This window comes from Panthera leo, chromosome C2 (assembly GCF_018350215.1).
Source record: "Panthera leo isolate Ple1 chromosome C2, P.leo_Ple1_pat1.1, whole genome shotgun sequence".
NCBI classification, from domain to species: Eukaryota; Metazoa; Chordata; class Mammalia; order Carnivora; family Felidae; genus Panthera; species Panthera leo.
In genome coordinates this window covers 71811881-71956059 of record NC_056687.1, presented here as the reverse complement: position 1 = coordinate 71956059, position 144179 = coordinate 71811881, and the positions used below count along the sequence as shown (strand labels likewise).

The 144179-nt window shown below is 41.3% G+C and overlaps 3 protein-coding genes and 1 pseudogene across 5 annotated transcripts; 1 reads left to right on the top strand and 3 right to left on the bottom strand.

Moving 5' to 3' along the window:
- Positions 1-29550: 29550 nt before the first annotated feature.
- On the bottom strand, positions 29551-57248 carry NRROS (negative regulator of reactive oxygen species). 2 transcript variants are annotated; one of them, XM_042955063.1, is made up of 3 exons: positions 56934-57248; positions 36004-36124; positions 29551-32395 (listed from the first exon to the last, which is right to left on the bottom strand). In XM_042955063.1, exons 2-3 carry the CDS (start codon positions 36109-36111, stop codon positions 30425-30427), a joined length of 2079 nt encoding a protein of 692 aa, XP_042810997.1. In that variant the 5' UTR covers positions 36112-36124; positions 56934-57248; the 3' UTR covers positions 29551-30424. The 2 variants fall into 2 exon arrangements, with proteins under 2 accessions (XP_042810997.1, XP_042810998.1); XM_042955064.1 differs by lacking the exon at positions 56934-57248 and having other exon boundaries at positions 36004-39608.
- A 3573-nt stretch (positions 57249-60821) lies between these two features.
- Positions 60822-71013, bottom strand: LOC122229289 (annotated as a pseudogene).
- A 26282-nt stretch (positions 71014-97295) lies between these two features.
- Positions 97296-114396, bottom strand: FBXO45 (F-box protein 45). The gene is made up of 3 exons (XM_042955877.1): positions 113766-114396; positions 105665-106021; positions 97296-101415 (listed from the first exon to the last, which is right to left on the bottom strand). The coding sequence occupies exons 1-3, from the start codon at positions 114078-114080 to the stop codon at positions 101230-101232; spliced, it is 858 nt and encodes a 285-aa protein (XP_042811811.1). The 5' UTR covers positions 114081-114396; the 3' UTR covers positions 97296-101229.
- A 64-nt stretch (positions 114397-114460) lies between these two features.
- WDR53 (WD repeat domain 53) lies at positions 114461-127074 on the top strand. Of its 2 annotated transcripts, none has more exons than XM_042955875.1 (3): positions 114461-114545; positions 120344-120839; positions 126451-127074. In XM_042955875.1, exons 2-3 carry the CDS (start codon positions 120360-120362, stop codon positions 127045-127047), a joined length of 1077 nt encoding a protein of 358 aa, XP_042811809.1. In that variant the 5' UTR covers positions 114461-114545; positions 120344-120359; the 3' UTR covers positions 127048-127074. The 2 variants fall into 2 exon arrangements, with proteins under 2 accessions (XP_042811809.1, XP_042811810.1); XM_042955876.1 differs by lacking the exon at positions 114461-114545 and adding an exon at positions 114979-115428.
- The last annotated feature ends 17105 nt before the right edge of the window (positions 127075-144179 follow it).

Below are 144179 nucleotides of genomic sequence, written 5' to 3'. Positions count from 1 at the left end.
GAAGAGGGCATCTTTTGGGATGAGCACTGCGTGTTGTATGGAAACCAATTTGACAATAAATTTCATATATTTAAAAAAAAAAAATGAACCTGGCAGAGCCATCCGATTATAGTGAGGAGGAGCTAGAGGAGAGATTGAGGAGATGGGGTGAAAATGAGCAGAAGAACTTTTGTTCATATGGAAGGGTAATGTTGGTTGTGTTAAACATAGAGAAAGTAGAATGTGGAGGTTGAACAAAAATCTGCGATCTAGGAGTTACAAAATGATGTTCCCCATCCTCACTTCCTCTCTTCTAAGAACAAACAAAATTACTTCTGGTGGTCAAATTTACAAAAGTGTTTTTATTTTTATTTATTTTTTTAAGTAGGCTTCATGCCCAGTGCACAGCCCAATGCGGGGCTTGAACTCAGAATGCTGAGGTTATGACCTGAGCTGAGATCAAGAGTCGGATGCTTAACCGACTGAGCTACCCACGTGCACCATGAGTGTGTTGATGGCTAAATTGACAATCAATCTTCAAGCTCAAAAACTTTAGCTTTTATGGCCATAAAGTCCTTCTGTCAGTGGTTCACCATTTTGCACTATAGCAGATATTGTGGATTACCTACCCATTATCCTTTTCCCCTTCTTCATTGCCTGTGGAGGCCCAATATTATTTGTTCAGGTATAATTCCTCCCACATAAGTCACAGATCCAGAAGCAAATTTTGATTGGTCTCAATAAATCCCAGTGGTCCCATTTCTTTGTCTGTGATTGGTTTAGAGATGGGCATGTTACTCAGTAATAGCAATAACATGTGTAGAGGATCCAGAGGACTTGGAAAAAGGTGTTCTCTGTTGGAGAAAAGAAAAGTCCTCTCTGTTTCCCTGGACATGATTATATCTGGATGTGACAGCTGGAAATACTGCAGTCCTTTTGTGGCCAGCCTGAGGATAACACTAGCCATTTAATGAGAGCAAAACAAAGGGAATCACAGAAAGATGGGGGTCAGAGCCCTGGCATACTACACCTGGAGCCTGCCCTGCCTTTGGACATTTTATTATATGAAATGATAATTTTTTTAAGTCAATTTAAATTGGGGCACCTGGGTGACTCAGTCGATTAAGCGTCCAACTCTTGATTTCAGCTCAGGTCATGATCTCATGGTTTGTGAGTTTGAGCCCCGCATCAGGCTCTGTGCTGAGAGTGCAGAGCTTGCTTGGGATTTTCTCTCCCCCTCCCCCTCTGCCCCTCCTCTGCTCACGTTCTCTCTCTCTCTCTCTCTCTCTCTCTCTCTCTCTCTCAATCTAAGTAAATAAATAAACTTAAAAAAAAGAGTCAATTTAAATTGATTTTTTCTGGTTTTGCAGTAAGAAAAAACTCCCATTAACAAGGAACAAGACTTTTTCATTTCTGGACCCAATATGGACCACCTGTGCTTCAAGGATAGGCCCAGAGATCTCTGGGAAGAGATTGCTACAACAGACAGCAAAGCATAAAGGATTGACTATGGCCAGGAACCTGGCAAAGGGAACACAAAGCATGGACCTTGGAATCTAAGGCTGGATGAAATCCTGTGGAGGCAGAAGGAAACTGAGTCAAATGGAAAGGAGCTGAGGAATGAAAAGTACTACAATGGGTGGCATCAGAGGGCAGGTTTGGCAAGTAGTGACAGGTGAGCTTGGGAGAAAACAGAGCAATGGGGTCAGAGAAGTGAAGTACTGAGTTAAGAGATCTCAGAAGTTTAGCAAGTGCTGGCAGTGATGAGATCCAGCGTTTGAACTTTCCAGACCAAAACAGGTAGAGAAGGAAGTCCATAAAATCAAAAGAGTTATGGACTTTTGTGAAATTACAGAGTTGGAGGGGCCATAGCTCACATGTTGAAAGGTCCTGGGAAGACTGATGAGGGGCAGAGGGCAGAAGAAAATTAGGCAGATCCTAAAATCATTGGTTAGGTATAAAATGCTTACTATGGTTCAGGGCAACAACATCAATAATTTAAAGAAGAAAATGTAAAAGGACAGAGTGAATAGTAGATGTATAGAAAGAGGGAGAGAAAAAGTACAGAGGAAAAAGGTGATAAAAGATTAGGTGTTGTTGTTGTTGTTGTTGTTGTTGTTGTTGTTTTAAGCCAGAAAGTTCTTATGCTTGTTCCACTGGAAGCAAACAAACAAAAAATTGACAGTGCATGTTCAACACAGGCAGGATATTCTTTGAATGAATGCTCCTTGTTCCTAACCTAAATATGGACACCCTAATGTATGATTATGGGTGCAGGAGCCTTTGAGTTTCTGGTAAGAACTCTTAGGTTAGCAAGTTCCATTAGGGCTGCCTTCTTGACCTTAACCACATGCTTTGATACTTAAAAGGAAATTTTAACCAGAGTCAAGCATCTGTCATCACACTGTTGAATATTTGTTAATCCCATTGTCCTTCTTCCCTGTTATTAAATACTGAATACTACATAATTTTCACATTTTTGATTTAATGCATTCTCCACTGACAAGAAGCTCGAAGGTATTCATTATTTCTGATCATGAACTACAAAATAGAATGGATACATTAAAATCTATTGTAATCCTCAAAGTTCATTTTACCCAAAACTTTTCATCTCTTCCCTCACTTGATCTCTGCCACTCAACAACAAACACTCTCTCCCTAAAATGAGTTATCAACTTACAGCAAGAGAAGTTTGGAGAGATTTATGTTTTCTCCTTCTCATATCCACTATTTACTATATGAGAAGTCCTAGCACACTCCAAAACAGGGAAAAGACAAGCAGGAGAAATATATAAGAACTTTATATAAAAAATGTAAAATTTATATTAAAAATACACACATATGTATATGAAAAATATAAAAACTTGCATTAAAAATTATCTAAAACTTACAATAAGGGAAAGGACAGGGCCACTCATCTTTTTCGATATTATACTGCCAGCCTTGTTTAAAAGCTTTCCCAAAGATTCTTAATTTTCTAAGATAATGTATTTGTGTTTGACTTGGCTGTTTACTGTTTGATTAAAGCCCAGATATGGTACACTTACATGTTAATTAAAAATTTCTGGGGTGCCTGGGTGGCTCAGTCAGTTGAACATCTGACTCTTGATTTCAGCTCAGGTCATGATCCCAGGGTCTTGTCCTTGAATCTAGCATCCGGCTCTGAGTTGATCATGGAGCCTGCTTGGGTTTCTCCCTCTCTCTCTCTCTCTCTCTCTCTCTCTCTCTCCATCTGCCCCTCTCTCCTGCTTGTGCTCTCTCTCTAAAATTAAATTAAAAAATAAAAATGAAAAATGAAAAAATTCCATCCAGTAGAGAAGGTAATCAATAGGTTTATTTGCCTATAGGATGTTAACCTAGCAATCTTATTCTAACATTAATTTGTAGAAGCCTATAAATTCTTAGTTCTTCAAAATACTTTTTGAATTAATTTACCATCTTATTGGTCCCCTTCATCAATAAGTTAATAAATCTTAGACATGTGTTTATTTCATTTTATTTTATTTAACAAATTTTTAAAAATGTTTATTTATTTTTGAGAAAGAGAGAGACCGAGCCAAGCAGGGGAGGGGCAGAGAGAGAGGGAGACACAGAATCCCAAGCAGGCTCCAGGCTCTGAGCTGTTAGCACAGAGCCTGACACGGGGCTCAAACTCACATGCTGTGAGATCATGACCTGAGCTGAAGTCGGACACTTAACTGACTGAGCCACCCAGGCACCCCAACATGTGTTCATTTTATATTGCTATGAGGATTATGTTTTTAATTTTTTTAATATTTATTTATGTATTTATTTATTTATAATTTTTTTTAATTTTTAGGTAATATCTACACCCAATGTGGGGCTCAAACTCACAACCCCAAGACTGAGATGTGCATGCTCCGCTGACAGCCAGCCATGCACCTCCATTAAAAAAATTTTTTTTAATGTTTTTTAACATTTATTCATTTTTTGAGAGACAGAGAGTGAGCGGGGAGGGGCAGAGAGTGAGGGAGACGCAGAACCTGAAGCAGGCTCTAGGCTCTGAGCTGTCAGCACAGAGCCTGACGTGGGTCTTGAGCTCACGAACTGCAAGATCATGACCTGAGCTGAAGTCGGCCACTTAACCAACTGCACCCCCTTTTTAAAAATTTGTTTAATCATACTTTGACACCTGGTACCCCATGTGATAAGAAGATTAACATCTTTGTATTCTTTGGGGGACAAACTTTTGGTATCATGGGCTGACATATTTTAAACTTTCAACTTTTGACATTTCCACCTATGAGAGGAGCTGGGAATAGGAAACAGGCAAAAGATGAAGAGGCCAAACTGAGAAGTCAAACAAATAAAGGACAACTGCCATATGAAGTGTCACCCCACTTTGTGTCCCAGCTGGCCCTAGCAAGCAAGCTGTGTCACTGTCTTCCTGACTCGACCTCTGGGTAGGCCTACCCGAGCACTGCCAAGTTAACCTGTCGGACTCCAGAATAAGACTGCTGGGGGAAGCAATCTGGTTGGAAAGGTTGGGAAAAGGGTAGTAGACAGGAGAATTGTCTTGAACATATATAGCAAGTGCATTGTGCATCTTAAAGTCCCTCCCAGGCCACTCTTTGGCTCTGCCATTACCCACAGCCATACTTCCATCTTAAGGGAACTAGAATATTCAACTATTGCTGCTAAAATTAAAAACAAAAAAACCCACCACCATTAGAGGGCAGTATGTGTGTGTGTGTGTGTGTGTGTGTGTGTGTGTGTGTGTGTGTGTGTGTGTTACCTATCAAAAGGCAGCTTGGCTTAGCGCTGGAAGGATGTCAGTAATGTTTTCTTAAAATTTAAGCACTTTGCCTACACCCACATGTAGAGTGAATGCTGGGGTGAAACTTGCTCAGCCTTTACATTGTTTTTAAATAATCTTTTTTATTTTTTTTTTTAGTTTATTAATTTATTTTGAGAAAAAGAGAAAGAGAGAGACAGAGAGAGAGAGAATCCCAGGCAGGCTCTGCATTGTCAGTGCCTAGCCCGATGCGGGGCTCGAACTCACAAACCATGAGATCATGACCTGAGCCAAAATCAAGAGTAGACACTTAACCAACTGAGACACCCAGGTGCCCCAAATAATCTTTTTTTAAGTGGTAGGATTTCTATGTCATACTTAGATTCTAGGTAATAGTGATACAGAGGAGAACAAGGCAGATAGAACCCTGCATTCATTGAGCTCACATTTCAGTGGGGAGAGATAATAAGAAACATATCTTAAGACCAAAATGCTGTAAAAAAAAAAAAATTTAAAAAGACCATAAATGCTGTGCAAGTAAATTAAAGTAGGGCTGTATGGGGTTGATCCTTCCCTTAACCATCATTCACTGTTACAGAGTGTAGAAAGGAAAACAAGGGGGAAAAAATTCTGTCAGCCTGATGAAGCCATGAATACAATTTCCAAGATCACGTCACATTTTATAGCATTATATGCCCAATAGACTTTGTTTTTAAAATCCAACTTTGGGAGCACCTGGGTGGCTCAGTCGGTTGAGTGTGTGACTTCGGCTCAGGTCATGGTCTCACGGTCTGTGGGTTCGAGCCCCGTGTCTGGCTCTGTGCTGACTGCTCAGAGCCTGGAGCCTGCTTCAGATTGTGTCTCCTTCTCTCTCTGCCCCTCCCCCCCTCATGCTTTGTCTCTCTCCCCCTGTCAAAAATAAATAAACATTAAAAAAATTTTTTTTTAAAATCCAATTTTGTCTTTTCCTAGTTGTTTCTAATTTTTGTCCATTCCTATGTGCAACTTCATCTTCTTCAAAAAGCTATTGAGATATCACCCTAAGGAAAAGGAGCCAGGAGTTCGTTTTTCTGCCCTCCCTCTCTGTGGCCAAAACTTTTCAACCACGGCTGAACCCAAGCCTCCTTTTGTAGGGAGGCTGACGTGGTGTGTGGGCAAGTTGGAGCACCTGTGTGCCTAGTTGTCTCTCAGACTGATGACGGGTGAGAAAGACCCGTCAGAGAATAGAATACTTTCATCTTTGTCCCTTCCCCTCCATTTCCTCATTTGTAAAATGAGATGTTAATTCCTGTTTTCACTGGACGAGTGTGAGGATTAAATAAGATAGTGTGTGCATAGTACAGAATATAGCAAGGAGTAAGAATTCAATAAATGGAAGTTTAAAAAAATGTCTCTTGCCCTCATGCACTGCTCGTGGGAATGTAAACTGGTGCAGCCACTATGGAAAACGGTGTGGAGTTTCCTCAAAAAATTAAAAATAGGAATACCGTATGGTCCAGTAATTCCACTACCAGGTATTTACCCAAAGAAAACAAAAACATTAATTTGAAAAGATACATGCACCCCTCTGTTAATTGCAGCATTGTTTACAATAGCCAAGATATGGAAGCAACCCAAGTGTCCACCAATAGATGAATGGACAAAGAAGATGTGGAATATTAGCCATGATATACAATGGAGTATTAGCTACAAAAAAGAATGATCTTGCCATTTGCGACAGCATGGATAGACCTAGAGGGTATTATGCTAAGTGAAATAAGTAAGGCAGACAAAAACAAATATCATATGATTTCACTTATATGTGGAATCTAAGAAACAAAAGGAACAAACAAAAAATAAACTAAAAGCGGAAACAGACGCATAAATACAGAAGACAAACTGACGGTTGCCAGAGCTGAGGGGTGTGGAGAGTTGGGCAAAATGACTGAAGGGGAGTGAGAGACGCAGGCTTCCAGTTAATGGAATGAATAAGTCACAGGAAGAAAAGGTACAGCCTAGGGAATAGAGTCAACGCTATTGTAATAGCGGATGTGGTGACAGATGACAGCCACACTTGTGGTGAGCACAGCATAACATACGAACGTGTCATATCTATGTTGTACACCTGAAACTAATGTAACTTTGTGTGTCAACTATACCTCAATTAAAAAAAATTTTTTTAACTGAAAAAAAAAAAGGCTCTTGCTTCTACCGCTGCTCTCCTAAGCTGTGGATACATGTGGGTGGTCTTCCAGATGTACAGAAGTGACACTAAAATTCAAGGCAACTGAGGCTGGGCAGTAATAACTCACTGAGCAACAGAATCATGATTTTATAATATTTTGAGTGACTGGACTAATACCAGTAGGATGAAATATTATGGAGATCAAAGTAGAGCCCAGAGCTTACATTAAGAAAAATAAACTGCAGGAGCACAGGCTGGGATGGAATTCACTTAACAGCAATTAACATGAAACAGAGGGGGGTTAATTGACAGTGGATTCAGTCTGAACAGACTGCAGCGGGCGCCAAGGCAGCTAATGTAATCCCATGCGGCACTAATTGAGGTTCAATGTCCAGATCAAGGAAAGGAATGGACTGTTGTATGCCGTCTGGCCAAATCCTGTCTGGAGCCACGTTCTCTTTCAGGAGCCTCATTTTATTTTATTTTTACTTTTTTAATGTTTATTAATTTTTGAGAGAGAGACAGAGAGACAGAGTGTGAGGGGGGAAGGGGCAGAGAGAGAGAGACACACAGAATCTGAAGCAGGCTCTCCAGGGTCTGAGCACAGAAGCCGATCTCACCAACTGTGAGATCATGACTTGAACCAAAGTACAGACTGAGCCACCCAGGTGCCCCCAGGAGCCTCATTTTATTTTTTTTTTAATTTTTTTAACGTTTTATTTATTTTTGAGACAGGGAGAGACAGAGCATAAACAGGGGAGGGTAAGAGAGAGGGAGACACAGAATCTGAAACAGGCTCCAGGCTCTGAGCTGTCAGCACAGAGCCCGACGCGGGGCTCGAACTCACGGACCGCGAAATCATGACCTGAGCCCAAGTCGGACGCTTAACCAACTGAGCCACCCAGGCGCCCCCAGGAGCCTCATTTTAAAAGGGACATTGACAAACTGGACCATGTCACATGAGAATCTATGGGGAGATGTGATGGGGTTTTTGCCTACAAAAGAGAAGATTGTTTTTAATGTAGTTTATTTATTTATTTATTTATTTATTTTAATGTTTATTTTTGAGAGAGAGAGAGAATGAGCAGGGGAGGGGTAGAGAGAAAAGGAGGGAGACACAGAACTGGAAGCAAGGCTGCAGGCTTTGAGCTGTTAGCATTGAGCCTGATGCGGGGCTCAAACTCAAGAGCCATGAGATCATGACCTGAGCCCAAGTCGGAGGCTTAACCTACTGAGCCACCCAGGCACCCCTTAATGCATATTATTTGAAGAATTTTTGTACAGAAAAATGTAGCAGTGTTTCCAGAGGGAAAATCTAGGCACTGTGGTGCAAGTTTAAGAAGCAAGTCTCACCTTAATGAAAGGAAGAATTTTCTGAGGATCAAAACTTCCAGCAATAGGAAGGATGACTTTGTTAAGTAACGATCTAGCTGTCCCTAAAAGTAGTCTAAGGACACTGGTTGGGAGGTTAACTGGATAAGTTGTTTTCATGTTGCTTTTTTTAAGTTTATTTATTTATTTTGAGAGAGAGTGAGAGAGAGTGTACACGTGCAGAAGCATGAGTGGAGGAGGGGCAGAGAGAAAGAGAGAGGATCTCAAGCAGGCTCCTCACTGCCAGCTCAGAGCCCAATGTGGGGCTCCACCTCATGAATTATGACCGAAAATCAAGAGTCAGAGGACGCTCAACCAACTGAGGTATGCAGGTGCCCAAGAAGGTCTTCCTGCTGAAGAAATTCAGAGAAGGGAAGGATTAGTGTAGTCTGCAGAAACTGGGAAATGTTCAAAAAAGGGGTCCGATTTCAGTTCATCCTCAGAGGGAGATTTGTCTGTTTAGAATGGAAAGGAAGGAGCCTTTCTGACAAGAAACCAATAGCCAATGACCCCTGAAAACAGGAACATGTGTTGGGATGACACTAAGGAAACAGGCTCACCCTGGCACACACATCTCTTCTACAAAGAGGTGCAGCATTGTTATGGGAAGGCATCCTGTCTATGGCCAGGACTGTTATCACTTACTAAGTGCAGCCAACTGCACTGGAGGTGAAGTGACGTTGACTTTGTTATCAGGCCGCTAAGCTGTTCAGCAGCCCCCACCCCGGGGCAGGGCTGCTGTGTGGCCCAGGCATCACCACTAAGGGAATGAGGGTGTTTACTCCTAAAGCCCGGGATAGATGATTCCACTTCTCCTTTCGGTGGAAAAGCCCCCACCCCTGCAGGGTGTGGCAAGAGCTGACCTGAGGAAGAAGTTTTGCTCAATAGGAAATGAGCTACTATGGTGAAATGAGGAAGGCCTCGTGGGCTTCGGCTGGATGTTTTTGAATTACAAAAAGTAAAGAATATATGAAAAGTGAACCTGAGAGTGGAAAAGTGGAAACACCATAAGCACCCCTCAACAAGACATTGGTTATTTAAGTCCCTGTGCAGGCACCGAAAAATCATAACATAGCATCACGTAACATAACACTAGTTAAATAAATTTAGAGTCCATGCTGTGGCATGGTGTGAAGCACATAGGAAAAAGGAGGTCGAGTTGGACATAGTTACCTGGAAAAATCTCCTGGTTATACAGTGAAATGAGAAAAACAAGTTGCCAAAGTGAGTGTATTATAATCCCATGATTTGAAAAAATGTATCAGTAAAAACTCTTGAGAGAAGATCATAAGGTAACTGTTAACAGTTTCCTGTAAAGGGGAGCGACGTTAACACCGGAGGTGGGGAGCTTGAAAGCCTAAGTGCGATTTTTAATTTTTGAAACTGAATTTCTGAATAGTTTGAATTATTTTACATGTACTTAGAATAAATACTAGCGAATGCTTATGAAGGGTCAGAAACTATTTTAGACCTATTGATTTCTGTAATCTTCCCAATAAATCTATGGAGGTAGGTATTATCAATTTCCTCCATTTTACTGATAAGTAAACTGAGACACAAATTTATGGGGGTTTTTAATGTTTATTTTATTTATTTTGACAGAGAGAGAGCAGGGCAGGGGCAGAGAGAGAGAATTCCAAACAGGCTGGGCACTGTCAGTGCAGAGCCTAACGTGGGGCTTGATCCCACAAACTGTCAGATCATGACCTGAGCCAAAATTAAGAGTCAGGTGCCCAACCAACTGAGCCACCAGGTGCCCCTGAGACACAGCATTTAAATGACCTACCCAATGTCTTAGTCAGTTAAGCGTTCGACTTCAGTTCAGGTCATGATCTCACGGTTTGTGAGTCAAGCCCTGCATCGGGCTCTCTGCCGGCTCCCTCTCTCTCTGCACCTCTACCCCCCGAAAATAAAAGTAAAACACTGACAAGTGTTAAAAAATAAAATAAAAAATAAATGGCCTACCCAAGGCCACACAGGTAATAAATGGAAGAGCTGGGATATGAACTGAGGTCACCTGGCTCCAGAATTTGTGCACTAAGCCCTCTTACCAGGACATCTCTCAGTGGACCATGTTAACTGTATGTGTAATAATATCCTAACTAAAAAACAAACTATATGCATAGAAAAAAATGGAATTTAGGTTCTCTAAAGCTGTCCTTTTAAAATACTGATCCAAAGGTTCGCTCTGAATTCCAGCTTAGATAGGATAATTCAGGCATAAAATAAGCGATTTCAGAGCACAGGAAAACCTTGTTTCTCTTCCTTACCACAAACTGTTGATTAACATTTCTTGGACAAGGGCTAAATGTTTTTACTGCTCAAATAAAGATAAGGTTTAATATCCAAATATTTCTGGACAAGATGTAACTACTTCAGATTTAATTGTATAAATCTCTGATTTAATACTATTTAGGTATGGATGGCAATTATGTACAAAGAGCAGGCTGTGTGAGGGGTAGGGGGAAGACAGGCAGGAAGGAAAATCTGAGAATATCATAAAATTGATATGGGGAGGCTGGAGGTAGCAGGTTATCACATACTAGCTATTAATGCCGCTGCTTTACAGTGATAAGAGCCTTGCCTTTTATAAGTACTTGCCCACGTATTTTACACATTTGATCTTTACAACTTCTTATGAGCTAGAGAAAAAAAGATATACCCATTTTACAGATAAGGAAATCAAGTCTTCAGGAGGTTATGGTTTGGCAAATCATCAAGTTGGAGCTGGAGGCCAAAACTCTCAATTCTCCTTCCAGGACTCTTGAATCACACCCAGATACCTCAGCCACATCACAATCTTATCCAGGGCGAGGCCTGAATCAGCACTGGTGGAAGAAAGTCTAGCCAATAAAAGCTCTAGATGTTCAGGGTAGCAATGAGGTCCTGACCAAGATGGGATATCCAGGTGAGATGACAGGAGTACTGGTCAACCAGAAGGCCAGAGTGCCAAGGTCTTTGCTCCCACCCCTTCCAGCACCCTACCCCCATTTCTGAGACCTTCCTCCTACTCCTTTCCCTTCTGTCTTTGCATCCCCTCTTACTCCAAACTCACATTCACAGTCATGTAAAGCAGGAAAATACATATTTAAAAAAGTTTTTTAACGTTTATTTATTTTTGAGACAGAGAGAGACAGAGCATGAACGGGGGAGGGGCAGAGAGAGAGGGAGACACAGAATCGGAAGCAGGCTCCAGGCTCTGAGCCATCAGCCCAGAGCCCGACGCAGGGCTCGAACTCACGGACCGTGAGATCGTGACCTGAGCTGAAGTCGGACGCTTAACCGACTGAGCCACCCAGGTGCCCCGACATATTTTTAAAAAGAAATTTGCGGGGCACCTGGGTGGCTCAGTGGTTAAGCATCCAATTCTTGATTTCAGCCCAGGTCACGATCTCGCAGTTTTTGAGTTTGAGCCCGGAGTCAGGCTCTGCACTGACAGTGTGGAACCTGCTTGGGATTCTCTCTCTTTCTCTCTCTCTCTCTCTCTGCCCTTCCCCTGCTAGTTCTCTCTCTCTCTCTCTCTCTCAAAATAAATAAATACACTTAAAAAAAAAAGAAGAAATATGTTAAAAAAAATAAATAAATAAAAAGAAATATGCTCTACCATTGGGGTCAGATTTATAATCCCATTCCCTTAAGTACAATAAAAGCCCTGATAATTCGGGGCGCTTGGGTGGCTCAGTCAGTTAAGCGTCTGACTCTTGATTTCGGCTCAGGTCATGATCTCATCGTTCTTGAGATGGAGCCCTGTGTCAAGCCCCACGTTGAGCCCTGTTTTGAGCCCTGTGTAGGGCTCCTCGCTGACAGTGCGAAGCCTGCTTGGGATTCTCTCTCTCTGCCCCTCCCCCACTCATTCTCTCATGCTCTCTCTCAAAATAAATAAACATTAAAAAAAAAAAAAAAAAAGCCTTGGTAATTTTTTGAACTTCTTTTCACTTTGTCACCAAAGTAGGATGGGTGAAGTTCCATAACTCAATTGTTTCACTTCTTAATTAAATTCAATTCATCAATTTATTGATTCATTAAATCTTGAATTTTTTTCATATTCTCTCTACCTGCTAGGGCCACAACCATTTTACATATTTAAATGATCTCCAGGTGGATTCTGTATATCTCCCATGGTTTTGTTTAATTCTGTGGTCACACCTCCTAAAAAGGCCATGCTAATGGCACAAAGACATGGCTGTGCTTCACAAATCCATGTGATCTGGAGGAGAAGCAAATATACAAATGAAAACAAATATACCACAATTCCTCTGGGCTAATTGGATGACTCCGGAAATTTCCTGCAGTGTGTGTTTGGACTACCAGTATTAGGAGGGAAACAGCACTAAGGAGCAAGAAAATTAACAATCAAAAAGCTAGTGTGCACTACAAGGAAGACATCTTATGATTTTTGTTTTTGCGTTTTATTTGTGCCCTTACCACAAGCCACATAGTTTTAAAAATCACCACCAGGGGGCAGGAGTGTGCCAATATCAGACGTTTGACTCTGCTGGGTTTGGATTTACTTTCAGAGAATTTCCTCCCGGAAGGATTTCTGTTTGGATTATCCAGATTAAGGAACTAAGGCAGAGCAAAGTAAATAGTAGGCAACCTAGCATCGTGTGAGTGGCAGAGGTAGGATTTGAACACTAGTTTCAGTAATTCATCCAGGAGGCTCTTTTAGAATTCACTTGAGTTTGTAGCTATGTTTTCTACATTTTTTCCCCAGTGTTTACAACCCCTTTTTATTAAAGGCAGTAAATTAAGAAAACTTTAAACAATGTTTCTATACCTGCTTCTTGTGTCCTGTTTTCTCTCACTTATTCCTAATTTTTGTCATTCATAATTCTTTCATCCCTGTGCCCAATGTCGGAGAGTGCCTTGTTCTCTTCCACTAAACTTGCCTTTCTGTTCTCAGTTAAGAAATCCTTTCTGTTCTGTTGTCTATGATTTACTTTAGAGACTTCAGCAGAATGGTATAAATGTGTGGATTAGAACTGAACTACATGCTAGGAATGGCTGGATGTCCTGTACAAGAACACATACCCTGGTGGGGGTGGTGAGCAAAGCCTGTCATCAAAGGCTTCCAATAGTTCTGTGTCCAGACCACACCAGAGGTTTTGTCAACTAGCATAATGGATGTTAGAAACATTTCACTGCTGGGGCACCTAGGTGGCTCAGTCGGTTATGTGTCCGACTCTTAATCTCAGCTCAGGTCTTGACCTCAGGGTCGTGGGTTCAAGCCCCACGCTGGGCTCCATGCTGGGTGTGAAGCCTACTTAAAAAAAAAAAAATAGAAAGAAATGTTTCACTGCTGAAATTAGCCGTGTCCCAAGTAGATGTGGGTTCTCTGGAAATACTGAAGAGCGTCTCTGTCATTGCAAGCTCAGGGTCACAGGCTGGTGGCCCAGACTCCATAGAATGGCACTCTGGGCTTGTCTGCTAAGTGGTCCTGTGATCCAGCTGCTGATTCAGAAGAGTTCTGGCCCTTTGAGTTTGACAAGATGGTAGCTGAATCCTCACAGGAGAATAATATTTAACATGTTTCAAGTGAAATGGGGTACTTAAAGGAACAGCTCCGCGGCTTCATCAAGTCCATGAAACAAATTTTAAGACTGCTTTTATACCTGCTTGATAATGAACATTATGTGTGTGTGGCCAATTGTGGGTTGAGACTTGTTTTCATTGTAGGAACCTCATCTCTTATCTACCAAAGCGACCCTAATAATGATAAACAGCCCAATTGCCTTAGGTTGGTTCACAATATTCTTGTTTACACCCTGCTTTGGAAAAAAAAAAAAAAATCCCCTCCACAAATATATCTGCATCTCTTTCCTTTTTGCAAGAGGGAAAAGTGCAGTCACCTACATACTTAACGCCATGCTTTCACCACTTGCCAGAGGAAACATCTTTCTCTCCTCTGTTATACAGAGGCCTGATCCCCACACCTCCTTTTTTGTTTTTGTTTTCTCACACAGGGAGTTGCATGTGTGTTAGGTAATTAACATGCCCCCTTTGGCAAGTTTTCCTAAGCTGGGTTGTAACACTTGGCAATTCATTTTTTGAAAAAAAATAAACTATTTAAAGCAATATTCTCCCTTAAAATACAAGATACGATGGAAAAGGAAATAAATATATTTGCTCATTATAAGATGGCTATTTCCACACTGTTCTTTCTTTCTAAGGAGTTGCTGCTACTGTTGATACTACTAAATCCCGAAGCGTCAACTCAGAAAGTACGACACTTGCCCCCCACCCACCTAAACATCCACCACATCTACTGCATTGGTCCTGACTTTTATTATCTCTTGTCCATATTGTTGTTATTGTCTAGATTGGTTACTATCGTTGTTCCATAGTTCTTTTTATTTTATTGAAGTTTAGCACGGTGCATCAATTTTAAATGTGCAGTTCAGTGAATATTTTCATATATACACATATGTAATACCACCAATATGGAGGTGTAGCACATCTCCAGAACCCCAGGAAACTCCCTTATGCCCCTTCCTTGTCAATACCCAATCCCCTCAAAGATTACAACTACTCTGACCACTACCACCATAGATGGTTTTCATCTTTTCTTAAATATAATTGAATTAGACAGTATGCACTCTTCAGCATCTGGTTTCTTTGTTCAAAATTGGGTGGTGAGAATAATCCACTGTGGTATGTAATTCTTCTTTTATATTGCTGTGTGGTATTCCACTGCATGCATATATCACAATTGGCTTATCGAGCCCTTTATGGATACACTTTTAGCTTGTTGCCAGTATTCAGCCCTTATAAGCAAAACTGCTAGAAATGTTCTTGCACATGTCTTTTGGTGGAGATGTTCCTTGGATGTATACTAAGAATGGAATAGCTGGGTTGTAGGATAGGCATACAATTAACATAAGTACATACTACTCTACAATTTCCTAAAGTTATCCTATATTCCCACTAGGATAGAGTTCAGTTGTTTCATATACTCATCAATAGTTGGTATTATCAATCTCTTAAAAATTTGAGCCATTGTAGTGAATGACAATTAGTAAATTATTGTGGACTTAATTGCACTTTCCTTATCTGAGCAACTTTTTTATGTGTTCATTGTTCATTTGGATATCCTCTTTTGTAAAATTTTGTGTCTTTTGCGCATTAAAAAAATTAGATTGTTGGGTTTTTTCCTTGTTGATTTGTAGAAGTTCTTTTTAGATTCTGATAAAGAGTCTTTTGTTGGCTATACATATTGTGAAAATCTCTCTAGTATAAGAGTAGATTTTCATTCAATTGCATTTCTTTGATAAACAGTCTTAATTTTAATCAATCTAAAGCATCAATTTTTTTCTTTTGTTTATTGCCTTGTGTGTTCTGCCTAAAAAAATAGTTGCCTACCCCAAGGTCATAATGATATGCTTTCATTTCTTTTAGAAATTTTATTGTTTTAGTTTTAATACTCAGGTCTATGATCTATTTCAAATGAAATGTTATAGATGATGTGAGTTAGAGGATCTTTTTTTTTTTTTTTTCCTGTGAGAATGACCAGTTGCTCTAGTCCCATTTATTGACAAGATCATCTTTCCCCCATTAAATTTTAGTGGTGCCTTTGTTATACATCAAGTGAGAGTATATGTGTTAAGTTTATTTCTGAATTCTCTATTCTCTCTTATGAATGAATTTGTTTGTCTTCACCCCCATACAATGCAGTCTTGATTAATTGTAATTTATACTAACTCTTGAAATATGGTAGTATAACTCATCCAACTTCGTTCTTTTTGAATATATATTGACCCTTCTAGGTCTTTTGCATTTCTGTATAAATTTTGGAATCTTTCCATCAATTTCTACAAAAAAATCTTGCTGGGATTTTGATTGGGATAGCACTAAATCTATAGATCAATTTGGTGAGATGCAGCATCTTCACAATATGAGTCTTCCAATCCATGAACATGGTATATTTCTCCGTTGCTATGTTGTCTTTAATTTCTCTTAACAATGTTTTGTAGGTTTTAGTATAGGGCTTTTGCACATCCTTCATTATATTTATTTCTAGGTGTTTGGTGTTTTTATGTTATTATAAGTTTCATCTTTAAGATTTTCACTTTCTAATTGATTGTAGAAGCATATAAGAATACAGCTGGGGGGTGCCTGGGTGGTTCAGTCAGTTGAGCATCCAACTTTTGGTTTCAGTTCAGATCATGATCTCACAGTTGTCTGATTGAGCCCTGCATCAGGCTCTGAGCTGAACCTGAAGCCTGCTTAAGTTTCTCTCTCTCTCTCTCTCTCTCTCTCTCTCTCTCTCCCCTCTTCAGTGCTGTCTCTAAAATAATAAGAAAAAAATAATAAGACAAAAAACTACAACTGTTTTTGCAGATTGTTTTTCTATCTAGCAATTTTACTTAATTCATTTTTGAATTCTAATAGTTTATTTGCAGATTCTTTTAGATTTTCTACGTATATTATCATGTCAACTGTGAATAATCACAGTTTTATTTCTTTATTTCTCATTTGTATGCCTTTGTTATTTTGTTTTATGGTAATTGCTAGAACCTCCAATACAATATTGAATCATTCATGTCTCTGATGTCGGGGGAAAGTGTTCAATATTTCAGCATTAAGAGTGATGATACTCATAGGCTTTGTGTAGATAGATACCATTTATTAGATTAAAAGTTTTTTTTTCCAATTAATGGCTTGCTGAGTGTTTTATCATTAACTGTCAAATACTTTTTTGCATATTGAGATGGTTACATGGTTATTCTCCTTTAATCTTTAATGTAAAATTTACATCAATTGATTGCAACTTTTATACTAATCTTGCATTACTGAAATAAACATGGCATTACTGATTAAGATGTGATATAATTTATTTGTATATTGCTGGATTTTATTTGTGAATATTTTGGTTTGCCTATTTATATCTAGGTTCATGAAATATATTTATTGTTTAAAAATTTCCTTTTATGTAATGTAATGTAATTTTCCTTTTTTGCTATCATGATTATCTTAGCATCATAAAACAGATTGGGAAGTATTCCCTTTTCTTTTACTCTTTGAAAGTATTTTTTTAAGTTTGTTTATTTATTTTGAGAGAGCACATGCACGAGAGTGTGCGTGAGGGGCAGAAAAAGAGGGGGAGAGAAGATCCCAAGCAAGTTCTGCACTGTCAGCCCAAAGCCAGATGCAGGGCTCCATCTCATGAATCATGAGATCATAGCCTGAGTCGAAATCAAGAGTCTGACTGAACTGTGGGAAATCAAATAGCTATATCCTTGTTAAGGAGATAAGGAGCCTATTACACTGCTTTCTGACCCTGCTGAAAACAGCTCACCGGTATCTAGTTAATGCATATTTAGGGACTGAGTCCTGCCTGTGCTCAAGAATTCCTTAGACCATGTTATCTATGGAATATCTTATCTTGCTCTCCACCCTGCTTTTGGTATCTGCTCTTTTGTAGTCTTGGGAACACCTTGTTCGGTTTTTGTTGTTGTTGTTGTTTTGCACACTTTCTATACATTCATACTGGCACGTAGTCACCAAAAACATTGTGCAATGTTTTCCCTATAATGTATGCCTAATAAATACGGGAGCTTGAGAGCAGCTCAGGGAGACTTCCCTTAGCCTCCTTCTCACCTCTCTTGACTTGCATGGAGTCTTGAGTAATCCCTTCTGTTGTCCTGGGCTTTGCTGGACAAAGCCGAAAGCCAAACCCACAATTGGTGACCCCAACATGATAAGCTGAACCTGCACTCAGCCACCTAGGTGCCCCTGAAAGTATTTAAACAATATTTACATTGTATCTTTCATAAACATTTTGAGTAACTCACTGGTGAAATCATCTAGACATGGAATTTTCTTTGTGGGAATATTTTAATTACAGATTTAATTGATAGGACTATTCAGATTTTTTCTTTCTTCTGTAACAATTTTATTTACTTGTATTTTTCAAGGACTGCTGATTTCACCTAAATCATTACATTTTTTGCACAAAGATCGTTTTCTCATCTTACTATCTTTTGAATGCTGTAGTATCTGTAGCAGTATTTTTTTTTACATTCCCAATATTGCTAATTTGTGCTTTTTTCCTCTTAATCAGTCTTTCTAGAAAACTCTTTGAGTAAACTTTTTGTTTTGGAATAATTTTAGATTTGCAAGAAAAGTTGTGAAGATAGCACAGAAAGTTCCCATATCCCTTCAAATTTGTTTCCCCTTGTCAAAACTAAGAAACCAACATTGCTATGTTACTCTTAGCTAAACTCCAGACTCATATTTCACCAGACTTTTTCATTAATGACCTTTGTCTGTTCCAGGATCCAACCCAGGATAATACATTGTGTTTAGTTATCAGTTTCTTAGTTTTTACTTATTTTTCGTGACCTTGACGTTTTGAAGACTACTGGTCAGATATTTGTAGAACGTTCTTCAAACTGGGTTTGTCTTCTGTTTTTCTCATGTTTAGACTGAGGTTATGGGTTTTGGAAATAATGCCACAGAGATGAAGTGCCGATTGCATCACATCATGTCAGAGGAGGCATAATATCCACACGACATGCCTGGTGATGTTAACCTTGATCCCTTCAAGTAATATCTACCACATCTCAGGTTCAAGTAATATCTACCACATCTCTCCACTGTAAAGTTGTTATTTTTCTCTATCCATCTTCTTTAGAAGCCAGTCACTAATGCTAGCCCACACTCAAAAGCAAGGGGGATGAGAGGGGGCTGAGTTTTGCCTTTTGGAGTGGTGTATATCTACATGCATTATTTAGAATTCTTCTGTGGGGAATACTTATCTCCTCTTCTTCATTCATGTATTCAATCATTTCTTTATATTAGTGCAAATAGATCCAGAGCAAAACAGGAAGGGTTAAGAATGGATATGAAACTACTATAAATAAGCAGTTGGCTGGCACCAGGGCTCAAGCCAATATTACTTGTTTCCTAGTTTCTTTGAGATTCTGAGTCTCAGAGCCTGGGCTAAAGTATCTTTTGGATGACTGGATCTGTGATGGGTTAATGTCTATGTCCCCCAGCTTTAGAATCAAGAGTAAAGAAGTGGCCACTGTGCAGATTTGTATTATGTGGCAAATAAATGGCTGGCACAGGAACAGAAACTCTTTCATCTTTCAGGAGCACATTAAATTAAGAAAACTGAAGACACAGAAAAGACTGTATACTACACTTGTGATACTCTCTTTTTGTAACTGCCCAAATATAGCAAGGAGTACCTCAGCCCTGTAGTCACCAGAATAGTTCAGGACTCAGCTCTCATGGATTCTGATGAGAGTCAAGAACAGTGGAGGGCTGAAGAGAGGGAAGTGAAGAAAAGTATTTATTTATTTTTTTCACATTTATTTTTGAGAGACAGAGAGAGACAGAGCACGAATGGGGAAGGGGAAGAGGGGGGCGGGCACAGAATCCGAAGCAGGTTCCAGGCTCTGAGTTGTCAACACAGAGCCCAACGTGGGGCTGGAACTCACGGACCGCGAGATCAGGACCTGAGCCCAATCCGGCCGCCCAACCGACTGAGCCACCCAGGCACCCAAAGAAAATTATTTATAAATGACAACCAATGAGAAGAAAAATAGCTTTGTATATATCCCAAGAAGTAAGTAATGCCTGGCACAGAGCAGAGGCTCCCTAAATATTTGCTGAATAAATGAATGCCGTGGGGATCTGTGCCCATTCTTTCACTGTAGAACACTGAGGGGCATGGAACAAGGAGTGAGGTATTTCCTCTGGGCATTTGAACTTGAAGTAAGCCCCAAGCAAATGAATGACTATTCTTAAAAGTTAGCAAAACTAAAAGGTCCATGATGTTGAAATCATAGGGAAGACACTGAGCTATAATTCCCTGATTCGGAATTATTAGGAATTAGGAATTTAAGGATGTGGTAGTGGGGTGATGAAGCTGGGGTTTTTTTGTTTTTTGTTGTTTTTTTTTTTAAACTCCAGTTGACTGATACCAAGAAACCTGTGGGCAGTTCTCTAGCAGAGCACCCCTTGTCATGCTTGGTAACTTCTAACCTTCCTCTTGCCCTGTTCTCCTCAGTTGCTGTCAGTTGGTTTGTGTGCAGAGGGGAATTCCGGCCCATTTTAGGGGCATTAAGCAGGAAGTTTCTGGTCAGTATCCCTTAGGTGGATCCTGGAACCCTGAGGAGAAAGGTAGACCTGAGACACACCAGCCTCAAAGGGTTACTGGATCAAAATTGGCCAAAAGGCTCATAGACAACAAGAAAAAAAAAATCCATGTGTTCTCAAAATTCTGGAAGCTCACAGTTACATGCCATTAGATAAAAGTGTGTAGCAGAAGCTAAGGCTGCTTCATTATCATCTTTGGGCCATTAGCAAACCAGGCACCTTTGTATCACTCCATTTCTTACCTAAGCTGACCCCCACTGTTGCTAATTTTATTGTAAAAATTAATATTTTATCTACAAATATAATAGTTGCAGGATTCATTCACGTAGTCCAACAGAAAGCTCCTTAAGAACCATGGAATGTTAGATTTGCAAGGCACTATAGAGACAATCTAGTTCAACCTCCTTATTTTGTAGGTGGTGAAGGTGAAGTCTGGGAGAGAAATATGTGATTTAAGGGGACACGTGGAGTTAGAAGCCACGCTGGGACTATAACCTCAGCTATAACTCCGAGTTTAAAACTCCTCTGTTATCCTAGTACTGCTCCTCTATCATGAATAACTTCAAAGTAGATTCAACAGCCAGACCTGAGACTGTCCTGCCTTCCTACTATCAGAGCTCAGGAACTGACAGTGGAAAAATTTATCATCAAATGATTAGTTTAAAAATCATTTATGTAGAAGAGAATAGGTTGGGATTGGGAAGAAGACCACGTCCCATAAAAGGTAGAAATTGTTAGTCATCGAGGACTCAAAGGAGCAGGATCATTCAAACAGCAACCCTCCCTCATTTGTTATAAGCCCCCAAAAGAGACTATACTCAGTCATCTCAAAGGAGGTGATGAGCAAGCACTGTCATCCGCCACCAGAAATTAAGCAGGACCTAGAATTTAATATTGAAACCCAGTAATATGAGAACTAGTAGTTTCATCTACCAACTCAAACTTCAATTGTCCTCTAAAAATGAACAAACTTTACGGACATGAAAGTTCAGGCATCAGTTAAGTCTTAACAAACGAGCCATGACAGTCACTATCTTGGTAACCATGCAACAGAAATACATTTCCCTAAATGACTCAGTGATTAAAGCTACAAACAAAATACAAAAATAAACAGTAAGCCCAACATTTTGCCAGGGTTCAGATACTTACAATTATGGGACAAAAAAATCAACACTGGTAAGTTAAGTACCCCCAAAAGAAGCAAAATTTGGTCATGAAGTCACAAAAATACACCCAAGAAGAGCACCTAACAGTGAAAGAAGGGAAGTGAGGAGGTACAAACTTGGGGGGGGCGCGGGGGGGGGGAAGATTAAATAAATCAGGAAGAGAAAAGATGATAAATTCAGTGATGACCCAACGGAATTCAGTGCCAGCGACTAGAGGCTGAGCTTCTCAAATAATTCAAGTATCAGCAATATTCTTCCTTTGAGGACTGAGAAATGAATTGTATCTATAATACAAGATCTTAAATGCTAAAAAGGGGGAGTACTCAAGTTAATAGCTATCAGAAGAAAATAAAATCCAGCTGTCAAAAGATTTCACCATTTGTCTGAATAAACTCAAGTACAAAGTTGTTCTACCTCCTACGGGAAGTGGGTAGGGCGTTGGGGCCCCTCAAACGTAGAGAAAGCTGAATAGTGGCAGGAATGCCTTTCTCCAGGATTCTATTCAGGGAGTGACTTCACAAATACCAGCTTCTTGTTTGTGAACACGGTCTTTTTTTTTTTTTTTTAAGGATTAAAAAAAAATATTTATTTATTTAAATAATCTACATCCTATGTGGGACTTGAACTCACAACCCCAAGATCAAGAGTCCCATGCTCCTTCGACTGAGCCAGTCAGGCACCCCTGTGAACACATTCTTTTTGCAAACCGTCCTTCATTTCTGAATGAAACTGTCTTTATGAAATCGAATATTTTTACTTTCTTCCCTCTTTTTCATCTTTTTTTGTTATTAATTTGTCCCATTGATAATATCTTCACTGAACTATTCATATTTTTTGTACACTTTGAATTTCTACTGTTCTGTTAAGCTTTTGTCCTTTAATATTGATAAAATGGGGATCTCGCACTTTTTCTATTTGTGGACCTTCCTATTTTTTGTTTTTTGTTTTGTTTTTGTTTTATGTTTGTTTTTTTAATTATTTTATCCTTTAACTTAAATTCTAGTTAGTTAACATACAGTATAATATTGGTTTCAGGAATAGAATTCAGTGATTCATCACTTACGTACAACACCCAGTGCTCATCACAACAAGTGCCTTCCTCAATGCCCATCTAGCCCATTTCCCACCCCTTTTATTTTGTCTTCACGTGCAATTTCTTCATCTGTCTATCCTCATACACATATCCAAATGGCATTGAAATCCACGTGAAACCGGAACTTAGGTAAAGGCCTGTGTGACTTTGCCTTATCTTGGGCAACTACTTTCTCTAGATGCATTAAATAGACTGATTTTGCTCAAAATTTGTCATGCTCATGGGTTGCACTGTGTTTTCATTACTACCCAATCCACGTAATGTGAAACTTTTTTTTTTAATGTTTATTTATATATTTTGAGAGAGAGAGAGAGCACACGTGCGAGCAGGAGAGGGGCAGAGAGAGGAAGAGAGAGAATTCCAATCAGGCTCCACACTCAGCGCAGAGCCCAAGGCGGCGTTCAGTCTCACAACCATGAGACCACAGCCTGAGCCAATATCAAGAGTTAGATGCATAACCCACTGAGCCACCCAGATGCTCCACCTTTTTTTTTTTTCTACATCATGATCATGGAAGCTTTCAATCCCTGTATCCGTACAGTCTTTCCTTTCTTAAGGAACCACTTGCATTGTATTTGTTTCAATTAATGCTTTAGCAGAATTTGTAGCCATTTTTGCAATTCGTGACAGTTTTTTGTGTCAACAGTGAAAAAGAAAGGAAAAATTAACTTAGTCTTTGTTGCAATGCTCCCCACTCCCAAGGAGAACCAGCTGAGAGAGCTGGGCACCTCCCTCTGCACTTCAGGTTGTCCCTTGACATGTATATATCAGGTCTTTTCTCTGGGATGTGATTCATATTGCAGAATATCTGATAATCTTTCAGAACTGTCAGTCCAGAAGATCATTTAAATACCGTTGGAGCTTCTAGTCAAAGAGAGTAGAGAGAAGTAGGAAAACTTTGTCTTTAGAAACAAAACTGGATGTAACAAAAAAAGAAAGTAATGTGATGTTAGCAACGCAGATGTCTGTGCCCCTTTGCCTCTGTCACCACGTGTCACCTAACTTGCCTGCTAGGAAAACTGTAGGACTTGCAGTTGGGGATGCAAAACTTATTCCTATTTCAAGGGGAAAGTATGACATTTTTGAAAAGTTAGAAAGCTGGAGGGAGTTTCCTTTTCTAATCGACTGTTCTGATCAAAGTGGAATTTTTGTTGTTTTTAATCTCTTTAAGAGGAAGGATGTTCTGTGATGTGAAACACAGGCAATAGAGGAAGATAATATTGTTAAAGAAATCTAGTTCAGGAAAGTCAGGGTTGGCTTGAAAAGTTTAAGAGAAGTTCCTCGCATCATCCCAGTCTTAGAGGAGGTGGCATTAGCCAATCGCAGTTTGAAAACAGCCTTTCCCACAGATCTCCAAAAAACATTATCCAAGAGCAGGGCTTGGGGAAGGTACATGGCTAAAGATTTTCATGGGGATAAAACTGGCAAGGGTTGACTATTTTGCTAAGTGATACGTTATTTAATGATATAAATAAGCAAATAGATGATAGATAGATGGATAGATAGATAGGTGTATGACAACCTGTTGTCCCCACCTGTTTAATCCACCCTGGAGGCCTGGGTGTTATTTCAGCTAAATCTCGCAAAGTATGTCCTAGATAGCTAAGGTTCTTGTTGCAGCAAAACAAAACGGAATCTGATATTAAAACTATTCTTTCCAACACTGTAAAACTTTGGAAGTAGAGTCTCACAAACAGAGGGATTTTAAGGGCATTAACGCAGGGGATGGCTATATTTTTCTGGCAGTATCTCCCTATACACATTTCTTTATTCTTCCCTTCAAGATCTTCAACTTTGTTGTCTATTCTGTTGTTCCTCATAAAGTTCCTTTTTATATAGAGAGATTATTTGCTGGATCCCGACTGATGTGAGAAGCAGCTGACGTCTAGGATGTGCCTTTTCCTCTACCCTTCCAGGAAAAGAGGAGCTAGGTTTCCTCCTGGAAATTCCTGACCTAGCCAGAGGAGCTTCCCATTTCTTCCTCTTTTCCCCATTTTTCTTTATTTCTACATTGCATTTTGCAGCACTGGTAAGACAACAGGAAGCTCGGGGCTTCCTCTCCAGGGCATTCAGCTGAAGGGATGTGCTTACCGCATCGATAACAGTAGCCGGAAAAGAAAGAAACACACCCACCCTCCAGAATGCATGACCCTCCTGCTCCTCTGCACCCTCCCCACGTTGGCCCCCCTTCTCCCTTGGAGGCTTAGAGGCCCCTTTGGGGTTGCACTTTTCAGGCCAGTCCAGTGTTCAAGCCAATTTTATCCCCATTTCAATTTGGTCTGGCTGTATACCTTCCCGAAACCCTCCTCTTAGGTAATGTTTTTTGGACATCTGTGGGGAAGGTTGTTTTCAAACTGTGATCTGCTAATGCCACCTCCCCTAAAATGGTGAGATTATGGAAGAAACTTCTCTCAGTTTCAGCAACATGTGAGGTACTGTTGCTTAAAGTAACTAGGGATTAATCATTGTGATACAGACCCAATTGGTATCAGTATTGCTGTGCATGTTCTTATACATAAAATGATATGTGCTGCCCTTTATAAGCTAAACATTCTTGAAATAAGCAAAGGGAGGGACTGTTTTGTCCAGGGATAAGAGTTTTAAATAGGATAGAAGTTTGGAATCTAGTCCTCCATATATGGCATATTAAGGGATCTGAAGGTGGCAGGAGTGTAGGACTGAGCACCTGAGGAATGTCCACAGGACCAAGAACAGCCCAAAAGGCTGCTGAGGACGGTCATTGCACTGACATGACGATGGGACAGTTAAAAGTGTAAAATACACAAGCAGCTCTTGGGAATAGTCACTAAATGTTTTAAGAGCCCTTGATAAGTATCATGTGAGAGAGACTCCATGTGGAATGTCGAGGCCTGAGTGTGGCAATTCTCCTCTGTTTGTCTTTTCTGGGGTTCAGGGGCCCTTGTCTACCACACATGGGAACGCTGACACCAAGAGCTGCCTGAGCACTCGGAGGTCTTCAAGCACTGTGGACTTCCTCATCTATGCCCCATATGAACCTCCCACATCCGCCATTTAATCAGCCAACCTGTGCTGGTCAGTAGCCACCAGCCACCTGTGGGGTGCTGTCCTTAGTTCGGTGAACTTGATAAAGACAAAGTTGCCGAAGCTCTTTTCTCTTCTTCAACTTAATGCTAATAATGTCTTTCCACAGTTCAGTGTGACCTTGGGAAAACTTCAACTGCTCTCAGTCTGAGGTTTTCCCAAATGAAGAGAAATTATCCTTACAAAAGCTTAGCACAAAATAAGCACTTAGTAATTGTGGGTAACGACGGAATAGAAGATGACTAGTTAGCGAGGAGTATTTTCCGTTTTCTTTTCTTTATAACACTTATTTCCTAGTCCCATTGTCTGTTTTCTTTGGCTCCATGCCATCACAATACTCATACTTTTTATTTTATTTTATCTTATTTATTAAAATTTTTTTATTTTTTATTTATTTATTTATTTATTTTTTTTTGAGAGGGAGAGAGGGAGGGAGGGAGAGAGAGCGGGCAGGGGAGGAACAGAGAGAGGGAGACACAGAATCTGAGGCAGGCTCCAGGCTCTGAGCCGTCAGCACAGAGCCCAACTCAGGGCTTGAACTCATGAACCGTGAGATCATGACCGGAGCTGAAATTGGACACAACCAACTGAGCCACCCAGGCGCCCCTATTTATTTATTTTTTTAATGTTTATTTATTTTTGAAAGAGAGAGAGAGAGTGCAAACAAGGGAGGGACAGAGAGAGAGGGAGACACAGAATCCAAAGCAGGCTCCAGGCTCCGAGCTGTCAGCACAGAGCCCAACTCAGGGCTTGAACTCATGAACCGTGAGATCATGACCTGAGCTGAAGTCGGACACTTAACCAACTGAACTACCCAGGCATTCTTACTCATACTTTTGAAAGAAGGTCTCCAAGGCTGGAAACTTCATCTCCAATCTGGGGCACATCTGAATTTATTTGTAAAATGATGAGGTATGCCATCTTCCTCATGTCCAGCTTCTTCCTCATGTCCAATCACAACAGATCACAAGGACAGCTGTCTCCAAAGGATTGGCCTCTATACCCACAGGCTGCATCCTTAGCCTTCTGTGGGTTTCTGACACAAGTACTGAGACTTCTTTACTTCAGTATTGCTAAATAAAATAACAAACTGCATTGCTCAGGGTTCCAACAGAAACCAGATGGGTAAATGTGGGAACCATATTCAAACAAGGGTAACTGAAGGAGGATTTATAAGGAGACTGCTTACAAAGGGACAGTGGATTTCCGTCAGAGGGGCTCCTGGGTGGTTCAGTTGGTTAAGTGTCTGACTTCAGCTCAGGTCATGATCTTGTGGTTCATGAGTTTGAGCCCCACATCAGGCTCAACTTGAGCCTGCTTAGCATTGTGTCTCCCTCTCTCTCTGCCCCTCCCCCACTCACATTTTGTCTCTCTCTCTCTCTCTCTCTCAAAAATAAATAAACATTTAAAAAATTAAAAAATAAGACAAAGGGACAGGGAGGGAAAGGCAAACCTGAGACATAATGCAATGACACGGGGCTGGTAATAACAAACCGGTTACCCGTCCCTGGTGGCTCCTAGAACCTCAAGGCAGAGGTTTGTGTAGAAAGGACCACCTTCAGAGGAGTATGAACTTTGGTTTTGAGTGCAGCCAGTTCGAGACAAATCCATAGGGAATGGACAAGAGAGTGAACACCCTGACCTCACTATCTTCCTTCTCTCTGATCTGCCAAGGCTCCTTCTTAGCCAAGTACAACCGGAAACCAGAGAGCAAGGAAGCCCATTAGGTTCACCTCCTGGGGCAGGACAGAGAAGGGTGGAGAGTGGATCTGGAAGGGCAAACGCAAGATAACTGGCACATTAAACAAACAAAAGTGGGCTCTGTATGGATCAACGATGACCAAAGATGACCAGTGATATGAAACAAGGTTATAGTTTACCCAATTTTTTGCAATGAGGGTCCTCAAAAAAAAAAAAAAAAAATCAGTTGACCTCTCCTAGTAACATTTTGTGCCTCTAGAAAAATCTTAAGCTTTTTTTTTTTATGACTGAGTTTTCAAAGTCCAAATTACTATCACTCATGTTAATAGTCCAATCTCTGACATTATGTATCTTTGATTCTGTCTATTCTGGCATGTAGCAGCTGGAGGTGGCCCCCCCTTCCCATCCACTGAGGAAGAACCACTTGGTGCTCAATCTGGCTGTCTGGGAGGCCTTAGGCAGACACCATTCTGGTCCCAACAGGGAACTCAGAACAGGATCTGTGGGTCCTCGTGCCTATCACCCACCCAGAGTGGACAGTAGAGTATACTCTTCTCTGCAGGTGGAGGGAGAGGTGGGCAAAGGAGGATAAAGATACAGAATCTGCTGGTGAATCATAGCTCAGGACTGGCTGCGGAAATCCACCTGCTGTTGTCATTCTTCTCACCCTACTGAAAGAAACCTAGGAAATCACCTTTGGACCCTAGCGATGGACCAATCAACTTAGAAAAGGCCACAGCCTTCTGAAGTTACTACCACAGGCAGGAGTAGAGCTCTGTCCTAATGTCCTTGCAATTTGCCATTCTCCAAGACTAGGCCCTAAGGACAGGTAAAGTGGGTAGTGAGCTACACGGTGTGACTTGAGTGGCTTCAAAGGGCCTGCCAGACCCCAGACTATCTCCCTTGCTGGCCTGAACGACTCCGTGAAGTTTCCATTACTTGAGTCATTCCTTTATGCTAAGAATTTGCTTCAAGAAGTCCTCTGCTAAAATGTACATGCTGCTTGAGGGTGTGGTGCACATTTGTCTTTTTTTTTTTTTTCCGTCTTCTCAACATTGAACTTCCCTTCCTGTTTTGAGAACTCCACCCTGTATAGTACTTATAGGAAGCAGAACCCATTTTCTACCACCAGGGCAGGGGCATGCCGGGACTGGTCAACCGACCAGATCCACTTGCTCCAGACCGTGCATCAGGAGCTAGTGATACAAGAGAGCAGAATTTGGGAGGCCACGTATTTGGGCAGTGGGTGGCAGCTGTGGCAGTGGCCCTGTCCAGAGCGGTCAGTGGTGGCAGGGCAAACTGTGGTGCCCAGCAGTAAAGGGGTGGCCGCAGTCATGTCTTCACATTTATTGTCTGTGGCATGATTTGGGCTGCAGTCAGAACGGCTGTGTAGCATCCGGGTCTCTGCCCATTTCCCAGCTCTGTCCCTCAGCCTTCCCAGAGAGTCCGGAGCTTCCCAGTATCCCTTTACTGAACCCCCATGCTGCTTAAATCAGACAGAGTCATCTTCAGTTGCAAGAAACTAAGATCATGAACTGATAGGAGGGGTGACACATTAGCTCAAGAGAAACCGTAAATGTACAAGCCGCAGATAGACTCATTTGTCTAATTAGCTAGTTGTCACCCTGGGAAACAGCAGAACCCCGGGGAAAAAGTGTTTGTGTTGATGCGGGAAGAAATTAGGGGCGGCTGGTCTTATGGACGTGGGGTGACGGGGCTCGCCCAGGACAGCGCCGGACGGAGGCTTCAAGGAGACCTGAGGGACATACGAGGCTCGAGGCTGGGACAGTGCCGGCTGGAGAGAGGCACACTGGCAGGAGAGATGGAGGGGCAGTACCGGCAACATCTAACGCAGGCTGACACAGTGCTTGGGTGCGGAGCCTGACTGGGATGGCCTTTTCTGCCCTTGTAGAGCGGCCAAGGGAAGTTTCTGGTTTGTCAAATTAAGACCACTGTTTTTATCTCTCTGATTTGCCTAAACATTTCTGCTGACATGTAGTCTTCACGGTAATAGTAATCAACTTGTGGGATTTCCATCCTCTCCCCACCTCCTCCCCCCACCCCCCCCACCCCTGCATGTAGCCCCTTTATGATTTGATAAACAGGGATAAAAAGTGCAAGGGCAGCATAAATTCTAAACTACCTAAAGGGCAAGACCTGTGTCTTCATTGTCTTTTCCCCACAGAGGAGCACAGAAATCATTCCCTGTTCACTGAGGGAAGGAGGCGAAGGAAACTAGGAATGTAGTGAGTGCACATATACTCAAAGTCGGCTGAGTGGTTGTCTGTGGTTTTTGTGAAGAGTGGGGGCTGCCTACAAGTTAGCAGAAGTCGCTCCTTTCTACATTTCTCTTCACTTTCGCTCAAACAAGAGCTGCGCCTAGTGTTCAGTTCACTACACGAATGAACTCAGGGCCCAGGTGTTCTCTTTTTTCCAAGAAAGGGTCATGCCTGCCTGCAGAGACCACAGGTGTGAACCCAGGGCACTCAGACAGGACCGCTCTGGCTGCAGCGACAATGCAAGCCAAGACAAGAGGTGAGAATTCTCACCTCAGACTCCCGGCTCTGCTCTGAAATTCTTGTTCTTGGTGAACTGGTGAACCCCCAGGGCACTGTCTCTCACCACCCACAGGACATGCTCTTGGGGTTGTTTTTGCCTGAACTGGCACCCTTTCTAGCCAGCTCCATGGATGTCACCAAGGGAAGGACAGTGCAAAGTAATCTAAGTGAAACTACCAAAAAACATTAAAGAAAGAAAAAACACAAGGCGAGTTTGATTTAAAAAATATTTATGAGACACGTGTTTTATTTTCACAGAACATCACTTAATAAATATTTTACCAGGATGATGAGGATGATTCACAACGATGGAAGAAGAACGTGGGGCAACTAAGGGCTGGAAACATTTTAAACTTTCACCTAAACCTCAATTCACTGGATTTGTTCTCTGCGTCAGATCCGGAAATCTGGCAGAGAAAGGGTTCTTCCACGCACAGACCCCATTTCTAACCATGGCACGTGGCCAGGTCAGTATATGGAAGACCAGTGGCAGCGGCTCTTGATGACCTGAAGCAGGGGCTTCTTGAAAGTGAGGAAGATGACGGTGCAGGCCACCAGCAGGGTGAGGCAGCTGGGAAGAATGAGCACGAGGTACAGCAGGCCCATGTCCACCCGCTCCCATTTGCAGTCCTGAGGCACGCCTCCGGGCAGCTCAATCAGGCGAATGACCTTGGAGGAGAGGTTGCAAGTGACCATGGCCGAATCGGCAATGGCGTGCAGGCGCTGCAGGGACCCCCAGCCCTCCACCCCACAGCAGTCATACGGATTCTGACTGAGGTAGATGGTCCGCAGACTTCTCGTGAGCTGCTCAGACACGGCCCCCTGGGGAAGGGCTGTGAGCGAGTTTCGGCGGAGATCCAGGGTCTGCAGGGCCAGGCTGCCCCTGAACCGTGGGAAACTGGTCAAAGAATTCCCTGACAGATCCAAGTCTCTCAGATTCCCAAACCCAGAGAAGTCCAACTCCCTGAAGCTAGAACTGAGGCCCACATTCCTCAGAGACAGGACCTGTAACGTGGGGGCGATACCCCGGAGAGGGGCGACGGTCCCATTCAGAACCCCCCAGTTGCCAGACAGGTCTAAGTGGGTGAGGGCAGTCCCCTGGAACGAGCAGTCTTGTAATGCCCCCAGCCCGCAGCCCTTGAGAGAGAGGCTCCTCAAAGACGCCACGTTCCTAAAATCCACACAGCTTGGGGGGGCCGGGAGGTCCAAGCCAGCCGGCTGGGGACAAAGTGAGATCTGATTGTGGCTCATGTCAATTGTAGTGAGGTTACTGGCATCAGCAAAAAGGCCAGTGGGGATACCCATGAGCTGATTGGAGCTCAAGTTGAATGACCGGAGGCTCCTCAGGCAGCCGGGGAGCCCCGGGGCCAAGTGCAGCTCTGACAGCTGGTTCTGGCTCAGGTCCAGCTCAGTGAGCGCCCCTGGGGGCTCGTGCTCTCGGATGTGGAGCGTCATCAGGCAATTCTGGTTGAGGTTCAGGTGGGAGAGGGAAGGCATTTTCTTTAGGAAGCCATCAGGCAGGTATTGGAACTGGTTCTGGCTCATATCCAGGAAGTGTAGGTCCGCAAGGTCGCTGGACGCAAACTCTTCCCAGAGGTTGACAGTGGTGATGTTGGTCACATTGCCATCCACAAGGAGGAACTGGGCCACCATCTCCCGCGGCGAAGAGGTGTTGTACAGGTCCCCATAGAAGCCCATGTTGTTGTCCCGCAGCAGGAGCGTGTGCAACTTGCTGCACTGGGGCAAGAGTGGGAAAAAGAGCAGCTGATTGTGGGAGAGGTCCAGCGTCTCCAGCTCAAAGGCAGCCTCTCCCCCTGACGCCAGGAACCATTCCAGGACGTTGTAGCTGACGTTGAGGAACCGTAGCTGTGTGAGGCTGAAGTCCACGATGCAAGGGAGGTTGTTATAGGCCAGGTTGAGGTGTCTCAGCTCAGTCAAGCCATCGAAAGCGCCACCCTCAATCTCAAAGATGTAGTTTCTCTGCAAATCCAGCTCCCTGAGGTGCCCCAGGCCCTCAAAGACAGAGTCGTCGAGCCTCATGATGGTGTTCCTTGCCAGGGACACAGCCTCCAGCGAAGAGAGGTTCTGGAGCATGAGGGCCACCATGTCTTCTGTCAGGGAGTTCCCTGACAAGTCCAGCCTCTGCAGGGCCTGCAGGTGGTGGAAGGCAGCCGCTGTCTCCTTGTAGTTCTCTGAGAGGGAGTTGTCGGGCAGCTCCAGGCTGCGCAGACGGGCCTGCCCTTGGAAGGCGCCGCGGCCGATGCACTCCAGGTGGCACCTGTGCAGACTGAGGCTCTCCAGGAGAGGGTAGTGCTGGAGGGAATGGTTCCACAGGATCTTAAGCGGGTTGGCATCCAGGATGAGCATCTGGGAGTAGGGAGGGAGATCGCTGGGCACTGATGCAAGGTTCTGCCCTCGGCAATTGGCTACTCCATCAACCTAGGATCAGACAGACACTGGTCAGCAGGGAGGAGGGCCTCCGAGGCAGACAAGTTTATGTACAGAAATGTGACTCATTCACTTGACTTTTACCGCAGCTTCTGAGAGTGACTCTAGAGATCATAATTAAAAAAAAAAAAAAGGCTAGGAAAATGTGGAACAAAAGGGAACTTTTCTTGGTTCTTTACCTTCACATTGAAATAGTCAGCTAGGAGCTGAGTTCCAGGCCTCACTTAAAACACACCTCACGTCAGAGAAAATCTGAGCACCTGTGTCGTGGGTTCTGCGTGGTGACAACTGTGCTTGCAGTTTGGTTTCAACTGTGAGAAGGACTGAGGACCAGGGCTGTCTGCCGGTTTGAATCAGGGTTTGAATCCCACCTCTGCCATTTGTTTCCTACGTGACCTTGGGCAAGTAACTTAACCTAAGTCTGTTATTGCCTCTGAAAAAACGGAGATGAAGATAGAGAGTAGCTAGCCCAGAGGATTGCAGTGAGATTAGGTGAGAGGCTGCACAGAGCCTGACACACAGCAAACACCGTTAATGTAAACGGTCGCTATTGTATTGTTATCGCTATTACCCTAACACCTGTGTGTCCAACAGGGTTAGCACAAAACAGCCAACATGCTGTGGCATCTTCATGTCACCCAAAGGAGTTTTGCCTGGGACGCTCCTCTACATTCTGGGTTGATAAATATTACAGCTTAGAAGGACTTTAGTCCTCAACATCACCCTGAATTGTACAGAGAAGTGGGGTCTGGAGAGAAGCGAAGAGCCAGTGGCATTGCAGGGACAGGAGTCCAGAACTTCTAATGCCCAAGTCAGTGCTCTTCCTGGATGTGTTCTACCACAACTGTGCAACATAAGGAGGCAGGATGGATGGGACGACCCTGTTCTCATAGCAGAGGTCACACAGGCCTTAGGATGCTTTAACGCACCGCAATGTTCTACAAGACTGGCAAAAACAATCAGTCACAGGGTGTCAGGTGTCCAGGAAAAAAGTTTTAAGTGATCAGATAGAAGAATAATGACATTCCTTTCCCAGGATTGGTCAGTAGGACAAAGTCAATGATTGTTGAAAAAAAAGTTTTTTAATGAGACCATACTCCGCAAACTGTCCAGTGATCTACTTTTACCACCTTTGATAATATGTATAGACATAGCGTCTTGGCAATAAAAATACATTTGATCACATCCTGTTATATAACTCTATATCAGTTTGTTGCATGAATAGCACGGTGGTCAAAGGCAAGAGTTCTAGGGTCAGTCCAGTTTGGTTCTGCTTTTTATCAAATGGGTGACTTTGGGCTGGTTACCTGACTAGTCAGGACCTTCATTACTCCACCTGTAACATGGAAATTATACTTGTAATTTTCTCATAAGGGTTTTTTTTTTTCCTTGTGATTGTTTACGTAAAAACACTTAATACACAACCCGGCACATAAGTGCTTAATAAATGTTAGCTATAATGATTAGCAAGATCTGATTAATTAATCTCTGTTGTTGCACGTTTGAGTTGTTTTTAATTTCTAGATGAACGTCAGAGTGAATTTGCCAACTTCCTTTCACACTTCCCCTCCCCTCAAAAATCTTTGGAATTTTGACAGGGATTACATTACAATTATGGGTTAATTGGGGGATAACTGACATCTTTACAAAATTGAATCCCTCCATGCAGAAACAAGGTGCATTTCTTTATTTGTGTAAGTGTTGGTCTGCCCCTGACAGGGACTCTCTGGAGAATGTTGTGGTGAGGGGCTTTCCTCAAGCCATGAGAGCCTGTCTCACCACAGCTGCTGTAAGCATGGGGTCAACCTCTGCAATTCCCTGTGGCCCCACCAAAGAGCTGCAAAAGGACCAGGTGGCTGTCAGAGCCCAAGAAAATCTCACCATGTCCACTTTATGATAACATGTGGCTTAGGCAAGGCGGGGCACCGGAGATACCTGGACCCTCAAACTCTCAGCCTTCCAAGAGCCATGGGTGATCCACTCTTTGAACCCCCTGGCAGCTGACCCCTGCTCTTGCCCACCAGGCTGGAGAGGGTCAGACAGGCAGTCTAGCCTGAACCCTGAAAGGCTATCAAAGAACTCATACTTTCTGATTCCCTCTTGATTTAGCTACTGTGAAGTTAACCTTTAAATGTTGTTTTTAAATATTTATTTATTTATTTTGAGAGAGAGAGAGAGCTGTCAGCACAGAGCCCGATGTGGGGCTCAATCCCATGAACCATGAGATCATGACCTGAGCCAAAAATCAAGATTTAGATGCTTCACCAGCTGAGCCACCCAGGCGGCCCTGAAGTTAATTTTTAATAGCCTCTGTAAGGAATTAATGGAAGTCTGTAGTAACAGAGACTAACAACAATAATGACAGATAAAACACATAGCTCTTAGTACAAACAAGGCCCTGTTCTGAGTGCTTTATATACACTAGCTCATTTAATCATCATAGCAATGCAGTGTTATGGTATTAGTGGTTGGTGCCACTATTCTATATTTTACAGATGAGGAAACTGAGACACAGAGTGCCCCCCCCCCACCCATGTCACCAGCTAGTAACCGGGATTTCAATTTTTTTTAATGTTTATTTACTTTTGAGAGAGACACAGAGAGACAGAGCACGAGCAGGGGAGGGGCAGAGAGAGAGGGAGACACAGAATCTGAAGCAGGCTCCAGGCTCTGAGCTGTTAGCGCAGAGCCCATCACAGGGCTCGAACCCACAAACTGTGAGATCACCACCTGAACTGAAGTCAGACGCTTAACCGACTTAGCCACCCAGGTGCCCCAAGCTGGGATTTAAACCTGGTCTGGCTCATAACCCCCACTCTGTACTAGAGTATACTACAGCATAGTGGTCAGAGGTTACTAAAGGTGGTTAAGAACCATGACCAACTGGGTTTTTAAAATTTATCAGCTTTAAGAATACAATTCTGATTGTAGGTATTAACCCCGACATCCAATTTGTCTTTCTAGTACCTAGTATATAATAGGACTCAAGGAATGTTTATGAAATATATGTTTCTCAAGCAGACTTTTGACTTATAGGCAAGGGGGAAATTTTCCAGAAATGTGCCCAGTTGTTATGAGCCAGGTCTGTTTCCAGATAGAGGCTGAAAGCCCTGGAGAGGGTAAACTGTAAAAGCTCAGATATCCACTCCCTTGATCGTCTTCAGCCTGAATGTGATCAAGAATGTTGCTCTGCAGTACAGCTGTTTGAGCATTTGCTATTGGCTCATATACAAGCTCTGAGTCAGGGCTTATCCAATTTTACTACGCCCTACTCGGGGATTCTGATACCATTAGTAGAGATCAATCATCCAGATTTTTAACAGGGTGCTCTTGTTTCAGGTGACTAACCTGTGCCTGTCTCTGGGGCCTCCTGGCTTCAGCAGGTATGAGGAAGATAGGCAGGGACTGCCTGGTCTTTCTCAGGTGTCATCTGAACCTTTGGTTAAGGAGCAGCTTGCACATGGCCTCATGCTAGGCAGCTACAGAGTGATTCAGACTCTTTCATTCCCTGCCCTCTTTGACTGACAATACATCAGTCTTCCAATAGACCAGACCTTGTCAGAACAAAACCAACAGACAGAGTTTCCTGGAAAACTCACCAACTCGCAGCCCCCTTGGGAAGCTGCTGTGGCCATTCCACTTTGATTCCTCCATTCCACTGTCAAGAAGTGAAAACCCAGGCACAGCCAGAGGGGCAGTAACTCCATCTCAAGTGCAGCACTGTGAACAGAGGGCAAGGAAGAAGTGAGTAAGAGAAGGACATCCCAGAGGGCTGCTTTGCACTCTTGGTAGAAGGAGCCAGTTCCCAGCTATGTCTGGTCTTAGAGGCCCACAGCTATCAGGAGGTGGAAACCCACAGATCATTCAAATACCTCAAGTTAGCCAACACTTTCAACCTTTCACTACAACTGTTGACAAGAACTTATTTTTGTTTTGCCTCTACCACTTGATGGACAGGTGGCTGAATACTGAAACTTCTAAGAGCCCACCAACAGAAGAGAGAGGCAAAGGACTTGAGGAACCGGATCTCAGGTCACCCAGAGTTTGCCACATTTTGTAGTTCTGTTGAAGTTTTCCTCCCAAAGCTCAAATCTGCCTGATGCATTGCCTGAACTCAGTAAATATTTGCTGCATGAATGAATGAATGAATGAACAAAAGAATGGTGAACCGGGATTGAAATACTAATTGTAGCTTCTGGTCCTGTAGAGTTACTAATTGCTGTGTTGACATGAGGCTTTTCGGAGGGTAGGTCTCATTGGTTTTGACTCATTTGAATATAACCTTTTGCAAAAAAGGACTTTGATAGTTTGCCTGAATAAGAGAAAAAAACTAAGGGGCAAATGAAAAGTAATCTTCAGGTATAATAAGGATTATTGATGAGGTGTGGTTGCCAGCCCTCTTACCTGGCCAGTGAACACAGAACAGGAACCATGAGAAGGCTTAAAATTATACATATACCAATGTAATTTTAGAACTAAGCAAAACCATAATGGAAATATATTATATTCTCTGCCATTGCATTTTTACAGGAGAACATTCAAAGGCCCAGAGACACTAAGGGCTTATTTAAGGTTCCAGATCAACTTAGTAGCAGGGCTGAGAGCAGCCCCCACCGAGGTCCCCTTCCCTGAGCTCCAGGATGAGTAACCAGCATAATTTCTCTCCCTGAGGGTGCTGTTGAACTGACTGCCCTCCTATTGGGAGGGCTTAGAGCCCAGTGACATTCCTTTCTCAGCTCTGCTTCCTCACAAACAGATGCAAGTGCCTGGCCCCAGCATTTCTTCTGCTCCATCCTCTCCTTGACATCTCCCCAGAAGGGACCACAGGGCCTGCTCCCTAGGCTTCTCCTAGGCCAGCAGCACCAGCACTGAAATGAACCTCCTCGCCCATTCCATGGGACCCACAGACCTTTCTGCCTCACACACCCAGGCCATCTTGGGCCCCTTCCTCTTCCTCTTTCTTTGAATAAGTTTACACATCTCTGAGGCTAACTTTAACTTCATGGTCAGATTTTAATACTCACCAGTGAAAACAGACTAACAGAAAAGCAAAGCGAAACCAGGTAAATTAACTTTAACCTTCACTTCAGGTCAGGTCAGCGCTCCTTACCACAAAGGGAACCTCCAATTGAGAATTCATCGGTATTTGCTGGACACTGGGAATCCCCTTCCCGGCCCTCCTTCCATTTCTGCACCTGTGCAGGAAGTACTACCTCATGGCATGTACAGGGCACAGATGGCAGAAGCAGAGCCATATGGGCTTTGTCCTTAGGATCTGCACAGGACACACACACACACACACACACACACACACACAAAACAACCTTGGGATCACTGCCCAACTGGAAATAAGGCTGCCAGACTTAGCAAATTACGAGATGCCATTTGAATGTGAGATAAACAATAAATAACTTTTTAGTGCAAATATGTCCCATGCAATATTTGGGACATAATTACACTAAAGAAATTCATTGTTTACCTGACATTCAAATTTCACTGGGTGTCCTATATTTTATTGAAAACAGACAGGAAAATGGAAACCAAGGACTTTCCCCACTGCCTTCCTCCCTCACCTCCTCTGTCAGGCTTGGGATGGTACATGCTGCTGTGACAATGACCCTTCTAGAACAGCCATTTCAATTTATACTGAAATGCCAAATCTAGATATGTATAGGGAAAGATTGTGATTTCTTCAGGGAGAATATAATTCTTTAGACTGGAATGTTAGATAGGCCCGAAGTCATGCCCTGAGCATAATTTTAATTTCTGGGTCAATGAGAAAATTTTTGCAAATTTAAAATATATTTTCTCCTTCCTCCTAAAATCAGCCAACCAGCCCAGAAAAACTACTGTTGTTCCCTCTGGGCAACTCCTTCTTTCATGAGGCAGCGTGTAAAAATTATCAGATTTAGAGCCAGACAGACCAGGGTTTGAATTCTGGCTCCAGGATTTGTTTTTCAATTCATATAAAGCCTCCAAGCAATTCATATAAAGTCTCCAAGACTCCGATATCCATAAAATGGGGATAATAACTATTCAGAGTTTTTATGAGATCAACCAGTATATGTGAAAGTGCTTCATTAACTGTGAAGGTAGTTAATGACATAATTATTATTTATGAGTTTCAAACACCATTGAGCTGGTTGAGTGGCTGTTACGTGTCATCTCCAAGGTAATTCAAGTTACACAAAGAAGGGAAAAGAATGAAAAATCTGGATGTAAGAATGAATATATCATTATACCAACTGGTGTGTGAAAGGTATGCAGGAAGATTGCATTAAAAATTCTATGTTAATAAATTCCAGAACAAGGTTAATTCCCAGTAACAGAAGACTATGCTGGTTGAGAGCTGTTTGTCCTCAGATAGATGCCTTACCCTGCTCTGTATCATAGGGAACTGACTTCTGAAGCCTATTTCCCAAGCTCTGGGTGTCAGCTGGCCTCCAGCTGGTTTGGTCAATGGGAGGAACTATGGGAAGTTAGACAGCAGAAGGAGGACTGAATCTTTCCATCTCTCCCTGCCTTGGACTGAGAAGTCCTTGAGCTTCTATTGGTGACTCCTAGACTCTAGTAACACCATCCTTTCCCTACTTTATCCTTCCCCTACTAGTGAAGATCATAGCTTCCTGAAATTGCTAACCTCTGGGTTGATTGTCTATTTGCTGGTTAGCTTCTTAGCCTCTTCATGTGTAGCCAATTTCCTGCACTAAATCTTCTCTGTAACAAATAATCTGGGTGTTTCTGTTTCTTGGTTGGACCCTGGCAGATACAATGATGTAAGTGAGAATGGCTTTGGATCAGTCCTGAACAAAAAAGGTATATAGTGACCCTGAAAAGAATAAAAGGCTTTTTATTCTCTCTTAACCAGTCAGGTTGAGAAACGCTATTCCAAGAGTATGCAGAAGGATTCCTCAGAGCCATGGAGCTGCAAAGAGTACAAGATGAGTTTGGATGGCAAATCTCACTGGAAATCGCATGAACCCTCTGCTGTGTGCACAGGACTGCTTCCCCTCCTCACAATTAACCTTAGTTGGGTGAGCTATAAGAGAGCATCTAAGCTTGTGGCAAATAAGTAACTGTCCCACTTCACTCCAATCTCTCTGGCATCTTCTAGAAAATACATCCATTTTTTAAGCCAAATCACCTCAACTACACTTTGGGTAGAGAAAGGGAAGTGAAAGGAAAATAATTATAATGGAGGACACATGAGTGTGGCATTAATACTTTAAAAAATTTTTTAATGTTTATTTTTGAGAGAGAGAGAGAGAGAGACAGAGCGCAAGTGAGGGAGGGCAGAGAGAGAGGGAGACACAGAATCCAAAGTAGGCTCCAGGCTCTGAGCTGTCAGCATAGAGGCCGAAACGGGGCTCCAACTCGCAAACTGTGAGATGATAACCTGAGCCAAAGTCAGAAGCTTAACCGACTGAGCTACCCAGGCGCCGTTTGAAATTAATAATTTAAATGAGGTAACCTGGAACCTCCCCTCACTATAATTAAAAGGTCCTGGATTCATGGTTTCCATTTCATGGACTATGACCACTGAGGAGCCACAGAGGAAATGGAGCCATAAGAAACTGCATATCATTCCCTAAGTAGGGTCTGAATAAGTATGACGTCTCCTGGTCCGGGTAACCACTGGGAAACTCCCCTATATGAAAGCTGAGATCCTGACATGAGAGGCAGATGGCATTAACAGACTCAGCTCGTATCTTCTTAAGCCAGGTAACAAAATTGAAGAGTTCCTTCTAAGTGTAGAGGCAGCAAATGGTAAGTCCGGTTCTCTTCTATATAGAATCTACAATCCTACATTCTTTTATTCAGTTAATAATTTCTATAAGGTCTCTCTATGTCTTATCCAGTCATGGTTTTCCTGATCATGGCTAATGCCAGAGATTGTCAGCTTCTAATCAGTGAAAAGCTTTCAAAGACAAGGCACTATTGACTCGGGTGCTAGCAGGACGTAAGTACTGTACTGTGTCTGTAACACATTTGAGTTGGAGATATTGAGATTATAAATCCTACCCTTCTGTTAGAGTGAAGTCCTCGTAGTATTGAATTTACATTTCTTCTTTATCTTCTAACTATTCTGTTTGTGTCCAGTCATCACAAACCTCTCTTAGAAGTCCTTGAAATATCAGGACCTCCGATGCTTAATGGCATCCCCTATGCAACCAATGGTCTTGAGACTATGCATTCTAATCGGCTATCATGGAAAACTGTGACTCAACCCACATCAATCCCATGTGCATACAGTGTTCCTTTTTTTAAAAAAAACAAGTTTATTTATTTATTTTAAGTAATCTCTGTGCCAAATGTGGGGCTCAAACTTACGACCCTGAGATCAAGAGTCTCGTGCTCTTCTGACTGAGCCAGCCAGGCTACCCTACACAGTGTTCCTTTTCAGGCAGAAATACAATATGGCTTTTTGTCTATTTTTTCTCTGTTCATACCTAGTATGAATATAAATAAGTGGTGAAAACCGATCCACTTCACAAAAACAACATGAATCGAGACTGTATTCTACAGCAAGAGAACACGAACAGTGAGGAAGAAGAATGCACATCAGCTGTAAAAGTTCCTCCTTGTTTTAGAAAGTGTGCTTGTTTGCTTTTTCTATTTCCACAAGGTAGGAGGGAAAAGGTCCTGTTTCAATGAGCCAAGTAAGGTCAAAGAAGACTGAGTAGGTGGCCCTGTGGGCTGAAAGGGGTGGGAACATTTACTCCTTTTGGACAGGGTGTCCCGATCCTGCCAGCAGCAGCTTGACTGTATGCTGGGTGAGCGCTTTCCATATCCATCCCCGTGACCACATCAGTTCTGGGCTCAGGACGGCTTTAGTGGAAGAAGGTGGCGGCATGCAGGCCAAAGAATGGCTTCAGCAAGGGGACGTGTGGGAGATTGCTTGCTTTTACGAAGGACAGAAGGAGAGGGTGAGTGAAATCTTTTGACTGGTCTCTGCTTCTGGAAGTCCTGAAATTTCCATGTCCCTGTCCTCACAAAAATCAAAATCATCCAGGGGTGCAGCAGCACACTTAGTATTATTAGACCCCCCTAACACTTAAACATATATGTACACTGCTTGTTTTCCAAATGCATGTCGATTTTCCTGTATTAATCAAAAAAAAATAAAACTTTTTTTTTTAAGTGTTATTAATTTCAAGTAGCTTTCTGTCATGATGTAACGTCTTAACCAGCTGGGAGTGAAACACAACCACAAGTAAAGGCTAATCTACAGGTATTTTTGTCCGTAAAAAGATCTCCTCGTACGAAAAGTTTGGGAATGCTAAGTAGTAACCCTGACATGAATGTGGGAGAGCTCCGCTTCATTTTCAGGCAAGGATGCTGGATTTCTAACATTCAGGGGCACCCCAAATATCACCTCACTCCCACACTCTCACCTCCCCACCTCCTGTCACCGCTGCTACTCTAGCCGCTGCCCCTAGAGCTGCCACTGCACACTGCACGCTCTTTGCTAAAGGCGCAATCAGTGTTAAGAATGTGATACATACATTAGCATGTCATTAAGAATTTCCTCCTCAAAGTAATCAAATAGCTGAAAATGCTTTAAAGAAAGAGGACTTTGGAGAAAGATAGTAACTCTCAGAGGTACCGGTCTCAGAAACAAATATTTATGGACTGGCCTGAGGGGAGGAAATCTCTAGAGGCAGAGCGTGGGTGTGAATGTGTGACGTTGAGACCCTTGAAGAAAGGTACAGTTGCTAGCTAGAGGGTTCCACAGGAAGGGAGTCTGCCTTTGTTTAAAAAGAAAAGAGCAAATCCCACCTGGGGTCCTGGGAGAGAGGGAAGGGCAGCTGGTCACACACCACAGAGAATAGATAATAAAAAACAGAAACACCAGTCTGTGAACACTTCAAATCATTCCTACTACCAAGAAGTATTTGAAAGCCCCAGGCAAACAGCTTTGGTCTCTTTGATCGTAGCAAAAAATTGAAGTGACTTGAGCCCTCACCAAATGTTCAAACTTAGCATCTCCCATAGTGAGAATACCTGAAACTCTGAGCCTCCAGATGTGGCACGCTGGGAAACACAGAGCCCCATCTTGGCAGTACGCTTGCCAAAAATGTTTGCCCTGGACCCAGTCATGAGGGGACAATCAGACAGATCCAGGCTATACATCATCCTATAAGACAACTGGCTTGGGCCCTTCAAAGAAGTCAAAGTCTTGAAACAGAAAGAAAGGCAGTGGAGGTGTGGCGCCTGGGTGGCATCCGACTTCAGCTCAGATCATGATCTCATAGTGGGTGAGTTCAAGCCCCGCACTGGGCTCTGTGCTGACAGCTCAGAGCCTGGAGCCTGCTTCAGATTCTGTGTCTCTGTCTCTCTCTACCCCTCCCCCTGCTTGTGATCTGTCTGTCTGTCTCTCTCTCTCTCTCTCTCAAAAATAAATAAACATTAAAAAAACTTTTTTAATTAAAAAAAAAAAGGCAGTGGAGGAGAAAAGGGGGAGGTTTGATTACAAGTGAGTAAGAAGCTTAATGGGCTTCTGGGTGGCTCAGTCGGTTAAGCATCCATTCGTGATTTCGGCTCAGGTCATGATCTTGCAGTTCGTGAGGCTGAGCCCCACATCGGGGTCTGCGCTGGCAGTGTGGAACCTGCTTGGGATTCTCTTTCCCTCTCTCTCTGCCTTCCCCCTCTCACGCTCTCTCAGTCTCTCAAAATAAATAAATAAACATAAAAAAAAAAAGGAGCATAATAACCAAGTGTAATGCATGTACCTTGAGTGGATTTTGGATTTTTAAAAATCTCTAAAAGAAAAATTTGAGACAACTGAGGTAATATGTGTACTGAATAATGTGCTTTCAGATGGTATTATGTACAAATGATACTATCGAATTATTGCTGATTTTCTTAGGTGCGGTGATGATTTTTTGGTCATGTAGGAAAGTGCTCTTATTCTTGGGAAATGCACGCTGAAGTATTTAGGGGTGAAGTTTCATGATGTCTACAACTTATATAACCTACTTTCAAATGGCCTGAGAGAGAAAGAGAGAGAAAGGGAGGGAGAGAGGAAGGAAGAAAATTAAAGAAAATATTACCAACTGATAAATTTAGCATGATACTTTCTTTTAACCTTCCAGTGAGTTTGAAATTTTTCAGAATAAAAATTAATAGGGAAAATGAAATAAATGTTGGGGTTTCTAAAGGGAGAGGGAGAATTATGGTAATTTTCTGTCCCAGCATTTTCTGGAACATATATTTTTCAAATATTCTTCTCAGAAAGGTGTTCAGTAAACATTTGTTAAGTTAAAAATGCACATACACATCAACCTTAAAGATATCCTAAAAACTGGAACATTTGACATTCAAACGAGAGCTTTCAGGCTGCTTCTCTCCTATCTGAAAAGAGCCCTAGAGTGGTAGATCACGTGTTCTGACCTGATGTACTAATATAACTTCCACTGTCCAGGTCGATAGCTCTGTCCACCACACCTACAGTCCCTCTGGCGAGGCAGCCCTCAAGGGAGACACATGACCTCACCTCCATCTCTACCTATCCCTCCACCTCCACCTCCAACAAGCTAATAGAATCTTGGGGAAGCACCTGACCAGACGAGGTCAATCCTTACATGCAGCCAGCACCCTATGTGTGATCCCAATGCAGAGACAAGGGAGACAATTAGGTCATTGGCAGTGGAAATTGGAACTAAAAGCCACAGAGAGAAGGTAGAATTGAATTTTTGAGGGATCTTGCTGTGAGGAAGCAGAAGCTATGAGTCAGATGACAAGGTGTGTTAACAGAAAAGAATGAAAACAGTCAACATTCATCTCAACAGAGATCAGAGAAGGGAGGATAGGAAGAATGACAGGAGGATGGGCCCTCCAGGCTGGGTGGTGAGAATGGGCTCTGAGGCTGCCTCTAGGGTTCCTGATGGTTCTCTGCAGGGTCAGATCCATTTCCAACCTCCATGTTTTCTCATGATAGTACCCCACAACACCCCTCAAAGGCTGGCCCTACTATTGCATCTTGCCAACAAAAAGGAGCCAACTAAAATAGGACTTGCTCTTTAATAAGTTTTAAACCCAAAGGATAAAACTGGACAATAGATGCATGCAAGGTTCATGATGCTACCTGAAAATTAGAGACAGTGGCTGAAATCTGAAAGCTAGCAATGTATTTTTCCAAGTGCAATCCATAGGCAAGACTTATCAAGGAAAAGGAAAACTGAAGAGCAAAAATTTGTTGGGAAACAAGACAGTAGTCTTAAACTATCTCTCTACAGATTAGTTACTAATTTTGCAAAGGTGAAAATAACAGTTTTATGGTGGAGATCCAGTTAAATGTCTGGATTTTGATTACATTTATGTAAGAGACTATCCTTATACTTAGAAAAAAACCCCACTATATTATTTAGAAGTAAAGGGGCATAATGTCTGCAACATTATTCTCAAATCATTCAGAAATATATATATATATTTAATAAATAGAGAGAGAGAGGGAAAGAAAACAAATATGACAAAATGTTTAACAATTGGTGAACAGAGGTGAAGAATTTATGGGCATTCTTTTAGTTGTGTTGCAATTTTTCTGTAAGTTAGAAACGGCTTCAAAGATAAAAGTTATGGGGGCACCTGGGTGGCTTGGTCGGTTAAGCGTCTGACTATTGAGTTCGGCTGACAGTGTGGAGCCTGCTTGGGAGTCTCTCTCTGCCCCTCCCCCACTTGCATGCTCCTGCATGCACGTGCGCTCTCTTTGTCTCTCTCAAAATAAATAAATAAACTTAAAGCTAAAAGTTATGAAAAATTAACACATAAAAACACAAATGGTTTTTAAAAGTGCACTCTAGGGGCACCTGGGTGGCTCAGTCAGTTGAGTGACCAACTCTTGATTTCTGCTCAGGTCATGATCTCACAGTTAATGGGATCCAGCCTCCAGTTGGGTTCTGCACTGACAGCATGGAGTTGACTTGGGATTCTCTCTCTTTCTCTCTGTCCCTCCCCCACTCTCTTTCAAAAGACATTTTTTAAAAAGTGCACTCCAAAACTAATTAGATTCTTGTTACAGGAAAACTGACTTATTTTGAGTACTGACAAATCATCATGTTAGATGACTGTAGACATTATTTCTGTTTTATAAGAATCTGCACATAAAACTAACTTGATTTGCAAGACTTTTGCTTGGAGAAATTGTACTGACACCAAGCAAATGGTTTAGCAAGATATATTTATTGCTTAAAATGTAGTCTGGAAAAGGAAAGAAGAAAGGGAAGGAAGGAAAAAAAAAGAAAAGCAAGAATGACATTTTGGCTCAAACTTTATGTTGGTTTTTTGTTGTTGTTGTTTTGATTTGTTTGAGATTTTATTTTCAAGTAATCTCTACATCCAATGTGGGGCTCAAACTCACAACCTCAAGATTAAGAGTCACATGCTCTAACTGACTAAGCCAGCCAGGTGCCCCATTGATTCAAACTTTAAATTCAAGATGAGAAGGCAAGGGGGGGGGGGGGAGTCCTTCTGATTGAGGCAATAAGTAAGTAAGTTAATGAATGAATGAATAAATAAATAAATAAATAAATAAGCAAACAAACACATAAATTCAAGATAAAAACTATTCAACTTTTGAACAGTGAGTTTGGATTACTTTGATAACTAGCTATCAAACTAAACATGTCTAAAAAACGTTTAAAGATACTCTGTGCTCTCTTTTCCTGCAAATAAGCCACAGATATACTTTAAAAATTGATACATAATTCACATACTATGTAATTCACCAATGGTTTTTAGTATATTCGCAGCGTTGTGCAACCATCACCATTGTTTAATTCCAGAACATTTGCAACACCCCAAAATGAGACCCTTTACTCATTAGCAGTCACTTCCTCCCTCCCTTGGCAAACACTAGTCTACTTTCCATTTCTATGCATTTGTACATTCTGGATGTTTTATGTATATTGAATCATACAATGTGTGTCTGTCTTCTCTCACTTAGAATAATGCTTTCGAAGTTCATCCATGTTGCAACACATATTAATCGGTATTTCCTTCCTTTTTATGGCTGAATAATATTCATTGTCCGGACAAACTTGCCATATTCATTTATGAATTCATTAGCTGATGAACATTTGAATTGTTACCACCGTTTGGCTATTATGAATAATGCATCTGTGAACATTCATGTACAAGTCTTTGTGTGGCCATGTTTTCAATTTTCTTGCCTATACATACTGGGAATGAAATTGCTGGGTCACTTTGTAATTCTGTTTGACGTTGAAGAACTGCCAGAATGTTTTCCAGTTTCTGCACACTTTATATTCCCACCAGCAGGGCAGGAGTGTTCCATTTCCTTCTCATGCTCATCAACACTGGTTATTTTCTGTCGTTTGTATTCCGGCCATCCTAGTAGGTGTGAGGTGGCTTCTTTGTGATTTTAACTTGCATTTCCCCAATGGCTAATAATGTTGAACAGTCACATGCCTTTATTGACTTATTTCTATATCTTTGGATAAATGTCCAAACAGTGGACTTTCAAATCCAAAAATTTTTTAAAATTTGGTTTCGGTATTATATGTGAAAGAAAATAAAGAAGAGTCATAAAAGTGAAGAACCAGCTGTAATCTTTGGTTGAATTAGTACATTCCTATATTTTGCATAGAATCAATGTTCAGATGGTGAACACATCTAAAAAAGAACTTGCATACTGAGGATTGGGGCAACATGGCATTTAGAACTGTGATGTGTGAATTCAGACCTCACAATTTGCTTCTCTGGCTTTCTCTCTTAGTAATGAACTTGTTAAAACATAGGCAACACAATAGCTTTTGAGTCCCCATCACCCCCAGCATCGTCTTAGACCCTGAAGGTGGGAGGGAAAATTGGCACACTTTTTCTGAAGGACAATTTTACAAAATTTATCAAAGACGTTGAAAATGTAGATTATTTTTGATTCAATCATTCCCCTCTTAGAGGTTTATCCTAAGGAATTATAATGTATGCAAAGATATTTTTACTGAGATATTCAGTGAGATATTAGTGATAATATTTTAAAAAGCAGAAACCATCTATAAGTCCAACAATGAAAGGATTGGCTAAATACATTATGATACAACTATATGATACAATAAAAAATGTTTCAGTGGCAATATATTTAGCGACATGGAAAGATGGTCATAATAAAATATTAAGAAAAAAAGGAAGATGCAAAACAGAATGTATGGTATAATCCCAAGTGTGCTAAAGGAATCTGCACTCATGTGCATGTGCATGGAAAATACTTGAAAGGGTACACAGCTGAATCTCAACAGTGGAGAGAACTGCACCTAATATTTACTTTTTCCACATCTGTATTTTTGTTTCTTAGTGTTTTCTAATTCTCCAACAATCAACTTCAATTACTATATCCAGACAAGTTTTTTTTAAGTTTATTTATTTATTTTGAGAGAGAGAGAGACAGCAGGGGAGGGGCAGAGAGAGAGAATCCCCAAGCAGCATGGAGCCCAATGCAGGGCTCGAACTCACAAGCCGCAAGATCATGACGTAAGCCAAAGTCGGACACTTAACCAACTGAGCCACCCAGGTGCCCCAAGACAAGTTTTAAAAGAATAGAATCGATATACTATTAATTGAAATTCAAATATATGTTATAATCAGAGCCTAACAAATATCACAAAAATAGAGAATTTCTTATAGGTGCTTAAAATTGAAATTATTGTAAGTGTGCTTAAAGGGATATTTGGAGTTAATGGAGGAAAAATATCATTGACTAATAACTAAAATAACTAAGTTGTTTTATAGAAATTCTTTTTCTTTTTGAGGGCCTCAGGGATTTAGATTTTGGGCTGCGTGTTCTTAGTCCAGCTTCTAAAAAGGTGACTGTAAGGGTGAAGAAAGAATCCAGGCTAAGGGGACAAATGGAACAGGTTCAAAGCCTGGCTCTGACCTTCAGTACATCACTCAATTTCTTGGCCTCGATTTCCTCCCCAGTAAAATGGGAATCATAATGCCTGTGTGGTAGGGTTGCTACTATATTAAGGTAAGTTTTAAAAGAAGGTTCAAAAATAGTCTTTGTCATCTTTAAAGTGTCATCCTTGGCAGGTAATCAACCTGCCTGTGGCATTAAACACACCCAAGGTGGGAGCTCACTGCTTTGTAAGCAGCTGGTTGTGCAAATTCCGCTTGCATTTGCTTCCAGAACTCGGATCCCACTTCTAGAACTCGTGATCCCCTGCACAAATAAGCGAGGAGTATCATTTGAATTTGTTAGAATGCTCCTTGGATGTGTGGCCCCAAGAATTTATGAGAAAGGACAGTTCTGTTGCACATGACTCTTCTGTCACGTGCATGTTCGTTCAAATCTAGTAACTGACTTTTTTTTTTTTTCTTCAGGAGAATTGTAGCATTTCTGAAGGAACTACCCGCCAGTATTTTAGAGATGAGAACACTCAGGCCAGAGAGATGGGATGATATGGACAAGGTGCCACAGGGAACACCGTGCAGTGGTTTCCAAGCACTGGTTTAAAATACAGATAGATCTCTTGTTTGTACCACAGCCTAGCACACGTGATCAGCCAAGCTTTACCCACTCTTGGGGGAAGGGTCTTCATCTGGGAATGGCTTAGGTTCTGTCTCTGCCTGGAGGGAGGCTGGAGGCCACAGCAGCTTTTCTTCTCTTGGGCTCTACCTATAACCAATTCCTGGCAGCCGGTGTGGAGGGAATGCTGCTTAAACACTATCCTGCCCGATTTTGTGGCCTCAGGGCTACAAATGAGTCAGCCGGCTTCCCTATGTGGTCAGGGTCAGCCCTTTAGAACCAATGGAGGTCAGTTCGCTCTGTCCTGTTCCATGACCACAGGTTTTAAAAAATGCAAATATGCTCCCACTGGGGCCATAACACCTTGCTCTTACATGGCTAGTGGTACTGGGCATGTGTTGTCACCTTCGTTTAGGAGAGACCCACGTAATCTCTGTGGACAGGAACCCTACCAACAACGCATTAGTTTCAAACTTGTCATTTCCTTTCAATATCACAGGTTTCTCTCTCACACTCCAATGTGGTCATAGGTGACAATAATACCTGCCTTGCTGACCTCACAGGGTTATTTCAGGACCGAATGAGAGAATGTGTGTGAAGAACTTTGTCAATATAAGGAAATGTTGCAGACTTCATTAGCAAGAGAAGGTCATGTCAGAATTAAACGCAGAATTCCTCTGTGCAAACAGGGAGCTCATACTGATATAAATAAAACAGAAGAGTGGCAGAACCTTCTCCCATCCGTCTGAGCTGTGGAGTGTGGATCTGGAGATGTTCGGAAGAGGAGAGACCACCCAAAGTCTGTGGGAGACTATAGGCAGGGAAGGGGTTATAGGTGAGAACCAAGGCTTATGGCCCAGAGTGGAACTATATTGCCTCCGCCCCTCCAACCTTGGTTCCCTTGAAAAAGAGCCCAACTGAGGAAAGAAATGATGTAGATTCCAGACAACGGACCAGCTCAATGGGGTGGTATTCAAGCTGTCAAATTGCTTCCCAGGCTCTCAATTGCGATAGCTAATGTTTATTGAGGGTTCACCTTGGGATAAGCGCTATGCCAGGTGCTTTACATATAATAATCCTCACAAAATCCTAGCAGATAAATGCTATCATCTTCATTTTACACATGGTAAACTGAGGCTCACAAAGGTTCAGGCCATATAGTTAGAGAATGTCAGAGCTGCGATTCAAACCTAGTCTGTGAATCCAGCAAAATTCAACCCAATGCCACAAGCCCCAGCCACCCGGGATACTTGCTATCCATGACTAAATTGTATATTTTCACACACTGTTTCCTTTGTGGGAAAGGTCCTTTTTCTGGTCTTCTCCAGCTGCCAAACTCCTATTCATCCTTCAAGGCCCATGCATATATCACCTCCTCATCTCATTCTAATAGTTCAGTTGAGCAATGATCCAATAATCCATATAACATAATAATATATCATAGAGTTACAGCTCTTAGTGAAGTTTTTTGATATTTTTGTTATTTGATTTTTATGTTTATGAAAAGCAAAATGAGCAGTTACCAGGTATTGTGAGTAATTTGACATTTCCCCAATATTTTATTGTGAAAATTTTTAACACACAGCAAAGTTGAAAGAATTTGACAGTGATTGCTGGTATACCCATCACACAGATTGTGCTATTAACATTTTACTATATTTGTTTTTATCACATAGCTATCGATCTACCTATCCTTCTATCCAGCCTTCAATCCATCTTATTTTTTTTAAGATCTTTTGTTTTTTTACTTTTGAGAGAGAGACAGAGAGAGAGAGAGAGATGGAGAGAGCACAAGCGAGACAGAGGCAAAGAGAAAGGGAGACAGAGAATCCCAAACAGGCTCCCCACTGCCAGCACAGAACCCGACATGGCCCTGGCACTCACGAGTTGTGAGATCATGACCCGAGCTGAAACCAAGAATCATATGCTTAACTGACTGAGCCACCTAGGAGCTCAAGTCGTCTCATTTTTTGATGCATTTATAAATGGACTGCAGTCAGGGCGCCTAGGTGGCTCACTGGGGTTAAGCGTCGGACTCTTGATTGCGGCTCAGGTCATGATGTCATGGTTTGTGAGTTCGAGCCCTGCATTGGGCTCTGTGCTGACAGTGCAGAGCCTGCTTGGGATCCTCTCTCTTCCTCTCTCTGTCCCTCCCCTGTGCTCTCTCAATAAGTAAATAAATAAATAAACAAACTTTTAAAAAAGATATAGATTGCAGTCATCAGTATACTTCCCCCTAAAAACTTTAGAATGCATATCAAGCGATTTAACAAAAAATGAAGCTACTACTTGTTCAACCTTCTAGATCAATCCAATTAATTTAATCGAGATTGCAAAGTCAGCTACTTGGAGAAAAGTTTGTCTTGTTAAAAAAAAAAAAAAGATTTGACAATCACTGCTTTAGAGTCCTCAAAATTAGGAGGAAAGCTGTCTACACTGCAGTGTAAGTGACTGATATCCCTTTAATACACTGCTCTTTAATGGATATCTTACACTTCACAGCTCTTTACACGGATATGCTCTTTAATACAAGGCTCTTTTATATCAGTTATGATGAAATATAATAAAGTTTTCATGGTGTAGGTTCAGGACGGTAGGGGAGATGATTTTTGTCTTTCTCAAAATCCCCCAAATTGCACTGACAAGGTGGCTGCCTGTTCTAAGGCTGATTTTTTTTTCACTACAACTTATTTGAATTCACAGAGGAATGGGAATAATGTGATTTTAAGAGAAGAAATCCCCTCCGCCAAAAATAACAATGATTTTTAAAATAATATTCTTCTCAAGTTTATCTATTTTGAGAGAGAAAGAGCGCATCCGCAAGCGGGGGAGGAGCAAAAAGAGAGGGAGAGGGAATCCCAAGCAGGCTCCATAATGTCAGCGTGGAGCCCCATGCAGGGCTCAAACTCACGGACGGTGAGATCATGACCTGAGCCGAAACCAAGACCTTCACTGAATAAACAACCCAGGTGCCCAATACCAATGATTCTTAGGGGATTCTTGGATAAAGCCAAAACAATTGGATTATAACTTAACACTATTGAATAATAATAGCAATAACAGCATGAAGTTGCAAAGTCTTCTTACCGACCTTGGATCTCGTTTAGTACTTCACAACAGTTCTATAAAATAGGCATTGCTGTCTCCATTTTCACTGTGGTAAAATACCCATAGAAGCTACCATTTTAAACCTTTTTGAGTGTACAACTCAGTAGCATTAAATACATTCACTTTGCCCTGCGATCTCACCATAATCCTTCTCCAGACCTATCCAGCATCCCAAATGGAAACTCGGTACCCACTTAACAGGAACTCTCTATTCCCCCTCCCCTCAGTTCCCAGTAACCACAGTTCTTTCTTTTTTCTTTTTCTTTTTTAAAAATTTTTTAAAGTTTATTTATTTATGAGAGACAGAGACAGCATGAGTGGAGGAGGGGCAGAGAGAGAGGGAGATACAGAACCTGAAGGAGGCTCTAGGCTCTGAGCTGTCAACACAGAACCAGACACGGGGCTTGAACTCACAAACCGTGAGATCATGACCTGAGCCGAAGTCGGATGCTTAACCAACTGAGCCACGCAGGTACTCCCACAGTCCTTTCTTTATCTATACATTTGCCTACCCTAGGTACCTTGTGTAAGTGGAATCATGTAATATCTGCCCTTTTGTGCCTGGCTTATTTCATTTAGCATCAGGTTTCTAGTCCCTCCATGTCATAGCATGTATGAGAATGTCATTCCTTTTTATAGCTGAATAATATTCCATTGTATGTATAGATCACATTTTGTTTATCCATTCACCCATCAATGGACATTTGGGTTATTTCCACCTTTTGGCCACTGTGAATAAGACTGCTATGAATACTGGAATGAAAATCTATGTTCAAGTCCCTGCTTATTATCTCCATTTTATAGATAAGAAGTCCAAGGCTCAGAAAGACCCAAATCAATTGTTCAACAAGCCAAAACCCAAGTTCTGGCCCAGGTAGGAGGTGCTGGATGTGCACCTGCCTGGGACGAATATATGTCGAGTGAATGTTCAGCTGGGTTGCACAGGTTTGTTATTTGTTGGCAAATAGGTATCCCATGAGCCTGGCCCCTCTCTTGGAACTTCCAGGCCCCACCATGATCGAGCAGCCAGGGAGGTTAACACCTGACCCAACATGGGCCCCAGGATTCTGCTTCTAATGACAATGTCCATTCCGATTGGTCAGTGCCTGTGCCATACAGTGTTTGATATTCTGAATAGTAAGTACCCCTGAGTGTTCATGGGGCCATGGTCTTCTGTGGGTAACCTGTCAATGCCATGAAGTGTAACTATGACAAAGGTGAAGGCCTTTACAGGTTTGCAAAAGGAGCTACAAAGCCTGGGAAAAACCTGGGAATTTAGAAGGAAACAAGAAGCCAGTATTACTAAATATAATGGAAGCTTCAGTTCAGGGATTGGGGAAAGTCTGGAGAACCTAGAACAAGAGAAAGGCCATCAGGAGAGTCCCACGAGGAGGTCTACAGCTGTCAGCCTAGACAGTGATAAGGAGACCATTAGCGTGTCTGAAAGCTGAAGGAGGTGACCCAGGGCCAACCCAGGAAAGACCTGAGAGAGAGAGCTCAGCCTTGGCATCTGGTAGGACCCCCCAAGGAGACATTGGAAAGGCAGGAGAGACCCAAGGGACCATAGCTGGTCTAGACGAGGAGTAACAACAGGAAGGACCAGAAGGAACCAGTGTCCAGCCTGACATCCAGAAAGGAGTGACATGAAGTTACTGGAGAACATGATGTGCACATCAAGATGAGCCCCTGCCAGCACTGTGGGTGCTGGGCTGCCTCAGACATTTAGGTCCTGCTTGAGAAGACAGAGCCCCAAGGTAAAAAGGTAAAAGGACAGAGTCAAGGGAAAAAGACAGAGCCCCGAGTGCTATCTTCTGTGGAGAAATCCCCTCCTGATTCTTTTTTTTTCTTGGAGGTGGCAGCAGAAAGTTTCTTGGGGCACACAGCTAGCACCTGACTACAGCGACCTTCTGGGTCGGGGCTGGATGTGGGGCATCCCTGTGTCCTCACAGGGCTTTGTGGCCACATTCAGCCCATCATAGGCGCTAGCTCTGCTCCTTATGCCTACCTCGCTGGTGAGAACACGACAGGGTTCTACTTCCTCCTTTATTCCCTTTGTTGGTCTGAAATCACTCATGCATTAGAGCAAGAAGATACATGTGCTTTGGTGTCAGCACCTGACTCCATTTGCTCTGGAAATCAGTTGGTTTTTCCTACCCACACTCATTTCTCCTTCTGGTAACATCTCCTCAATTCCCCTTTGAGGAAACCACCTCTTCCTTTTTCTTCCTTTTTTATTTTGTTGCTTTTTAATTGTAAAATACTCATAGCCTAAAATTTACCATCTTAACCATTTTTATTTTTATTTATTATTTTTTTTAATGTTTATTCATCGGGTGGGGAGGGACAGAGAGAGGGAGGCACAGAATCTGAAGCAGGCTCCAGGCTTTGAGCTATCAGCACAGAGCCCAATGCGGGGCTCGAACCCATGAACTGGGAGATTATGACCTGAGCTGAAGTTGGACGCTCAACTGACTGAGCCACCCAGGCGCCCCATTAACCATTTTTAAACGTAAAACTCAATAGTGTTAAGTACATTTCCATTGTCATGCAACAAACCCCCTTCCTTTCTTAAGAAGCCCACATTTGTTTGGGTTTGACCTCAATCCCTGGCTCCAAGGAGGGGCCTATGCACGAGGCCTCAGACCAGGCCCATCAGAGCCCCCTATTTCCCTAACCACAGTGATGGGTTTACATTGGGTACATCACAGATGACAAGCCCATGACAATCAAGAGAAGGACTGTTGTTAGAACTATTGGGAAAGAGGCTTTCTGTTCTTGCCTTCAGATGCCAAACTTGTGGGAACTAAGCTTGGAGCTGCAGTTCTTTGAATTCATGGAGGAATGGGATCATCTTTGCCACCAACTTCAGGACCTGCCTAATAACAGGAAAAGGCAAAGCTGGCAGTGTTTGAGCACCTGGACCCAGCCATGCCTGAAGCTATTTCACACAGGCTTTTTGTTTATTTGAAACAATATTTTTTTTTTCCCCTGAAGCCAGGCTGAGTTAGGTTTTTGTCATTTCTAACTAAAAGACCGCTGAACTCAGGTTTACAGTTGCTTGTGAAGCTTGACAAGATCCAAGTGCCAGTGTCCTTTTTCCCTCTCCTCTCCTCTCTGAGCTTTCAGAGATCATCCCCTCACCTAGCCCAGAAGCCCCTACACATTGAGCACATGACATTTTATCAGTGATGTTGCGAAGAATAGTTTGAGGGGTGGGAAATGAGTATAATAAAGAAGTTCTATCAAAGGCAAAAAAGATTCGTCACTAATATCCAGGCATGTCAGTAAGCATCACTGAGCATATAGCATGTCCTGAGCAAGATAAGGTTTTTCAGTCATGGTTGAAAGCCCACCGTCCCCTAATTTCTGTGGTTATAATGTGGGTCTGAGGATAGCGTGAGGTACATCTAGTTGTCCATCCAAGAGTCTAGTTTACACTTTGTGGTGTGGATGCACACTGCAGTCAGAATGAAAATTGTAACGGGTACTGGCATCACTCTTCTGTGAGGAAGAAACAATACAGCGACAGAGGCCAGTGCATTCCTAAAAAGGCCTCAGGCCAAAGACCCCAGGCCCTGCCTTCTGTTTGGGAAGTCCCTGCTCTTGAATGAATGGTTTAAGCACTACGTGGGATCAGGTTTATATGGGTTTTCATGAAGTTCCTATAAGGGCGCCCACTAGATGAAGCACCCTCTTTGTGAAACAGACTTTTGTTTTGTTTTCTTTTAACCTAAAGGCAATAATCAAGGTTTTGTTTTGTTCTATTTTTTTTTTCTTGGCCCATGATTTTCTAATCACCCTAGGAACTCTCAGACATACATATACAAACCTATGGGGCGTGTAAGAAAAATAAATAAGTCTCAGGGCTATAAAACCCAGCAAACCATCAGCGTCTACTGCAGCACAGCCAGTAGGTGAAGGGGGCACAACATGGGGGCTCGCAGGGCCGGCTCTGTGTACTGAATGTTTCTCCCATCAGACTCCAATAAGCTGCACCCATCAGGGAAGAAACCTCCAGTGGGGTCCCCTGGAAGTGCACCACTCAGGACTAGCCCTCTCCAGGGGCTCCATTCTTAAGATCCTGCTCAGCCTCCTATAGTTCCAGCCATAGCTGGGCACGTGGCCACCTTCTCTCTGGGGTAAAGCCTGGTCAGTGGCTCCTTACTTATGACAGCTCCTAAGTGCACAGGGATACAAACTGAACCTCTATAATCTGGCCCACATGGATAGGCCACCAGGGCTACTACAGAAGAGCACTGGACAAGAGGCCAGAAAAGCCTGGGATCTAGGTTCCCTCTGATACTTACTAGCTGTGGGTCCGAGTAACAACACCCTACAGAATTTCCCAAGGACAAAAACTCTGGGGAATGGGCTTTGCCTGTCTTATTCAAGTTCTATCCCCAATACCTTGAAGGCACCGACACATGTAAGACATCCATAAATATGTGTCGCTGTAAATGAGTCTCAGTGCCTTCATCTATGAAATGGTGATTCTCAATCCACGTCGTGGGACAGGAAAGGAGATCCGTCCAAGCACTCAGCATGTTGAGTGTTCACAGTAGAGTCTTATCACCTCCTCCAGTCACTCAGCCCAGGAAGGGAGCATTAGTGTTCCCATTTCACAGATGAAGAAACTGAGGCTCAAGTGTTCTCCCCAGAGGGCCAGGACTCAAACCCCCAAAGGAGGAATCCGAAGCCTTCATTCCTTTCACTGCACCACACCACCTTTTTCGGCTGTAAGTGCTCCCAGAGGGAGGTTTCTCCACCTACCCGGAGCTGTGGCCCCCAAACCGAGCACAAAAGCGGTGGCGTTTGGATGCAGCAAGCCACAACTTCCCGGTCAGTCCCGAGCTGCGAGCCACGGACGCTGACCTCCTACCACCCAGCCGTGCGCCAGCTCGCCCACCCCAGCAGGGCCGTCCCGCAGGAAATACTCACGGCTCCCGCAGGCCCAGGCGGCTCCGCGGGGTGCATCCTCTCCCGGGGCTTCGGACTCCTCGAGAGCAGCCGAACGCGGGGCTGGGCTGCCTCCTCTCCCTGGGGCATCAGATTATTTTAGCACTTGCGGAAGGAACGGACGGAAACTGAAGTCACATGGAGAGCAAGCTGCTCAGCGACTCAGCACTCGCAAGAGCAGGCATCTTAGAGGGAACTGCCCTGCGGTGCTGACAGGGGGATGGGAGAGGGCGGCTGCGCAGGGCCCCCCATCCCGCGCAGGCCGCCTGCACGTTAGCCACGAGTCTGGTTATTTTGGGGGGTCTCCCAGGACTGCTAACCAAGGTTACCCAGGCTTTCTTGCCTTAAAGCCTTTTTTTTTTTTTTTTTTTTTTTTTTTTTTAGTTTTATTTTAATCACCCTTGTGATCACAAGTGCACTCCTTAATCCGCATTGCCTATTTTCACCCATTCCCCCACCCACCTCCCCTCTGGTAACCATCAGTTTGTTCTCTATAGTTAGTGTTTTTCTTGGTTTGCCTCTCCCTCTTTTTTTTCCCCTTTGCTCATTTGTTTTGTTTCTTAAATTAACATATGAGCGAAGTCATATTGTATTTATCTTTCTCTGACTTATTTTGCTTAGCATTATACTTTGTAGCTTAATCCATGTGGTTGCAAATGGCAAGATTTCACTCTTTTTTATGGCTGAGTAATAGTCCATTAGGTATATATACCACATCTTTATTCATTCATCAATTGATGGACACTTGGGCTGCATCCATAGTTTGGCTATTGTAAATAATGCGTCTATAAACATTAGGAAGCATATATCCCTTTGAATTAGTATTTTTGGATTCTTTGCGTAAATACCCAGTATTTTGCTGGCTCATAGGGTAGTTCTATTTTTAACTTCTTGAGGAAACTCCGTACTATTTTCCACAGTGGCTGCACCAGTTTGCATTCCCACGAACAGTGCACAAAGGTACCTTTTTCTCCACATCCTCGCCAGCACTTGTTGTTTCGTATGTTTTTCATTTTAGCCATTCAGACAGATATGAGTGATATCTCATTGTAATTTTGATTTGCATTTCCCTGATAAGTAATGATGAACATGTCTGTTCATGTCTTCTGCCCATTTTTAATTGGATTATTTGGGTGGTTGAGGTGTGTAAGTTCTTTATATATTTTGGATATTAACCTTTTTTCAGATGTCATTTGCAAATATCTTCTCCCATTCAGTAGGCTGTCTTTTAGTTTTGTTGCTTGTTTCCTTTGCTGGGCAGAAGCTTTTTATTTTGAAATAGTCCTAATAGTTTATTTTTGCTTTTGTTTCCCTTGCGTCAAAGGACCTATCTAGAAAAACGTTGCAATGGCCAGTGTCAGAGAAACTACTGCCTGTGCTCTCTTCTATGATTTTTATGGTTTCAGGTCTCACATTTAGGTCTTTAATCCATTTTGACTCTCTTGCCTTAGAGATTTTGAGGGGTGGTGAACCAATTCCTATGAGCTCTGCTGACCCAGAAACTCTTCCCCATGGTTATAGCCCAGGGTCAAGCAGGAGCAGACTTGGGATATGGGTAGGATATGCATTTTTTTCCGATCAGGAGAGAGTCCACCTTTGGAAGAGTCATCCACTCAGATAGTTTATTAATAATCTCCTTTTATGTGTCCCACATATCAAAAAAAGAAAAAGACACAGAAATTGTTTTGTGGTGAACTTTTGAGTACCATGAACTTAAAAAAAATTTTTTTTTAATGTTTATTTACTTTGTGAGAGATAGAGACAGAATGTGAGAGGGGGAGGGGCAGAGAGAAAGAGAAGGAGACACAGACTTCTAAGCAGGCTCTCAGCACAGAGCCCAGCATGAGACTCAAACTCATGAACCACGAGATCACGACCTGAGCCAAAGACTCAAACTCATAAACTGTGAGATCATGACCTGAGCCAAAGACTGAGCCACCAGGTTCCCCATCAAGTGCCATGAACTTCTTGATCATAGGTTGCATGGATTAAGTTTTTTTTTTCCTTATATGTACAAATTTCCCTGCTAGCTCTTGCCAAGAGGTCAAAAGAATAATTGAGCTAATAATAGCCACCATCGGCTGTCAGGCACTACTACGCTGAGAGCTTTCTGTGCATTACCTCATTGCTCCTGTTCTCGAGGAACTTGAATCTAGTGGAGAAGGCAAAATATTTATAGTGTCTGCTGCATCCCAAGTGAGAAATGCAGGCAACCACAGTAGGAGTCAGGGAAGGGATCTTCAGTTCTGTTCTTTCCCATCAGAGCTAGAGGGTTAAAGTGTCCTGGAGGGTTGGCTCTCATCTCTTGTAGCCTGTTGATTTGTGATTCTGTATGGCATTATTATTCTTGGAATGTCCATCCTAAGAGAACAAGAGTAAGTCGTTCCTTCTCCAAATACCCAGAAAATTGTCTTTGCTCCGTAAAATATTCATTCATAATGGTAATAATGATGACATTAATGAAAAAACTCAATAAAAGTCAAATGGAAGAGAACGAAGTTTCTCTTCCAGGCCTTTTTCTTCTTGTGGGATGCATTTTCTACTCGTGTCTTTTGTGTCAACCTGTATGTTGATAACTCCTGAATTACAATCTCCAGCTCCAACGTTCTCTCCCAAGATCTTCCCAATAGGATCCAGACTTTTGTTTTTAACTGTCTGCTGGTCAGTCAACTCCTCCCATAGTGGCTGCAACGCAATATATCCTAAACTGAATTTTTATCCTTTGTCCCAGCCAGTTTCTCTCCCTGTTTGGCTGTCACTGTTCATGGGAAGACTTTACCCCTCACAGCCAATTGGCCACCCATTCGTACTGATTCTAACGCGGAATCCAAACTTACTCTTCATCCTTTCTGCCACTGTCCTGGGTCTAGATTCATCAATTCCTGTCTGGATCATTTCAGTAGCTTCCTGTCTCTCTGTCAGGGCTCTCTGTCTCCGATGTAGATTCCACCCAGTTGCCACAGGCGTCTTTCTAAAATGTGTATCCGATCATCTCACTTCCTGCTTAAAGCACTTTCACGGCTTGCCATTGCCTTTCTTACCTTAAAACTAGGTTCAGTGAGTTTAGGGGTTCCTCAGAGGCGCCTAAGGACTGCTTGGTGGGACTCCGGGCATTTCATTACCTCCTCATCCCAAACAATTCCACTTTTAAATGTTTTATGCTTTGAGATTCTTCACAGAATTTCTCTTAAGAAAGGCAGTGGCCACCCCCTCAAAAAACAAAAACAAAAACGGTTACAAAACCAGTGGTCTTCATGGATGTGTGGAGACAGGCCAGTCTGTTGGCAAATTGCACCAACAGCTCTAGAGCGAGCTGGAAGGACCTAAGACTTCCATTTGAAACCAATGTTGCTTTGCAGCTGAAGACAGATCACTTTTCATGCCAGCAAGGCTGTAGCCCTGGCTGCAGAGCCCAGGATTAGACCCCTTCCCAAGCAGGCTGGTCGAGGCAGAGGGGATCAGGGTACTTCCTCTGGAGTTCAACCGTGCATCCAGCCCTGCCCTAGCCAAGCACATCCCTCCTTGGGATGGTGACAGTCTGGGGGACTCTGAGCCTTTTTCTTTGAGCCTGCTCCATATGTGAGTTTGTACCCATCTCCTGCTCAACTGTAACAAAGCCAAATTTAGTGTCAAGCAGGACACCAGGGTTTCCGAGGAGATGTGAGGTGAAAGCAAGAAGCTGGACACTTGTCAACTGGGGGAGAAAGTCCAGGTGCCTCCTGTAGCCTGATCTTGCCTCCAGCCTCTCGTCATTGTTACCTCCCACACTTCAACATGTGTCTACAAGTGGGTTTCAACCAGTCTTTTTTTTTTTTTTTTGAAAGAGAACTCTTTATGACTTTGATGTACAGAACATTCAACAGCACACACTCAGCCCGGTTTGGTGGCCAGTTCTTTAGCCTTTGGTTTTTCCAATTTGGCGATGTGAGCCATCGACTTTGGACCCAGGACGTTACCTCCTCAGTGACAGTGAATGTCATCATTTCTGTCATTGTAATTGGTCCTAATGGTTTCCATCAGCTTAGCCAGAGCACCTTTGTCTTCCAAGTTATCCTGTGTGAAGGCAACATTGGTGCAGGTCTTCCTGTAGACAAGATGCCCTAGTCTGGCCTTCACCTTGATAATGCAGTGGGGGACCCTCATCTTATGACATAGGGCAGGCAGGAAGACAACCAACTCAATGGGATCCACATCATATGCAATCACTACCAGCAGAGACTTATTTTCCCTTAAGGTGGTGACAGTTTTAACCCCAGCTTGAAGGACAGGTGGCCACCGAGGGGGGGCATGCCCTTTGCTGGCAGCTTTCTTCTCATCCCAGGCCAACAATATCTGCTTCTTCTCTTGCTTTGTCTCTGGTCTGTATTTGTGGGCCAGCTTAAGCAGTTGAATAGCTGTTTGGCGGTCCAAGGCCTGGGTGACCTGGTTAATCATGAGAGGCACTTAAAAAAATTTTTTTTGTTACATTTTATTTATTTTTGATAGACAGACAGAGCACAAGTGGGGGAGGGGCAGAGAGAGAGGGAGACACAAAATCCAAAGCAGGCTCCAGGCTCCGAGCTGTCAGCACAGAGCCCAATGCGGGGCTTGAACTCACAAACCGAGACATCATGACCTGAGCCAAAGTCAGACACTCCACCTACTGAACCACCCAGGCACCCCCATGAGAGGCACTTTTAGACGTTTCTAGAGAAAAGGCCTTTGCCTCTGCAGCCAGATGTAGTGGGGCCATTTGAAGAAGCAGGTGAGGTCGCTTTTGGGCTGGATGTCCTATCTGATGCCAAAACTTGTGGGCCTTTTCTCAAACAGGAGATTGACCACCTTCTTGGCCTCCTGAGTTTTGACGACAGCAGGGGCTGGGACTACCTTCTTCCTCTTAGCCTTCTTTCCTTTCAGTGAAGAGAGTGGGTTCATCCAATCTGGTCTGCTCACAATTTCCCTAAACACAGAACAAATGTTCCTCACTCTGTATTCCCTCTGTCAGAGGCTTCCCTTATTTGCAATGGCCTCTCCTCCGCCTACCCCAACCCTCCCCATCCCCAAGGCATTGCTTGGGTTCCCCTCCTCTGCAAAGCCTCCCCACCGAGATCTCCCTGTGGTGTTTTCTAGTCCACCTTGGGTTCTCTGCCCCAACCACAGACAGGGCAGCCCTTCCATCTGGCCCTATACCTTGGTAGCTGGGCCTGGCCAAGCAATGAGCTGGTGCCTCCCCCACTTCTCCTGGCCTCGGCACATGACAGGGAGGGGATTTCCTTTGGGGCCTTAACTGGGAATTGTTCTCTTGCCCCACATCAGCCGGCTGCTGGGGGAGAGTCTTCAGTAGTTTCATTTCCCTCGTTTGGAATGTAGTTTTTAAGAACCAAAAGTCAAAAACGGAAAGAGGAGAGGCCACCGCCCACGGTGGAACCACTCAACCCCTCATGATGCCAGTCCTGGAAAAGCTTAGGGTTCAATGCAACGACTGAGGGTGAGGGAGGGTGGCTTGGCTGAAGGTCCTTCTTGGCTTGTTTACTCCTCTGCTGTAACCGTTGGGCGAGGGGGTGGGTCTCAAATCCTCAGGTCAGCTCCTCTTGCTCCTTGTTGCCCACGAGGTGGGGACTTACACAACTCACAAAGCTCTCCTAGGATAATGAGCCCATGGCCTCACTCAGCCACTAATTCCAGTAACTGACCTCCGTGTGGACCCTGCCCCTGCCTCTTCCTTTTCTAGAAATACTGACAGTATCAACATATGATCAAAGATTTCGTGTGGTGCAAAGATGACAAGATTCCTGCAGAAGTATCCTGTCAGTGCCAAGGTGCAGCTAGCACTGTGACATTGATGGGGAGGGACACACACAATAGGCATGGTTCAGTTCAGGGCAGAGTTGGGAGGGAATGAATCATGCAAAGACAGGTGCTGGGAGAGTCATGGGAGAAAGGTGCATGACTACTGGGTGACTCCAAAGGAAGCTTTGTGGAAAAGGCAGCGTCTGAACTGCATGCTTACAAGATGGGACTGGGTGTGGGGTCAAAGACCGAAGGAGAGATCAGGAAGGTGATGCATGAGATAAAGTCATGCCAAGGAGAGACTGTAGGAGAGGTGATGGCATCTCTCTGCACGTCTGCAGGAGTCTGATCAAGGTTCTTCTGTCCAGTGCTGCACACGGGCAGTTCTTGTTCCACTTCTGCCTTTCCGGGGGTAGGGGTCCTGGCAGGCAGGGACTATGGTTTGTTCACATTGGTATGCATCCCTAGCAATACCTGGTCTAGCACCTAGTGGGTGCCCAGCAAAGGTTTTTCTCTCTTTCTTTCTTTTTATTGAAGTGTTGTTGGCGAACAATACATACAATATTGTATTAGTTTCAGGGGTACGATATAGTGATTCAATATCTACATACATTAAGAAGTGATCACTGTGAGAAGACTAGCTACCACCTGTCACCATACGAAGTTGTTACAATATTGTTAGCTATATTCCCTAATGCTGTGCACTACATCTCCTTGATGTATCTTATACCTTTTAAATCCCGTCTCCTATTTTTCCCATCGCCCCACCCCTTCCCTCTCACAACCACCAGATTGTTTTCTGCATGAGTCTGTTTCCGTTTGTTTGTTTGAATGCTTATTTATTTTCAGAGGGACAGAGAGAGCAGGGGAGGGGCATAGAGAGAGGTGGGGGGAGAGAGAGAGAGAGAGAGAGAGAGAGAATTCCAAGCAGGCTCTGCGCTGCCATCATGGAGCCCAATGCAGGGCTCGATCCCATGAACTGTGAGATCATGACCCCAGCCCAATTGAGTCTGATGCCCAATGGGCTGAACCATCCAGGGAACCTTTGTTTCTTTGTTTTGTTTTTTAGCAACAGAATTTTTTTTAATGTTTATTATTATTATTTTTGGAAAGAGCACAAGTGGGGGAGGGGCAGAGAGAAGGGGACAGAGGATCCAATGTGGGCTCTGTGCTGACAGTGTGACAGCAGCAAGCCCATTATGGGGCTTGAACTCAAGAACTGTGAGATCACGAGCTGAGCCGAAGTCAGAAGCTCAACCTACTGAGCCACCCAGGTGCCTCTAGCAACAGAAAATTTCTTAAATGAATGAAGGTTGAAGTGTCATTTGCTCTAGAGCAGTTGGAGAGGTTGAAGATTTAAGAAAAGTCACTTATTGGTCATTGAGAAATCCTTTTTCACAATTGATGAATATAAATCTGAGTCCTTACAGGGGAACTGGGTGGTTCAGTTGGTTAAGCATCTCTTGATTTTGGCTTGGGTCGTGATCGAGTTCCACGTTGGGCTCTGTGCTGACAGGGTGGAGCCTGCTTGGGATTCTCTCTCTCCCTCTCTCTCTCTCAAAATAAATAATAAAAAATAAAATAAAATAAAATAAAATAAAATAAAATAAAATAAAATAAATCTCAGTCTTTATCATGGGCTCAACACCTTGCGTGATCTGGTTCTGTTGGGGAATGTGATCAAAAAAGACATGATCACTGACAGACCCATGAGCTGGACCTAGGCACTCACAGGCTCCTCTTTCCCTCCCCTGTCCTTTGGAATATGGGTTCCACTTTCCTTTCCCACTCCCAGAGTCTCCTCCAAGGACAGAGCCTTGAGATGGTGATGTGATGTTGAAAACACCTGCATGGTATCTATGTGCCCAGTCGGGTCCTCCTTATAAACTTTTCAGATTGGAGGGCGGGTGCAGGGATCCATTCATCTTGCTGCTGCTGCTCAGGACAGGACTTGTATGTAAGTTCCCGTACCTATTATTAACATTGCCACCTACCAACCTTGAGCAGCCTGCCCTTTCTTAGGTCTCTCCCTGCCCTCTGAGTACAGGGGCCAGTTTCAGATTACACGAGGGAGGGCTTTCAGATTACCCTCCTGGGAGGGCTGTGAACCTACAGGTCCCCTCTCTGTCCTTCTGATTTCATACCCTAACACTTTCCTCCTCATTTGCTCCACGCAGAGCATATTGTCCTCCTGATAGCTCCTCATTTGAGCCAAGCAGGCTTCTGTCTCAGGGCTTTTGCCATTTGCTCTTTCCTAGGCCTGGAATGCCCTCTCCCTCCGCCAGATAGCCAAACACCACACTCCCTAATTTCCTTTAGGCCTCTGCTCAAATGTCACCTCCTCAAGGAGGCTTTCCTTGAACATAGCATCTAAAAGGGCACCCCTGCATCACTTTCTTTTCCCTTACTTTAATTTTTCTTCATAACATTTTTAAATTCATGTCACTGGCTAACATCTTATAAATGTACTCACTACTTGTCTGCCTCTCCAACTAGATTGGGTGCCCCTGAAGGAAAGAACTTTTATTCACTGCTGACACACATCAGGTGCTTGTATGTGTACGTGGACTAGCGAATGAATGATCTTCAAAGCAGCAGTTTTTAAGTAGAGGGGTGGGGTCAGGAGCCAGGGTGCTGGTTAATTAGTGCCTAGGCATATGAAAATAAACACAGGGAGGGACAACTGCTCTTTCAAGAAATAAGGTAATGAAAGAAAGGAAGGGTCAGTGCTGAATATCTCTCGCAAAGCATGCGTTGTCATATAAATATATCTATTTTCCCTGGCAGAGGGATCAGGTCGAGATGAACAGAGATGGGATCGAGTCCACAACTGGCATAAGACTTGGCAGAGTGGAAAACCCTCTGCGTGTGGCAGAAGTCAAGGCAACGTGGGGCACCTGGGTGGCTCAGTCGGTTAAGCAGCCAAGTTCAGCTCAGGTCATGATCTCACAGTTTGTGAGTTCAAGCCCCATATTGGGCTCTGTGCTGACAGCATGGGGCCTGCTTGGGATTCCATCTCCCTCTCTCTCGGCCCCTCTCTGTCCCTCTCCTGCTCTCTTTTTTTCACTCAAAATAAATAAATAAACTTGAAGAAGAAGAAGAGGAAGAAGAAGAAGAAGAAGAAAAAGGAGAAGAAGAAGAAGACTACAACAACGGCAAGGCAACTGACAGACAGACCTGAATGGACTGTTGATTGATCATCCCTGCTTACAAGGAGTCATAGCAGGCAAGGTGTGGGGAACTTGCCCTGTGCTATTGTAAGAAAACAATGGGCAGCCCACGCCTGGTGGAGGATAAAGCAGACCTTGACATGAGGTCCAAAAATCATGGCCACCTGCCTAGGTACATACATTGTCCCTCAACAACTCTGTGAAGTAGGTACTAATAGTCTTAAATTACAGAAGAGAAAATTGGGGTCATATGGTTGGTCACATGTCTTGCCCAAGGCCACAAAGTAAAAAGTGTTAGTACCAACTTGTTTTTAGTAAGTTAGTGGTTTTTTTAAAAAAATTGCTGACTATAACAGCATTACATAGACACTGGAAAGGCTAAAAAGAAGAAAATCAACCATGGAGGCACAATACAGAGACAACTCTCTATTAACATTATGGTATGTTGCATTCCAAGCTTCTTCTATGCATAAGTAATATGTTTTTTTAAATATAAAGTTTAGGGGCACCTGGTGGCTCATTCAGTTAAGCAACTGACTTCAGCTCAGGTCATGATCTCCCAATTCATGGGTTTGAGCTCTGCATGGGGCTCTATACTGATAGCCTGGAGCCTGCTTTGGATTCCTTGTCTCCCTCTCTCTCTGCCCCTCCCCCGCTTGTGTACACTCTCTTCTCTCTCTCTCTCTCTCTCTCTCTCTCAGAAATAAATATAAAGTTCAGATTCCATGTGTTCTTTTAAAAATTTACATAAATAATTTATAACAATGCATTGCAATTATTTTCCTATACCCTTAAGTTTTCATGGCTGTGATTTTGATCAGCTCTGTGGTGTTCTCTCACTTGGATGTCTACAATTATCCAGTCCTCTTCTGTGTGGCATTATAGTACAGGTCCAAAATAACCCATCCTAAAATTCTGGGGCCAAAAGTGTCTCAAAAAATCATGCTCTTTCATGATTTACAAGGGTAACACAGTGCATATGCTAGCTAATTCTTTCAACAGGGTCTAGAACCACACCCCGAAATCAACAAATTAATATTTTTTCAACAAACAGGAATATTTATGCTAAGTGGGCAAACGATAAAGTGAGCAAAATAGGGTTTTGTCAGTTCAGGTCAGGTTTTGCAACCCAGTAAGTTTGTGCCAAACTCACCAAAACAAGACAAAACAAAACAAAAGACACCAAAAACAAACAAACAAAGCAAAACAAACAAAAACACCTTTGATTTTCAGAGATTTCAGAATGGTGGACTCATGTCAGGATTTGAAGCCTGGCTTGCTCCACAGTCTGCCCGTGTTTCCCAACAGCTAGGGCATTCTAGCATGCCAGGAGAAGGAAAGGCCTAAGCATGAGACAAGGTCCTGGCTGCTCAGGAAAGCAAAAGAATCCAAAAAAAAAAAAAAAAAAATTGGTGGTGGGATTCCTCAAACAGGGAGGGTTCAGGTCTGGAGGTCAGCTGTAGGATAAGAAGCGGGTTCCTTAGAAGGGAGGGAGCACCAGAGAGAGAAGAAAGTGCTGGTTCTGGAGACCCAAGAGGCCTTGGCGTGGGGCAAAGCACATACAAACTGCTACAGAGCACCAGTCAAAAGCTCTCAAATTCATTTTACACGCACCCACCCCCAGAAGCTCTACACATCAAAAAGAAGACTACCACTGGGGGCCCTGCCAGGCCTCCTGAGACCCTGGGAGAGAGGAAGGAAGGGCGGAAGGCTCAGAAGCAGCCTGTTGTGGGAGGAGAAGAAGCACAACTTTGTTGATTTTGTAGAGGCGCAGAGCAATGGGCCCCATTCTCCTCCCTGTTCCTGTGTCAAGTGTGGTTTGCTATCAAGTGGTAGCAGGTTCAGCCACAGTCAGGGGAGGTAGTGAGGAGAGGCCCCCAGAGAGCGAAAGGCCCTGTGGTAGGCGCCCTGAATCTGGAAGCTGATTTGCTACAGCTGCTTTCAGCTGATGAACAGAATGAATGGTGGGGATGGGGGCTTCTGGGTTGTGCAAGGCATGCTGGGAAGTGTGGGTTTTAATTGGCAGTTGGGCAGTTTAGCCACAAGCTGGGGGCAGGGTGGGGTCCGCAGAGGAGGGGAAGCTGGTGAGCGGAAACAGGGAGGAGTGATCTTTTTTTTTTTTCCTCACACTAGCAGAAGAGGATGATTGACCTGTCAGAACCGATTATTACTACTGAGTGCAAAGGCTGAATTCGGGCAAATTTCACCACTCTGAAGGACATTCTTCCTCTTCATTGCTTCTCACCATAGTTACCAAGATCTGTTGCACCCATGATGCATTTCCCATACACATCTTGCAAAGTCCCTCCTGCAGGGATCTCCTCTTCTCTACCAGGTTATTATCACTACCTTAGTGATTTCACTGAAGACTCACCTCCCCCAAACCCTGCCCTAATTAATCCCATCGTATTCAATTTCTTACCTCTGCCTATGTAAAATGCCACCTAATTCTTCCAGAAATCAAATTTCTGGCAACTATCATTAACCAAAACACAGCAGAATGCTGTCTCAAAGATGGGCACCTCATACATGGGATAAACTGAGTCATCCTCAGCCTCTACCTAGAGTAATAATAAATATTTCTTTATTTATCCCCTTTGAGAATAAGAGGTGATGGCAGAGAGTAAGAAAAAAAGAAACATAAATATACGAGGGCATGCTCTTGTAACTGCTTTTAGTTCCTCCTGACCATGCCATGTTGCCCTTTAAAATAGGGCAGACAGCCTTGCAGGGGTCCATAACCCATGCGCAGTGACCCTCAGTCATCGATGCTCGTAACAGGGCTCTAGGTCATCAAGAACAGACTAACTTACATAATTCTTACAGCTCAATAACAAAAACACAAATAAACCAATTAAAAAATGGGCAAAGAATGTGAACATACATTTCTCCAGAAGATATGCAAATGACCAATAAGCACATGAAGAGACGCTCAACATCATTTGTCACCAGGAAAATGCAACTCGAAACCACAATGAGATATCACTTCACACCCACCAGGATGGTTAAAATAAAAAGACGGATAACAAGTACTGGCGAAGATGGGGAGAGACTGGGACCCTCACACACGTCTCTGTCAGGCATGTGAAGCGGTGCAGAAACTTTGGAAAATTGTCTGGCAGTTTCTCAAAGGGTTAAACATGGAGTTATCACATGACCCAGCCATTCCATTTGTAGGTACCCAAAAGAAATGAAAATATAGGGCCATATAAAAATATATGCACAAATGTTCATAACAGCAGTATTTGCGATAGCCAAAAAGTAGAAACAGCAAAACAACCATTGAAGGATACGTAGAAAGACAAAATTGAAGGATACGTAGAAAGATAATGTATATCTGTACAATGGAATATTATCTGACCATAAAAAGAATAAAGTTCTGATACATGCTACAACACAGATGAACCTTGAAAACATACTAAGTGAAAGAAGTCAGTCACAAAAGGCCACATACATGATTGATTATATGACATGTCCAGAATAGGCAAATCTATAGAAATGGAAAGATTAGCAGTTACGTAGGTCTGGGGCTTGAAGAGTGTTGGGGAGAGAGCGTTAATGGGTATGGAGTTTCTTTCTGAAGTGACGAAAATGTTCTAAAATTGATTGTGGTGATGGGTGTACAACTCTGTGAACCCTCTGTCTGAGTGGCTCAGTGGGTTAAGCGACCAACTCTTAATTTCAGCTCAGGTCATGATTTCGTGGTTGTGAGATTGAGTCTTGCGTGGGCTCGGCTCTGAGTGGGGAGCCTGCTTGGTATTCTCTCTTTCCCTCTCCCTGTGCCCCTCCCTTGCTTGTATGTGTGAGCATGCCTGCACACACTTTCTCTCTCAAAACAAATAAATAAACATAAAAAAAGAATTTTAAACAATCAGAATGAAAAAAATCAGTGCTGAGGTTGATACCCAGTTACCTGGAAAATACATTTATGAAAAAACATCTTGTTTCCTAACTATTGCACTCTAAAGCAGATGAGATATTAGAGCGACTGTCAACATCTTAATGCTCAAAAACCTTATGCTAAGTGACAGACTGATATAGTATTTGACCACACTATCCTTGAAAGTGTGCAGAGTTTCTCTTTGTAGCTGTGGAGTATTGCAAGTACATACATTTAGCCTTCCAAAGCAAAAATATTTCCCTACTATTGAACACTCCCTTTAACATCTGTTTAAATGTGGTTTAAAACATTTTTTTAAATGCATATTTATTTTTGAGAGATTGACAGACCACTAGTGGGGGAGGGGCAGAGAGAATCTGAAGCAGGCTCCAGGCTCTGAGCTGTTAGCACAGAGCCTGAAGCAGGGCTTGAACTCACGGACGGAGAGATCATGCCCTGAGCCAAAGTCAGACACTTAACCGGCTGAGCCACCAAGGCACCCCTGTTTAAATGTTTTTAAATGTTACGTTTTAGAAATTTTGAAGTTATAGATTTCTTATTTATCATTCCAATCTTAGCATACGGGATGCTGGAGCGAGTACCGTACATTTCTTATTTAAAATACAATTATCCTAATCCTATGTTGGAGATGGTTGCTAAGGAGACCATTAACATAGATTAATTATACTATATTAATATAATATATTATCCAGTTATTTTAAGTGTAATATAAAGATAATAAACATATAAATATTTACAAATTCATATCGTTTAACTATAAAAATTAATTATATGTCAGTATATATCAGAAAACTCCAGGCAGCTGGTATTCCTTGTGAAAGAGAAAGGGACACTCATCCCTTTGAGAGCAGAAATGACTCCCTTCTTCTGTTTGGGGAAAAGAACACCATTTACCAAAGACTTGGATCTATAATAGTATTTGCTGGGTTGTTTTTGAGAAGTGGTCAGCATCCAAACCCCCTTACTATGTAGTCTTTCTTTGCACGGCCGTGGTAGGAAACAGAGCCCCATGCCTTGGAAATTAGCGTATGATTGCATGATCCAGGCTCAACCATCTGAGTCTGTGCTTAAAACCATGGGTCTGGAGGAAGCGATGCAAAGAAGCTGACTGCTCCAGAGGTGACAGCGGCAGCCTCTGATGTCTGAGGCAATGATGGCAGCAGTGCAAGGGGCAGTGCTCAGCAGCCACAGTGACACAGCTTTCCAAGCAGGCTGTCCCCATGGCATGACCACGGCTGTGCTTACAGCTGCCCACCTCCCCTTGGTGCTGTTCATTTGCTCACCAAGATCTTCAGCCTCACATTGACACCTACCTACTGTCCTTCCAAGAATTCCTTTCCTGCCCAAAGGATGCACAGTTTCTGTTGGTTGAAGTCAGAAACACTTGCATTCAAGAACCCCTCCAAATGGTGGGGGGGAGGGGGAATAAAAAAAAACCTCTGTAAGTTGGAAGAGTTGATGGGGGAAAGAGGAGAGGCAGTGGCGAGAAGGAGGTATTGGGATTTGGAAAGGTAAAAATAAGGATTTTCCTGGAATTAGCAGAAAGCAATGACGGCAACAACTCCTGTTAGAATAGGACCACATGAGGGGCACCTGCGTGGCTCAGTCAGTTAAGCCTCCGACTTCAGCTCAGGTCACGATCTCGCGGTCCGTGAGTTCAAGCCCCGCGTTGGGCTCTGGGCTGGTGGCTCAGAGCCTGGAGCCTGCTTCTGATTCTGTGTCTCCCTCTCTCTCTCTGCCCCTCCTCCGTTCATGCTCTGTCTCTCTCTGTCTCAAAAATAAATAAACGTTAAAAAAAATTTATTTATTTATTTATTTTTTTAACATTTATTTTATTTTTGAGACAGAAAGAGACAGCATGAATGGGGGAGGGTCAGAGAGAGGGAGACACAGAATCTGAAACAGGCTCCAGGCTCTGGGCTGTCAGCACAGAGCCCGACGCGGGGCTTGAACTCACGGACCGCGAGATCATGACCTGAGCCCAAGTCGGCCGCTTAACCGACTGAGCCACCCAGGCGCCCCCCCAAAAAAATTTTTTTTTAAATTAAAAAAAAAGAATAGGACCACATGATGTGCAGCTGTGAGCAAAGCTGCTGGACCCCAAGGAAATATGAACTGTAATCCAACTGGCACCAGTCAAAAATTAGAGTCCCCCACCCTAGAAGGAAATGAGTTACGTGAGTGATAGAGCTGTCTTCAGAGAGAGTTGTGTCTGATAGCCTGAAATAGTGTCTTGGGGTATACTTCTGGGTGAGTTAGGCCTGGAAACACATACAAGAACAAGAGTTAAATGTTAGCCAAAACTTGATAATAATACAGGAAACCTGACATATTTAAAACATGCCAGTGCTCGTTTCGGTAGCACATATGCTAAAATTGGAATGATATGGAGAAAAATAAATAAATGCATAAATAAAACATGCCGAAGATATTAGTGGAAACATTAATAAACAATATTTTTTAAAATTTTTTAATATTTATTTATTTTTGAGAGAGAGACAGAGAGAGATAGAGTGTGAGCAGGGGAGGGGCAAAGAGAGAGGGAGACAAGGGGGGCTCAAACCGTGAGATCATGACCTGAGCTGAAGTTGGACACTTAACTGCCTGAGCCACCCAGGCACTCCTAACCAATAAATTTTTACAGGTGAAATAATATCAGCTCAAATTAAGAATTGAGAAGATTGGCTTATGATTATGTGATAGAAATTCTTGTGATTTGGGTTATTATTATATATTAATATATATAACATATAATATATACTATTATATAATTACTATTTAAACTATTCTGAAATTAGAATTCTATGTAATTGTGATCACAGTTATTACAATTGGAATTATCAACAAGAAAATAATTCTAAGTTTATAGTGATTTATAGGTTAAATTTGGCAATACTGAATTAAGATCATTTCTTTTTTTTTCTTTTTCTTTTTTTTTTTTTTTGAGAGAGAGAGAAACAGAGTGTGAGCAGGGGAGCGGCAGACACAAACACACACACACACACACACACACACACACACACACACACAGAATGCAAAGCAGGCTCCAGGCTCTGAGGTGTCAGCACAGAGCCAGACGTGGGGCTCGAACTCATGAACCGTTGAGATCATGACCTGAGCCGAAGTCGGACACCCAACTGACTGAGCCACCCAGGCGCCCCTGAGATCATTTCAATGAAATGTTCCTTTCAATCTTATCTCTTCAATCATACAGATTGTGATTATTAGGCTTTTTATTACTTGGGGTAAAGTCAGATGTACTCCTGATGACTGGAAACGGAAACAGGCTTGGGCAGCAGTTTAACTGAAACAGGGTTACTTAAGAAACCGAAAAGGTGCAACACTCTCCAACCTACCTAACTTTAGAAACAAAAACAAAAGAGCAGAAGGAGGAGTCACAGGAATAGCCATAGTACTTGGAATCACAACCTCAAGTGGCCCCCAGAGGTGTGCCCTGTTATCTTTCCCCTGCCACGTCTATGAGGAGTGCAAGATGATCTGTCAGCAGGAGGAAGCAAAGGCATTTAAAAAAGCTTCTCTCTACGGGGGCCTGGGTGGCTCAGTGGGTTAAGCGTCTGACTTTGGCTCAGGTCATGATCTCAGGGTTCATGAGTTTGAGCCCCGTGTCCAGCTCTGTGCTGACAGTAGAGAGCCTGGAGCCAGCTGCAGATTCTGTGTCTCCCTCTCTCTCTTCCCCTCCCCCGCTCATTCTCTCTCTCTCTCTCTCTCTCTCTCTCTCTCTCAAAAAATGAATAAACATTTAAAGAATAAATAAAATTAAAGAAACCTCTCTGCCTGACTTGTTGGGGGAAGAGATGAAGGCATCCTGGGAAGTAACCAAGGAACCCATGTCAGGAGTGGAAAGGCTATCAGATTATAGGCCACAAGGATCGAAGACTGAGAGTAGGACGAGAGGAGAGATCCAGAAAGCTGACCGCTAGCCTTTCCACATCATAAAAATGGCCCAGAAGTAGGGAGATGCTGATGAAGAGATCTTTACATCGTCAGTCTGGCTAAAAGTCTGTCCAACTAAGACCAAGTGTGAGTGTGATAAGCTTTTTAACCAGAGACAGAACTTGGGCTCTAGAGTCAGACTCTGGCTCTAATGTCCAGGCTCTAGCACCTGCCAAAGAGGATGAACTTGAGCAGACACCTATCTTCTTTGGGCCTCAGCTTCCCCATAGGAATGGTGCCCCTTAACCAGCAAGCACTCAATAGACCTTAGCTATTATTATTGCTTGCTGACAATTTCATCTTCCAGAGCACAGAGGAAGTGATAAGGGGAACTGCCACTCTGAGCCTAAATTTGGCCAAAAGGAGGAATTGGTTGGCAGAGTGGAAGTGACAGGAACCTTTGGAAGAAAGAAACTGTGTCTTCTTGCAGTTCGTGGTGGTGAGAAAAATGACAGCACACACTGAGATGTGTTCCCTCGATTTTATTTTATTTTTTAAGTTTGCTTATTCATTTTTGAGAGAGAAAGAGAGCACACACATGCTCAGGGGAGAGGCAGAGAGAGAGGGAGAGAGAGAGACTCCCAAGAAGGCCCCTCGCTTTCAGCACAGAACCCGACTCAGGGCTCAGTCCCATCACTGTGAGATCATGACCTGAGTCGATACCAAGAGTCAGACGGTTAAACGACTGAGCCACCCAGGTACCCTGAATTCAGTACTTCTTAGGAACATTCACTTTACCTGTAAAATCCCACGTCAGTGAAAAAGGGAAAGGAGCTTAAAGAAACCAAACAGTTGCATGTATGTTTGTTTATTTGATTGTATGAGAAAGTAAGCCCAAGATGAACAGAGAGGTGCATATCCACTGATAAACACAAAAACATGGAACGGATGCCCAATGGACTTGTGAGAAAGTGAAAGCCTCACATGAATAGAGACCCATAAAGGGCTTCATAAAGTCATATTCAAAGCAAAAAGGGGATACACTGTTTGTGGTCAATGTTGTCATGTTAGTGGGTGACAAAGAGAAAGCAGAACTCTTCAATTTGTGTTTTGCTTCTGTTTTCTCTGTCAAAGGGAATGTTCTTAGAATAGAAACACCCAGAGGAAAAGTTAACCCAAGGTGGGAGAAAAAGTTGCAAGAGACAAACCCAGTGACTTTATATGAATTCCAGGAATCTGACCAGAACAAATTATCTTTCAGAGTCTGGGAAGACTTGTAAATGAATTACCCTTGTAGCATTGTCTAAGGGACAGACCTGTAGAGGCAGACACATTACAATTTTCAAAACAGTGAGGAAATTCAATTCTACACACCACAAACCATTGTGTTTATTTCCATCCCCAGAACCAAAATGGATTATTAATGAGATGGTTCGTGGGCACCTCAAAGGGGCAGTGGTCACTAGGAGCTGGTGTAGGAAGCTAGAGAACATTTTGATCCTTTCCATCTTGTCCCCAAGGAGCTTTTCAATGCAAACACTTCAAATGAATTTTACCAACATTGATTAATTTTCATCAGGATTGTGTTTTCTGGAACAAACACTAAGCCACTTTAATTCTTTGTTCATCTTTCTATGATACTGACACATTTCCATTTTATCTGTTTTTATTTTTAGTCAGCTGAGACATTTTCACCAGGATCAATTCTTCTCCATTTAAAATTTTAAGTTAAGTTTTGTCTCATTGCTCAGTTTCTTTATCTGTATCAGATCTACATCAAATTTTACCACAGTTTCTGTCATATTAGGTGACATTGTGACTGTACTCCCTGCCCCCCCACCCCTACATCTATTTCCTTATTCCTAGTGACAACCCCAGCTTTTGTCCAGGAACAATATCTTCACCAGGCAATCCAGGAACTTTGAGGAAAGCTAACTTCATTCCTGGCTGATGCACTGGAATGTTATTATGGCAGGACGTAGGACATGACTTAATTCAGACCAATGAGGTTGGAAAAAGACTTTTGGTGGGGGCTTCTAGAAAAGCAGGTCCCTTCTCTTCCTCTGCCTAGGGTTGTGTGAAGATGTGAAGCCTAGAATCACTGCAGCCATTTTGTTGCCATGAGGAAATACCGGCTGAGGACTAAACCAGCACACAGAGAGGGGCAGGACGTAGGGGCCTCCATGGAAACAAAAGTGATCAAACTACATCTAAAAGAGCTATTTTATGGATTTTATGGTTATTGTACAGTCATTAAATCCCCTCTCTGCTCCCCCCTTTTAAGCCCGTTCAGTTGAACTCTTTATTCCTTGCAACTGAAATTACCTTAATGACCACTGTGAGTTGTTTACATGGCCATTATGTATACAACGTCCAAATTTTCTTTTTTTAAAGTTTATTTATTTATTCATTTATTATTTTTTTTTAATAATCCCTGCACCCAGCATGGAGCTTGAACTCACCACCCCAAGGTCAAGAGTTGGACGCTCTTCTGACTGAGCCAGCCAGGCGCCCCTATGAAGTCCAAATTTTCTGATTCAAATTTTGCAGGCCCAAATTTTGTTAAAATTTTTATTTCCAGTATTTAGTTACAACTTTTTAAATGTCTCATTATAAGCAATTGTCAGTTTCATGTTCTGTTGATTGTGTCTGTCAGTGATAGTCATTATGAACCGGATAAAAGATTCAAGGTAATTTATATTTTGTTGAGAATTCATGAGGCTATTGTAAGCAATGAGTCAGAAGGAGAGAGAGAGAGAGAGAGAGAGAGAGATGGGGGGGAATTGCTGCAGGCATAATGTAAGAATCTAAGTGCTTGAAGGGAGGGGGAGGTTGGGGAATTCAAAATACCATGCCTCATTCAGAAGGGATTTGGACACCTTATTGGTGTTGGGGATAGACTAAGTGCTCAGAACTTCGGAACCCCTCAGCCCTGAGACTATGATTCTATGAAGGTTAAATTGCACAATGAAGTACTGGCGAAAGGATTAACTACTAGGTTGGCAGTACCACCAACATCTCCAGGGGCAGGGCTTCTGCCATACAGTGTCTCTGTGTGAGTTACAAGGAATGCCCTCCAGCCAGACACAGCCCACGGGTAAAAGAGTGGGCAGATTTGAGCCTTCGCTCCTCCCCTCTGCTCGGTGCTCTTTGCAGTGACCCAGCACAACTGTATGGCGTGGTGCTCAGCTTGGCAGGAGCTTTGGCTCCTGGGCCACGTGACTGGAAGCAACCAGCTGAGGGACCCAAAGTCTCAGGGACACCAGTCTGGGTCACGAAGGGATAGCATGCAGAGGGAAAAAGCAATGACTGGCCAAGTTTGCTGGCTGAGGGCTGTGTAGCCTCTCAAGAGCAAGGCAAAGATGAAGACATCCAAGCATTGGTCTGATTTTAAATATAGATTGGGGCACCTGGGTTGCTCTGTCGATTAAGCCTCCGACTCTTGATTTTGGCTCAGGTCACAATCTCACAGTTTGTGAAGATCGAGACCCATGTTGGGCTCTGCACCGACAGCGGGGAGCCTTCTTGGTATTCTCTCTCTCCCTCTTTCTCTGCCTCCCCCCCAAATATAGAAATAAACATTTAAAAATAAATAAATGAATATAGATTAAGTATTAGATCATTGTAAATAATTTTGCTACGTATTATATTTTGGTTTCAGCTCTGCCGAGAAAATATTCTTATGTTTTTTAAAAAAAAATTTTTTTTTTTAATGTTTATTTATTTTTGACAGAGACAGAGACAGAATGCAAGTGGGTTAGGGGCAGAGAGAGAGGGAGACACAGAAGCAGAAGCAGGCTCCAGGCTCTGAGCTATCAGCACAGAGCCCGATGCGGGGCTCGAACCCACGAACTGTGAGATCATGACCTGAGCCGAAGTCGGACGCTCAACCGACTGAGCCACCCAGGCGCCCCTTTTATGTTTTAAAGACATATACTGCAGTACTTAGGAGCAAAATGCCATGATGTCTTTAAAAATACTTTTAAATATTTTAGCAAACATTAATGAAGTGAGCTGAATGGGGGGAAAATATCTTCCCAGAAGACACTGGGCTCACAGGAAGAGGAAAAGGCAGTATGTCAAAGTTGTAGTAAACATCAGCGTAAACCCCAGGTCTCCTCAGCAAGGAAAGAGCTCACTAAGGGCATTGTTCTCAGCATTTCCTTCCCACTTAGGTTCCTGTTCTGACTCCCTTTGGGTTTTTAAGTTTCTGAGAAACTCAAGCTTTTATCAGGATCTCCCTGAGGTGGGGGATGGTCAGCCTGGAGACTAAGGCACCTGAAGAGCTGTCCCATGAGAAGAGAGGGCAGTAAGGACTACAAAGGCAGCTGTCAGCTGGATAAAAAGCAAAATGAAGCTGATTTCTTGGGGAAAGAGCACAACTCCCATCTCTGGAAGAGTCCAGCACATGTTGGAAGACTTGAGAGCGTGGGCCTTGACTTATACAGTCCTTTTCAGCCTCCCACGCCAGGCCCCAGGGAAAGGGTGTGTGAGGCCAGAGGTGGTGAAGAACAAGACAGAACTGCAAGAAAGGAGGAGTGGGGACAGGGCCAGGCAATGACGGGGCTGGACCGTGTGCTAAATCTCCGGCTTCCCTCTTGGACCCTGCTTCTTAGCGTTGCTTCCTGTCGCTCACAATCTGGAGAAGCCAATTTCCTGCAATGGCTGATTTCATGCGATAAGGAAAGGGAGGAGAGTCCAAGCCAAGCCATAATGGGGCCTGTCCTTGATCACAAATGGGAGTTCAGTCCTGCCAGTTCCTACTCGTATCTCACTTGGTCCCCAAAGGAGGGAGAGTTAGGAGAGAAGTAGCAAGCCAAATTATTGCAAAGGTTGTTTTGAACTTTGCAAATACTATATTTCAAGAATGGAGAGCAGTATATTTTCTAGCTCTGGTGAGGTCAGAACAATACAGATCAGGTCAACATCAGGGCCATTTTGTGCTGGGATTAGATGGGACCTGAAAATCAATAGAGGCTTTCCTTCCCTCAGAGCCTTCCAAACCTTCAACTGCAGCCAAAGGGCAAAAATAAAATATACAGACTCACTGTAAAATATACTTTGTTCTGAGTTACCAGGAGAGGTTATGGAATTTCCCTGGAAACACCTAACAAACAGACTACCTGCCATATTCTTTCTTATCCATCTGGTATAGTTGTTGTTGTTGTTGTTTCTTAAGTTTATTTATTTATTATTTGTTTTTTTTTTAAGTTTATTTACTTATTTTGAGAGAGAGAGAAAAAGAGGGAGAAAGAGCGAGAATCCCAAGCAGGCCCTGGTGCTGTCAGAATGGAGCCCGATGAAGGGCTTGAACTCACAAACTGTGAGATCATGGCCTGAGCTGAAATCAAGAGTCAGAGGCTTAACTGACTGAACCACGAAGGTGCCCCATATCTGGTGTAATTTAGATGCAGGCTTAAGTGAGGGACAGGGAAATGGTCTAAGACTGATGACTCTCTGGTGGTCTTGTCCACACCAGAATTCTAGAAGTAGATCTCCCTATTAGATTTCCTTGGCCACAGGAAAAAAAAAGAAAAAGAAAAAGAAGAAAAGAAATCCGTTCCTCTCACAGAAGGCTAGGAGCCAAGTCCCTGGAAATACTCCCACTCTGTTCTGTCCTGTCTTGCCTCTCAATAGCCCTGGAACCTTCAAGAATCCAATTTGTCCCAATACCTGACTCTGTGCCCATGAAACAGGAGCCAAAGAATACTTGAAAAACAAATAGTCATAATATATGTTGTTTTGGAAGCATCCTATTGTTTATAAAACCTTTTCATATCATTATCTTACATGCTTGTCTCAATTCTGTGAGGTAGTTATGGAGGGCATTGTTAACCTCCATTTGCAGATGAGAAAACTGAGGCTTGCCGGTAAGTGATTTGCCCAAACCAACAGCAGTAAAATCAGTGTATGGCTTGTGGCTGAGTCCTACCACACCCCCCAGGTGACAAACTCCCATGTGTTTACTTCTATCCCCCACACTGCCTCTATTTCAATATGACAGGACAGAGATAATGTAGAAGGGCAATGTGGATTTGGCGGGAAAGCAGTGAGAAGGTCCGAGGGTCACATTCTTTTGGGATCCCTGCAAAACCACCCCTCACTACTGTGCTCTGATCCCCAGGATTCCCACATGCGCTGCTCCCCCGGATTCCTTCCCCACACGGCATGTGTACACCAAGCTACAGGCCACATTGCAAGTGGGTCCCCACATTCTCATCCCGTCTAGGTGGAGCATCCAGCAAGTGAGTGAAGACGTGTTAGAGATTGTCCAAGGCCTTTGATAGAGGTGATTAGAGTTTTGAAGAGAAATGTGATACTTCTGGGGGCGGTAAAGAGCTAGGGGAGCAGCCGGCTTTGCCCCTCCCTCTCACTGCATCTCCATTCCCAGAATGACTGGGTGTCAGTAAGGTGATTATGTAGATTGGTTAATGATCATGGCAGTGGGAAAATAGAGGAAATGAAAGAATGGGAGAAAGAAAGCTGGAGGAACTAGAACTTTCATGAGCAAAAGCAGAAGATAAAGTGTTAGGAAAAAGCAAAGAACGAAAAGTCAGGTTCTCAAACCTATTTTTTTTCTTTCTTCTTTTATATATTTATTTTAACATAATTTATTGTCAAGTTGGCTAACACACAGTGTATACAGTGTGTTCTTGGTTTTGGGGGTAGATTCCTGTGATTCATTGCTTACATACCCAAAACCTTTGAGAGCATTCTCTTCCCTCCAGAGGAAAAGACTGTCAGCTTTACAGAAAACATGGTGTTTGTGGCGTCACCCACCACAGGGTGTGGGTTTGGCTCTGAGGTGGGACTGAGTAGTTAACTTTTTCCACTCTATGGGTTTCCTCCTACAAGTTCCTCCCCACAGGGCACCTCACAACACCCCACCCTTCCCCTAGCACCTGAAGTGTGCCACTGCCGCCCCCTGCTGGGAGAACCCTGCGGGACCCAGGGAAGAAGAATGCTTTAGGAGGAAATGTCTTTCCACATCAGGGGCATTTAAAATACTCCAAGGAGTAGACAAAAAAACACAGTATTTTAAATACAGAAACACTTGAATGGGTAAAGTGTCTGAAACATCTGGCTTATGATAAGTACATAGGCCTATTAAAAGAGATCAAGACAGAGCAAGGAGGAGAGATCCCCCAAGACGAAGGCTTTTAATGAGGCCTAGAATACCCATTTTCTCCCTTTGGCATATCTGAAACATATTACTTTTCCTAAAGCATAGTGTTTATTGTGTGGGGAAAAAATCTTCATAGACTGCATACATGGCTAGGAAAATAGTGTTGAAAATCTTCACCTATGCTTTTCTCACTTTTTATTCCAAAGTCCACAGACTGACCCCGACACCTACCTTTTCAGCCACTGCCTCCCACTGGTCTTCTTTCCACAGGCTGTGTTCCTATCTAACTGAACCCTTCGTGGTTCTCAAACTCTCCCTGCCCCTCCTTTCCTTCCCACTGTCATTTCAGAGTCAATGCTTCTCTCCTCCTTCCTCCCAACAGCCCAATGACTTTTGTGCATTATATGGATACAAAATTATGAAACAAAAATTGACAAAAATGAAACAAGAACAGGTAGATAGATATCTTAAAAACCCAATAACCTCTTAGTTATATTTTGTATCTTTTGAATTTTGTATAAGCTTATATTGCATAATAATAAATTAATTAAATGTTTGATTTCTTTGTTTTTAAATTGTTTTAACATTTATTTATTTTTGAGAGACAGAGAGAGGCAGAGCATGAGCAAGGGAGGGGGAGAGGGAGAGGGAGACACAGAATCCAAAGCAGGATCCAGACTCTGAGCTGTTTGTTAACACAAAGCCTGAAGCGGGGCTGGAACCCATGAACTGCGAGACCATGACCCGAGCCGAAGTTGGACGCTCAACCAACTGGGCCACCCAGGCACCCCTAAATGTTTTATTTCTTAATCAGAAAAAATTGGATTAGAAATCTTGGGAACATAATATTTATTTGATGTTTTAAAAAATACAGCAGACAGAAGCACAAAAAGAAAATATACTAATTGAAACATAACAAAGGAGGGCACGTGAGTAGCTCAGTGGGTTAACCATCTGACTAGATTTTGGCTCAGGTCATGATCTCATGGTTCCTGAGTTTGATCCCCACATTGGGCTCTGTCCTGACAGTGTGGAGCCTGCTTAGGATTCTCTGTTTCTCCTGCTCTCTCTGCCCCTCTCCCGCTTGTGTACTCTCTCTCTCTCTCTCTCAAAATAAATAAATAAATGTAAAAAAAAAAAAAAAAAAAAAAAAACTTAAATAGGAGCTCCTGTGTGGCTCAGTCAGTTAAGGGTCCGACTTCGGCTCAGGTCATAATCTCACAGTTTGTGAGTTCAAGCCCCGTGTCGGGCTCTGTGCTGGTAGCTCAGAGCCTGGAGCCTGCTTTGGATTCTGTCTCCTTCTTGCTCTCTGCCCCTCCCCTGCTCACGCTCTGTCTCTGTCTCTAAGTTAAATAAACATTAAAAAAAAACTTAAACAAAAATAGCAGAGGAGTAATAATGATTTAAGTAAAAACATATAACAGCAAAGTAACATGAAGAATAGATTGTCTAATGTAATCTCTTTTAGAAGTCTCAGAAGAAAAGAATGGAAAGAACGGTGAAGAATTTTTTATTATTTATTTATTTTTAAATATATCCTTTTTAAAAATATTTTTTAATATTAATTTTTTTAATGTTTTTAATGTTTATTTATTTTTGAGAGAGAGAGAGACAGAGTGCGAATGGGGGAAGTGCAGAGAGGGAGGGAGACACATAACCCAAAGTAGGCTCCAAGCTCTGAGCTGTCAGCACAGAGACCAACGTGGGGCTTGAACTCATGGACTGTGAGATCATGACCTGAGCCGAAGGCGGCAGCCCAACCGACTGAGCCACCCAGGCGCCCCTAATATTAATTTATTTTTGAGGGGGGGGGGACAGAGAATCTGAAGCAGGCTCTGCACTGACAGCAAAAAGCCCCATTGCAGGGCTCAAACTCATGAACGCTGAGACCATGACCTGAGGTAAAGTTCAACATTTAATCGACGAAGCCACCCAGGCACCCCAAGAAGAATTTTTTAAATTAATAGTTCACACGTACATCTGAATGTAAAAGAATGAAGTTGGACCCCCACTTCATACCATAAACAAAAAATTAACTCCAAATTCCCTAAACGTTTATTACGTTATTTACGTTATTACGTTTATTACGTTATTCCCTAAACGTAAATTACGTTTATTACCTAAACGTAATAGCTAAAACTATAAAGCCCTTAAAAAAAAAAAACAAAAAAACAAAGGAGTAAATCTTTGTGATCTTGGATTAGGTAAATGTTTCTTAGATATGACACCAAATGTCCAACTGATAAAAAAAGAAACAGATAATTGGACTTCACCAAATTAAAATTTTTTGTACTTCAAAAAGACACCATCATTCTAGGGTATGTAATGAACTCCTACAATTCAACAATTAAAAAGACAAATTTTACAATTTAAAAATGGACAAAGGAGTTGAATAAACATTTCTCAAAAAAGAACATATACAAATGCCAATAAGTGCATAAAAAGATGTTCAACATCATGTAAAACCACAAGATACCACTCCATACCCACCAGAATGACTAGAATTTAAAAATTAAAAAAGCAAATGTTGACAAGGATGTGGAGCAATTGGAATCCTCATGATACACTGCTCTTGGAAATGTAAAATGGTGCAGCCACTATGGAAAATAGTCTGGCCATTCCTTAAAATTTAAACATAGAGTTACCAGACGGCCCAGCAATTCTACTTCTAGAGAATTCCAACCAAGGGAATTGAAAGCATAGGTTTGTGCATATATTCACATAAAAACGAGTACCCAAGGAGCACCTGGGTGGCTAAGTCGGTTAGGCGTCCGACTTCGGCTCAGGTCATGATCTCATGGCTCATGAGTTTGAGCCCTGCATCAGGCTCTGTGCTGACAACTTGAAGCCTGGAGCCTGCCTTGGATTCTGTGTCTCCTTCTTTCTCTGCCCTTCTCATGCTCATGCTCTGACTCTCTCCCTAAAAAATGAAAAAAACATTTAAAAAAATGTACACAAGTGTTCATAACCAAAACAAAAAGTGGAAACCCAAATGTCTATCAACTGATGAATGGATAAACAAATGTGGTATGTACATACAACGAAATATTATACAACATAAAAAGGAATCAAGTATCAATTGTGTGTTTTACAATGGTGAATTTTACGGTATATGAATTATATCTCAAAAAAGTTAAAAAAATAGTTGAAAATTGTCTAGAATTGAAGAAAAACATAAGGTCTCGTATAAAAAGTCCATGCTGAGGAATCAGACCTATAAATACACAGAACAAACTGATGGTGGCCAGAAGGTGTGGGGAGGGAGGTTGGGCAAAATGGGTGCAGTGGAGTGGGAGATACAGGCTTCTAATTATGGAATAAATAAGTCATGGGAATAAAATGCACAGCATAAGGAATATTGTCAGTGGTATTGGTTTTTTTATAAGTATTTTTTAATTCTTTTTTTTAAATGTGTATTTATTTATTTTGAGCAGGATGCGGGGCTCAAACTCACAAAGTGTGAGATCACAACCTGAGCCAAAGTCAGATGCTTAACAGACTGAGCCATCCAGGCACCCCATAGCCAGTGACATTGTAATATGGGGACAGATGGTAACTACACTTATAGTGAAATAAACTTCAAATCACTATGTTGTATACCTGAACTAATGTAATATTGTGTGTGAACTATATTCAATTTTTTTAAAAAGCACATGCTGAGTACCAGGTAAGACAAATGAAAACAAATTTGTATCTGGGCACACTGAAGTGGAATTGTGGAATAATTAGGATAAAGAAAATATCTTAATAGCTATCAGAGAAAAAAAGATTAACTACAGAGAAATAATAATTAGACTGACAGCAGACTTCTTATTACCAGCTATTCATGCCAGAAAATAATAAGGTAATATTTTCAAAGTGCTAAGGAAAAGGAACTGTTAACTCAGAATTTGTTTCACTAGTCAAACATATTCAAGAATGAGGGCAAATCTATGTGCCAAAAATCTATCCCACATGTGTTTAAAATGACACATGTACAAGGTTATTTATTGCAGTGTATCTGTAATAAGGAAAAACAGAATGAGCTAAATGCCCACCAGCAGGGACTGGGTAAATAAGCATTGGGTCATCCAATGGATCTTTGGGGATTTAGTGTGATGAGTCTGAAATCAGACTGCCTACACCAGAGCCAGTCTCTACCACTTTCTAGGCTTGTGACCTTGATCAAGCTACCTAAACTCTTCAACGCCTCAGCTTCCTCATATAGAAGAGGAATGATAAAGGTGTATTATCTCATAAAATTGTTCTAAGGTTACTGAAAATGAGGTCATCATAGATAAACCAGTAGAATTTCTATGTGCTGATAGTAACCAATGAGAAAATGTAATGGGAAACAAATTCCATTCTTAATTTAATGAAACCAAGCACCCTAGGTGCCTGTCAGGAAGAATACTTCTTCCCTACCTGTAAGATTTTCATACATTTGAAAGGAATTCTACTGGTGTTGCACTCTGTCTCTCTGCCCCTTTACTCATTCTGCTCCTTGGAGGACAGGGTGACATTAAATAGTACATTTAGGGAGAATAATCTGGGCATGCCAGGCTCAGTTCTGTTTTTCTTCTTCTTGGGGAGCAACTGCTGACAGTGTCCTATATATAGCTAAGTCTATTATATTGTTTGCATAAATCTTTTGAATGCTTACTAATATTTGTTGGCTTGAACTACCAATCACTTGGTTATCTAACCTAAAGCCACATCCTCCAACATGGTCTCTATCAGCAGTAAAGGTAAAATTCTGGCCTCCCAGGTACTATTCCTTTTTTTTCCTCAATTTGTTCCAAACCTAAGTGGGGAATCCTATTTAATTATTGTACACTCAAAGGTAATACTGAAAGAGATAAAAGATGGTGGGATGTACCATGATAATGGATGAGAATACTCTTTATCATAAAGATATCAGTTCTTCCCAAGGTTATTAATTTAATATGTATATTGATTTATATTTTCTACTTTCAATACAAATCGTAACAGAATTTTCGGATAACTTGGCAAGCTACATCTAACGATCAAATGGGAAGAGCAAAAGGGCCAAGAATAATCAAAACCGGGGTGCCTGGGTGGCTCAGCTGGTTAAGCAATCAACTCTTGATTTCAGCTCAGGTCATGATCTCACCATTTGTGGGATGGGGTCCTGTGTTGGCTGTGTGCTAACAGCACAGAGCCTGCTTGGGATTCTCTCTGCCCCTCCCCCACACGTGCACGCAGGCTTTCTCTCTCTAAATAAATCAATAAACATTTAAAAAAAGAATAATCAGGGGCGCCTGGGTGGCTAGGTCGGTTAAGCGTCCGACTTCGGCTCAGGTCATGATCTCACGGTCGGTGAGTTCGAGCCCCGCGTCGGGCTCTGTGCTGACAGCTCAGAGCCTGGAGCTTGTTTCAGATTCTGTGTCTCCCTCTCTCTGACCCTCCCCTGTTCATGCTCTGTCTCTCTCTGTCTCAAAAATAAATAAACGTTAAAAAAAATAAAAAATAAATAAAAAATTAAAAAAGAATAATCAAAACATTTTTTTAAAGATTTTATTTTTAAGTAATCTCCACAACCAATATGGAGCTTGAACTCACAACAAGCTCTACTGACTAAGCCAGCCAGTTACCCCTAATCAAAACAGTTTTTTTTAATTACAAGTTTGAGGGAGTTGCTATTTCAAAAATGATTGTAGGACTGATTTATAAAGTAAGAATAACTAAGAATGGATGGTGTTAGCCTATGTGTAGATAAATAGACCAGAAGAATAGAACGAGGCGTCCAGAAACTGACCCATGCATATATGGAAAATTGGTAAGCGACAGAGAAGGCATTGCAAGTCGATAAAGCAAAGCATAAATCATTCAATAAACAGGATAAAAAGTTAATCTCACTGTTTTAAATAATGAAACTTCTACTTTCTTCCTAATACAAGTAAGTTCTAGATAGATTGAAGACCTATGTTGAAAAATGTTTAAACACTCTCCCTTTGTATTACAGAAAGGACAAACCTTCAAAATACCTTTTTATAAAAATACCTCTCACAGCCCATGATGCAAACACATCACAATGTTATCAACTAGTAAACACCTTGGGTTGGAAGGCCTCTATTTAACAAGTTCCCAGGGCTGAGGCATAATGCAGAGAGATAAACCAGGTTTTCAACTGGATAACCATTGTGAGCCTCTCTCAGACAGCCTAGCAATAAGCTGGCTCTTTGCGGTGGGCTGCAAAGCCTCTGGCCTATAAATTCTCTGAATTATTTGGGCTGTTTCTAATACATTTCTTTTCTTTTAAAAAAAAATTTTTTTTAAGTTTATTCATTATTGAGAGACAGAGGGAGACAGAGCATGAGCATGGGAGGGGCAGAGAGAGAGGGAAACACAGGATCAGAAGCAGGCTCCAGGCTCTGAGCTGTCAGCACAGAGCCCGATGCAAGGCTCGAACTCACAAACCACGAGATCATGACCTGAGCCAAAGTCGGACACTTAACTGACTGAACCACCCAGGCGCCCCTGTTTCTAACACATTTCTTATGCCAGGAAGGCTGACCCCTTAATCACACAGCCAGCTTGGTCAGATGATCCTGATTTCCTCCATACTCCTTTATAAACATGTGAGGCAATAGTACATGGTGTATCCAGCTGTGCCTGGCCTGAGTGCACTTGCCAATGAAATGGTCAGAATTTGGGGTACTATATATATCCCCTTATACCTGCAAGTTGGCACATGCTTTTATTGGGTATTATCTGTGGGAGTTGCCCTTGCCCCTGGCTTGATAAACAGAAATATTGCTCATGAGAGTAATTGCTTCAAATATTTGATAAACAGTTAGGCAATATCTAACAAAGGTGAAGCTGAACATAACCTATAACCCAAGAGTGCCATTTCTAGAAATATATTCTGCTTGTGGGTTCGAGCCCTGCATTGCACTATGTGCTGACAGCTCAGAGCCTGGAGACTGCTTTGGACTCTGTGTCTCCCTCTCTCTCTGCCTGCCCCTGCTTGTGCTCTGTCTCTCTCTCTCAAAAATAAATAAACATTAACAAAGAAAATATTTTAAATAATACAAAGTGAGAAATAACCGAAATGGTCATCAACAGAAGAATAAATATATTGTAGTATATTTGTAAAATGGAATACTATTCAGTAACTTACAATAAATTAACAGTTCTATGTTTAAGAATGGATAAATCACAAGGATATAATGTTATAGAAGGATATAAACAGTATTATATACGTATAGTTTGTAAAGATGCAAAACAATAAACGTTCTTTATGGAATCATGCATATGTAGAAAAGAATAAGAACAAACATGGGAATGAGAACTGTCAGATTCTGGAGAGGAAGGGAAAGGAAAGGAATCAAATCACAAGCAAGGGCCCATAGGGGCTTCAATTGTATCTGTAGTTTTTGTTTCTGGGGAAAAAATGACCTGGAGCAAATATGGGACAATGTTAAGATTTGTTACCTCTGAACAGCGGGCACAAGTTTATCGTTATTCTCTTTACTTGTGTTTATTTCAAAGATACCACAATTACAAAGGAATAGTCACAGGATAGAGAAAGTTTCCAGCATGTGTCAGTAGCAGGGGCTACCAATGAGAATGAAGTCCGTGCAGTCACACAAACCCAGGGAGGTAGCAGGATGGAGTTTAGATTGGATGGAAGAGAGAAATCAACTGTATAATATTTTTGATGTGAACATGGCCTGAGATTTAAAAAAAAAAAAAAGACTAAATTCATTATTTGGAAGCCTTGGTGAAAAAAACCAAATTGCTATAGATTCTACAAATACTTAAAAGAAACGAGGTTTTAGTGAGCTCATCATTTGACAAATTGATAAGTTACTATTAATGAGCCAGTGTTCAACAATTTGATATTTAGCAAATTCAGAGATGTTTAAACACTATTTATCCTTTGGTAAATGTCCTTTGCAGGGCGTCTGAGTGGCTCAGTGGGTTAAGTGGCCAACTCTGTATCTCAGCTCAGGTCTTGACCTCAGGGTTGTGAGTTTAAGCACCATGTTGGTGTCCATGCTGGGTGTGGAGCCTACTTTAAAACAAAAGAAAAAAGAAAACAAAAGATAAATATCTTTTGCTCAAATGACACTTCCTCCTTGAGGCTGCCTGGATTGAACCCCTCCCTTCCCCCAAAATGCCCTCTTCTTTCTCTGAAGTCCCACAGCATTTTCTCTGCATTTTCCTTGGGCCTTATTTTCTAACACATGTTACAGGTGTTTAGACAGGTCTTGGCTTCCTTTCAGGGCCATGAGATCCCTAAGGGCAAAGTTTTACTTGTCTCTCTGCCTGCCTGATAATGTGGTGCCCATGGTAGGTCCTTAATAAGTATCTGGACAGGGGAGAGGAGAGAAGCCAAGAACTCTAAGTGAGGAAAGAATCAAGTAACTAAAAACATCTGTTTCTTTCCAACGTGCAAAGTGACGGATGTTTACAACCGGCCATGTTTTGAGTTTAAGCCACAAAATTCTGCTGTTTCAACACTTTGTCCTCTTGGGCCATTTCCTTTGAGATGAACTTCTGCCGATTTCTACCTTCAGGCTCAGCCTGTGGTGCCAGCCTGACTGGTGGTGCCAACGAGGTGCTCTCCGAGGAAGCAAAGCAAGAAAATATGATGAGAACTTTCCTCTGCCGCAGCAGTAGACCCAGCTGTCATGCTGGGACGTGTATGGCAACAGATGAAGAGTGCTTAGATGGGAACCAGGAGCCCAGCCAGGCTGCTATCAGGATGCAACGTGCAGAAAAGTCAAGGGTTAACAAGGCTGCTGACAGTCAGGATGAGATAAGAGGCCTCTAGATGGCTTTTAGAGTCACCAGATTTAGCAAATAAAAATACAGGGCACCCAGTGAAATTTGAATTTCAGATAAGCACTGAATAATTGTTTAGCATAATTGTTATCTCGTGCAACTTTGGGGGCATACTTAAAGTAAAAAATTATTCATTTATCTGAAACTCGGATTTCATTGGGCATCCTGTATTTTATCTGGCAAGCCAGACATAGGCCAGGGATTATGTAGTTATTGCTGATTATAATTAATAGGCAGACTAAGAGGGACTAGGTCACAGAGGTGAGGAGGGAAACAGAGAGGAGCTAGTCCAGACCCTGAATGTGCCTTCAGGGAACGGAATAGGTGTTGTTCCCATAGGCCTTCCAGTCCTGAAGAATAAATCATCTGCCAGTGTCTCCAGTCTCTCCAGGCAGCCAGCCACTGCCACTGCTCATGTCTGCCTCTTTAAGAGCACTCACCTTGTTATCTGCTGAAATGTCTGCTTCCCCCTTGAATGGATAGGGACCATGCTTTTGAGTCAGAGATCTGGGTTCAAATCCAGTTTCTGAAACTTAAAGCCGTGTGACATTAGCGGGTCACTTACCCGCTGAGCACATCATTTTCTCTCTTGTAAAAAATGAAAACCATCCAACTTCCGCTCAGGTCACAATCTTGTGGTTTGTGAGTTCGAGCCCCACGTTGGGCTCTGTGCTGACAGCTCAGAGCCTGGGGCCTGCTTCCGATTCTGTGTCCCCCTCTCTGCCCCACCCCTGCTTGTGTTCTGTCTCTCTCTGTTTTTCAAAAATGAATAAACATTAAAAAATAAATAAAAGCCATCAAGACATTGTGATAAATACATGAGATAATGTAAGTTAAGCACATAGTAGGTGCTCAGAAATATTAAGCACATCTCTGAGGACCCGAGTGCAGGGTCCTAGTTCTAACACAGCACTGTATGTGCTATGCAAGAGGTGCTCAACAGATGGGGGGGAGATAAATGAACAATCCAAGTGAGGGGGGTGGGCTCTTTATTAATTATCTACACTAGAGACTCTTAAATTTTATTCTTACTGTTAGTCATGATCTGATGGAAAAAGAGATAAGAAAACCTCAATCATAATTCTCCACCAGCTACTTCTGATGAAGCACTTAACAAGAGATGCACACAGAGCAGGGCCTTGTGGTGCTGTTATCACTTACCATATCCTGTGCTTCCTCAGGAGAGGGGCCCCTGCAGGGAAGAGCCTTGAACTCCTCATGGGGTCCCAAAGGATGCCAGGCCACAATAGGTCATGCAATCAAGGAACACATCCAGGTTTGGGCAGGGAGGAGAGTCCTGAGGGTGCGGGACATCTTCTTGAACCCCTCTGGGCAGATGCCTGACTCCATCTTCCTACAAGAGCTCCTTTTCTACCTCAAAACCTGTAGATCTAAGTTCCACTGGATGAGAAGTGTCAGTATTTCACTTGGTTGTAGCATTAGAGGGCTTGGATATAATCCCATTGCTGTCTGTTTTGGACTGAATGTTTTCCACCAAAATTCACGTGTTGTAACCTCAACATGTTACAGCTCCTCCCCATATGATGGTATTAGGAGGTGGGGCCTTTGGGAGGTGATTAGGATTAGATGATGTCACACAAGGGTGGGGCCTTCACGATGTGATTAGTGCCTTTCAAAGAGTCAGGAGAGAGCTTGCCTCCTCTCCCTGCTCTCTGCCGCGTGGGAGGATACAAGTCTGAAGTCTGCAATCTGAAGAGAGGCTCTCACCAGAAACCTATCGTGCTGGTGCCCTGATCTCAGACTTCGAGTCTCCAGAACTGTGAGAAAGAAACTTCTGTCATTCATAAGCTACACTGTTCATGATATTTTGATATCATAGCCCTATCTAAGACACTGTCCTTTCCCTAAAATATTTCTTCAGTTCACTGCACCACCAAACTCCCCTCCAGACTGTGACCCTCGATTTACTACACAACCCCTAAAACAACTAAAGTTAGGCTCTGGGTTCTTCGGAAAGGAATCCAGTGAAGTATGTAAGCATAATGTCCATAAGAGAGGAAGCAACTTATTAACGATGCAATTACCCTCATTTTTAATACTCAAAATGAGCAGCGGCCTGCTAATGACCCAAGATCAGCCAAACAAAGAGCAAACCACCGAACTGGCTTTCCTTTGAACTTCCAACCTCACAGGCCTTTACTCTCACTCTTAAAGCAGGGAACAGCAGCTTGAAGCAAGAAACAGTTTCTTTTTGAAAGAGCCAAAAGGCTTGAGCTTTTTATTCTCGCCCTTGACTCAACAGACCCGTTCCTGCTAAGACGCAGCCCCTGCTGCCCAGTCTGTGGCTTCTCAGAGCTGAGTCTGGCAGCAAGAAGCGGGTCCTCTCCCTCCCTCTCAGCCCCTTTGTCCTTTTTGCTCTTGGCATCCCTAAGAATGCTATTCTTTACGTGGCCAAACTTTGAAATAAAAGCACGTTTGTGAGTGTGTGTGGAGTACCCAGCCTCTCTTCCCTGAGACTGCCTCCCACTGACCACCCTTACCTCTGCCAGCCTTAGGGTCTCAGAACTGGGATTCTAGCAGCTACCTAGGTGCTGTGTGAACCTCCTCCCCACCCCATGACCGCAGCTGAGGGACTAGCATGGGAAGTGGAATCCCTGTCAGTATTAAGACTAAGAGTCCAATCTTGTCCTGGCTTGATCTCTTGAAAGGAGGAGAGGTATTGGCAACTGTTTTCCACAGTGTGGACTGTGTAGAAGAGAACGTTCAGGAAAAGAATGAAGAGCTGTCTCAGGGACAAGGAAGAGGTGATACTCCAGACTCCCAATGAATTTCCATTGTCTTGTCCGAGTCTCTCATAAAGTCCATTCTTGTCATTGACCTCTGTGAGATACCCCTGTATCTCTAGAATTAACTCATTTTGCTTAAACTACCTCAAGTTTCTGTTGCTTCAAATATTTTAAAAGTGTTTCCTATTCCCAATTTTAGGACCAAATGAGTTAAAAGTTGTTTCTCTCTCTCTCTCTCTCTCTCACACACACACACACATACACACCCTACAAGAAATAATTGCTTTTCTCTTGGTTCTTAATGACATTTACCTATTATAGAACAGTTGAATAATAATAAGAAGAAGAAATGTATTGAATACTTACTAGGTTTCTGGTACTATTCTAAGCAGCTCAATGTGCCTTTCATTTCATCCTCACAACATCCTTTAAAGGAGGTAGTACTATTCCACCCATTTTACAGAAAAGGGAACTGAGGCACGGAAAAATCAAATATCCTCCCCAAAGTAACAGAACTAATAAGTGGTAGAACTGGGTTCGAATCCAGGCAGTGTTGACTTCAGGATGCTTTTAATCCCTATCCTATGTATTTTACAAATCCTAGGTTACCAATGCAACCTGGCAAAAAACCTTCCAACAAATCTGTCACACCCCTCAAATTGTTCCTGGCCCTTATTCCAACAAATCACCAAACAAAGCATTGAAGTTGTCTCCAGAGAGCAATAGCAGAATTGGTGGAGAGAAAACTTACCAGGTGTATTCGTTTCCTGGGGCAAAATACCACACACTGGGTGGCTTACACAGCAAAAATGTATCATCTCACTGTTCTGGAGGCTAGAAGCCTGAGACCAAAGTGTGGACAGAGTGGGTTCCTTCTGAGAGCCGCGAGGGAGGAATCTGTTCCTTGCCACTTTCCTAGCATCTGGGGGTTTGCTCACAATCTTTGGCGTTCCTTGGCTTCTGCTTCATTATACCAATCTCTGCTTTCATCATTACATGGTGTTCTCCCTGTGTGCATGTCTGTATCCAAATATCCACTTTATGGGGTGCCTGGGTGGCTCAGTCAGTTGAGCATCCGACTCTTGATTTCAGCTCAGATCATGATCCCAGGTTTGTGGAATTGAGCCCTATGTTGGGCTCTGCACTGAGCTATGGAGCCTGCTTAAGATTCTCTCTCTCTCTCTCTCTCTCTAACCCCCCCACCCTCTCTCTCTCCCTCTGCCCCTTTCCCCGTCTCGTGCTCTCTCTCTCTTAAAAAACAAAACAAAACAAAACAAAAGGGGGTGCCTCAGTGGCTCAGTCAGTTAAGCATCCAACTTCCACTCAGGTCATGATCTTGTGGTTCATAAGTTGGAAGCCTGCATGGGGCTCGATGCTGACAGCTCAGAGCCTGGAGCCTGCTTCAGATTCTGTGTCTCCCTCTCTCTGCCCCTCCCTGCTTGCGTTTTCTTTCTCAAAGAATAAATACACATTAACAAAAAGTTTTAAAAACCAAATATCCACTTTTCATAAGGACACCAATCACATTGGTTTAGAGGTCCACCCTACTCTGGTATGACCTCAACTAATTACAAGCAATTACTCTATTTCCAAATAAGGTCATACTTTGAGGTACTGGGGATTAGGACTTCAACATATGAATTTTGGGGAGCCACAATCCAACCCATAACACAAGGTTTTATTATTTTTTTCCTGCTGCAATTTTGAATGATTAGATCTCTATTTTTTTAGAGCGGTAAAAAGTTTGATTCTAAGATGTGACAAACCACAGGTACAGCTTCTCAGCTTTGGTTTAACACTGAAATTTCATTGCTACCCTTATTCAGGAAGGATACCAAATCCACCGTCCCTGAAAGAATCCTGATAAGGACACTGACCTCTTTTAAATGACTACATACATCTAGCTCACTAAGGGTCATAGAAGGACCAATAGAAGACATATTAGATGCCTTCAGTACTAGCTCTGGCTCTGACATTGACTTGTTCTTAGTGTATGGCCAGTTGCTTTTTTGTTTGTTTTTGTTTTGTTTTCTGCTTTTCCTGGTCATAAAACAAGAGATTTTGCTTCTACTCTCAGGCTCCTCAAAAGTCAGTCCTGGATGGTGATCCCCTAGTTTGAACAAGAATTATCTGGGAACTTTAAAAAAAATAAAAACAAATAAAACACAAAAAAACAAAAAAACCGTGACCCTGATGCCTGAGTCCATCCCCCATGCTAATTTAATCTGCCTGGGCATCTTACCTTTTAAAAACTTTCCAGATGTATAGTCTCCTGACTGTGATGGATGTATACAGATATCAAAACTTACCAAATTGCACAGTTTAATGTGTATAACTTATTGTATGCCAGTTACACTCAAGCTGTTTAAAACATTAAAAGAGCCCCAGGTGATTCTAGTGGGCATCCCAAAATGAAAACCATCAAGCTGGGTCAACCTCAGATAAAGAAACGGCCCTAGTAAGGGAAGAAATCTGCTTAGGACCTAGAACCTATGACTCCAGTGTTCTTGCCTGAAAACCAAAATGATAGGAAATTTAAAAATTTAAAAAGAGGCATTAAAACATTTGAAGTGCTGGGATTGTTACAGGAGTAGGGCACACAAGAGCTAAAACAAAAAACAACCCACCATGGCGGAGGGGCAGGTAGTTGTCTTTTCAGGTACTCCAGGCATCCCCGCCCCTCACTCTACCCACGGGGTTGTGGGGCCCAGCAAGGCTGGCAGAACCAGTGAGGAAAGCAACGTGCCAGCACCTCTCACTCCCTATTCAGCAGCCTGTTGGCTCTCTCCCTAATCCAGACAGTAGTTTTAACTGCTTTTTGTGTATTTCTACCTCAGATTCAACATGTTCAAGACTGAATGCATCACCTCCTGCTCCAATCTATTCCTCCTTTTCAATTCCTTATCCTAATAGAGTACCATGATTGTCCCAAACATCCGCACCAAAAAAGTGCCTCATCCTCTACCCACAAATGGTCTCCATTTATCTTCCTGAATGTCTCTTAAATACATCTTTCCTCTACATCTTTACAGTCACTTCCTGCCTAGACTTCCTAATTCATCTGCCATTTTTCTATCACTGCCTTTTGCAGCAAGAGTAATTGTTAAAGCGCACAGATCATGCCATGCCTCTGCTCGAAAGCCTCTGAATGGCTTCCCCATGAAAAATAGGATGAAACCCAAACTCCTTAGCATGGCAATTATGGTCTGGCCCCAAACCCCTGGCTCCATATCCTCTCCCACTACTCTTCCAGTGTGCACAGTTTCCATACATACTGGATCCACTTATGCGTCTGTATCACATACATGCTACTCCGTGCACCTACAATAGTGGATCTAACCTAACTCGTATTCATCTTCTAAGACTCAGTTTTTTCTTTTTTAAGTTTATTTATTTTGAGAGGGAGAGAGAGACTGTGTGTGGAAAGGGCAGAGAGAGAAAGAGAGACAGAATCCCAAGGTCCAATGCGGGGTTTGAACTCATGAACCATGAGACCATGACGTGAGCTGAAATCAAGAGTCAGATGCTTAACCGACTGAGCCACCTAAGTGCCTCTGAAAGGCCTTTTATTTATTTATTTATTTATTAAAAAAAAATTTTTTTTAATGTTTATTTATTTTTGAGACAGAGAGAGAGAGAGCATGAACGGGGGAGGGGCAGAGAGAGAGGGAGACACAGAATCGGAAGCAGGCTCCAGGCTCTGAGCCATCAGCCCAGAGCCCGACGCGGTGCTAGAACTCACAGACCACGAGATCGTGACCTGAGCTGAAGTCGGACGCTTAACCGACTGAGCCACCCAGGAGCCCCTATTTATTTATTTTTGAAAGACCTTTTAAACACTGGTTGGAAAATGTCAACAGGTTAGCTACACTAAAATAAACAAAGATATCTGGCTATTTCCACTACAATATGCCTTTAATTAACCTAACTTTGGATATTAGCATTTTAATAAATGACTGCAAGGAGCTGGTTTCAAGGGAGACAGGACCACAAAACCTATCCCCAATACTCAATTTCACCCCCCCACCCATTTATTTATAGAGGAGAAAAGGTAGCAGAAATACTATGACTTGCTAAATATCATACAACAGACAGGACTTGATTTCCCTGAACTCTTGTTTTCTTGTCTAAAAAGAAACAGAAATTAAGGACTGTCAACAGGGTAACCTAAAGAAAACTCCCTAAACGATTACTTCCTAAGTCACTTATCATGAAGTCCTATATACACAAGCTGATTGACAACAATTTTAAATTCTGAGAGGCTATTTCTTTTAATGAACCATATACTGAAGAGGATAGAATTTGCCCTCAATAATATTTTAATGAATACATTAAATAAAAAGCAAATGGTTCGGGGGAGGATCCAAGAAAAGAAATTAGGACAACAGATTAGTAAAGCTCTCCCTAAACAAAAGATCCAGAAATTTTACACCTACCTTTCTTCTTAGGAAATTAAAACCCTTTGTAAAATTTGAACAAATACATCAAGCAACTTTTGGCAACATGATCAACTAAATTCTCTTTTAAGCTTTTGGATCACAGGAGCAATTAGTTCAGCCATGCTTGCCTCTTGTAACTCTTGGCAAACATTATCAAACAACTGTTAGCTGGGGTAGATGTAATGGGGGAACAGGTTCCTCATGAATTACTATTTCCTGTTCGCCTTCCATGCTAAACATGGGAAATATGGATTCCATTATTAAAAGACATGCAACTTATACATAAATTCCATCACATTTGGCTATTAAGCTACCTCAGTTTTCCTTTCCGACCAATATATATATATAAGTTGTTCTAAATGTAAGCAATCACAGGTGGTTAATGTTTGTTTTAACTTTTTATTAAGAAACTAAAGCAAAACGACAGAATTTCAAAAAAATTAAAATACAGAATTCTAATTTTAATTCTAAACAAATATGAAATTTACACCCGAAACTAAAAATCAGTTTATCAATATTTAAGCATAAAGGGGAATGGCTAAAATGCATTCACAGTCATTATTTCTTCCTTATTAACCTCAGATTTACGTCCCTTTCCTTCGTGCTTCACTTAAAATAGGATACAGAATTTCTTTCTCATCTATCTTTTGTTAATATAGTCTGTAACTTCAGAGCAGCTTTAGTGTCCCTACATAATTCTTTCTCTGTTCCTTCAGGAAATGTGTGAGCACCTGCCTATTGGGCTTAGATGATGTGGGCATAAAGATGAGTCCATCAGAGATCCTGTCCTAAGATGTTTAGAGGAGATAAGACACCAACAAATAATAAATACAAATAAATTTATACAAGGTATAAAGTAATATAGCATGAGTTAAGTATAGATAAATATAAAAATAGGGAAATTTGAAGGAAGGAGAGATTACATTCAGCTAGAGAAATTAGGAATGCTTTATGAGGATAGTATTTGGATTGGGTATGGACTGTTCCTTCCAGAAAGACTTCAGAGTGGTCCTAATTGAGATGGTCTTGATTTCCAGAAAGTAATCTTTACATTTCTATCTCTTCAAAACTGTTCATTTTTTTTTAAAGATCAAAAAATATTAATATTATAGTTTATATAAACAGCAGTTTGGGGACTTAAATTATAAGTTAATTATAATACCTACTGTATGGTTTTGGGCTGTTATTTTTGTAACTCTCTTTCCCAAGTTAAATCATATCTAAAAGGCAGATGATGCCTAATCATTTAGCCATGACTTTAGTCAACTGGGCAAAACCTACTTGCTCTATGTGCTTTATAAAATCTATACCTAAATTTACATGAGTAAGAATGAAGGAGATGAAATAAATGGCTTAATAATCAAGTCAGATAATGAAAAAAAAATGACAACTATGAAATGATTACATATATTAACCACAGAACTCCTTGTATGAAAAGTTTTAATGAATTGTGAGCCATTGGCCATTACAGAATTTAAGCCTTAATGTTTCTTTCCTATGTAGAACCAGATAATTAAAACAGCCTATCTCAAGTATGACAGAAGACCATAGTATGAATAAGAGTAATAGTATTGAGTGTTTGCACATCTGCATGCTTCACTAAAGTTAAGAACCAAAGAGAACGCTCCCGGTTTCCCAAGTCAACAAAGTAAATTCAATTACATATTTTTCTTTCCTGATCATAGTTTCAGTTGAAATACAACAAATACTACTTTGCCTTTCAATAGTACTTTTTATCCATCACACAAGTACTTTCCCATTATTTTCTCCTTTACCCTCAATATACTTGTGAGGTAGTGAAGGGAGCAGGGATTTTTTTTTTTTTTTTTTTTTTTAAATTTTGCAGATGAGAAAACTTAAGGTGAATTTAAAACTCAACCTTAGCAGCATATTGAAATCACCTAGGAAGCTTAAAAAAATCCTTATGACCATGTCCAACATCAGAACAACATCAGAATTTTAGGGTATGAGACCCTAAAAGCATCAAGATTTTTCAAAATGTAGATGACTCCAAAGTACAGCTAAGTTTGAGAACCACTGGTTTAGATGACTGACACTCAACTTTCAGGTGCAACATCTTCTACCTGAATGCTCTCTCAGCACCAATGAAAAAGAGATTCCTTTTCCTTGAACATTGTAATAGTTTGGTTTAATATTCTCTGTACAGCTATTGGTCTCCAGTAATAAAATACTTTACCAAGTTACAAATGAAGGTTCTTCATTCCCCTGATGCTCATTCTAAATATGAACCTCCATTCTATAAAATTGCAAATAGCATATTAGAGAATTTCAGTTTTGAGATAAGGATGGCTTTTTGTTAAATATTTAGGCAATTACTTGATTCTAGGTTCAATGTGCAATAACCCCATGTTTCTGTTTTCCATTCAGCACCTTCAAAACTTTGTTACAAATGAATGTTTACTAATAAGACAAAACAGAATTTATAAACAAAACTCTTGCAAACTCTCTTGGAATTGGCTATATCATATCCTGAAAAAAGACCAAGCACATAAGGGACTTTATTGTTTTATCATTTATCAATCTTCATCCTGAACCAGTTTTCTTTAAATTTTAAACTTTGCCAATTAAATTGAGTTGTTCTACACCAAGAAAAATCAATTTCTGTAGCAGCTATATTCTCTAATACATTTAACATATAGTCTTACTCTGTACTATTAAATATGGTTTTTCAGGAGGTTTCTTCTTGACATGGATATTGAAAAGGACTTTTAACGGATTTCACCTTTAAGCAACATACCAAATACACAATAAATATTTGTAAACCTGTCAGGTGGCAAAAATAAATCTTTGTTCATGACTGAAATCCCCTGCTTCATGAGAGTACTGATAAGCTTAACTCTCAAGGAGCAACGCAAGAACCCCAGCCAGCTGCTTGGTATCTCTAATTTGATTAGATTTAAAACAAAATTACGCACAGCAATAACCTAAAAGGCAAAGATTTCATCTGCCGTAGTCAATTCTTATCACAAAGATGCACCTGAAACCATACATTTATACTTTCATACGGAAGGATGTTTGTTTCTCTTATAACAAAAGAAAATCTCTGCTCATGTATGTTAGATTAACTCAAGAATATTAGTGAAATCAGATTTATTAGTCAAAAACTAATGTCAAGCTCTTCTACAATGAAACCTTCAAAATATTGCCAACCTGAAGTTTTCAGCACAAGGTATTTTATTTCAAGTCCCATGGGGGCAATTATCTATGATGAGATTAAGAACATTCTTAACCTGGGTTCAGGCTGGCACTGTTTCAGGTGGGTGAGTAAACATTTTCTTGATAACCCCAATGAAGAGTCTGAGGCTTAGATTTGTTGCCATGATGTAAACAATATAAAATTAAAAAAAAATTATAATATCTATAGCATTATGAAATTACAAAATAAAAGGACCATTAATTCTCTTCGTTAGGTCTGTGACTAACAGCTTTCATATTTGAGGCCTGTAAGAGCAAATGGCAATGTTCTGTGTTGTTATGAGATACTTTCTCAGAAGGCCAAAAAATAAAACCAGATACTATAAGATGCACATTATTCTTATTACTACTGATACATGTATGATTAGAAATAGATTTGCCTTCCCTCAATCTTAAACTCAAGAGACTGAGGGATCTTTACAATAATTTTGATCATTAAAATAAAAATAACCAGACTGTAATAGTTATGGAAACTGTAAACCAAATTAATTTAAAAATGAGCCAATACAGCACATCTCCTCTTAATCCTCTTCTTTGTAGTTACCTAATTTTCCCTAAATGTTATTCTAATTTTGTACCATGTAGTGGTTTTTAAGAAATTGAACTAGAACAAAGCAACCCCTTTGTCCTGTTTTTGTTTTTACAGGTTTTTTTACACACTTATTATATATACAACTTTTAAAATAGCTGCACAATTTTACATCTCACTGTTAGAGAAGTGCAGTCCAGGCAGACCATGCTTCTCAATATATTAAAAATATTAAATAAAACCCAACCAGTTTCATACTTTTCTAATAGTCAAGCTGGCTGGAAAAAAGGGTCTGGAGAAAAAACAGGCAGTTGTAAAACAGGATCAGTCTTTCTTCACAAACACACTACTTAAAAATCTTGCTATTTCCTTATCTTATCCCTTTTATAGCATCTCTAAAATCTCACCTTAAAAGTTGGAAATAACACATTGCTAACTTAGAGACAAAATCTGTTGCAACATGCATATGTCAACTGCCCACTCAACCAACTGCAACCCTGAGGATTTTTCTGGCCCAGTAGAAAGAGGAAACACTAAGATAATCTCTGCTGTAGAGTTGCTTCTCCAGTTAACAATTTCATGTGTTTTTCAGGATGTTTCTTGGGCATGCATGTATGACACTGTCACTTCATGATTCTACTTTCCACAAGCAGGTATCTTCTCCATTCAGTTTTTCATCCCAAGAAAGCCACTGTCATCCATCCAAAGGTTTTCCAAGGTAAACCAAAGTCACTTCTGTGTTGCCATATACAGCAGAAACTGCTGGATATAAGCAGGCCTTTGGAAGTCCTCTAAAGGCAACCCCCAGGAACTCATATCCACGTTCAAAAGCTAAAGTCTTATCTTCCATGTCCAAAATGACTCGAATTCTTTCTCCTATCTGAAAATAGACACCAAAAGAAGGTTAGAAGAAAACTCACCAAGGGCATAGCTAGAAAAAATAAGATACAAATCAATAAGTTAAAATATTAAGAATATATAGTCTAACAAGGGGCTCAAACTCGTGACCCGCGAGATTATGACCTAAGCCGAAGTTGGACACTCAACTGACTGAGCCACCCATGTGCCCCAATTTCTTTTTCTTTTTTTTCTTTTTAGAGAGAGTGAGAGTGCGCGTGTGCATGCAAGTGAGTGAGCTGGGGAGGGGCAGAGGGGGAGGGAGAAAGAAAAATCTTAAGCAGGATCCATGCCCAGCCGGGAGCCCTAGGTGGGGCTCGGTCTCATGACCACAAGATCATGACCTGAGCCAAAATCAAGAGTCCAACGCTTAACTGACTGACCCATCCAGGTGCCCAATAGTTTTTTTTTTTTTTTTTTAAGATGGGATCTGCATTTAATACCAAAAATTTAAATGTTCCTACTGAACAGTTCCCAGATTTTATTTACTCTTTGTTTAAAGGCTTTTCTTAGAAGTTTACCACTAAAATCTGTAACTTGGTATATTTTACCAAAAATGTCTATCTAAACCTTTTCAAATTATTACAATATGTATATACAACGGAATATTATTCAGCCATAAAAAGAAATGCAATTTTGATATATGCTATAACACAGATGATCCTTGAAAATGTTATGTTATGTGAAATAAGCCAGACACAAAAATATATATTTGCATGATTCTACTTATATAAAGCACCTACAATATTCAAATCGTAGAGTCAGAAAATAGAATAGAGGTTACCAGAGGATGGGGGAAAGGAGAGATGAGAAGTTATTGCTTAATGAGCATAGAGTTTGTGCTGCGGATGATGAAAAAGTCTTAGGTATAGATAGTGGTGATGGATAAACATATTGTGAATGTATTAATGCCACTGCACTGTATACTTACAAATGGTTAAAATAATAAAGTTGTATGTTTTATCACAATAAAAATTACCATAATAAAAACACTCATATAACCTTTAAAGTTTACAAAACAGTTCTTCAAACAGTGTGGAACTTATATAATCATGAAGAGCCAAATCTGACCATAGGTTCTAAAGATGCAGAATAGGCTTATTAGTCATTTTATGGGCCACTGCTCTGAAACACCTGTTTGTTATAAAAACAGCAAACTAAAGCAGAAGCACAATACATCCAGTTATTTTCCTACATGGAAAAGTGCAGACAAACAAGGACAGAAGGATATTTTACTTTTATAATTTGCATCTATAAAAGGTTGTTTTATTTACATACTTGGAGGCAGAAAGTCCTAACATTAGCAATCAAAAGTCAGAATTTAATACTTCCCAATTATGATAACTCCTGCTGTTGTTACTTTCCTTCATTGTATTTCCTGTCACAGACAACTACAAACATTTACTTTTTTCTTCTCTTTGCCCAACTCATAGATTAACTAACACCCCATTTTATGGGCCTACGAACATCCTAATTATCATCACCACTATTGCCACCAACAAAACAAACAACAGCAAACAGAAATGAAAAGTTAATATTTTGTTGGGTATTCATTTTGTGGTTTATTTGTATTATCTCATTTAATCCTCACATCTATCCTAGGATTCTCCCTATTTTACAGAAGATGGAAACTAAGATGACAGAACCACTCCTGGTGAAATTTGCATATCTGTTTTACCTTTGACTGAGCATACAGCATGTACACAGCACAGAGAACAGAAAGCAAAAGTCTTACTAGCTTTAGGTGTCAGAGAGCAAAACTTGGGAGATGGCAGAGCAACTGGAAATTTAGAGGAGGAACTCCAGAAGTAATGGAACCATAAAGCGGATGAGCCCTAAATCCAAGAATTAACTCTGCCCAAATCACTGTATAATCACTGTCTTACACAGACACACGGGAAACCCCAATAAAACCAGGCTGGTAAGATAGCAGCTAGAAGCCAAACCTCCCCCGCTGCAAAAACAAAACAAAACAAAAACCAACAAAGACATTAGCTGCTATATACCATGGGGGAGACAGAGTTCACAATTTGAAGAATCTAGGCAAGTTAACTGCCTACTAAAATAAAACCCACACATTTCAGAAAAAACAAAGTGATTCCTAAAAACAAAACATTCCAGTATTACTAGTATATTATCTATAATTTCCAATTTTCAATTTAAAAATGACTGGATATGAAAAGAAACAGGAAAGTACAACTCATACTCTGGGGGGAAAAAGCAGTCAATAGAAACCAATTCCAAGTAGGTCTACACGTTGGATTTGGTGGACAAAGACTTAAAAGCAGTTATGATAAATATGTGCAAAGAATTAAAGAAAAATCTAATATTAATGAATGGACAGACAATCTCAATGGAAAAATGGAAACTATAAAAAGGAGCCAAATGAAAATTCCAGAGTTGAAAAATACAATAAACAAAATTCACTACCCTGGCCTAATAGCCATAGAATCTATGAACTTGAAGATAGAGCAATAGAAATTACCTGATCCAAAAAACAAAGAGAAAAAAGATTTTTAAAAAAGAACACAACTTCAGAGGCAGAGAGATCAGGACAATATCAACTGTAGTCTAACAACTACATTAAATGTAAATGGATTAAACACTCAAATCAAAAGGCAGAGATTGTCAGATTGGGTTAGATTAAGAGACCCAATTATATGCCAGCTAGGAGACCCATTTTAAACAAAGACAGACTGAAAGTAAAAGAATAGGGAAAAAGAGGTACCTTGCAATAGTAAGCATAAGAAGGTTGAAGTTGCTATATTAACATCAGACAAAATAGACTTAAAGACAGTACTGAAATCTCCAGCTATACTTGCTAATTTACCTATTTCTTCTTTCAGTTCTTTAAGTTTTTGCCTCATGTGTTTTAGAGCTGTTTTATCAGGTGCATATACATTTACAATTGTTATATCTCTCTATCTGATTAACTCCTTTATCATTATGAAATGACTCTAATAATAACCTTATTCTTTTTTATTATTATTTTTTACTTTTGAGAGAGAGAGAAACAGAGAGACAGAGCATGAGCAGGGGAGGGGCAGAGAGAGGAGACACAGCATCCAAAGCAGGCTCCAGGCTCTGGCATAGAGCCTGATGTGGGGCTTGAAATCGTGAATCATAAGATCATGACCTGGGCTTAAGTCAGATGCTCACCAACTAAGCCACCCAGGTGCTCCTAATATCTCTTATTCTTAAGTCTATAATTCTTTAAAATTTCCAATTTCTTTTTAAATTTTTTTAATGTTTATTCATTTTTTGAGAGAGAGAGAGAGAGAGAGAGCAAGTAGGGGAGGGGCAGAGAAAGAGAGACACAGAATCTGAAGCAGGCTCCAGGTTCTGAGTTGTCAGCATAGAGCCTGATGCGGACTTGAACTCAGGAACCGCGAGATTACAACCTGAGCCAAAGTCAGATGCTTAACTGACTGAGCCACCCAGGCACCCCTAAAATTTCCAATTTCTTATCAGATTATTGTTTTAGACTCTGTTGACTCTATGCTAATCATATGGCATTTACAAATAGGAACTATAATTTTGACCCTAGAATCAAATGAGTATGGCATTAAGATAAGATGAAGAGAGTAAAAAAAAAAACTCAGTAGTTTGCCTAAATTTGCCTGTCTTATAGAAATCACTGACATCTGCAGAGGCTCTGAATCCACAAACAGATTAATGAATAGCAGAGGGTGAATATGTGTGTGCATGTGCACAGGTACATTTCTGGGAGTGAGAAGTCTAGAAAAAAGTAGGTTCGGATGTGACATGATACAGGAAAAAGGACAATCTTGCATGAGTTGGCAAACTATGGTCATTGGACCAATCTTGCTTGCAGCCCATAAACAAGGTTTTACTGGAACACAGCTATGAACACTCATTTACATATTATCTATGGTTGCTTTTGTACTACAACAACAGAGTTGAATAGTTGTGACAGAGACCATAGGGACCACAAGGCTTGAAATATTTATTACCTGCCCTATATAGAAAAAAGTTTGCCAACCCCTGATTTAGAGCAAAGACAGATAGCTCAAGGTCAATATGTATTAGGAAACAAATACGGAAATACTAAAAGATTATTAAAGTAGCAAAGAAAGGCCAGTTACACTATTTACTTTTAAATTACCAAAAAGACACACAAAGCTGCTATATAAAATTTTGTGAACTTAAAACAAATTAATGATTTATGATTTGACAAAGGACCACAACTGAGAAAATACCTAGTTTCTCACCTGATATTTTGGTGCATTGTTGCACTGTGGAAAACTGCCATTGACTTCTCCGTTATGTAGTAGATTATTGTCCACCAGATTCCAGCCCCAGCTCTGGTCATCACTGCCCAGTAATGCCACATACCCTTGGCATTGCATGGGGGCTCGTTTTGTAGCAATTCCAATCACTGCCACAGTGCCCAGAGGGCCTTCCCACCACACTTCCCATGCATGGCGGCCCTCACTGAAACCAATCTTGGTCCTTGCACCATCAGTACTCTGAGCAATGGGGTTTCGATGTAAAGTAAAACCATTTTTCTTAATGTAGACATTCCTGGAGCAGTCATTAGTGCTGAAGGCATGTTGGAAAGCACGCACCTGAAAAGACGAAAAGCAGACCAAAGAAATAGAAATTTGATTTTTCTTAAACATTAAAAAGTATCCATGGTTTTAGGCTACATGTTTTTAGAAAATAAAGTTATATATTTTTAAATAATACAGTATGTATTTCCAAAAAATGGCTAATTTCAGGATGGAATACTAACAAAATATGCATGCAACATTTAAAATAACTGCTGGGGTGCCTGGGTGGCCGGAGGCTTAGTTGGTTAAGCCTCCAGCAACAGCTCAGGTCATATGGCAGTCTGTGGTTTTGAACCCCACATCGGGCTCTGTGCTGACAGTTCAGAGCCTGGAGCCTGCTTTGGATTCTGTGTCTCCCTCTCTCTCTGCCCCTCCCTTGCTCGTACTCTGTCTCTCTCTCTTTCAAAAATAAATAAACATTAGAAAATAAAAAATAAAATGACTGCCAACTGCTTTATTATTGATCAAAATTCTAAACTATGGTATCATTTCTCCAAATAGACTTCTTAAAATATCAAAAGATATACACAAGAATCCTTATATTTTAGAGATAATACTGAAATGTTTATGGATGACATTAGGATATCTCAGAATTGCTCTGAAATATCCAGGGCTGGAGTGAGAGAATGGGTAGGGTAAACACAAAACTAGATTATCTGTATTTAATCATTGGTAAAGCTTGGTGATAGGTTTGGGAGGTTCATTAAACTATTTCCTCTACTCTAGTTTATATTTAGTATTTTTATATCAAAAAGTTAAGGGATATACAGTTTTCATGCTGGCAATACTGTCATCAAAAAATACTTTTACTGAAAAGAATTTTTTTAATGTTTATTTTGCTAGAGAGCAGGAGAACGCGTGCGCACTTGAGCATGCAGGGGAGGGGCAGAGAGAGAGGGAGACACAGAATCCAAAGCAGGCCCCAGGCTCTATGCTGTCAGCACAGAGCCTGGCATAGGGCTCGAACCTACATACCACGAGATCATTACCTGAGCTAAAGTCAGACGCTTAGCCAACTGAGCCACCCAGGTACCTCCCCAAAATATTTTTTTTAATTTTTTTTTTAACGTTTATTTATTTTTGAGACAGGGAGAGACAGAGCATGAACGGGGGAGGGTCAGAGAGAAGGAGACACAGAATCTGAAACAGGCTCCAGGCTCTGAGCTGTCAGCACAGAGCCCGACGCGGGGCCCGAACTCATGGACCGCGAGATCATGACCTAAGCCGAAGTCGGCCACTTAACCGACTGAGCCACCCAGGCGCCCCTACCTCCCCAAAATATTTTAATAGAGAACGTAGTCATAGCAGTTCTAAAGTTTATGAAAAATTTTAATAACCACAAACTATGTTAGATCCTCAGCCTCCTTGCTAGTTATTACTCATACATGGAGACAGCACCACTCTCATTTTACCAAATCAAATAACCCTTTAGACGGCATCTAATTTCAAGCACTAGAATTTATAAAGAGATAGTCATTACGAGCAGCTACCATAGATAGGACAGATTAGTTGATCTTCACTAATCAGTTTTGTAAAGCTTCCAAAATAAGGGTAGTATGGAAATTTCTACTCTGTCTAAATAGTAAACATTTCTCATGCTTTAGTAATTTAAAGTTTTTGATTTGTATGTTTTTTTGAAAATCCCTTGGGGCGCCTGGGTGGCTCAGTCGGTTAAGCGGCCGACTTCGGCTCAGGCCATGATCTCACGGTCCGTGAGTTCGAGCCCCGCGTCGGGCTCTGCACTGACAGCTCAGAGCCTGGAGCCTGTTTCCGATTCTGTGTCTCCCTCTCTCTGACCCTCCCCCGTTCATGCTCTGTCTCTCTCTGTCTCAAAAATAAATAAACATTAAAATTTTTTTTTTTTTTTTTTTTTTTTTTTTTTTTTTTTTTTTTTTTTTTTTAGGGGCGCCTGGGTGGCGCAGTCGGTTAAGCGTCCGACTTCAGCCAGGTCACGATCTCGCGGTCTGTGAGTTCGAGCCCCGCGTCAGGCTCTGGGCTGATGGCTCGGAGCCTGGAGCCTGTTTCCAATTCTGTGTGTCTCCCTCTCTCTCTGCCCCTCCCCCGTTCATGCTCTGTCTCTCTCTGTCCCAAAAATAAATAAAAAACGTTGAAAAAAAAAAAAAAATTTAAAAAAAAAAAAAAAAATTTTTTTTTTTTTTTTTTAAAAGAAAATCCCTTATTCAAATGACCCCAAAGCATCCAAAGGCTGGGATCTACTGCTTTAGTTAATCTGAGCCACCAACTCCAGAATCACAGAATTTCAGCATTAGGAAGGGCTTTAAAGGGACCTACTGCAACACAGGGATGAGGGCACAGACCTAAAAGTCAACAGGTAGTTAGAGCAAGAGTCCCAAAGACAAGTCTGGTATCTAGCCCCTTCATCCAGTGTTCAGTTCCTATTTGCCAGTACCTCACTGCTTCATTATTACACTGTAGGGCAGAGACATTAAAAAACAAACACTCTGCTTGATTCAGGAGGCTGTAATACTGAAGTATTTAAAAAAAATTTTTTTTTAACTTTTATTTATTTTTGAGAGACAAAGAGAGACACAGCAGGAGCAGGGGAGGGGCAGAGAGAGAGAGGGAGGCAGAATCGGAAGCAGGCTCCAAGCTTTGAGCTGTCAGCACAGAGCCCAAGACGGGGCTTGAACCCACGAACCGTGAGATCATGACCTGAGCTGAAGTCGGACACTTAAACGACTGAGACACCCAGGCACCCCAATACTGAAGTATTCTAAATATTTTCCTATCTGTTCTATTATAACACACTTTTAAGCACATAAAATATCAGAACATAAGATTAAACGGGTGAGTAAAATGTCCCCCAAATATTATTTAAAAATTCAACAGATTATTATCAAGACAAGAAAATATAAAATATTTTATAAAATCATTATAAAATATTTAACTGATAATTACCTATGCCTATTCCCTAATTCTTACAAATATCAATTGCTTTTTCTCTATCCTTCATTGTCACAATGACACTGTTGCCAGCCTCTTCTCCAAACTGCTATGACTTCTTCCTATTACTCTGGGCTAATCTTTCTTCACTGTACCCTTTTCTGGTGACCACCATACCTCTGCCCCCTAAAACTCTCCTACACTCAATAATTAACTCTCTACCTAAATTATTTCCAGACCTATTTTTCTAAAACAGCACCTTTATCACATTTCACCTCAGTTCAATAACCTTTGATGGTTCCATACTAACTACTATTCTTCCTGGTTTTCAAAGCTCTCCAGGTCTGGTTCCTCCTATTTCCCTTTCTAACTTCACGTTGTTCTCCCTATCTGTAGCATCATAGCTACTTTCCTCCTCCAACATAAACTGTATCTTCTAAAACCTGAATCAGTCTTGCCACTTGTATGAAGTTATTCTAACCACGACTACCGAATCTCCCTGATTTTGCTCTCCTAAGTTCTTTTCCACCACAGTTGGAACCATACATTTAAGTCTGCATCCAACCCAACCACTTTGATTCTAACAGAAAATACATTGAAAAACAACAAGAACAAAAACAATAGCAATACTAATCTCACCTAAATTGAGCAAACCTCTCTGAGTCTAAAACAGAATAGGATAAGGAACACTATTGGAATGAAATCTGCAAAATCCAGACTGAGGGAAACTCTACAGGGTAAACAACCTGGTTTTTTCAACAGATAAGTTTCAGGAATGGGAGTTAGTAGGTGAATCTGCTGGCTAAAATAGCCTTAAGAGATATATATCAGCAGTTTGCCATGAGAACCTTATACAGATATTGATTAAATAAACTGAAAATTTTAAATATAACATTTGACATTTATAAAACAATTGGAAATTTGAACACTGCATTGTTTATATTAAGGAATTATTGTTAATTTCTTTACACTTTAGGTGTGATGATATTGTGATTATAATAAGTGTGCTTATCTTTTAGATTTGGATACTGAAAAATTGAGATGAAATGAAAAAATATACAAACTAATAAATAAAAACAATCCATAGTTTCTTTCCCACAGTCTCATGTACAACCTAAATTTTACATTGTAACAAACACCTTTAAGACCTACTTTAGGATCTAGGTCTAAAAATCTGAGAATATATTATACTTAGATGCTAAGTATGACTGGAATTATTGATGTTCCTTGGTAACATGAAAAATATGAACTTTCAAAAAGAAGACAAATCCTAAATAGACCGGCAATTCCAAATACTTTCCAGGTTTATGCTATCCCACACCTGTCCGCATCCTCCTCCCAGTTACCCAGGCTCCCTGGAAATCCTATCTGATTCTTCTTCCTCATCTCACCCACTCTCAGTTAGCTGTCCTATACGGATTTGTTCTCTGCAGTAGCTCTCCCAGCCATCCTCTTCTCTCCTCTACACACTTGTTCAGGTCTTAGGTACCTCTGGTATAGGTACTAACTCCCGTTCTGTCCAATTCATCTTATGGCCTAGTTTTTCTAAAGCACAGTACTTATCTGTCACTGGTCTGTTCAAACTTCTATGGTTTATAATAGTAGAACAAAGCCCAAACTATACACTGAAGGCTACATGCCAAGGACATCCATGATGAGTTTCAGCTTACCTTTATAATTGTATTTTCCACTACTTCAACTCAATCTCACTAGACCCTATATAAAGATAGAAATCTTTAGCCTTTCCTCTAAGCTCCAAACTGTAACAGCTGCCTATCTGAAATCTCTCGGATGTCTCAAAAACACTGTAAATTCTACTCTACCAAAATTGAACTCACTGCTATTTTTCCTAAATCTAGCCCAGGTGATTCTCATATTATGTAAGCTAGATATCTAGGAGTCATTCTTAACACCTCCCTCTTTCTCACCCCTATTTCAAATCTATTACCAAATCCTGTAGGTTTTACTTCCTAAATCTTTCTTGTTTCTCCCCATCTCCTCCACTACCCACTTCCTAGCGGATCTATCCATATTTCTAAGGTCCCCCTCCAATCTGTTCTCCATACCAAAGTCAGAAATAACCTCTTAAAAATGAAAAAAAAAAAAAAAAAAAAATCACATCACCAATCCCCACACTCCTAACCCCCTCTTGCTTATAATCCAAAATGGCTTCCCTGTAGTTTGGCCTCACTCCACCTCTTCCATCTTCTCTCAAACCTGTCTCACCTTTGCTCTGATTCAGCCACACGGATGTATTCTCTGTCCCTCATAATCATCAAGTTCTGTCCTGGAAGTCTTCTCTCTCCCCTTGGCTTTATTGTTCAGGTCTCAGGACATGCATTATTTCCTCAGAGGAAAGCCTTTCTTGACCTCCATACCTAGGTCAAATCCTCCATCTCTGACATTCAGAGCACTGTGCACCTCTCTCTCCTTCATAGCACCTACCACAGATGCAATTTTACAACTGTGTATTTGATTAATATCTATTTCCCCCCACGAGACTCTAAGCTCCATAAGCAAGGCATCCATTAAGAGTTTTGTGTCTGTTTTTATTCATCATTGCATCTGCAAAAGTGAGCATAGTGCCTGGAGATCACCCTTTTTAAAGTAAACATATATGCTGTGCAAAGCCTTTGCTTTCCTCTTGTCCTACTTTTTTCAGAGAATTTCTTCTTAGTAAAATGTTCAAATCCTCCCTATCTTTAAAATTCAGATCAAATATAATCCTAACCTCAAACCCTCTCCAAGCCTCCACTCAACTTGTAAATCTCTCCTTTCACTGAAATTCTAATTCTAGTGTGTGTGTGTGTGTGTGTGTGTGTGTGTGTGTGTGTATATATACTGGGAGTATATGTTTTATATATATATGTGTGTGTATATATATATATATATATATATATATATACACACATATACATATACATATGTCACAGGAGCAATTTCTATCATGTATTAATTATTTCTATACATTTTTCTTCTCTACTTGACTGAGAACTTCCTTACTAGGGTCTCTGACTTCTTTTGAATTAATATTTTTATCCTCAAGACATTTTTCTTATGTCCTGCAACATCTGAACGAACATATGATTAGTGGAAATCTACAATACCTACCATGGGTGTGGTAGAAAGACAATATAAAGCATTAAAAACCTAAGAAACCTAAAATATCTCTGGAAGGATACAGGTAACACAGGTTGCCTCCAAGAAGGCAAACTGGGTGGCTGGCAGACAAGAGCAAAAGGCAAGACAAGACATTTTGCTTATACTATATTGCTTCTTTTGCATGTTGACTTACATGAACACACTAACACATACTGTCATATGAATCCTGATTCATGTATCTTTTACAGACCAATTACAAAAATGTCTTAAAGCCTACTTTGCCTGATAAAACTGCAATGTTCTGCATTCTACTACATAAATTACAACTAGTATCCACTGAGCATCCACCATGTACAAATATTGTCCTAGTAAATTAATGTGTTGGGGCACCTGGGTGGCTCAGTCGGTTAAGTACTGACTCCTGATTTCAGCTCATGTCATGATTTCACATTTCACATTTCATTTTGTGAGGTCGAGCTCCACGTCCAGCTTTGCACTGATAGCCCAGAGCCTGCTTGGGATTCTCTTTTCCTCTTTCTCTGCCCCCCTCCCACTCACTTGTGCACGTGCTCTCTCTCAAAATAAATAAACTTAAAAAAAATTAATGTGCTATTTCACTTAATAGAAAAAAACTAATTTGATAGTTGACATACTTAATTGCAACATTCCTTATCTTATTAAACTAAAACCTGCTTTATTACAGAATAAATTTTACATCTATTTCACACAGGGAAAAAAATTTTACTTTACTCTGACTCCCCCTTTGGCAGTCTAGCTTTAAAAAGGGTATCTCCTTTTTGTAGTTATTAATGTATTTTTTATGTTTACCACATTCTAGGAGAGACTTCATCCTCTCTCACATATCCTCTTGGTGACTGCTATACTTAATAGCTGTTATCCATCCAACTGAATTCAAGCTCAAGGTCTTTGTTTATATTGCCTGAAGAATCTTCTCAGCCCTACCATAACCTGTTAGTTGGAATTTTTATTTGTATATGAAAAAGGCAGGAATGTGCACAAGAATCTAGGGGGAAAAGGCATCAAAACCAGAATCAGCACTTAAGATGACACACAGAATAGAAGAGGCACACCATCAAGGTGGAAGTATGAAAAAGTTGGCAGGGAAGTTAGCCAATAGTGGAACAAGGCAGTATTAGGATGGTTAAGTGGTGCTGACGGGGAAGGGGAGAGGATGTTCTATTCAAACCTGTAGTTTGAAAGTTAGCAGGATGTCTAGGACTACACTCACTTACAAGTCTGAAACATAATCGAGGGAATGAAAGAGAACTTAGGCGAAAATAGAATAAAATAGTTATAAATCACAGCTTGAAAAGAGTGAGGTGAATGTGTGGTGAAAGCAAAGATCTTAGAAATTCAGCCGGTGTTAAGGCAGCTAAGATGATCTAATAAAAAATAGCAAAGTATTGAATGGCACAACAATGGGGGTGGTCTGTCTTTATGGGGGAAGTCTGTGGAAAGTGGAATGAGTGATGGAAACCAGTAACTGGAAACTATCTGGTCCTTTAAAAAGTGCATCACGGAAGTGAGGGGGGTAGGTTTAAGGAGCAGAACTTCAAAGAGAAGAGAGGATCTTCATGGAGGGGGACGTGAAGTAAGGTACAGACTGCAGCCGTGCAAAGGCGGGATGGTGAGGCGAGGCGTCTGAGTCAGAGCTCAGATGAGAAGCACTGAGATTGAGAGCGGCGCAGAGAAGCGGGACTGGGGGCAGCGGCGTGGCCCGGGGCTCCCTCACCTTGGCCTTGTAGCTGGGCAGGTTGCAGAGGATGTCCGTGCGCAGAGCCTCTTCTGCCAGGCGGCGGGCGCAAAGGCTCCGCCACACCTCGCTGTTCTCATCACCGTGCAGGCAGCGGTACCAGTGCTTGCACACCAGGGCGCAGCTCCGCAGCTCGGACAGCTCCAGGTAGGAAAACACCAACTCCAGCACCCGGCTGGGCAGCCGGCCCCCTGCGCCCGCGGACCCGGATCCCGAGCCGCCAACCGCGCCGCCGCCGCCGCTACAGCCAGCGCCACCAGAGGCTCCGCCAGGCCCCGGGGCTGGTGCCGCCATCGCCTCACCAGCCGGCCCAAGGGCCGCCGCTGCCGCCGCCTCTTCCCCCCGTCTCTGCTGGGGAGGCCAAGCCTCGCCTTGAGACCGAAGCACCTCGCTCACCGCCCCTTTCACAGCCAACCACCGGCCCTCCACCGCTCCCGCCCCTGCCCGGGGGCGTCCGCCGAGCGCCCCGCCTCACTGAGGGCAGACGCACCGGCCGCACGGGCGTCCCCCGCCCCTCCTCCCCGGCTCAGCGCGGGCGTCGGAACCGCCCGACTCGCACGGCCTCCCCGCGGCGCGCCCGTGGCTCCGCCATACTGGTTGAGGGCACGAAGCAAGGGCGCACGCCCAGCTCGCTCGCGGTTCCTCTCGGCCCCGGATGTGACTGTTTGGCTGAGGCGCCCCGCGCCCAGCGCTAGATGGGATTGGGCGCCCACAGGTGAGGTCATCACGAGGCGCCGAGGAGGAAAGCGGGAAGCGCAGGTATGAGGCTGGCATCTGTGGCTTTGTGGCTGTTCTTCGGTGTCTTTTCCTTTTTTTGGTCTAGTGGTCTCGCGTCTGCTTTCCTGGGCCCCTTTCCCTGTGAGGTTTTCCTGTGTCAGGTCCCTGTTTCAGACTCCACTCTAACGCATGAAATTTCCAGTTCCTTGCTAGCCAAGTCCTAGCTCCGCCACCTTCTACTTAAGTTGGATCTTCTTTCTTTACCTTCGGCGTCTGAGGTCGTCTTCTCCTGGTCAAGCCCTGTTGTTCTTTGTTGGTACTGGCACTTATCAGAACCTGAGTCCTAGCGTGTATTTGGAAAATAAGGTCATCATATTTGAATCCCCGCACCACCTCCCCCCACCCCCGCCCAAATGTTTCGATAGCCTGAAAGTGCCGAGTAATTGCTGATTAAGTCCTCCCTTCTTTGGACAAAATGTAGCCTTTCCCAGTTTTTCCTGCTAACCCGATTAGTAGGCGGATCCAGGCAGCGTGTTTTTATATAATTAGACATTCCAATAGGGAGAATGATGTGGAGGCTGTAATTATAGATGGCTTCTTGGAAGAGAAAGAATTTAAGCATTATTTGGTTATATTGCATTTTCCTAGGTGGCCAAAAGTTTTCTGACAGCCTTTAAAGAATGCTTAGTGAGAGAAAATAATAAACATCATGTGAACAAGGCATTGTGCCAGGTCTTTGATTCGAGTTTTATATAATTATCAAAACAACTCTGGGGTAATTATTATAGGACTCACAGATTCCCTTAGTAGTCAACTCCACTGTCTTGCCTTTATGTGGTAAGAAATCTTTTCAGTAGTTCCCTCTGTATAATACATTTCTAATTCTCCATTAAAAACGAACAGCAACTACCTTCTCTACTCTCTGGTAAATAGTGTTTATTATTTGCTAGTCCCTTCTTCCCAGATGTTTTTTTCCTCCCAGTTTAATATCCCAGATTCTTTACTAACTAGTGCTAATGCCACAGCCTTTCAATCATTTTGGTTGCTATCCAGCTTCTCCACATCAGGACCAACTTTGGAAAACCCAAACGTGAAAAAAAAATTGACCTATACTTATTATACTGATAGTGACTACCTCATATTGTTTGAATGGTAGTGTAATCTCAGACTAGGGAGTTTTATTCATTATTCATTTTTCAACTTTCATCTATGGGACATACAAGATGTCCCCTCCCAAGGAGGTCAGAGTTTTGTTAGGGAAGGCACTTTAATTTTTTTTTTTTTTTTTTTTTTTTTTTATTCTTCAAAGATAAGTAGAGTTTGGTCCATCTGAGAAGGGGACAAAGAACCAGGCAGAATCAACAGCTTTGAAGGCACAGACACTTGAAAAGGACGTGTGGGCACATGGAAATATAACTGGAGCAGTATTTAGATATTCAGTTATTAAAGACTTTGACATTTATTCTGTCTGTCACAGTGTAGGTGAGGTGGAGCCTTTGAAGGATCTATGAGATAATTCTGGTGCTAATATAGCCCAGTCAGTGAGCTGACTTTGTGGCAAGTACCCCTGCAAGTGCCCCAGGCAGAATTTCAAAGTAGGAAAAGATTTTATGACTGGGTCCTTTTCTTTCTACAAATCATCCTCCTGACCTTGCCCCTCCCCCATATTTAGTACCCTCCTGCCTTCTGACTGTTCAGAACTTCCGTCTTCGCCTTCCACCCTTTCTAAAAATGTTCTCAAGATACCCCACCTTTCCTTGCCCACTCCATGATTTCATTAGGTGTTAAAGGAAACTATTATCTAATTAGAGTAATGCACAATAGGCTATGATAAATTGCTTTAGACATTACCTATGAGAAGAGAAGCTTGTTGACCTGATACCTGAACAAGGAGGTAATGGCTCCTACCTATTTCTTGTAGGCTTTGCTGTCCCAGTAAGGAAAAACAAGAAACAGTGGCTTGACAGCTCATTTCTGAAAGATTGTTTTGATTTAACTCAGATTTAATTACATTTTTTTGCCACTGCCTTATACCACAGCAATCTGTTGTTTAATACTTTTTTTTTTAAGTTTATTTATTTATTTTGAGAGAGAGAGAGAGAGAGTGCACAAGTTGGGGAGGAGCAAAGAGAGAAGGAGAGAGAATCCCAAGCAGGCCCCGCACCGAGAGCACAGAGCCCAATGCAGGGCTCAAATTCACAAACCATGATAGCATAACCTGAGCTGAAATCAAAAGTCAGGTGCTCAACCATCTGCATCACCCAGGCACCCCTGTTGTTTAATACTTTTTGATAGTGGCCTTTGGGTATGTTTCAAATAAGAACAAATAATTTTAATTTTGTAGACTAAACAAGTGATCCCAGGGGTTCTGGTTGACTCCCGTGATCAATACCCTGCATAAGCTGAAATGCTTCAATGTATAGTACATTTCTGGGACTTTCCCAACAGTTTTTCTTGCTTTAATTTTATTTTTTTAATGTTTGTTTATTTTTGAGAGAAAGAGAGCACAGAAGCGGGGGAAGGGCAGAGAGAGGAGAGGGACAGAGGATCTGTGCTGATAACAGAGAGCCCAATGTGGGGCTTGAACTCATGACTCTGAGATCATGACCTGACCCAAACTTGGATGCTTAGCTGACTGAGCCACCCAGGAGCCCTTCAACTATTTTTCTTAACATTCTCCATAATAGGTCTTTATTTTTATATTTCTGACTAGCTTGGTGATCAGTAAATATTATTCATGTGATGTAGAGATTAGAAGTTTAATTTGTATTTTACACTGGTGCGTAGAGGTTAAGGTAGGGCTGACCTTGGTTTTGTGAGATTAATAGACACTTACTGGTTCCATTATGGAAAAATTTACAGGAGCTGTGTTGTCTGTAATAGTTCCTTTAAGCTCAAAATCCATTTATTGCCTAATTTCTCACACTTTGGGGTGAGCTTAACCACGTGTGTCTTTAATGAGTTAGTCTTTTCCAGAAAAAAATTATATTAAGCAGAAAACCTGCTAAAACTTCACCAGTCGGCATTTACTTAGGTCACCTGTGGGTAGATATGTGATGGGAAAACAGAAGTACTAGAAACCTTGCCTCATTCTTGCCTTAGAGAAAACTTAAAATCCCAGTAGGAATTCAAAAACATACATGCACACAAAATCCTAAAGCTGTAGAGGGCAGACTTCCCTGGACTTTAAAGTGGATTCACTGTAGAAAAATTAAAACTAACATAGGAAATAATCGATCAATTCTCTAAAGAAAAAAGTTAAAATTATTTGTAACTCTACTGGTCTTTTCAATGGTTAATACAAACTTCATATTTTAAGGTAGCATTTTATCTATGTTAACGTGATAAGTCAGTCACCACAGATGACAGTCCCTAAGCCTAAATAACGTTAATAACATTTATTTCAAATTGTGCTAAGAGTACTTTTTTCTTCGTTTATCTGGAACATGTGGCAAAAGCCTTTTTTATGGTAGAAAATTATTTAACTACTATTTCATTACTTGTCAGCAAAAATCAAACTACCCGAGTTCCCTGTCTTTACCTCTTTCTGAGTCATTTCCTCTCCAAACCTCTCCTTTAAAACTTATTTACTTCAGTCTTTAGTTTCGTCTGTATACTAATTCAGTGCTTCTGCTGAAATAAATGTTTTTTTAAATAATCTTTTTGTCTTTCCTATTTTGTCATCTTTATGAGAATTGCTATATCTGTTTATGTGACCATGTTTCTGTTACTTCCCCCCCCTCCCCTGTTACTTTGATTACTAAAAGATTAGTGATTTTTTTGCAGTCTAGTTAGTGATTTTGTATATGTGCGAGTGTCTAAAAATGGGAGGAAATAAGCTTTGTGTCAGGAATAGAAACTTCGGGCAGATTGCCAGATTATTTTAAATCATTTTTCAGAACAATATTAGGAAATTTATCTCTGTGCTATTGGACTAAATTCAGGTTTCATATCTGAAAATATGAAAGCAGCAATGGCAATTTCTCACTAGATAAATTCTCCCGGTAGGTTTGTTTGCTTTCTTTTCTCTAACCATTTAGAGTTATATAAATTGCCCTGATTTCCTTTTTTTGCTTTATCCAACAGGCAGTTAAGGCAGGGTGGTATTATATGACAGTTTCATTATATAAATCTGGGATGCCTAGTGTATCAAGAATCTCAATTTCGCACATAAGTACTGCTGTTAAGTGTTAAGTGGGTGATAAAGTAATTAAAAATACATGAGTACAGGGCATCTGGCTGGCTCAGTCAATAGAACATGTGACTCTTGATCTCAGGGTTGTGAGTTTGAGCCCCATGTTGGGTGACCTAAGCCCACTTCGGCTTAGGTCATGATCTCACAGTTCTTGAGTTCAAGCCCCGTTTCCGGTCTGTACTGATAGCTCAGAGCCTGGAACCTGCTTTGGATTCTGTGTCTCCCTCTCTGTCCCTCCCCTGTTCACACTCTGTCTCTCAAAAAATGAATAAATGTTAAAAAAAATTTTTTTTAAACTATTGTCAAATGGCTAGGCCCCAACCCCAGCATTTCTGATTCTCTAGGGTAGTATTGGGCAATTTATATTTCTAAGTTCCTAGTTTATGCTGATGCTGCTGGTCTGGAGGCCATACTTTGAGGACCATTGATGTAGATACATGATACCACTTTGACCAGCCTAATAAAAATAGGAGAAGTGAGGGGTGCCTGGCTGGTTCAGTCAGTGGCGCATGTGACTCTTGATCTTGGGTTTATGAGTTAGAGCCCCATGTTGGGTGTAGAGATTGCATTAAAATATTTTTTTTTTAAATAGGAAAAGTGATCATGGTAGTATTTGTTGAGCCCTCATTATGTACCAGACACTGTTATATGTGCTTTACACATATTATTTTGCTATGATCCTGTGAAATGGTGCTATTATTTTTATTACCCCCATTTTATAGAGAAGGAAAATGAATCACAGAGAGGTTCAGTAACTTGACCAAAGTCACCCAGCTAATAATAGGTAGTAGAGCTATTCAAACTCAGAGAATCTAGCTCCAGAGCTCATTCTCTAAAACATTATTCATATAAAAGATATAACTTGATAATTGAACAGCTCTCTTTTATTTTTTATTTTTTTAAGTTTATTTTTAATTATTTTTAACGTTTATTTTGAGAGAGAGAGAGAAAGAGTGGGGGAGGGGGAGAGAGAGAGAGGGAGACACAAAATCTGAAGCAGGCTTAAGGCTCTGAGCTGTCGGTACAGAGCCTGATGCGGGCCTTGAACCCACAAACTGAGATCATGACTTGAGCTGAAGTCGGACACTCAACCGAGCCACCCAGTTGCCCCTAAATGTTTGTTTGTTTGTTTGTTTGTTTGTTTGTTTGTTTTGAGGGGGGAGGGGCAGAGATGGGGGAGGGGAGAGAGAGAATCCCAAGCAGGCTCCACACTTTCAGCACAGAGCCGGATGTGGGGCTCAAACTCACAAACCATGAGATCATGACCTAAACTGAAATCAAGAATCGGATGCTTAACCGACCGAGCCATCCAGGTGCCCCAAGCATCTCTCTTTTAAAAATAATTTTTACTAATTTAAATATATGATGTTTATTCTAATGTGAACCTCATATCAGATGCTAGAGGACAAGGTTTGCCTGGGTCCCTGATAGCATAGAAAGTCCATTTACGCATGTGCCAGCCAGGTGTACCACAATCCTGTGTTCAACTAAACTTTTGTAGACTTGATCTTCAAATGTCCTTTTTTTAAATTAAGGTTTTTTAGATGTCTTTTTAAATATTTAAGTGAAATACTGCATATTGTATTTGTCTCCTCCCATCAAGTTCTTAAATAAGAGATTATAGTTTTTTTCCCCCTCTCCACAGTGTCTTCTGGGCCATAATGGCCGTCAAGTGGACTGGTGGACATTCTTCACCTATTCTCTGCCTGAATGCAAGTCAAGAAGGCCTAGTCGCTTCTGGAGCAGAGGGTGGTGATCTTATGGTTTGGGGTGAAGATGGGACTCCATTAGGACATAAACGCTTCCAAGGGGCTGATGATGTTACCAGTGTCTTATTCTCTCCCTCCTGCCCCACTAAGCTCTATGCTTCACATGGAGAAACCATTAGCTTACTGGATGTCCGGTCACTCAAAGGTTCTTTGGACCATTTTCATGTGAATGAAGAAGAGATCAATTGTCTCTCATTGAATGAAACTGAAAACCTGCTGGCTTCTGCCGATGACTCCGGAGCAATCAAAATCCTAGATTTGGAAAATAAGAAAGTTAGCAGATCACTGAAGAGACATTCCAATATCTGTTCTTCGGTAGCTTTTCGGCCTCAAAGACCTCAGAGCCTGGTGTCATGTGGACTGGATATGCAGGTAATGAATATTTTGCAGAGAGTACTTGGGTAATTTTTAATGGGTTTGGTAACGATCAAATTACTGACCAGGCTAAATATATCTTTGCATTTTCTGTTCTCTAACGTGTCTTATCTGTGTATGAAGCATGAGCTTTATTTCTGCATGTTTAATGCTAACTTGACAAAGCCAAGTAGATTTTATTCATAAAGTAATCATTTATCCTTTAGCCTTCCTTTCTCTGTGCTTAAGACAGTCATAAAACCTGAGAATTGAAATATTTGATTCTAAACATCTTTTTAAACAGGAGCATGCTGAAGGAAGACTATCGCCCACTCTCTACAAATTCTATTATTTTTTCTAAAAGAAAAGAGAGAGAGAATCTCTTGTTGTTCTTACTTTAAAATTCTGTGGTGTATTAATTGAATTATTGTATATTGGTGACCAAGATCAGAGCATTGCCTTGAGTAAGTTTTAAAAGGAACATCACATCACAAATTAGACCAAATTCAGAGGAAGTCTGTCAGAAGAGTGGATATAGCAAGAAACCCCGTTATGTGGGTAAAATGGAAGTGTTTGTTTATTTTTTTTATTTATCTATTTATTAGAAAGAGCATGAACTGGGGCAGGGGGGAGAGAATCCTGAGCAGGCTCCACACTGTCAGCACGGAGCCCAGTGCAGGGCTCTAACCCATGAACTGTGAGATCATGACCTGAGCTGAAACCAAGAGTCAGATACTTAACTGACTCAGCCATCCATGCGCCCTGGAAATGGAACTGTTTAATTCTTAGTTTTCATGAGGGGGAAAAGTAGAATGTGCTAGTGGTAATAGAAGTCATGGGGAAGCAGACTTTGGTTTGGTTTAATAAAAGAAAGCTTTCAGATAGCTTGAACTTTCCCATAGCAGATGTACTTCCTCTTAATTTTTTTTTTTTTTTTTTAACGTTTATTCATTTTTGAGAGACAGAGAGAGACAGAGCATGAGTAGGGAAGGGGCATAGAGAGAAGGAGACACAGAATCTGAAGAGGCTCCAGGCTCTGAGCTGTCAGCACAGAGCCCAGCGGGGGGCTCGAACTCACAAACTGTGAGATCATGACCTGAGCTGAAGTCGGATGCTCAACCAACTGAGCCACCCAGATGCCCCAGATGTACTTCCTCTTAAAAGTAAATCTTGTAGGGGTGCCTGGGTGGCTCAGTCAGGTAAGTGTCCAATTCAACTCTTGATCTCAGCTCAGGTCTTGATATCAGGGTTGTGAGTTTAAGCCCCACGTTGGCCTCCATGCTGGGCATGAAGCCTAGTTAAAAATAAATGTATCACTGGAGTGAGAATAATCATGGTTTCTCTTTGGTAAGCACTTACTACTTGCCAGTGCTTTACATATTAGTTTTCATTCAACTCATACCCTGATAATTACTGTTACTTTTTTAGAAATGAGACTGAGGTTCAAATTAAGTATCCATATAGCTGCCTGAATTGAGATTCGGACTTGAGTCTCTCTGGCTCCAAAGGCTGTATTTTTTTTCTGTGACACCAGAGGTATCACAAACAGGAGATCTCAAGCAGGAGATCATCAGCAATGTGTTAGAAAAGGTTCTTGGTTTGCAAACAGGCGACTTCTAGAAAAAGAATCATTGTTTATTAATGACGTGTGTCCTGCACAGTTATAAGTGTTTATTCTTTTTTTTAATGTTTATTTATTTATTTTGCGAAAGAAAGTATGTGGAGGAGGGTCAGAGAGGGAGGGAGAAAGAGAATCCCAAGCAGGCTCCACGGTGTCTGCACAGAGCCCTATCCACAGCTCGACCCCACGAACCATTAGATTGTGACGTAAGCTGAGATCAAGAGGTGGATACTTAATCAACTGAGCCACCCATGTGCCCCAGTCTATATTCTTTACTGTGTACAGTATCTTTCAAGACTTTGTGATTCCATTAATATCATCAAAGGCTTTATCTTTCTACCTATTTGGCCAGCAGTCTTTACCACTCCCTTCTCTACCCACTACACCCCCTCATAAGTTAGAAATAAACGAGGCTGGGTTTTGTTTTTTCCCCAATGACTGCCATTACCCTCCCCCAAGCTACTGGTAGTTAGTAGGCAGGATCAGTCGATGGCCAGCAGCACTGGGACAGTCCCTAAACAATAAAGAATTGTCTTACCAAAAATGTTTATAGTTCCTCTGTTGGGAATCATTCTGCATTTGAGGGGCACAGTGACCCTACAACCTATAAACTCTTTATCCACACCTAGGTCTTGACCAAGCCCTTACAAACCTACATTTTCTACCCTCATGGTGATAATCTGCCTATTTTTGTTATACAGAAAGACCTACACACACACACGTGCGCGCGTGCGCACCCCCCCCCCCCCCCACACACACACAAAAGACCTACACATCCAGGTGGATATCTGTGTTGAGTAGGCAGATTGTACAGTGTCTCTTTGACTAGTCATTCTTTCAACCTTAGGCTGTACCAGTTTCCAATCTCTGGTTCATTAATATACTAGGCATGGCAGTAAACAATTAGGTGTGCAAAAATGACCTATATACTTCTCAGATTAGATAAGAAATGGGCATCTAGAATTTATTTTGCCGTCAGTTCTGGGAGAGAAGTTCTAGTGGCAGGCAACTGCTAGAGAGCAATATAGAACAACCTAAATATTTTGTGAAAAGGAGGCTTAGGTAATTGCTTATTTGATTTGACTGCCAAGACCTAAATATTCACCGTAGATTAATTTCTGCATTGGGTTGTGATTTAACAGTGGTAAGCACACAGAACTTTTAAGAAATTACTTTCCTTGGAGTGCCTGAGTGGCTCAGTCAGTTAAGCATTTGACTTCCACTCAAGGTGTGTATCTAACAGTTTACTTCTTAAAACCTGGTTATCTGATGTTATTCTAAACTTTAAGAATAGCTAATCTGAAGGAGTCCAAGACTGTAGGCATAAAAGTGGAATGGAGTTGTTATAAGGTTAATTTTGAGAGCTCTTTCTCTCTGAACAAACACATTTTACCTCAAGGCAGGAATTGAATTATTGCCACACACAGGAGATATATTCAATGTACCTATCTTTGTTATTACAGAAATCATAAAAATTATACCCTTTGATTTACATCAGTTTAAATAATTAGGCAAAGCACACTTAGAGTGGCAGGGAACTTAACAAATTGATTTATTAAGACATTTGAGACTGCTTAATTTTTTTTTCTTTCTTTTTTTTTTTATTTTTTTATTTTTTTTTAGAGAGAGTGCAAATGCAGGAGAGTGGCAGAGGGGGAAAGAGAGAATCTTAAGCAGGCTCCACGCAAACAGCACGGATCCCAAGACCCTGGGATCATGACCTAAGCCAAAATCAAGTGTCGGAAACTCAACCGACTGAGCCACCCAGGAGCTCCTAGACTGCTTAATTTTTTAATAAATAACTACAAAATATTTATAATATATGTGTAAAGTATAAGAAGAACATTAAATACATGTGTAGCCACCACTCAGATACAGTTTTCTCTTGTAAAGACCTTTGGAAATTTGAGACCATCATATATTTCTGTGGCATACACATTGATTTTTTGCCCCTCATTTCCACATCTGAAAATAAATGGTTCAAAAGGTTTATTGTTTTTTCTGGAGTTTGAAGGATCACTAGTACAAATACTTAAGGATCAGGATGGCAGGAAGGCTTTTTTTTTCCCTTAAAAATTAATCTTTTCTGTGGAAAGAAATGTTTTTGTAGGGGGAGGAATTTGTGAGCAGGGTCACTTTGATGTGATTGCATTCACTTCTGAACATTTGCCAGTTGTCCACTTTCTCCCCCCACTGACATTTTGTAGGACCATAACCCCCAGACTCTTGTGTTCTTTTCTTTTAGTATCTCTTGCTTTCCTGCTTTGAGTGACACCACTTGAACCAGGTGGTTGAGAAATTGTAAAACACCTTGGAATCTTTGGCGGTTAGGAAGAGTAAAGTAGTATAGAGAATGTCCAGAAAGGAACAGTCTGGAAATCTTCAATACTTGAAAATTATTCTTGGATTGGTAGAATCTGGGATGGCTGTTAACACATTTAGATTTCAGTAAATACAAAAATGTTTAAGCTGCTGAAAATACTTTGAGTATAGTTAATGTCTTAAGAGGGCAGAAAATATAATCTAGGCATCATGCACGGTAGTGCAAGAAAGACTTGGGGATACCTGCCAAGACAGTTAAGTTAGCAGATTCGGGAATGTGCCATTTGCCTTGTGTTCAGATTTTTTTTTTTTAGGGATTTGTTTCCATATCATGTCCATATCACATCTTTGTTATATTTTCTGGTATTTCTTTATTTTACTTTAATTTATTTTAATTTGTTAATATTTTAGCTTCAGCCAAGTAGCAACTGCTGGCCACTTAGTAAAATGTTATAAATCCAATCTAAAAGAGTTTTCAGTGCTTTTCTTGATAGAAGCAGAATGTGTTATTAGAGGTCACTTCTTTCAGAGGCTGAGTTGAGGGCAGTTACCTTCAATAGAAAACCAAATCCTTAATATTCATCAGCAGTAGTGATCTTGTCAGTTCAGATCTGTGCTTTTGACTGAACCATGCTTATTCTAGGTCTATTTTAAATTGTGAGTAATAATTAAGGGATAATACTAGATGGTAAAATAAAGCTGTCTATTCTCTGAAAGTATGAAGAATATTTTCCTTTTCAAATTGGTTGCTGTGGGAAGAAAATGAATCACTAGATTATAGAGTAAAATCAATTCACAAAGTTTTTTGTTTTAAACAGGTTTTAATTAGCATTTCATTTAAATCAATTTAGTAGGTCCAAAATCATGGTAGGGAACAACAAAAAAACCCACATATGCCAAGATGTCAAATTAATCAACAGATGGATATGGAATTTTTGCTCTTTCCAGGTATTAAGCAAAGATTAATTAAATCTCAGGATGCCTGGCTGGTTTAGTTGGTAGAGCACATGATTCTTGATCTCAGAGTTGTGAGTCCAATCCCCATGTTGGGCGTGGAGCCTACTTAAAATTTACGAAAAAATGTTTAAGGTGAATTAAATCTCAAGAAACTGACAAGCTAATAGTATATGTTAATTAATAGCATAGAAACTAAATACAGGCAAGAGAGAAGTGGGCTGGAATATTTAGGAAAGCCTTCCGAGAGGGACAGGAACTTGAGGTAAGCCTCTAAAATGGGTACTTTGGGTTGTATGAAAGGAAAGAGAAAGCATCCCAGATACAAATCATTTCAGTGATGATCCAGATTTCATTTATTTAGCTGACAGGCTTTCTGACTTGCAGCCAGCATAGACTAAAATTAATAAGTTTTATAATGTTCTATTTTACTTGTAGAGATGAGGGTACAGTGACTTAAAGAAATGCAACTGCTCAAGAATGTGGATTACAGTTTGATGGGTTTGTTAATCCCAAGTTATTCAGGATCTTGTTTTCTACATTGGCGTCTGAGTTTTTCCACTGGCACATTGTGGTGCCAGCTGAATTTTTAAAAATTTAATATTGCTAGAAATGTATCATACTAATTATTATCAGACTACTTTGATGACTTTATTACAAGTGGAATAAGCATGATAGTTGAGCAAAATGGCTAGGCCTCTGTTTGACTACATAACTTCCTCTTATTTAAAGGTGATGCTGTGGAACCTTCAGAAAGCACGGCCACTCTGGATTACAAATTTGCAGGAAGATGAAACAGAAGAGATGGAAAGCCCACAATCACCTGGTCAGCTTTTAAACCCTGCTTTAGCCCACTCTGTGTCTGTAGCATCATGTGGCAATATTTTTAGCTGTGGTGCAGAAGATGGTAAGGTTCGAATCTTTAGGGTGGTGGGAGTTAAGTGTGAACAAGAACTGGGATTTAAGGGCCACACTTTGGGAGTATCCCAGGTCTGCTTTCTGCCAGAATCCTATATGCTGCTTACTGGAGGGAATGATGGGAAGATAATGTTGTGGGATGTAAGCAGTGAAGTTGAAAAAAAACAGAAGAGCCCTACAAAACATACCCACAGGAAGAAAACTAAAAAAGCAGCTTATACAAAGCAGGGTAGAAATACTCATGCTCTAGTAACAGATGAAGAAGAACATGGCAAAATTTTACCAAAACTAAGTGTTGAACATGGAGAAAAGGTGAACTGGCTGTTGAGTACAAAAATAAAGGGATACCAAAATATATTAGTAGCTGATCAAACTAGTTGTGTATCTGTATATCCCTTAAAAGCATTTTAAATCCAATAAAAAATTTGAAAAACTGCAGCAGAACTTTTTATAGGTTGAAAAAAATCCTGTTTCTTCATTTTTGTCATTCTTAATGTTTGTCATATTTTTTAATATAATTTATTGTTAAATTGGCTTACATACAACACCCGGTGCTCATCCCAACAAGTGCCTGCCTCAACGCCCATTGTCATATTTTGAATAATACCCTTCCAGTGTATAAATTATAAGACATTGAGCAAAAGATAATTGGGTAATACTTTATGTAGTAAGTGACATTAAAATTTGGAGGAGGAGAAGTAATCGGACTCAGAGTTATTAAATAACAAAGAACTAGGAAAATTGCAGACATGATTACTTACCTGGAAAGGATCTTGGTTGTCTTGTCAAGCCTCCTGCCTCAGGGAAGCCCACATATGATCTAATCCAAGTGTAGTGTAACCAAATGACATTGGTTAATTCCGATCCTAGGATGTCTTGAGGAACCTTACCAAGTTGGAAGAAGAAACCTGTTCTTACTTGTTCTCTATAAAGCCCAGAAGACTTTGCTGACAGTCACTCTCTGTTGTTTCTAAGAAAAGGGCTTCAGGGTCAGATCAGTTTAGGATATTATGCAGTAATCCGGGCTGTGGTGCTGATACAACCAAGATAAGCCAAAGTTACGAATAAGCAGAAATTCTGACTAAGCAGAAGATAAAAGTAGAGACGAGAGAGAAGTAGAGAATAGAAACCAAGATAGTATGTCAAGAGTAAGTTCCTTTTCATCATGGCCGGATCACTGTCTTCTCTGCATGTTTTGTTTTGTTTTGTTTTTTTAATTTTTTTTTTTCCTGAGAGAGCACAAGTGGGGAAGGGGCAGACAGAGGAGGATGGAATCTAAAGTAGGCTTCAGGCTCTGAGCTGAGTGTGGAGCCTGCCTGAGATTCTCTCTCTGCCCCTCTCCCCCACTTGCTCTCTCTCCCTGTCTCTATGTCTTAAAAAAATAAAATTAAAAAAAAAATTTTTAAAAAAGGAGCGCTTGGGTAGCTCAGTCGATTGTTGAGTGTCCGACTCTTGATTTCGGCTCAGGTCATGATCTGGAGGTTTGTGAGATAGAGCCCCACCTCAGGCTCTGTGCTAACAGGACGGAGCCTGCTTGGGATTCTCTCCCTTTGTCTCTCTCTCACTTCACCCCCAGATCACATGCATACATGCGCACGCACTCTCTCAAATAAGCTTTAAAAGAAAGTTTAGGGCGTTTGGGTGGCTCAGTCAGTTAAGCATTTGTACCAACTGACTGACTGACTGACATCTGCCTGACTTCAGCTCAGGTCCTGATCTTGCAGTCAGGGAGTTCAAGCCCCGCATCAGCTCTGTGTTGACAGCTCAGAGCCTGGTGCCTGCTTTGGGTTCTGTGTCTCTCTCTCTCTCTGCCCCTCCCCTGCTCATGCTTTGTCTCTCAAAAGAATAAGTTAACATTAAAAGATTTTTTTTAAGTTTATTTTTTTTTTAATGTTTTATTTATTTTTGAGAAAGAGAGAGACAGAGCACAAGTGGGAGAGGAGCAGAGAGAGGGAGACACAGAATCCGAAGCAGGCTCCAGGCTCTGAGCTGTCAGCACAGAGCCCGACGCGGGGCCCAAACTCGGACTGTCAGATCATGACGTAGCTGAAGTCGGATGCCCAACCAACTGAGCCACTCAGGTGCCCCAATTTTTTTTAAAGTTTAAATTTAAAAAAGGAATCAAGGCAGCTGCATTTTCTTGAGTTCTCACGGTCACTTGTTTCTGCTTCTCTCTACATGATGGTTTTTACTTGCAAAAAGTATAGCCTTTCAGGGCTATATCAACGATTCATTTCAATTCCAGAAACCAAGTGAGCAGTGTCCTAAGCTCCTGAAGAGAATATGATTGATCCAACTTAGTTAAGCACCTGCCTTTGATCCAGTCAGCTCTGGCTAGGGGGCTACTGTCATTACTAAATGACATAGTAATTTAGTATCCACATATCCAAAAGGCCCCCTCCCATAGTTGGGGAGGTAGTTCTCAGAGAAGGGGAGTACAGACTAAACTAATAGTCCAAAGATCTACAACTAACTATTGATATTTGTATGAAAATTATGTATAAAACAAACCCTTCTTAGGTCAGCTATTTTGTTACAGTTTGACCCTTTCAATTGGCAAGCAAGAGATCTACCCAGGTTACTTTAGTTAATGAAAGTTTGAGGAAACATAATGGTAAAGTAAGCAAAGGAAGGCACCTCCGTCTGGGCTTACAGAGAATCAGGATACCATTTTGAATATGGCTTAGCTCTAGTTGCCAGTCAGCTATTCAGATGACAAACGAACTTCAGTAGTCACCCCTTAGAAGTGGGCTTTCCAGGGGCACCTGGATGGCTCAGTCAATTAAGCATCCAACTTTTCATGTCAGTTCAAGTCATGATCTCACAGTTGTGAGGTCGAGCCCTGTGTCAGTCTCCACACTGGGTGTATAACCTGCTTGGGATTCTCTCTCCCTCTGCCCCCTGCCCCAAAAGTAGGCTTTCCAAAGTCCCCCATCTGTAGTAGGCTGAAAATGTCCCCTGAAGGTAACGGGTTCTAATCCCTGGAACTTACAAATGTTACTTTGGTAAAAGGATCTTTGCAGATGTAATTATGTTGCAAGTAGTAAAGGATTATGTTAAACATAATCATAGTAATTGTGTACCTGCTTTTTTTTTTTTTTTAAGTTTATTTTGAGAGAGCAAGTGGAAGCAGCTAAGGGGCAGAGAGAATCCCAAACAAGCTCTGTGCTGTCAGCAGGGAGCCCTACACAGGGCTCGATCTCCTAAACCATGAGATCATAACCTGAGCCGAAATCAAGAGTGCTATGCTTAACTGACTGAGCCACCCAGGACCCCTTATTAGACTGTAAGATGCTTGAAGGCAAGAATTCTGCCCTGTTAGTTTCAGAACTTACAGTCTGGTCTATCCTGGATCCCTTCAACTTATACAAACAGTACTCATTAAATCTTAAATGAATCAAAGGAGGTCCAGAAAGTATAAATATTAAGTATATAGAAAACAAAAAAGGTCAACCGAACGGGAGCTGGTGGCAGGGTTGCCTGGCAACCAGACTGAACCCTTTGCTTGTGTTTCACGTTATTTTTAAGACCAGCTGTCAGGGCTACACATGGTTCTCCCGACCAGTACTCAATTTACAGACACCCAGACATGCTCATTTCATATTTGATGTTCCTTCTCCATATTACAATCATTTTGTGGTCCAGGATAGACCATGCTGAGGCTGATGGCAGTGGCACCCAGTTGCTTCTCCCCGCCAAGAGCAAAAATACCTTTAGGATTAATCAATCACCCTTTGGCAGTATCATGTATAATCCTGGTGCCTTAACCTATGAACAGATCTCCCTTGACCTCAGTTTTTCTATTTATAAGCAGATAATTAGTGGAAACAGATTAATATACTGCACGAGTGCTGTGTGTGTGTGTGTGTGTGTGTTTGGTTTTCTGAACTATTTGATTTAAAAAATTTTTTTAATGTTTATTTACTTTTAGATAGAGTGTGAATGGGGGAGAAGCAGAGAGAGAGAGAGGGAGACACAGAATATGAAACAGGCTCCAGACTCTGAGCTATCAGCACAGAACCTGACGCAGGGCTTGAACTTGGGACTGGGGAAATCATGACCTAGGCCAAAGTCAGATGCCACCCAGGCTCCCTCTGAACTATTTGAAAGTGAGATAACCATAACACTTATCTCAAAATACATCAGCACACGTCTCCTAAAAAAGACACTTTCCAATAAAACCATAATCCTAATATATCTAAGAAATTTAGTAACAATTTCATTCTTGCTCTTGGCCAGTCAATTTTGACTAATACCATTCTTACTGTGCCAAAGTCTGGTGGTAGGAGAGGGTGGCAGCCAGAAGTGCAAAAGATGGGCCCCTCAGCCCTGGGAACAAGAGGATCCTTGTGGTACAGTCTGGTGTCTGAGCAGAAAGGCGTCTCCTTTGTATACAACCATCTTCCTGTGGTGTGCCTCTAGTGAAGAAGATTGCCCCTTCCACTGGGCTAAAGTTCATTTTAGAGACTAGACTGTCAGACCAGAGGATACTGGGAGAGTGAAGATAGGAGTCTGCTGGAGTGAACAAAGTACTCTGCTATGGCCACCACCATTAGGACCATATGCCAGCCAGAGGAGTGGGATTTAATCTAGGCCCAAGAGAGAATGTGGAAGAAATTCAGAACACCTCCCCAACACCAGGAGAGCCTGTCATACCCTGGTACTCTTGGTGAAGGAAAAGTCTGGGCTGATATTTAATAGAACCTCCTTAAGGTCCTCCTCTATAGCCATAAAATACATTTGGGGGAAGTGATTCCCCACTTGGGCATAATTTTTCTGTAATCATTCTAGGCAATGATTGAAGAAGCATCCAGAGCATGGAGTGGTCAAGTAAAAACAATGACTTATAAATATTGACGCAACAGGTCACAGGTAGGCCTGAAAATTGAGTGGATCTTTGAAAGTTTATTTAGTTAATTGGTTTAATCTTAGGATTTCTACAAAGTATACCATCAAATATGTAATTATGAAATACAATGAAAGAGTTTGTAAGAATTGTTATGTCTTCTGAGTCCATAGACTAAACAAAATCTGCATCTACTTCTCAAACCTGAATTTACTCATAAATAACCATATGTTGTACTGTCAGGAGTTCAATTATTAGATTCATTAAGTATTACATCTGGGAGGTACAACATTGTTAATTTTGTTATAAGCCAATGTGTGGCTGGATAAGTGCAAACATTATTTTATTACAAATTATAATAGTAAGTAAACTGGTTCAGCCACTATGAAGAACAGCATGGAGATTCCTCCGAAATTAAAGGTAGACCTAGGGGCGCCTGGGTGGCTTAGTCGGTTAAGTGTCTGACTTCAGCTTAGGTCATGATCTCACAGTCTGTGAGTTTGAGCCCCACGTCTGTGCTGACAGCTCAGAGCCTACAGTCTGCTTCAAATTCTGTGTCTCCCTCTCTCTCTGCTCTTCCCCTGCTCATGGTCTCCCTCTCTCTTTCAAAAATAAACACTAAAACAAACAAAAAAACTTTTAAAAAAAGTAGAACTACCATATGATCTTGTTATCCCACTTCTGGATATGTATCCAAAGGAAATGAAAACACATTATTGAAGAGACATATGTACTCCCATTTTTATTGTAGCATCATTCACAATAGTCAAGATACAGAAACAACCTGGGTGTCCAGCAAAGGATGAATGGATAAAGATGTGGTGGCATATGTGTGTGTGTACACACACGTGCACACACACACATTTATATACATACACATATAATGTAATACTATGCAGCCATGAGAAAAGAAATTCTGCCATTTGCTATGACATGGGTGGACCTTGAAAACATGCTAAATGTGATAAGTCAAATAGAGGAAGACAAATTCTGTATGTTATCTCTTATATGTGGAATTAAAAAAAATTGTAAAAGCGGAAAGTGAAATGGTTATGAGGGGTTGGTGGAGTAGGGGAATGGTACAGATGTTGTTTAATAGAAGTTAACAGATGAATGTATCATGTCATAGGGTATTTTTGGCTTAAAAAAACTAATTAAAAGTCTTTTAAAGTAGGTATATTTAAAAAAAAGAACTCGGGGGCTCCTGGGTGGCTCAGTCGTCCAACTTCAGCTCATGTCATGATCTCACTGTTCCCAGGTTTGAGCCCTGCGTCAGGCTCTGTGCTGACAGCTCAGAGCCTGGAGCCTGTTTTAGATTCTATGTCTCTCTCTCTGTCCCTGCCCCTCCCCCACTCATGCTCTGTCTCTCTCTCTCAAAAATAAACATTCCCTCTGTCTCTCTGCCCCTCCCCCATTCATACTCTGTCTCTCTCTGTCTCCAAAATAAATAAACGTTAAAAAAAATTTAAAAAAAAAAACGGGGTGCCTGGGTGGCTCAGTCGGTTAAGTATCCGACTTTGGCTCAGGTCACAATCTCGCGGTCCATGAGTTCGAGCCCCGCATTGGGCTCTGGGCTGATGGCTCGGAGACTGGAGCCTGCTTCGGATTCTGTGTCTCCCTCTCTCTCTCTGCCCCTCCCCCATTCATGCTCTGTCTCTCTCTGTCTCAAAAATAAATAAACGTTAAAAAAAGTTTTAAATAAATAAACATTAAAAAATTTTTTTAATTCTGTAAATCTAAAATTGATAAACTGAGAATGCATGAACCAAGTGATGCATGTAATTCAATTAGAGAAATGTCTTATAATTGAGTCACTGCTCTGCCCAAGGTAGCATCAACTTGCCAAATACAAAGAACCTCCTCTAAAGCAATTAGTGCCAAATTCATGTGAGAGGTAATTTAGTTTCAGCAAAACAGCATCAGCCATTATAATAAAATAATGTTGACAGTTTATTTTATTAGCTATAATTTGGTTTGTATTTAATATGTAGGGTTTTTTTGAGTTTATTTATTTTGAAAGAGAGAGAGAGCAAGTGAGTGAGAGTGTATGCCCAAGAGCAGGGGAGGGGGAGAGAGAAAGAGAGAGAATCCCAAGCAGGCTCTGCACTGTCCACGTGGAGCCCGATGCAGGGCTTGAACTCACAAACTGTGAGTTCATGACCTGAGCCCAAACCAAGAGTAGGATGCTTAACTGACTGAGCCACCCAGGCACCCAATATGTAGGTTTCTTTTGATTTTATGGTCACATAAGAGTTATAAGAAGTCTATACCTAATGTTGGATTTGGACATATTTAAGCAACATTATACTAAAACGTCATTTCCGTATAACAAGTAATTACTAATCAATCCTAGAAGTCTCATAATTTTTTCTTTTAAAACCTTACAGTACTCAAGCTTAAAAGAATCGACTTGTAGACAGAATCCTGAAAATCTTCTTGAGTGACCTTTAGCATCTTCATATGAGACTAGGACTAAGTGATGTTGCTGGGGAATGTGGGGAAATAGCAAGGGTGGAACCCATAGTTTGCTGTGGGAGAGGATATTTTGGAGAAGCATAGATTGTTCAGAATAAATTCTAAAGTAGTCACGTAGGAAAACTAGTGATATTATCAGTGGAAAGTATTAGAGTATTAGAGTCAAGAATGAAGCCCAAGTTTTTGGTTTCAGTGACTGGGTGGATCCTACGGCCGTAATTTCAGGTAGTGAGCACAAGAGGATGGGCAGGTTTGACTACTTAGACCTACCTAATCTGCCCTGACTGGCCCTTGCCATTCTGGTGTCATGACCATCATCTCCAAAATGGCATATAGGTGTTGTTATTAGTTAGGAGTCTGGTTGCACTGGAGAGGTCGGGGTGATTTGGAATCTTACTGGACTCCTTAAGCCAGAGTGGGAACTAGGCAGACATTTTCTCTTTGTTTCCCTTAAACCTTTTACTCTTAGACTTGCTCCTTTCTTAATAATATACTCTAATTTTCTAATTGATGTTACTGCTATTCATGAAGCATTACTTTTGTTTGGTTCTTAGAATTTTCAAGATTTTCCTTTCCTGCATTGCTCTGTAGAGGTTCAGCGCCCTCTAGAGACATAATCCACAATTTTCCTGGTTGTCAGAGATTTTGATAGCCTCAAATTAGTCAAATAACTTGATTCATCCCTACCTGAACTTTCTTGGTAATAACAAATTCTTCATGGCTCTAAGTAACCATTATTTAAATTTAGATATCAATTTAAAATTTAAAATTATTTTTTGGTCTACTTAGACCCCTTTAAAATTATATTTTGAACTTTCAAAAGTTTAAAAAATTATTTTCCAAAAAACATTATTTTCCATGGTTATGGAATCCTTGGTTATTATTTCTGAAATGTCATTCAGCTCTACTATGCTACCACATATTTTCATTGTCTATGATATTCCCATCATTAGATATGGCTGTTTCTTCAAAGGATGACTTTTTCTTCAAAGCTTGTGTCCTCTGAGATGAAGGTGTCTTCATAATCTTAACTGCAAATCAGATTCACCAATGCAGATTTTTAAAATATCCAGATGTCTGGGTCCTATCCCACAAAACCCAATTCAGCACTGATTATAAAGGTTAAATATGTTGCAGGTCAACTCACCCTCCAAAATTACCAAATAATTTGGGGACACCAGGCTGGCTCAGTCAGTGGAGCATGTGACTCTTGATCTCAGGGTTGTGAGTCTGACCCCATGTTTGGTGAAGAGATTACTTAAAAAAATATCATTAAAAATATACTAAATAATCTGAATGAAATATTTTTAATTGATTTGCATGCCTGTAAGAATGGCTAAAATAAAAAATTTGGTGACAACACCAAATGCTGGTAAGGATGTGAAGAAATTAACCTCTCATCTGTTGGTGGGAATGTAAAATGGTACAGATACTCTGGAAAACAGTTTGCATTTTCCTATAAACAAAATATGCCAGAACCATATGAGCCAGCAGTTGTTCTCCTGGGCATTGAAACATACGTTCACGTAAAAACCTGTGTACGAACAATTTATAGCAACTTTATTCATGATAGCCCCAAACTCGAATTAGCCCAGATTCCTTACACAGATAAATGGTTACACAATCTGCGGCATATCCATACTGTGGAATACTACTGAGAATAAAAAGGAACAAACTATTGATGCATGTAGCAAACTGGATTTCATGTGTATTTTCAAGCTTATTGTCATGAATTTGTTTATAATATCCTCTTTTACTGTTCTTGTCAGGAGTTTTTTAATATTTATAGCCCTTTCAAAGAACCAATATTTGTCTTTGATAATCCTTTGTTTTCTGTTTATTTGTTTTTTGTTTAATTCCCGCCCTAATTGTATTTCCTCCATTCTGCTATCTTTAGGTTTAATTTGCTCTTTTTCTAACACTTTGAGATGGATGCTTAGTTCATTGATTTTTTAGCCCTCCTCCTTTTTGGTGTATATGCATTTAAGGCTATAAAATTTCTTCTAAGTATGGCTTTAGCTATATCCTTCTAGTTTCATATGCCATACTCATTAACTTCCAATATAACATTTTTTTCAATGTAACATTTTAAATTTTCATTGTGATTTATTCTTTGATACATGGATTATTTGGAAACATGGCAAATATTGACACATTTCTCCCTGATATTGGGCACAAGAGATGAAGGATATGTTCACCATTATTTCTATTTGACATTCTACTGGAGGTCCTAGAAAGTACAATATGATAAGAAAAAGAAATTAAAGCCATAAGATTAGAAAGTAAGAAGTAAAACAGTTATTTATAGACATGATTCTGTATGAATAAAATCAAAAGAATCTAGAGATGGATTGCTAAAATTAAAAATGGATTTAGTAAGGTTGTTGAATAAAAAGATAAATATACAGGGGCACCTGAGTGGCTCAGTTGGTTGAGCATCTGACTTCGGCTCAGGTCACGATCTCACAGATTGTGAGTTCGAGCCCCACATCGGGCTCTGTTCCTACAGCTCGGAGCCTGAAGCCTGCTTCAGATTCTGTGTCTCCTTCTCTCTCTGCCCCTCCCCTGCTCGTGCTCTGTCTCTCTCTGTCTCTCAAAAATAAATAAATGTAATAATAATAAAAAGTTGACAGTACCTAGTGTTAATGAAGCATGGAGTAACTGGGACTCACATACAACTGTACATGAGCATGAAAGTTGGTACAACTATTTCGCAAATTAATTGGCAATATGTATAAACCTGACTATATGCATAATCTATCCAGCAATTCCATTTCTAGACATATGCCCAACAGGAGTTCATATACCAAAGGACACGTATAAGAGTGTTTATAACAGCATTATTTACAATAGCTCCAAAATGGAAACTACTCAAATGTCCAACAATAGAATATATAAGTAAATTGTGATATATTCAGTTATATAATACCATATAGAAATAAGAAGTGAGCTAAATATTTCACTCAACAATAAGCATGAATCCGCAAACATAATATTGAGCAAAAAGGGAGCCAGTCAAAAAATAACACACACATCTAGCCATGACAAAGTAACTGGTACCAGACTAACTCTCCTGTCATACACAACTGGATAACTGTACCATAATGTGAAATAGTTATTCTCAGTCATTGGACCAAGGCAGCACAGGACAGTCATTACTGAGAGAAGGGGGAACAAAATGAAGTGAGTCCTACGGTTTCCTTAGCTGTCTTCCTGATGTCGTTTACCAAATATCAGCATAGGAAGGAGGATCCCAAGCAAGGCATGGCAGACTTGATGATCTGAGGAGAAAAAAGAGCCTGTAGAGACTGAGACAGCTAAAAGTTATAAAGCAGAATACCAGAGAGATGGGAACTATACAGAGAATGAGATTCAGAAATCTGCACGGGAGTTTCCCTGTCTTTGGTCAAATACAAAGCTGTACAAGAGTAGAATGGGACCCTATGAGGCTGAGCAAAGAAAACCTACTGGAGAACTGCAAGCTGAACAGCCATCAGAGAGACCTTGGTATTAAGAGATCTTGTTGGGAGACTGGTGTTGAGAGACTTTGATGACCTGATGCATTCAGTAGGACTAAGTTAGACCTATAGAAAAGGCTACTCTAGAGCTATCATCACAAAGCTTAAAAATAGGGGTGCCTGGGTGGCTCAGTTAAGTGACCGGCTTTTGGTTTCAGCTCAGGTCATGCTCTCACATTTCGTGAATTTGAGGCCCACATCAGCGCTATGTACTGACAGTGTGGAGCCTGCTTGGAATTCTCTCTCCCTCTCTCTCTCTGCCCCTCCCCTACTCGTGCCATCTGTCTAAATAAATAAATAAACAACTAAATAAAAGAAAAAGACGAAACAAACAACAAAACCCAGAAAGGTTAAAAACAAGCCTTGAAAGGACCGCTCTGATTTATACTAAATAGCCTACCAAAATAAAATTCAATATTTAAAAAAAAATTTTTTAATGTTTATTTATTTTAGAGAGAGACTCATACAGAGTGTGAGTGGGGGTGGGACAGAGAGAGTGAGACACAGAATCCAAGGCAGTTTCCAGGCTCTGAGCCGTCAGCACAGAGCCTGACTTGGGGCTTGAACTCATGAACCATAGTTCATAATCTGAACTGAAGTTGGACGCGTAACCAACTGAGCCACTCAGGCGCCCCTAAAACTCAGCATTTTAAAAGGAACACAACAAAATCCATAAATTCAACAATGTAACAGACATAATGACCAGAATCCAATCAAAATCACTAGATAATGGCAAGAATAGGCAAATTTATAGAGATAGGAAGTAGATTTGTGGTTGCCTAGGGCTGGGGGTGAAAGGATTGGAGAGTGACTGCTAATGGCATGGTATTTCCTTCTGGGTGAATGAAAATGTTCTAAAATTAGATTTGGTGATGGTTGCAAAACTTTGTGAATATACTAAAATCTATTGAATTGTCACTTCAAATGGGTGACATTTTAAAAAAATCCTCTAGATTTTGAAGAATCAAGAAAATGACCTATATTTAGGAGAAAAATTAGTCAGGAAAAACAGAAGTTTATATGAAATATATGATAGAATTAAATGACATTTAGTGTCTGTTTTTATATTTATTTATTTAAATATTTTTATCTTTTTTTTTGTTTTAAGTAATCTCTACCCTCAATGTGGGGCTCAAACCCATGACCCCAAGATCAAGAGTCACATGTTCTACTGACTGAGCCAGCCAGGGGCCCCTAAAATCTTTTTTTAAAAGAGCTATTATAAATGTTGTAATAAATAATGTAATATAATGTAAATATGTATATAATGTAAATAATGTAAATAAATAAATGTAAGGAGGGGCTCCTGGTAGCTCAGTCAGTTAAGCGTCTGACATCCGCTCAGGTCATGATCTTGTGGACGGATTTCAGCTCCAGTCATGATCTCGTGGTTCGTGCGTTCCAGCCTTATGTCAGTCTCTGTGCTGACAGCTCAGAGCCTGGAGCCTGCTTTGGATTCTGTGTCTCCCTCTCTCTCTGTCCCGCCCCCACTCATGCTCTGTCTCTCTGTCTCTTTCTCAAAAATAAATAAACATTAAAAAAAATTTTAATAAATAAATGTTGTCAAGGATTTAAGGAAAAGATGAACAAATAAGGACAGAAATGAAAACTATAAAAAAAACTGTTATGAACTGAATTGTTCCCCTCAATATTCACAAATTCACGTGGTGAACCCTTAATTCCAAATGTGACAGTATTTGGAAATAGGGATTTTATTTATTAAGTTTTATTTATTTTGAGAGAGAGAGAGAGCATGAGCAGGGGAGGGGCAGAGAGAGGGAGAAAGAGAATCCTAAGCAGGCTTGTGCTGAGGCTGACAGCATGGGGCTCTGTCCCACAAACCGTGAGATCATAACCTGAGCTGAAATCAATAGTTGGACGCTTAACCAACTGAGCTACCCAGGCATCCCTCAAAGTAGGGCTTTTAAAGAGGTAATTAAGGTTAAATGAAGTCATAAGAGTGGGACCCTAGTCCAATATGATTACTGTCCTTATAAGAAGAAGAGACACCAGAAAGATGAATATACAAGAGAAAAGGCTAGGTGAGGACACAGCAGGAAGGCAGATAGATGTCTGCAAGCCATGGAGGATTTCAGGAGAAATCAAACCTGTAAAACTTTAATTTCAAATCAAACCTGCAAAACCTTAATTTCAGACCTCCAGCCACCAAAACTATGAGAAGATGAAATGCCATTCAGCCTATGTGTATTCTGTCATGGTAGCCACAGAAGACTAACACATATGGCTAAACCACATTTTACCTATTCGTCAACTGATGGACAACATCTGGGTTGTTTCCACTTTTTGGTTATTGTGAATAATGCTGCTATGAATATTCATTACAAGTTTTTATGGTATATATTTTTGATCAACCATGTTGAGTATAATTTACATAAGTAAAAATTTAAGTATATAGCTCAGTGAGTTTTGACAAATGTTTACAACCATTTATCTGCATTACTATCATAGAACCACTATCTCTCATGATAGATTAGTTTTGTCTATTCTTAAACTTCAGGAAAATGGAATCATACAGTATAGCCCCGTTTTTGCCCTTGGTATAATGATCTTGAGATTTTCATATTTTGTTATATTTATCCATAGGATATTCAATTTTTTTAATATTATTTTTTATTTCTTTAAATTTACATCTAAATTAGTTAGCATATAGTGCAACAATGATTTCAGGAGTAGATTCCTTAGTGCCTCTTACCCATTTAGCCCATCCTCCCTCCCACAACCCCTCCAGTAACCCTCTGTTTGTTCTCCATATTTATGAGTCTCTTATGTTTTGTCCCCCTCCCTGTTTTTATATTATTTTTGTTTCCCTTTCTTTATGTTCATCTGTTTTGTCTCTTAAAGTCTTCATATGAGTGAAGTCATATGATTTTTGTCTTTCTCTGACTGACAAATTTCACTTAGCATAATACCCTCCAGTTCCATCCACATAGTTGCAAATGGCAAGATTTCATTCTTTTTGATTGCCAAGTAATACTCCATTGTACATATATACCACATCTTCTTTATCCATTCATCCATCGATGGACATTTGGGCTCTTTCCATACTTTGGCTGTTGTTGATAGTCCTGCTATAAACATGGGGGTGTATGTGTCCCTTCGAAACAGCACACTTCTTTCCAGTGGATAAATGCCTAGTAGTGTAATTGCTGAGTGGTAGGGTAGTTCTATTTTTAGTTTTTTGAGGAACCTCCATAGTGTTTTCCAGAGTGGCTGCACCAGCTTGCATTCCCAATGGGATATTCAATTTTAATGGTGAGTAATATTCCATTGTATGAATATACCACATTTTGTCAAGCTATCCACCGATTGGTGGAAACTTAGACTTGTTTCTAGTTCAAGCTATTATGAATAAAGCTGCTGTAAACATTCATGTATATTTGTAGATATACATTTTAATTGTTCAAGGGACACATGGCATGTTAATTTCTTAGGACTGCCATAATGAAGTACCATAAACTGAGTATGTCTTAAGAATTTTCTGGAGGCTAGAAGTCTACAAACAAGGTGTCATCAGGATCTGAAGCCTGTAGGGGAGAATCCTTCCTTGCATTTTGCTAGTTTAGCAATCCTTGGCATTCCATGGCTTATAGCTATAGGATTACAATCTGCCTTTGTTATCACATAAGAGTCTGCCCTTATGTGTTGTCTGTGTGTTTATCTCTTCTTTTCTTATAAAGATGCTTACTATGGTCTGAATGTGTCCCCCTAAAATTTACATGTTGAAACCTAACCCCAAAGGTATTAAGAGGTGAGGTCTTGGGAATGTGCTTAGGTCATGAGGGTGGAGGCCTTATAAATGGGATTAATACCTTATAAAAGAGACTCCAGAGAAATCCCTAGCCTCTTCCACCATATGAAGACACAAGAAGGCACCAGCTATAAACAGGAAGAGGGCCCTCACCAGAAGGCAACCATGCTGGTGCCTTGATCTTTGACTCTACAACCTCCAGAACTGTGAGAAATAAATTTCTATGTTTATAAGCTAGCCCATCTATGGCATTTTTTTAATAGCAGTCTGACAGGACTAAGACAATACTAGTCTTACTGGATTAAAGTCCCACCCTAGTCCAATCTCATCTGTTTTGTTTGTGAATGTCTTTTTATTTCACCTTCAGTTTTTAAGGTTATTTTTGCTGGATAGAGAATTGTAGGTTGGTAGGCTTTTTCCCTTTGCTTTTGTTTTGTTTTATTGTTTTCAAATGTCAATCCAATTCCCCCTGATTTGTATTGTCCCTTATGCGAAATCAGCAGAAATGTTTATTTTTGTTTCTCTGTATGTAATGCATCTTTTTTCTTTGGTGCTTTTTTTTTTTAATGTTTATTTATATTTGAGAGACAGAGAGAGACAGTGCGTGAGCAGGGGAGGGGCAGAGAGAGATGAAGACAGAATTTGAAGCAGGCTCCAGGCTCCGAGCTGTCAGCACAGAGCCTGACACGGGGCTCAAATTCACGAGCTGTGAGATCATGACCTGAGCCGAAGTTGGACACTTAACTGAACCACCCAGATGCCCCTCTTTGGTGCTTTTACAATGTTCTCTCAATCACTATCTTTCAACTATTTGATTTTGATGTGCTTTGATATGGTTTTCTTTCTTTTTTTTTTTTTTCAGTGTTATTGACAAATAAAATTGTAAGATATTTAAAGTGCACAATATGATGATTTGATATACGCACACATTGTCAAAGGATTCTCTCCATGTAGTTCATTATCACGTCCATGACCTTATGTATTTAATTTTTTTTCCCAATGAAAACATTTAATTTCTACTCTCTTAGCAAATTTCAATTGCACAACAGTGTCATCGACTATAGTCACCTTTGGTATGCTTTTCCTTATATATATGATGCCTGGGCTTCTTTGAACTTCTTGAAATTACCTATGTCATCAAATTTGGAAATATTTCTTTCATCAAATCTTTTTTCTACCTCCCTCCCTCTCTTGCTAGAACTCTAATATAGAAATGTGAGAACTCTTGATATTGTCTCACACATCACTGAGACTCTGTTAATTATTTTTCAGCCTTACTTCTCTGTGCTTCAGTTTAAAGAGTTGTTATTGACCTGTCTTCAGATTCATGGATCCTTTCTTTTTCATCTCTAGCTCCTAATTTATCCAGTGCCTTTTTAATTTCAGATGTGGCACATTTCAGCTCGAGAATTTCCATTTGTTCTTGTATTAACCTCCTAGAGCTGCCATAACAGAATACCAGAGACTAGATGGCTTAAAAAACACAAATTTATGTGTCACATTTCTGGAGGCTGGAAGTCTAATATCAAAGGGTTTGTAGGTTTGTTTCTCCCAAGACTTCAGTCCTTGGCTTACAGGTGGCTGCCTCCTCATTGTGTCCTCATATGGCTTTTTCTCTTGTGCATGCACATCCCTGGTGTCTCTTTTTCTTATAAGGACACTAGCCTTATTGGATTAGGCCGCTACCCTTATGACTTCATATAACCTTAATTACCTCTTAGAAGTCCCTATTTCCAAATATAGTCACATTGGGGGTAAAGGTCTTAACATATGAATTTTGAAGGATACAATTTAGTCCATCACCACATAATGGGATATTATTCAGCAATAAAAAGGAACGAAGTAGATATATGCTATAGTATGGATGAACCTTGGAAACATTATGCTAAGTAAAAGAAGCAGTCACAAAAGACTACATTGTATGATTTCACTTACATGAAATGTCTAGAATAAACAAATCTACAGAGACAAAATGTAGATAAATGGTTGTTGGTGCTGGGGCAGGGATGGGGGGATTAGGAAGAAGGGAGAGTGCTGATGAGTACAGGGTTTCTTTTTGTGGTGATGTAAATGTTCAAAATTGATGGTGGTGATGATTGCACAATTCTGTGAGTATGCTAAACACTCTTGAATTCACATTTAAAATGAGTCAGTTGTATGATATATGAATTATATATTCATAAAGCTATTAAAATATGTACCATATGATTCCATTTACAAAAAGGTCAAAAATAGGCAAAACTAATGTATAATGAGACATGGTAGTTATCTTTTGGGAAGAAAAGGAGAGCAATAGTAGGGAGGGGCCGTAGCAATAGTAGGTCCGTGCCTATTCTGGCATGTAGGTAATATTTTATTTCTCAACTTTGGTTAAAGTTACATGAGAGTGTTCACTTTGTAATCAATCATTCAAAGGAAAAACACCCAAGCTTAATACTGTGGCACCATATGTGTGGGGTTTTCCACACCAAGCAGTTCTCCAGTCCTTGGTGATACTGACGTGTCCTACAATTTAATATAATTCTAAAAGTAACTCCCCAGAGTTAGCACAGATCCCAGAGGTTAAGAGCTCAGTCCGACAAGACTGCCCCCACTTCAGAATCCAGTCATAAGTCCCAAGTTGTCGTGTGTACTTCTGACTGATTATAAATCAGGGGTTCCCATTACCGCCTCCTCAAATTTGATAATTTATTAGCATGGCTCACAGAATCCAGGGCAACAGTTTACTCATTACTGATTAATTACAAAAGATATATTAAAGAATATAAATGAATAGCCAGGTGAGAGATACCTAAGGTGAGGTCCAGAAGGGTCCCGAGTATGGGAGCTTCTGTCTCTGTGGAGTTTGGGCTACACCACTCTCTTGACATATGGCTGTGTTCTTGTCCACCAACCCAGAAGCTCTCCAAATGCTTTTGGTTAGGATTTTTATGGA

Bases quoted from the DNA above. Each gene is read 5' to 3' on its own strand.
- FBXO45 (XM_042955877.1), bottom strand. From the start codon at position 114,080: ATGGCGGCACCAGCCCCGGGGCCTGGCGGAGCCTCTGGTGGCGCTGGC. The intron at 106,022-113,765 runs GTGAGGGAGCCC...TCGTCTTTTCAG, and splicing joins TGCCCAGCTACAAGGCCAAG to GTGCGTGCTTTCCAACATGC. The intron at 101,416-105,664 runs GTGAGAAACTAG...GTCTATTTTCAG, and splicing joins ACAATGCACCAAAATATCAG to ATAGGAGAAAGAATTCGAGT.
- NRROS (XM_042955063.1), bottom strand. From the start codon at position 36,111: ATGGAGTTACTGCCCCTCTGGCTGTGCCTGGGTTTTCACTTCTTGACA. The intron at 32,396-36,003 runs GTGAGTTTTCCA...GTCTGATCCTAG, and splicing joins CCCAAGGGGGCTGCGAGTTG to GTTGATGGAGTAGCCAATTG.
- WDR53 (XM_042955875.1), top strand. From the start codon at position 120,360: ATGGCCGTCAAGTGGACTGGTGGACATTCTTCACCTATTCTCTGCCTG. The intron at 120,840-126,450 runs GTAATGAATATT...TCTTATTTAAAG, and splicing joins CATGTGGACTGGATATGCAG to GTGATGCTGTGGAACCTTCA.